We start from the raw sequence: 131,657 nt of genomic DNA on the forward strand, positions 1-131,657 counted from the left end.
CTATCTTGTTAAATCAACAAATAATTGAAAACCATTTACTGATAATGAGTATATTATTTGTTTCACCTCTTCGCAGGGAGCCAAAAATCTTTCACAGGCACAGATTTTATGAGCTACACTAGTTATTATGATTGAATAAGAAGGAGGTGAATCTTGGCTCAAAGTTAACCATTCTCTTTTTCAATGGGATCCCTTAAGATGCTCTGAAGACATCCTAAAAAGATCTGTCTTTTTCATGTACCTATAATTGACTCCAGTGTGGTTTTCATTAGGAAAACAACTTGAAGTGAATTGTGGACTTGATATCATTAATAGAATCTTTACTTCTTCCATCCTTGTGTGCTTTTTTCACATTTAGGAGCAAAGGAACTTTTATCAACTATTTTCAAATGTTGTAACTGCTAAGTTTTAAGAACATCAGGGACTGTTACAAAGAATCTGGTTACTAAGTCAAGGCTGTCTTTCCGCTGTTCTGGAACTCCCCTTCCCCTAACTGAAACAACTAGAAAAAGTAGTGGGGAAAGTAGGGGAAATAGGAAACAAGTAGACAACAGTCAGCGCAGGACTGTGATCCTTCAGCAAAGGGAAACAAACTAAGTGAGCAAGAGGAAGGCCCTGACTTTCTCCCCAAGGACAGTTTTCATTACAGTGCCAGAAAGCCTCATTAAAATGAGAAGATAGAGATTAAAGTTCAGGGAGGCCAAGATAGCTAAAGAGTCGGACATGACTGAGTGACTGAACTGAGCTGAAGATAACTAAAATATGTGGGACGGTGACTCAGAGAGGAAGGTACTAGAAAGAGAACCCCAGAAATGTTCACAGATGTCCCTCCCTTGATTCTTTTAGACTGAATTCTAGTCTTGTGTATGAAAAGGAAAACTCCATGAGACTGGGCAAAACACTGCTGAGGAAAGAATGTTTACAGAGGATCTGTAATGCAAGAAAATTCCTAGAGCTCGCCCAAGCCTTGAGATGATTCTAGTGCTCATCAGACAGAGTGAAGAGACCTCATTGAATCAATGGGTCATTAAGTAGAGATCTCAGAGGTTCCGTCTTAGCAGTGGAGCTAAACTGGTTCTAAAGAAAGGTTTCAGTTCAGTTCAGTTACCCAGTCGTGTCAGACTCTTTGCGACCCCATGAACCACAGCATGCCAGGCCTCCCTGTTCATCACCACCTCCTGGAGTTCACCCAAACTCATGTCCATTGAGTCAGTGATGCCATCCAACTGTCTCATCCTCTGTCGTCCCCTTCTCCTCCTGCTCTCAATCTTTCCCAGCATCAGGGTCTTTTCTAATGAGTCAGCTCTTTGCATCAGGTGGCCAAAGTATCGGAGAGGCTACACACACACATACCTGAAACTCACTTAAATTCAAACCTCAAAAAATGAAGTTGAGGACTTCCCTGGTGGTCCAGTGGCTAAGAGTCCATGCTCCCAATGCAGGGGGCCTGGGTTCGATCCCTGGTCAGAAAACTAGATCCCACATGCTGCAACTAAAGACCTCTATGCGGCAACAAAGACTGCAGATCTGGTGTAGGGCAACTAAGAGACAGTGCAGCCAAATAAATACATTTTTAAAAAAAAAAAAGATGAAGTTGACCTCAAAGTAACTTAACTTTCTGCCAGAACAAAATCTAACACTCATCAAGAAATACTGTAAAAGTTTTAAAGGAATATAATTTTAAAAGTTGGGAAGGCAGATATAGGAGTTCGGGGAGGTAGAAGCTGCTAGAATTTCTGAGATAGAACTTGAGAGTAGGGCATGGCACAAAGAGAGATGTCTGGAGAACTGTAGAGGGGTCTCCTCAAATATCTGAGTACTGATATGCACACGAGTGAGAGGAATCTTAGAAACTGCCACGGAAAAGGAGTAAGCAAAACAATTCCTGGAGTTCACGACAGGGCAGAGAAGTTTGTGCTCACGCCGGTCACAGACCTTGTCATATACAGGGCATTAGGTACAGCCCTCAAGAGAGTCAGGCCTTAGGAGTAAGAATAAAAAGCCCAGAACAAAGTCTTCCCTGAATCTCCTGTAGCAAAGCTTAATACTAAGCCTCACAAGGATCAAGTTGATCCTCAAGTAGGTTGAACAAAATCAGTACTCTAAAAGGATGACTTGTGCACTTTTGGTGGGAATGTAAAACGGTACAAAATCTATACTCACTCCAGGTAATGTATCATCTCTGTGACTCTTAAATTCAATATATAGAAAGTATTTTCTCTATTCTAGGTCACTGACCTTTTTGTCTTTTCCTATTATATCACATTGATTTGATAGCATATTTATATTAAATATTCAAAATTTAATGACTTTATTGTTCTTATTTCTTATAGTTTTCTTGGTTCCCCAATAGCATTTACTCTTTCATATAAATGTTAGGAGCATTTTACCCAGTTATATAATAAACATGGTTGGAATGATAATAATATATTAATTGGGGGAGAATACTATTTTTATGCTAATTTTTGCCATCTACAAATATAGTATATTTCCCACTTCTTTAGGTCTAACATTTTTATATTACTTTATAAATTTCTTTTCATATTTTTGACCAATTTATTTCTAAGAATTTTATAGTTTTTCAACTATTATGAATAAAATGTGGAATATTTTTCTCATTCTTCATTCCTACATGCTTGTTACCAGAAATTAAAAACCTAATTAATTTAATATATTGTCTTGATATGTAGCCACCTTACTAATTTCTCTGACTAATAGTATAATTGATTAGCATTTTATTGGTTAATAAAATAAGTATTATTTTATTACTTAAATATATTATTTATCACTTAATTTTATTATGATTTTTGAATAAAATAAAATAATTAATTTGTTACTTAATAAATATTTCACTGGATCTCCTTGCCACTCTTTAACTATTCTAGGCACTCTTTAATTGTCATAGTAATGAATTACAGTGGTACATTTCCTGATGTTCAGACACATTGCATTCTTGAAACAAATCTTGTTTGAACCTAATTTTTATTTTTTTGATATATATATAGATTCTATTTACTAAATTTTGGAAGAAAATTATACATTTGTAGTTGTGAGATAGGACTATAGTTTTTGCCTCCATAAAATAATATATTTAAAATTTATTCTCATGTCCTAAAATAAATTGGAAAGTTTCTTATATAAACAATAACTTTAAAAAATGGAATAGAATTATCTGTTCTTAAAAGTTGTGAATTCATCTCGTACTGGAGTCTTTTTTAAGTGGTAAATTTAAAAAAATCATCTTTAATATCTCTTTTGTAAAGACTGTAGTTTTATATAAAATACACATATTTGGTAATTTATATTTTGCTAGGAAATTATCCTTTTCACTTAAGGCTTTCAAATGTTTTTTTTTTTTCAGATTTATTTAATTTATTTATTTGGCTGCACAAGGTCTCAGTTGCGGCATGTGGGATCTAGCTCCCTGGTCTAATTAACAATGTCGTGATGGTGTGAATAGTGAAGGGACTTAGCCATACATATACACGTATCTTGTTGTTATAGAATTGCTAGTAGTATTCTCATAATGGTTTTAGTCTTTGCTGAATACGTTGTATGCCTTTCTTCTCATACCTAATTGTTGCTCTCTCCCCCTTGAGCAGACCTATAACTTTATCTAGTTTATTTTCAAAGAGCCAGCTTATTTGTTTCTTCCATTATTTTTGTTTCCTGTTTCCTCAATTTCAGCATTTAAAAAAAAATTTTAATGTTATAGTACACTTTCTTAATTTTCTAATTCCTTAAGATAAAGACTTAGTTCCTTTATTTTTAATTGTTTCTTATCTAGTAATAACTTTATTTAGAGAGAACGATTTCCTTTTAAGTTCGGCTTTTGAACGTTGCCTACATTTTGATGTGAAGTCTTCTCCTTTTCATTGCTTCATAGTTTATAAATTATCTTTGATTTACTCTTTGATCCAAAGGTACAGAAATTAGTGTATTTCTTAATTTCAGTGAAGTTACATTTTCTGTCATTTCTATATATTTTCCTCTAATTTTTATTGGGTTATGATTAGAAAAAAAGCAGGCAGTGATAGCTTTATTTATTTTTTTAATTTGTTAAACTTTTCTCTGTGGGCAAGTATGTGATAAATGTAAAATTTCCAAGGAAACAAAATGAATATTGTGTATTAGAGGAACATAAGATCCTTTATATGGGCCCCCCTGTGGCTCAGCGGTAAAGAATCTGCCTGCAATGTAGGAGACACAGGAGATCCAGTTTTGATCCCGGGCTCAGGCAGATCCCCTGGAGGAGGAAATTGCAACCTACTCCAGTATTCTTGCCTGAAAAATCCTGTGTGGACAGAGGAGGCGTGCTACAATCCAAGGGGTCAAAAAGAGTTAGACACTGAGCACTTAAGCATGAAGGTCCTATATATAGCTATTTAATTAAGTTAATTGATTTATTTAGCTTTCCTAGAATTGATTTCTAAGAGGGATATAGTTAAGTCTTCAACTAAATATCATATTTTTTATCATGCATTTCTAATAGTTTTGATTTACATATCTGATCACTCTGATGTTGAGTGCATAAACATTTTTAATTATATCTTTTTCATAAACTGTGTCTTTAAAAATTACATAATGTCAATACTTTCAGCTTCAAATTCCATTTAGTCTTGAGTCTTCCCTGGTGTTCCAGTGGTTAAGACTATGGTTTCAACTAGGGGGCTGCAGCTTTGATCTCTGATCTGGGAACTAAGACACCATATGCCAAGTAGCCAAAAAAAAAGAAATTGCAGTCTGCTTTTTTTTTTTTTTTTTTTTTTGGCCTTGCTGCATGTGGGATCTTAATTCCCCACCCAGGGATCCACTTCCCTGGAGTGGAAGCGCTGTTAACCACTGGAACACTGAAGAAGTCTCCTCTGCTTTCTGTTTGAATTTTCTTGATATCTGTTGCCTATTCCCTTAATTGTCAGTTCTATCTGTTTGATTATGCTTCTTTTAAACAGTTTTTTATCTTTTAATATGAATGTTCTCTTTTTATTTATTCTTACTTATTTGGCTATACCAATCTTAGTTCCGCCACTCAGGATTTTTAGGTGGATCTAGTTCCCTGACCAGCGATCAAGGCTACCTGCATTGGGAGTGTACAGTCTTAGCTGCTGAACCACCAGGGAAGTCCCTGGGTGTTGTCTTTTTAAAGTTAGTGTAATGAATGGGCTTCCCAGGTGGTGCTAGTAGTAAAGAACCCACCTGCCAATGTGGCAGAATTAAGAGACTTGGTTGGGAAGATACTCTGGAGAAAGAAAGTGAAATTGCTCAGTCGTGTCCAACTCTTCGAGACCCCATGGACTATAACCTATCATGTTCCTCCATCCATGGGATTTTCCAGGTAAGAATACTAGCTGCTGCTGCTAAGTCGCTTCAGTCGTGTCCGACTCTGTGCGACCCCATGGATACTAGAGTGGGTTGCCACTCCCGTCTCCAGAGGATCTTCCCAACCCAGGGATCGAACCCAGGTCTCCCGCACTGTAGGCAGACGCTTTACCATCTGAGCCTCCAGGGAGGTCGCCCTGGAGAAGGCCATGGCAACCCATTCCAGTTTTCTTCCTGGGAAATCAGAGGAGCCTGGCGGGCTACGGTCCACGGGGTTGTAGAGTCAGCCTCGATTGAGTTGGCACCTTGAATAATGATCTCTGTATTTTATTCCTTCCCTCATACTTTGTATGTAATACTTATGTTTTACTTTTCTACATACACTTTTCCATATTTCAGCTGTTTCATTCATGTTAATATTTCACTCTCCCCTCTCTTCAACAGTTCTATTAAAACCTTCCGTTACATTTCTTAATCAGACACACATTTTTCTACTATTATTTGAAAACAAAACACAAAAGATTGCCCTCTCTAGACACGCAATTTCCTCCACTGAGGAACTCTGTTTCTCCTCCACTTCTCGTTACCAATATGTTAAGATCTTTAGAATAATTTTGCTTGCCTCCTTCTTCCCTCTCTATCCATGAGGTCTTAGAAACTTTTAATTCCTCTCTTCTTACACTGTCCCTCTGAGTTTCCTACTTTCAGTTCTAGACACTTAGATTTTCCTTCCATGTTTTCCTATTTATATTATACATGTATTACCCACATGCCCAGTCTATCCTCATCTATTTATATGGAACTGTGCATTTGCCTAGCAATGTGTATTGTCCATTCTGTTTCCTCCGCTTCTGTTTTGAAGTATTTGTGCACCTTAATTTGCTGTCTTTTCTTTAATGTTTTTCTAGTCAAGGCCGGGGAATGATCTTAGTGATAGTGAAGTCGCTCAGTCATGTCCGACTCTTAGCGACCCCATGGACTGTAGCCTACCAGGCTCCTCTGTACATGGGATTTTCAGGCAATAGTCCTGGAGTGGATTGCCATTTCCTTCTCCAGAGGATCTTCCCAACCCAGGGGTTGAACCTGGGTCTCCCGCTTTGTAGACAGACACTTTACCGTCTGAGCCACCAGGGAAGTCGGGAATGATCTTAGCTCTGAGTTATTGCACATTCTCAGATTAATTACATCATAGCTAACTTGCTTTCTCTCTCTCTAAAGATGCTAATCAACTGCCTTCAAGCTACTAGTGTTACAGAGGTAATGCAAAGGTGCTTCTTTTGTTTTCAGCAGCTTATTCTTCTAAATGGTAGCATTAATAATATTTGTTCTTTAGAATTCAAGAATTTTACCAGGTTGTGCATGTCAGTAATCTTTTTATGTATAACCACGCGTAACTAGCCAAAAAATTCACATGTATACTGTCTCTTCCTTTACTTCTTTGGAGCAATTTCTTAGAACTACTGAGAGAATGGGCTTCCCAGGTGCTGCTAGTGGTAAAGAAACTGCCTGCCAGTGCAGGTTAGATGTAAGGTTCGATCCCTGGGTTCGGGAGATCCCCTGGAGAAGGGAATGGCAATCCACTCCAGTATTCTTGCCTGGAGAATCCCATGGACAGAGGAGCCTGGTGGGATACAGTTTATAATGTTGCACAGAGTCGGACACGACTGAAGCGACTTAGCACAGCACTGAGAGAATATTTCCTGGGTTATAGTCCTCAGTATGATGCTGAATAAAACTTAACCCACTACTTTTACGTTGCGTGTTTTTCTTTCAGTTGACACTGGCAGTGTAGAAAGCATGCAAGCTGTCTCCTCTCTTCTGAATTCACAGAGGTCTTACAACAAAGCAGATAAGAATATGTATTTTGCAGCCAGATGCCTCGGTTCAAATACTAGCTCTGCATTTACCAGTGATGTGACCTTGGGCAAATCATTCACACTCTGTGCTTCAATTTCCTTATTTAGCCAATGGGGAAATAGTATTCTTATGGGTTTATTGTGAGAGTGATGAGTCTATTTTGTGAAGTACTACTTTTTCAAAGTCTACGTTTGTGAGAACGGTGCCTGGCAAACATGGGCTGTTTAAAAGAAAAAAAAAAAAAAACTCGTGCTGAAATTAGATGCATATGTGGTGAACACAAATTGCTAAAACTTTGAGCTTTCTAGCTTTCCCTCCAAATTGTTCTTAATTTTGGCTGCACATTAGAATCACAGAGAATCTTTTAAAAACTCTCTTGCTATGTACCTCAGGCTGCTGCTGCTGCTAAGTCGCATTAGTCGTGTCTCTGTGTGATCCCATAGACGGCAGCCCCCCAGGATCCCCCGTCCCTGGGATTCTCTAGGCAAGAACACTGGAGTGGGTTGCCATTTCCTTCTGCAATGCATGAAAGTGAAAAGTGAAAGTGAAGTCGCTCAGTCGTGTCCAACTCTTAGCGACTCCATAGCTAGTTAGATCAAATTTCCCCAAAGGAGATACAAAGCAATGGGAATTATCAAAACTTCCCAGGTGATTTTATTCTGCAGCCAACACTGAAAACATTGCCTTAACTCCTTCGTACACCAAAAAAAGAAACTGAGCGTTTGTAGATTGAGCTTCTTTTGTATTAGTCACTGCAGATGAGTTTCCTCAAAAAGATTCTTTTGCTTTGCAGAATGCAGATATTACAGAGAGGAATAGAGTGAGGCTAAATCTCAGATTCAAGGAAATTTGGAAAAACTTGGCAGTTGTTCTCTGTGGCACTGAGATAGAACCCAGAGTCTGAAAAGGCAAAGCTCTGTCAGGGTTCAGTCCTGTCGTCAGGGGCTCCGTCCATGCCCTTTGAATGACTCTCCCCCCTGTTCACTATGTTCCAGCCTGACAGCCACCTTTGCCTTCCTTTAACGGGCCAAGCTCTTTTCTGCCTCAAGGCTTTTCTACTGGCTCTTTCTTATTCCAGGAATGCTCTCTACTCCCTACCTACCCACTCCCTTTTTTAAAAACAAACAAACAAAACCTGGCCATTGCCTACTATTGTTTCCTCAGAAAAATATTTCTTGACTTTCCAACACAATTAACCCTTCCAGGTCCCACTGTTGTAATCATCCACCAACATTTTATTTGCCTTCACAACTCCTATCACATCCTTTACAATGTGTCATTATGCGTTTAGTCGTGGGATTATTGGCTTAATGCCTAACTCCTGGCTAGAGTATAAGATTTATGTTTATTTTGTCTGACTCCCAGTGCTTCATGCCTAATACTATATACTACAGATAGTCCCTACTTATAGTGGTTCGGCTTATGATTTTTTGACTTTACAATGGTGTGAAAGTGAAACACATTCAGTAGAAATCATACTTCAGATTTTGAGTTTTGATCTTTTCCCAGCCTAGTGATATTCACTAGGATGCTCTTTCATGTCGCCGGGCAGTAGCAGGGAGCTGGATTTCCCAGGGAGCTACGTGACTGTGAGGGTAAACAACTGATATACTTACAACCATCCTGCACCCAGATAACTATTCTGCTTTCACTTTCAGTATAGTACTCAATAAATTACATGAACTATTCAACATTTTATTATAAAATAGGCTTTGTGTTATATGATTTTGCCCAACTATAGGCAATGTTAGTGTTCTGAGACCTTTTAAGCTAGGCTAGGCTAAGCTATAATATTCAGTAGGTGTATTAAATGCATTTTAACTTAGGATATTTTCAGTTTTCAATGGGTTTATCAGGATGAACACCATCATAAATCAGAGAAGATCTGTATATCCAATAGATCATGAATAAATATTGAAGAAATGAATAAATGAAATTTAGCCCTGAAAGGGAGTTTTGATTGTCTAGTTCAAATAGGTTGTGGTTTGGATGAAGAAACTGATACTGAAGTATTACTGTGATTTGCCCAAAATCATTCAGCTAATTAGTGCTAGAATTAGGACTCAGTCTCATTTTTCCCATCTCTCAGTCCAGTGAACTTTCTAGTACAAATGATTTGCTGTACTGATATAAAACAAGAGGATCAAGAAAGTAATTTACATATATGGAATGAATGAAAGTTTATCACAGTCATTACTCAGAAAAACAATTTTTACTATACAATAATGTAAGGTGAGTACTAGAAACACAGGCAACTGAACCGAGCTTCAGTTTCCAAGTGAAAGCAGAGGTGAATAAAGGCTTAGTTTAACTTTTTTGAAAGTTAATGTTTAGTTCAGACTGGATTACTATTTGGAACATACCCAGTTCCTTAGAAAGTGTGCCAGCAATCAATAATAAACCTACCAGTCATTAAGTTCCCCTACAAGTGACTTGCATACATGAACTCCAGATCTCTGTGCAACTTTGCAAAGTATATATGACTATTCCCTGATGAGAAAATTAGGCTTATTATTGCACAGTTTATAATCAGTTAACATAACGATTAAAATTACATTGGTGAATTCAAGTTTCTCATCTGACAACAAGGCAAAAGCTGAACACACAAAGTCAATGACTTTTTGCTTTCCCAGAGAACTGAGGTCACAGAGCAAACTGCTTCCCCCCAGACTGGAGAGAGACAGATGGATACAGAGAATCACTGCTATTATAACAGGGAGCAGAAGCCCAGGAGCAAAATCCAGCAGCTGGAACCAGTATGGAGCCAGTATCAGTAGAAAGACTTTAAACGATAATTGAGGAATTGCTGGAAGCTCAGTGTAGACCATCTTGAGAGTTAAAAACCACTACAGGACCCCAGATTAGAGAGGTTCTACAATTTCCTGAATTTTACCTCCAAGAGGCATACCACAGAGAAGTCTCCCTCCAGGAGAAGAAGAAAAATAATAATTTATAATGTGCCCAGAGGGCTTCCCTCTGGGTTCCCTTGGGTCAGTGGTAAAGAATCAACCTGCCAGTGCAGGAGACACAGGAAACTCAGGCTCAATTCTTGGGTCAGGAAGATCCCCTGGAGGAGAAAACAGCAACCCAATCTAGTATTCTTGCATGGAAAATTCCATGAACAGAGGAGCCTGACAGGCTACAGTCCATGGGTCGTAAAAGAGTCGGACAGGACTAAGCATGCATGCACGCACTCAAGGAGAGGTCATCTTAGCAACCCTGATTATACGTGGGGAAACAAAAATCTGGTGGTGGGAGGTGAGGAAATCTTCCAGGAGCACCCACTAACCTGCCACTATGTAAAAATGGGTGAGACTCATTCAGCTCCTAGGGAGAGTGGAACGGTGAGCGTGACACACAGATGGCTCAAAGACATGTCCTCTCAAGCCAGATGGTTTTTCTCTTCTTCCACCAGGCAGAAACCCAGTAGGGACCATGGTGATCGGGATATTTAGATAGTGCTTCCTACTTTTTGTAATGTCTCTTGTTTCTTCCCTCAAAGGCTCTAAAGATAGAGGTTTGGGGGGTAGGAATATGGCGTGGAAATTAAGTAAAAGAGTAAAGGAATTCGTAAAGTGGACACAGAAATTATTTTACCATATTCCTACCACTCAGGATCTCATCTATCATCTGCAAGTACATACATGTTCTCACAGATGCCAGTCAACCTCCTGCCGGAATAGAAGCAAAAGCCTTCTAGTAAGAATGTGTGGACTAACATGGAGATATCTGAAAGCATAGGAGATACCCTGAGAGTATTAATAGTCCAGATGACCCAGATACGTGCAGCACGAGTAAGGAAATAACTGTTGATGAGCTTAAAGAGCATAGGGAGCCCTGTGATTACTATTCAGTTCAGTTGCTCAGTTGTGTCTGTTTGTGACCGCATGGACTGCAGCATGCCAGCCTTCCCTGTCCATCAACAATTCTGGGAGCTTGCTCAAACTCATGTCCATTGAGTTGGTGGTGCCATCCAACCATCTCATCCTCTGTTGTCCCCTTTAAATCAGTGTTGTTTTAAGCCATTAAGCTTGTGATCATTTTTTCATTTTTCAGCAGCCGCAGAAAACTAATAGGCCATGTGAGCTTTGAAAGGCAGCTGGATGCAGCACAAGTCCCAGAGCTAGACTGCCTGGGTCCCAAGCCTAGCTCTGCCACTCACTAGCTGCATGACCCTGTTTACTTAGCCTCTCTGGCCTCAGGTTCTTCATCCGTAAAATGGGGCTATTAATAGCACCTAGCTCACGATGTTGCTGTGAGGATCACATGAGTTCACCCTTCTAATCTACCTAGCACAGTCTCTAGCATTATAATATGCAGTTAGTTAATGTTATCATTGGACTTCCCAGGTGGCTCAGGGTAAAGAATCTGCCTGCCAGTGTGGGAGACACAGGAGACTCAGATTCAATTTGGGTTGGGAAGATGCCCTGGAGGAGGAAATGGCAACCCACTCCAGTATTCTTGCCTGGAGAATCCCATGGACAGAGGAAGAGTCAGACACAACTGGGAAATAGAGCATGCACACATGCAAATGTTATCATTGCTATTTGACGCATCCAAAGTGCCATGCGAAAGCAAGTTATTTCTACTTTTTCTGAATTTTTATTTATTTATTTTCAGCTGTGCAAGGTCTCCGATGTTGCTCTCAGGCTTTCTCTAGTTTCCTCAAGCAAGGGCTCATAGTGGTGGCTTCCCTTGTTGCAGACATGGGCTCTAGGTGCTCAGGCTACAGTAGTTGTGGCAGCCAGGCTTAGCTGCCTGGCATCATGTGGAATCTTCATGGACCTGATATCAAACCTCAGAGAAGTCACTGTTATATTTGACATTATTGTTATTATTCTGTGAAAAAGATAACCTCCAATGTTATATGAATTAACTAGGTTCATGTAATTTATTTTTCAAGAGGGAAGAAAAATATATTTTTTTATATCAAATTATATTAACCAAGGGCTTCCCAGGTAGTACAGCAGTGGCCACAGGACTGGAAAAGGTCAATTTTTATTCCAATCACAAAGAAAGACACTTCTGAAGAATGTTCAAACTATCATACAATTGCACTCATTTCACGCACTAGCAAAGTAATGCTCAAAATTCTCCAAGCTAGGCTTCAACAGTACACAAACCAAGAACTTCCAGATGTTCAAGCTGGATTTAGAAATGGCAGAGGAATCAGAGATCAAATTGCCAACATCTGCTGGATCATGGAAAAAGCAAGAGAGTTCCAGAGAAACATCTATTTCTGCTTTATTGACTATGCCAAGCCTTTGACTGTGTGGATCACAATAAACTGTGGAAAATTCTTCAAGAGATGGGAATACCAGACCACTTGACCTGCCTCTTGAGAAATCTGTATGCAGGTCAGGAAGCAACAGTTAGAACTGGACATGGAAAAACAGACTGGTTCCAAATAGGAAAAGGAGTATGTCAAGGCTATATATTGTCACCCTGCTTATTTAACTTATATGCAGAGTACATCATGAGAAACGCTGGACTGGAAGAAACACAAGCTGGAATCAAGATTGCTGGGAGAAATATCAGTAACCTCAGATATGCAGATGACACCACCCTTAAGGCAGAAAGTGAAGAGGAACTAAAATGCCTCTTGATGAAAGTAAAAGAGGAGAGTGAAAGTTGGCTTAAAGCTCAACATTCAGAAAATGAAGATCATGGCATCCGGTCCCATCACTCCATGGGAAATAGATGGAGAAACAGTGGAAACATTGTCAGACTTTATTTCTTTGGGCTCCAAAATCACTGCAGATGGTGACTGCAGCCATGAAATTAAAAGACATTTACTCCTTGGAAGAAAAGTTATGACCAACCTAGATAGCATATTCAAAAGCAGAGAGACATTACTTTGCCGACTAAGGTCTGTCTAGTCAAGGCTATGGTTTTTCCTGTGGTCATGTATGGATGTGAGAGTTGGACTGTGAAGAAGGCTGAGGGCCAAAGAATTGATGCTTTTGAACTGTGGTGTTGGAGAAGACTCTTGAGAGTCCCTTGGACTGCAAGGAGATCCAACCAGTCCATTCAGAAGGAGATCAATCCTGGGATTTCTTTGGAAGGACTGATGCTAAAGCTGAAACTCCAGTACTTTGGCTACCTCATGCAAAGAGTTGACTCATTGGAAAAGACTTTGATGCTGGGAGGGATTGGGGGCAGGAGAAGGGGACGACAGAGGATGAGATGGCTAGACGGCATCACTGACTCGATGGACGTGAGTCTGAGTGAACTCCGGGAGTTGGTGAGGGACAGGGAGGCCTGGCGTGCTGCGATTCATGGGGTTGCAAAGAGTCGGACATGACTGAGCGACTGAACTGAACTGAACTGAACTGACTGATTTGATATCAACGATATGTGAAACTAAAGTATGCATATTAACACCATTTTCCACATAGAAAGACTTATGTTTTGCTCTAAGGTCACAGGGTTAGTATTAGGATTCTTTACAGATTCCAAACTACCAGGGCTTCCCTGATGGCTGAGACGGTAATGAATCTGTCGATGCAAGAGACCTGGGTTCCATCCCTGGGTCGGAAAGACACCCTGGAGAAGAGAATGGCTACCCACTCCAGTATTCTTGCCTCGAGAATCCCAGGGACAGAGGAGCCTGACAGGCTACAGTCCATGGGGTCACAAAGAGTTGGACATGACTGAGTGACTAACACTTTCACTTTCAGTCTTTTGGTTCAGTTCAGTTCAGTTCAGTTCAGTAGCTCAGTTGTATCCGACTCTTTGTGACCCTATGAACTGCAGCACGCCAGGCCTCCCTGTCCATCACCATCTCCCGGAGTTCATGCAAACTCATGTCCATCGAGTCGGTGATGCCATCCAGCCATCTCATCCTGTCGTCCCCTTCTCCTCCTGCCCCCAATCCCTCCCAGCATCAGGGTCTTTTCCAATGTGTCAACTCTTCTCATGAGGAGGCCAAAGTATTGGAGTTTCAGCTTTAGCATCAGTCCTTCCAAAGAACACCCAGGATTGATCTCCTTTAGAATGGACTGGTTGGATCTCCTTGCAGTCCAAGGGACTCTCAAGAGTCTTCTCCAACACCACAGTTCAAAAGCATCAATTCTTCGGTGCTCAGCTTTCTTCACAGTCCAACTCTCACATCCATACATAACCACTGGAAAAACCATGGGCTTGACTAGACGGATCTTTGTTGGCAAAGTAATGTCTCTGCTTTTGAATATGCTATCTAGGTTGGTCATAACTTTCCTTCCAAGGAGTAAGTGTCTTTTAATCTCATGGCTGCAATCACCATCTGCAGTGATTTTGGAGCCCCCCAAAATAAAGTCTGACACTGTTTCCACTGTTTCTCCATCTATTTTCCATGAAGTGATGGGGCCAGATGCCATGATCTTAGTTTTATGAATATTGAGCTTTACTCCAACTTTTTCACTCTCTTCTTTCACTTTCAAGAGGCTTTTTAGTTCCTCTTCACTTTCTGCCTTAAGGGTGGTGTCATCTGCATATCTGAGGTTATTGATATTTCTCCCAGCAATCTTGATTCCAGCTTGTGCTTCGTCCAGCCCAGCATTTCTCTGATGTACTCTGCATATAAGTTAAATAAGCAGAGTGACAATATACAGCCTTGATGTTATCTTTTTCCTATTTGGAACCAGTCTGTTGTTCCATGTCCGGTTCTCACTGTTGCTTCCTGACCTGCATATAGGTTTCTCAAGAGGCAGGTCAAGTGGTCTGGTATTCCCATCTCTTGAAGAATTTTCCACAGTTTATTGTGATCCACACAGTCAAAGGCTTTGGCATAGTCAATAAAGCAGAAATAGATGTTTTTCTGGAACTCTCTTGCTTTTTCCATGATCCAGCGGATGTTGGCAATTTGATCTCTGGTTCCTCTGCCTTTTCTAAAACCAGCATGAACATCTGGAAGTTCATGGTTCACGTATTGCTGAAGCCTGGCTTGGAGAATGTTGAGCATTACTAGCATATGAGATGAGTGCAATTGTGTGGTAGTTTGAGCATTCTTTGGCATTGCCTTTCTTTGGGATTGGAATGAAAACTGACCTTTTCCAGTCCTGTGGCCACTGCTGAGTTTTCCAAATGTGCTGGCATATTGAGTGCAGCACTTTCACTGCATCATCTTTCAGGATTTGAAATAGCTCAATTGGAATTTCATCACTTCTACTAGCTTTGTTCATAGTGATGCTTTCTAAGGCCCACTTGACTTCACATTCTAGCATGTCTGGTTCTAGATGAGTGAGCACACCATTATGATTATCTTGGTCATGAAGATCTTTTTTGTACAGTTCTTCTGTGTATTCTTGCCACCTCTTCTTAATATCTTCTGCTTCTGTTAGGTCCATAGCATTTCTGTCCTTTATCGAGCCCATCTTTGCATGAAATGTTCCCTTGGTATCTCTAATTGTCTTGAAGAGATCTCTAGTCTTTCCCATTCTGTTGTTTTCCTCTATTTCTTTGCATTGATTGCTGAGGAACGCTTTCCTATCTCTCCATGCTATTCTTTGGAACTCTGCATTCAGATGCTTCTATCTTTAGTCAGTACCAAATCTCTAGCCACAGTCCCTTCAAAATGTTATACCCTTTGCAACTCAGTACTTGGATGTGTCGTCATACCCTCTGGGAGGGAGTTCCCCACCGTCTTGACTTGACAAACTTTTACTCATCTTTTAGTGTCCCAGTTAATGTTTTCTGCCGGGTGTTCTCAGATCACCAAGCAGCTAGTGGCAGGGTTCTCACTTGCCTTTGTCTTACCCTTGTATCCTGGATAAACTGTAATGTATGTGAACACACAGTATTAGGATGCCTGTGACTCTAACTGCCTCGTTGTGATGGAGATGCAAGTATGACTGACATCTGGAGGCTGAATTGAAGATAATGCACACACCCTTCCACAGAGAACCTGAAACCTGCTGGAGAACTCCTGGACTCCTCAGCCGGACCAGAGTTATAAAATGCAGCCAGAGAGGAGAAAGCTTCTGTGTGGAGAGTGAACAGTTTCTTTAGAGGGAGTGGTAGCCAGGCTGTGAATCCTCAACCCGGGGAGGAACCTTCAAGTGCACCCTGAGAGAGTTTTTCCTTTAGTTCAGAGAGAGAGGGAAGGCCAGTGCCCAAGTTGTACCTGAGAAAGTTAATGCCAACATTCATCCCAAGGACTGAGCCCTGCCCGGGATTCCAGAGGGCAAGAAAGTGTCCGACTCCCTGTTAGATGCTGAAGACAGAGATTTCACTGAGATTGGCTAGCACGTCCAGGGGTTGTCAAAGCAACGCACGGATTTTTCTCACAGAGCACATGAAGTTCACCTGTGAAACCTTATCATGAGGTTGTCTTGAATCCTGTCCAGTAGGGTTACCCGAGAGCTAAGACGACCTCAGCAGAAGGAGGCTAGATGCCCAGAAATCGAGAAGTAATAGAGTGGAAGATTGTTAGAATAATGCCCGCCACGTCATCACAGGCCTCGGTCACCTTTCTCCTTTAGTACGGCTTCCCTGGTCGCTCAGATGGTGAAGAATCCACCTGCAGTGCAGGAGACCTAGGTTCGATCCCTGGGTCAGGAAGAGTCCCCTGGAGAAGGGAATGGCAGCCCACTCCAGTATTCTTGCCTGAGAAATCCCATGGACAGAGGAGCCTGGAAGGGGACCTTAGGAGCCTGGAGTTGCAAAGAGTTGGACATGACTGAGTGACTAACACATGTAACTCTAGTATTCCTTCCACGAGGGGTGGAGTACATTTTTCCACCCCTTGAATCTAAGTAGGCTTTTAACTTTTTGGACTGATAATTGTGGCAGAAATGACATCATGAGACTTCTAAGGGGAGGCCTTAAGAGAACTTGCAGCTCCTACTTTTGGTTTCTTGAAATGCCTGTGTCTGAAGGATGACAGACAGGTCATGTAGAGAAGCCTAGTCAAGGGGCAGCACCAAGGTGCCAGTCATACAACAGAGCCCGTCCAGCCCCCCCACTGACCTGTCACCTGAATGCAGACACAGCTGAGAGAGCCCAGTGACGTCACTTAGAACTGCCCAGCTGAGCTCAACCCCAGTAGCCAGCCACAAACTGAGCAAATGAATGGTTTTTGCTGTTATCCACTAAGTTCTGGGGTAGTTTGCTTTATCAGATAACTGATGGAATGAACCACTTGGACTACAGATGCAGCTGCTGGTATTAAGAACTGTGAAGGAGAGGAGAGAGCAAGCCAGTACCCGAGACATGCCTGAGAAAGTTAGACCCCCAGGGGACTAATCTCTGCCTGGGATCCCAGAGGGCAAGAAAGTGCTTGACTCGCTCTTTGAAGGTGAAGCCAGAGATTGCACAGAGACTGGCTAACACTTCCAGAGGAAGTGCTTCCAGGAAACCTCCAAGTAGCCCACAAAAGCACCCCACAAGGTAAGACCAAACTTAACCTCCTATACGACTCTCATCCAGTAACACCAGCTTTTGCCATCTGCCATGCCTCAGTTCAGTCGCTCAGTCGTATCCGACTCTTTGCGACCCCATGAATCGCAGCACTCCAGGCCTCCCTGTCCAGTACCAACTCCTGGAATTTACTCAGACTCACATCCATTCAGTGATGCCATCCAACCATCTCGTCCTCTGTCATCCCCTTCTCCTCCCGCCTTCAATCTTTCCCAGCATCAGGGTCTTTTCAAATGTCTGTTCTTCACATCAGGTGGCCAAAGTATTGGAGTTTCAGCTTCAGCATCAATCCTTCCAATGAATATTCAGGACTGATTTCCTTTAGGATGGACTGGTTGGATCTCCTTGCAGTCCAAGGGACTCTCAAGAGTCTTCTCCAACACCACAGTTCAAAAGCATCAATTCTTCGGGGCTCAGCTTTCTTTATAGTCCAACTCTTACATCCATACATGACCACAGGAAAAACCATAGCCTTGACTAGACGGACCTTTGTTGGCAAAGTAACGTCTCTACTTTTTAATATGCTGTCGAGGTTGGTCATAACTTTTCTCCCAAGGAGTGTCTTTTAATTTCATGGCTGCAGTCACCATCTGCCATGCCTAGACAACCAAAACTATCATTGCAGACTTATTTCTTCCTGCCTCTATCTCCCTTCCCACTTCTGTACCAGTGTCTCAGTCTGTTCTAATGACTGTAACAAAAGTACCAGAGACTGGGTGACCTACAAGCAACAGAAATTTAGTTTTCACAGTTCTGGAAGCTAGAAGTTCAAGGTCAGGGTGGCAGCAAGGTCGGATTTTGTGAGGGCCCCCTTCTGGGTTGCAGATGGCCATTTTCTCAAGTGTCCTTATGTGGTGGAGAGGACAAGAGAGCTCTCTGGCGTATGTTTTATAAGGCACCAATCCCATTCAGGAGGATCCATGATCCAATCACCTCCCAAAGCCCCATCTCCTACCACCATCACACTGGAGGTTACGATTTCAACATGTGAGGCCATACAAAGATTCAGTCAACCAGTTTATCAGCAGTTTCAGTTCAGCACTTAGAATAGACACACCTGGGTTAAAAAAATAAAAGCCAAACATAATAACAAATCTTCCCCTACCAAATCCCCACTCTCAGCTTGAACCTGCTTCAGCTGGAAGCCTGCAGTGGGGAAGGGCAATGTGGTTTTCTGCTCTCTGAGAGGTCACCCATTCTCCCACCTGTTTCTAGGAATAATAAGGAATGATCACAGCTTGCTATTCACGTGGCAAATGTCCATGTTTCTATATAAGGTTATGGGAAGTTTGAAGGGCCAATAGAAGACAAAAAGTGGACTGTGATTAACACAGTCCACGTGTCACATTTATTCAACATGCTAGTTACACACGTCTGTCTTCGCCACTCTTATCAGACCTGGAGGGCACAGTCCTTATCAGTCATCTTTGATTCACTAGATCCAGAACACAGTAGCTGAAGCATAAAGACATCAGGTGAACATTGGGTGACTGGATTTATGTTGCTTGAAACCCTATTTTACTTTTCAAATTCATTGCTAATAAGGCTGTTTATAAAGAGAGGGAATACCATTTAAAATAACAATGGGGAAGGGTGGTAGGGAAGAGAGGTTATTCCCAGAGATTATTTTGGTTACTCTGAGCATTTTTTCATTTGCAGAAGAAACTTATTTGATTGCAGACTTTTAGAAAAGTACTTAGGGAATTCCCTGGCTGTCCAGTGATTAGAATTTGGTGCTTTCACTGCTGAGGCCCGAGTTCAATCCCTGGCCAGGGAACTGAAATCCCACAAGAAGCACGGAACAGCCAAAAACAAAACCTCATAGATATGTATAAGTATTTTAACAGTAGCTTTATTGGCACATAATTAATAGATCATAAACTTAAAAATTATTTCAGAAATAAACATAATCTATAATCATAACAGGTAACACATTAATATTTTTGTATATATCCTTATGATCATTTTTCCTAAATAGGTTTTTCTTGGGTATAAGTACCTGACTTGAAGCAGCAAAATGACAGTACAAATTATAAGAAAATCTGACTGATTTATATATATTAAAAGACATTCAAAACAAGTAATATCTAGAAAATATCTCAAATTCCTAGCAGTTGTTATCTTGAAGGTGGGAGAAAGCTAGATTTGTTGAGGAGACAGTGGAGGCAAAGGATATTTTAGTTTACCTCTAGTGTTACAATTTTTTAAAAAGAAGGATAGATTCAGAGTATTAATTACACATTAAAGAAAATTCAAACATTAAAAAAAGAGTTGCCACATGTATAAAATAAGTTTTGAAGGATGTGGTTATGATAAATGAAAGGGAATTAACATGTATTGTCAGAAAAAATAAATTCAGGAGCTTTGCCATTTTAACCCACCTCAACCCTACCCCTTCTACAATCACCTCCTGATTCATTAGTTCCAAACCCATTAGAACTGTGTCACACGATTGAGAAACACTGACATCACGGCAGTCCTGTAAAGTTCACGTAACCAAACTAGTTTTTAAATTTTCTTCCAGAAATATGTTCCTGATCATCAACTTTTAGTGACTCTTAAACGGGAAAGCTCATTAGGCTCAAACAACTTAATTAACATATACTGAACACTTATTTTTAAAATGTTCAGAACCATTTGAAGTTATAGCAACAATACTCCATGGTGCAGTTGCACATTTGTGCATTCACGCTGAAAGCTCTTGCAAGTCACCTGGGATCTGCTGGCTAAGCAGTCTCCTCTCACTGTGGTAGCGTCAGGAACACCAGAGGGTGGGGCTCCAGGATGCCCAGGTGCAGACAGCCAGCAGCTGTCTGCACTGCAGGCATGTGGCAACGTTTACAACACGTCACCTCACGTGATTTTTCTTTATACTAAGTCTATGCCTAATTGGGATGAGGTTGGCATTTCTGGACTCAGCATTCTACAGGTAAAGCAGTTAGAAAAAAGAAAGAAATACTGATTCCTGGGTCGGGAAGATTCCCGGGAGAAGGAAATGGCAACCCACTCCAGTATTCTTGCCTGGAGAATCCCATGGACAGAGGAGCCTGGCAGGTTACAGTCCATGGGGTCGCAAGAGCTGGACATGACTTAGTGACTAAACCACCACCATCCGCACCTGGGCCAAGGCATAGGTAACTTAAGTGATGAGAAAAGCTACGAATGGAATGCTTTGTCTTATCAGTTCACTGTTCTCTTGATGGCTCCCTTTGATGAGTCTTCAAATAATACTCCTTGAAGTCTTCAGATCTCCTTTAGGAGCTGCCCTGAGCCACATATACCTTGCTCTTTTCTACTGTGTGAGAGTATGGCAAGAAATAGAATGTATGCCTTTAGGCTGCCTAGGTAGGCAGCAGTACACATATTACTTAGTAAATGCCTCCATGGAGCTCTTTCTGTGAAAAGCATTTTTTACATAAACTGTTTATTGTTACAGTAAAATATCTAAAACATGGAAAATTGTTTTTTAAAAAAGCACATTTTTAAAAAGCCTACAATTATCATATCCAAACATGCTCTGCAAACAGAGAGTTTCTTCCTAAATTCTGTGACAAAAACTGATCTGACCTGATCTGAGGCTCTCGGCATCTTTAGTTATCACATTTATTAGTGGTATTCATATATCCACCACAGAAATAGCAGTGTATTTGGTAATGGGTGCCCTTCTAGACTCTTTGCACAGTTTTACATAAAATATTTTTTATTTACCCTATCACTTGTCTAAAATCTGAAAAATTTTGATTTCAAAACACAACTAGCCCTTGGTTTTCAAATAAAGGATTGTAAAGCGTATGTCCCCAAACTGTTACCAATGTGGTGATTCCTCCAAACCCCAAAATGGTTCCAATGAGTATGTCTTCCCCAAAGAATGTCATGAGGTTAAATCTCCAGGAAAAGAGAAAAGAGGAATGTTAGAACAGCTGTAGGAACATACAAGCTGCATATAAAAAAAAAACGACAGAGAAATGATCTGGGCAGTCATGTAAGACTCCGTATTAGCAGAAGCTATCCATCCATAAAGACAGCACTCAGTACTGTTGCTAATAGCTGTCTGCATAAAAATGAAAAGCCCAATTCTTTTGAGACTTTTAGGTATGGGGTATTCTTTTTTAATTTATTTTTATTGAACCATAATTGATATACAACATTAACTTCAGGTATACAACATTAATTTCAGGTGTACAACATAATGATTTGACATTTGTATAAAGATATTCTTAATTTGGGGCTTCCCTAGTGGCTCAGTGGTAAAGAATCTGCCTGCTAATGCAGGAGACACAGGAGAAGCGGGTTCGATCCCCACATTGGGAAGATCTTCTGGAGGAGGAAATGGCAACCCACTCCAATATTCTTGCCTGGAAAAATCCCATGGACAGAGGAGGCTGGCAGGCTATAGTCCATCCATAGGGCTGTAAAGAGTCAAGCATGACTAAGGACAGCATATTCTTATTTCATAGTTCTCAAACTGTTTAAACACTGGACTCTCCTAGGGAGTTTTCTAAAAATAACCCATGCATGGATCTCACTTTCAGACATTCTGATTTACTTAGTCTAAAGAGCAGCCTTTACAACAGTGTTTTTTAAAACTCCCTATTAAAATTGTGTTTAAAAACACAATTCTAAGGTGCAGCCAGAGCTTTAAAAAGTCTCAATACTCAGTCTGTGTCCCAGACCACATAAATCAGAATTTTTGGAAGAAGCGCAGATGTAAGTATGTCTTTAAAAAGATGCTCAGGTGATGTCAATGTATACACAAAGCAGATAGGTTGAGACCCACTGAGTTGTTTGTCTTAAGGCTTAAGTGTGTCAATTGTTTTTAAAAAAATTCTTCCTGAACCAAGTCATTTCTAGATAATCACTGAAGCAGTCACCAATAAAGAATTCTAAGCTTTCTCCACTCTGATAGTGGCTTATTCATGAATCTCTCCTCAATTTTTCTATGAATGCACAAGGCGCAGGGGAAGAAAGATATTGAAATCACATGAGAGATATTTCCAAATAGTTTTAGAACAATAATCCATACTATATTAAACTCCTTTAGCACTTCCATCAAACTGAAGAACGTAACTGAAAGTAGCATTCACTTTGGTTGAGGCTGTAATAGAGGAGAGCATACCTTAGCAGGAAATCACAGCATCTTCCAGTGAATTCTAGGACAGCGAAGGAAACAATAATTGCACTAATTTTCCCGTGACTCTCACCAGTCAAGATGCTAATGTAAACCACATTCATAGACAAATTTCAAAGAAAGCTACAAAATACCTTAAAGGTATTAAATTTAAGGTAACTTCTGCTCAGAGACCAACTGAAATACATAGAAAGGTGCACATTTTTTAGATCTCAGGTATCTCTTTTGCTTTTACTTAAAAATAATCTTTTTTGTGTGCATTCTAATGGTCACATGAAAAAGACATTTACTTTTTTTTCCATCACTAACTCTGAGGAAGCAAGAACAAACGTGGAGAAGGCCTTGCAGCTCACCAGGAACCAAGCTCCACACTTTTTACAGTGGTAAGTGGCAGGTAACGGGAGAAGTCCAGGGTACTACACTTACGCAGGCTTCCGCACACATTCGTTTAAATACTTAAAATGGATATGACATCTGGGTAACTGGCAGGGAGGCATTTCTCCATCACAACTCAACCATTTAAAAATGTTATCACTTTTAGTCCCTTTGCTGATTTAAATAAACAAAAGTTATATCTACCACGCAGGAACTTTCAGTTCAATATGTTGGGACGCTATAACTTCACTGTTCAAGTTCTATTCAGCAGAAGAAAAATAGCTAAATTGAGTCTTGTCTTTCACTGGGAAGATATCAGCTGTTAGAAACACATCACAGAGAGGACAACTGTGGCATGCCATCATAATGGACTAGACGAGGAACTGGCACTTCTGCTTTGTCATTACAGTTATTCTTCTTGGGACAAAACTTGGAATTGCAAGTTTAGCTAAATTCATCATAGTTTTAACTTTGGTAAATGAAATAAAGTTCACTGTCTAGGCCAAAAACCCCAAGCAGCAGTTGGGAGCAAGAGGGCTACGAGGACAGAAGTAAACAGATTCACGGCATTGTTGTCGAGAATGGGTTTCCCGGCTATGTACTTCACCTCCTTCCTTGGGCTGTTGACCACCATGCCAGTGCTCTCATCCAAACCTGGAATGAAAAAGAAGCGAATGAAGTGGAAAATCCAAATGACTTGATTTAAAAAAAACAACAGCAAAAAAACAAATTAGCTTTCCCCTCTAAAGAAGCTAACCTTGTAAAGATTCTTGGCCATTCAAAGAATGACTTTAGTGGATAACTACATGGTGAGTAACACTGAACCCATGGTTACAAAAGGCCTCCTTGAAGAAGTAGGTCTCAGTACGCCTCAATACTGGTCTCTCAACAATGCTGGAGTTCTTTCAGAAGAAGGGATGCCTTGAAAGGCAGAGGTGGCATGAAACTGGCAGACTGGGCTTGTTTTCCCAGGGGCTCCCCTCTAAGACCACATGGAAGGCTCCTGAAAGCAGGGGTCACCTTTGTAACCTCTACAATAGACACTAAGGCCCAGCAAGGTGCTCACACAAAGGAGGCACACAGAGATGAATCCAATCTGCCCCCCAACCCACCTTTTTTTCCCAACCCATTCAATATGATCAGAAATTTCCAAGTAAGAACTCAGTTTAGAATAAAACCTAGGCTCTGTGTAATGTGTTGTATGTATGGTTACTGACCCTTTAGTATAAATTAAAATCCGACTGCTTCCTCCCAGCATCTAGATAAGACTAATGAAGCTGAGAGAGCAGATGTTTTGTTGGTGGAACCAGATTATACGGGGGTGTGAAGAGAGACTGGGAGCACTGTGTTTGGAGAACTGTCTGGAGACTTCCAGCCTCTTCACTGTATGAATCAAAGGAGAAGACGTGGTTGGTCAGAGGCTGGAGCAAAGACACACCAAAGAGAACAAGTTGGTACGCTGACATGACAGGAGAGCCTTAGGTGCAAAGCACAGAAAATGTTGGAGAAAACGCTTATGTATCTTGATGTAGGCCTAGCAGACATGACGTCACAGTAGAAAAGTACATCATCTGTGTAGCATCAGGTTAGCAGAAGAATTATTTCTCCAATGGATTTGGAAAACAAATGGAAAGAGGGGCATAAGACTGATCTGACTCCCAAATTCTGCTTCCCTGGGATTAAAGTCCCATAAACAAATGCATCTGTTGCCTGCATGATCATTCCCTGGATAGCTTCTACTCATTGCTCTGCAGGAATAATTCTTTTTCAGTCAGTTTATCACAAAAGAATAAGAAATTCAAAATTGTATTACAGACTTTGCCCTATTACTCTGGCTCCCTTAACAGCCTGTGTCTTTGGGATTGTTTTATCTTATCTCTCTTTTTTCCTTTTGCATATTTCTTCCCCATTTCTTTCTCTTTTTTTAACACATTTATTTTGTTTTTGGCTGCACTGGGTCTCACTGTTTTGCATAGGCTCTCTCTAGCTCTGGAGAGTGAGAGCGTTTCTTTGTTTCAGTGTGCAGGCTCCTCACCCTGCCGGCTCCTCCTGCTGCGGAGCACGGGCTCTAGCATGGCGGGTTTCAGTGTGCCGGCACTCAGGCCCAGCTGCTCCATGGCATGTGGAATCCTCCTAATCAGGGATCGAACCTGTGTCTCCTGCACTGCTGGGCAGCCTCCTATCCACTGCACCACCACGGAAGCCCCTGTCTCTTTTCTTTCGGTTTTAAGGACACATTTATTCAGTGTCATGATCAGACTACTACCTTTAGCAATCAACCAGCAGCGTAGGTGAAAAAAACAATCCTACATTAAATATCTCTGTTGTAATCCTTTCCATTTTCCACAGAAAAGAAACTAAAATAACTTGTTTACAATTAGTCAAAAATACAGTCCTAGAATTTTTTGTCCATAAACATGACATATCTAAGATATGTCTAAAACATATCTTCTCTGAAGCGGCTAGGCACTACTACTACTGTGTGTGGCTGAGACCTCATTTCTTTAATACACCAATAAGTTGCAATAATAAGGTTATGTTCTTACCACTAAATTGCATGGTAGCTCCTAAATATGAATCCACAATTGATCCTAGTAATCCAGCCAGACCTCCAAATGCAATAATTGGCCACTGGGGAGCAGAGATGTCTAAATCGTTAACAAAAACCAACTGTGTGAGGAAGTAAGTGATGCCCACAAAGGTTCCACCAAGAAGACTGGAGGCAAGGCCCACCATCGTCACTCCTCCGTTGGTCCCTAAAGAAGAACATGATAAAATCAGCTGGTGAACTATCAGCCAACACATGAAGTCAAAAGAAGCAAAGCATCTGGTACCTGTCTAATCAAAACCAACTCAAAGAAAGGGTTCCCTCTGATGCAATCCAAAGACCCTCCTACTTAGAAAAGAGGCTTTTCTCCTCAATAATTCCTGACATTTTCAGCAGTGAGTTTAGGAGAGCCAGGCTGCCTCGTTTCACTCTCAGTTCTGTCATTTCCAAGCTTGGTGACTGTGATGAAGTTATGTAACTTCTCTATGCCTTAGTTTACTTGTTTGTGAGATATAAACACTAAAGGGACCAATTCACATGATTATTAAGAGTAAACAGTAATAATGAAGAGCAGTCAGAACACTGCTTTGCACAGAGCAGGTACTCAACTATATTAATTGTTATGTTGCAGCTGCTGCTGATAATGAAAGGGACGAAAAGAAGGAAAAAGGAGAAGAAAGAGAGGAGATGATGATAATAGTAGTAGTAGTACTATTAACAGCAGTAGCGATAGTAGTAGTAGTACTATTAACAGCAGTAGCAATAGTTGATAACAATAATGGGGAAATGAGATACACATCAAAGCACTAACCAGGTAACAAGCTCCCAAGAGATACTCTATCATTTCTTTCCTTTTCCCTTCCTACTGATAAGCCTGCAGGTCGATCTCTATGTTTGCATACAATTTATCTAGGAGTTCCTAACGCTTCCTGCAAATATTACTTATTATCACCAGTTTAATAGCCTATAGTCATTTTCCAATTAAGGGGGAAAACTGAAATTCTCTCTTTTCAAAATAATTATTTATTAATTTGGCTGCACTGGGTTTCAGTTTTGGCATGTGAGGTCCTCACTCTTCCTTGTGGCATGCAGGATCTAATTCCCTAACCAGGAATGGAACTCAGACCTCCTGCACTGGGAGCATGGGAGCTTTAGCCACTGGGCCACTAGGGGAGACCCCAAACTAAAATTCTTAAAAGGCTTTTAAATAAGAAACACAATAAATCAAGAGGCTTTTTTTTTTTGGCTACACTGTGTGTCATGAGGGATCTCAAATCCTGATCACGGCTGGAACCCGGATCCCCTGCAGTGGAACCTCGGAGTCTTAACTACAGGATTGCCAGGGAAGTCCCTGTTCACTTTTTTTTTCTTTCTTAAAGAAACTTAAATGAAGACTCACCAACTGGAACTTTCTCCCAGGTTGTTATCAGCCTTGGCGCGCTTTTACTCAGAACAGGGGCAACTTCTGAAGCCCATGTGTCTCCGGCAGAGGAGGCCAGGGCAGCCAAGAGAGACAAACACATCCAGGAAGCAGTATGCTGTTTGGAAAAATCTATTGGGATTTCCCCAGGGCCACTTTCTATCATGTACAGCAGGGCCAGCTCCGTGGGCACGGCGCCATTGCAGAACACCTGAATCCAGTTTCTCTGCCCACCTAGGATCCAACCAGAAAATGAAGAGCACAAGGATGTTTCCTCCTCAAGAGGGGAATCATGCAGTTACCTGTAACTGCTCCTAATTTACACTGTAACATTTAAGAAAAGAAAAATGGCTATAATTTTTAAAATGACTAAAAGTGGGATGATAACGCTGCCCACATTCTATATGGTTTCAGAATAATTAATGATAGACTTTAGTACTTCTAAAATTCTGCGGTTCTTACTATCATGGTAAAGTAACAATAAACTATATCAGGCCACTACTTTAAGTAATTCTCATATAAAATTTATGTTTCATGAGTCTAAACAGGTTCTGATTAAACGCCTATGGTATGTTAAGATGAAATAAAAGTTACTAATTTAAGTGACATTAAATATAATTCACTTTACCTTCCTTGTATTCTGAATCTAGACGCTTTTTTGCTTTTCCCTTCCATTTAGTAAGTTTTGAGGAAGAAAGAAAAAACATCAGCAAAGAGGTAAAAAAGCTGAAATTTGCAATGGTTAGGATAAATCCAACCACGAGCCCTGAAAGAAACACATATATACAAAATTACACTTAGTCCATACACTAATATTGTGAAAAAAAAAAAGAATGAATTTTTTCAGTTATTTTCATATTAAAACTGGAAATGTTCATTTCTAATATATTTACATTTTTACCAACTAAGACATTACCAAACAGTATGCAATGTCACCCCACTCCAGTACTCTTGCCTGGAAAATCCATGGACGGCAGAGCCTGGTAGGCTACAGTCCATGGGGTCACTAGGAGTCGGACACGACTGACTTCACTTTCACTCTCATTTTCATGCATTGGAGAAGGAAATGGCAACCCACTCCAGTGTTTTTGCCTGGAGAATCCCAGGGACGGGGGAGCCTGGTGGGCTGCCGTCTACGCGGTCGCACAGAGTCGGACACGACTGAAGTGACTTAGCAGCAGCATAGTCTTTCAAGTTTCTATTTTTTACATTTCCCCTCCATACCTGGGATTTTTTTTTCCACTTTACAAGAAATTCAGTAAATAGACCATCCAAGAGTGAATCTGGGAGAAAGAGGTGCACAGAAAACAAATTCCAACATGACAGAAATAAGTCTCTACTTATTAATAATTATTTTAAATGTAAATGGGTTAAGTGATCCAATCAAAAAAACAGAGGCTGCAAAATGGATAAAAATACTCGTCCAACTATATGCTGACTACAAGCGACTTGCTTTAAATCTAAAAACACAATGGGTTGAAAGTGAAAGAACTAAAAAAGATAATCCATGCAAATAAGTGACCAAAAGAGAGCACGGGTGGCTACACCAATATCAGACAAAACACACAAATGGATAAGCTCAAAACTGGATTCATACGGCATGATCTCTCTATATATCTATTTTTAAGCATTTCTTTTCTTCCTGGCATAACAGAATGCTTGAGGCTCATCTTAAGCCTACTTTGCCCCAGCCCTGAAAGCAGCCATTTCTCTGAGGAGCTCTGGTTCATTCCAGTGGGGAATGGATATTAGAGGTCAAAATCTAGGCTCATGGTCTGTCCATGTCTACTGAGATATATTTGCTTTTTGTGGACAAAGCAAGTGAATACACACATACAAAAATACACTCATGTATATATATTCATGCATATAGAGAGTACTTCCAGCCTTGCATTTTCCGAGCACATTCAGGCACAGCTATCTTCTATGGCCCTATCCAGGCTTAATGCTAGTATAATATTACTAACTACACCTTCTTCCACCACTAACTGCATGGTGGACAATCTCTACTCTCTGTAACTCTTAAGATAAATATATTCAGTTTTACTATATGAAGATTTTTATTAAATAATACAACAACAAAACACTACTAAGTAACAGAATAGGTATTAAACAATTAAGTATGCTACTATGTATTTAATAATTTAAGTATTAAATAACAGCACAAGGGCCCAGATTCCTATTTCTGAAGTAATTCCTTCCATTGGTTACTCAATCTAGACTGATTCATCAGTCACTGAATTACTTGATTATTGGCATTTTACTTAAGTTCAGTACATTTTAATTGAGAGTGCAAGAAACAGGATAACACTATATAAAGTACTAATAAAGTACTAATAAAGTAATAAAGCTCCACCTCTGGAGCTGAACATTCTGAAGTTAAAAACCTCAACTGCTGCACTTACTATTGAATAACTAGATGTTATCTAACTTTAAGCTTCAGTTTCTCATTAGTGTATTAATAATAACTCCTACCTCATTGGCTTACTGTGAAAAGTTAAATGAGATAATTTTAATAATATGCTTACTATATAAGCCAGCACATAGGAGGTCCTTAATAAATGTTAACGAGGATCATTGGCAATAATATTAAATAGCAGTTACAGTGGCAAAACCTCAACAATCACATTATTGTTGCAATTATGATTATTATTGTAATAATAATAATGATGTTATTATTATGTTATCCAACTTTTAATTCTTTTCAATTGTTTTTTTAATATATTACACAAGTAGTACCCAAGTGGGCTTCCCTGGTGGCTCAGTGATAAAGAATCCACCTGCCAATGCAGGTAACATGGCTTTGATTCCTGAGTCGGGAAGATTCCTTGGAGAAAAGTGAAAGTCGCTCAGTCATGTCCGACCCAGGCTACTCACTCCATGGCATTCTCCAGGCTAGAATACTGGAGTGGGTAGCGTTTCCCTGCTCCAGGGGATCTCCCCAACCCAGGGATCAAACCCAAGTCTCCCCCATTGCAAGTGGATTCTTTACCAATTGAGCTATCAAGGAAGGCCTGCCCCCCCAGGAGAAGGAAATGATAACCCACTCCAGTATTCTTGCCTGGAAAATCCCACTGACAGAGGAGCCTGGCAGGCATAGTCCACGGGGTCGCAAAGAGCTGGGCACAGCTGAGCAAATGCGCACATATGCTCGCAGTACACAAGCACCAGAGAGGAAAGCCAAACCATATGGAGGTATGTGAAGTAACAGTCAGTGTCTTTCTCTGTCACGACCACTGTGCCCCGCCCTTCTCCAGGGGGCTGCCCTTTACTTCAGCCACCTCAAAATACCACGTGAAGCAATCAATGTTCGAGTTGAGGATAGGTTCAGAATGAGGAATACATTAAAGGCAACATGCTTCAAAGGAATGATTTCTTTGATGTAGTCTAAAAATCTTAGAATTTTTTGTATCTCCCAGTTATGGCTGAACTTTTAGATTAGTAACTGCTGTCTCCAGCGCATGTCTATTCCACCTCTTCAACCCACCTCTAACATCTCTAATGGTTCCTCAGTGCTAAGGACTTAATACGTGTAACAGTGGGAAGCTTTCAAAGAATGTGAAGACTCAAGGATTATGGCTATCTTCTGAGTTTAAAGCACGTTAATTCTGTAACTGGCAGATGTGATCTGGGGAAGTGAGACAACACTGTCTATAAACAGCTCTGATAGTGGGAGTCAGTTCAGTCGCTCAGTTGTGTCCTACTCTTTGCCACCCCATGGACTGCAGCATGCCAGGCCTTCCTGTCCATCACCAACTCCCAGAGTTTATTCAAACCCATGTCCACTGAGTCTGTGATGCCATCCAACCATCTCATCCTCTGTTGTCTCTTCTCCTCCGGCTTTGAATCTTTCCCAGCATCAGGGTCTTTTCAAATGAGTCAGCTCTTTGCATCAAGTGGTCAAAGTATTGGAGTTTCAACTTCAGCATCAGTCCTGCCAATGAATATTCAAGACTGATTTCTTTTAGGATGAACTGGTTGGATCTCCTTGCAGTCCAAGGGACTCTCAAGAGTCTTCTCCAACACCACAGTTCAAAAGCATCAATTCTTTGGCGCTCAGCTTTCTTTATAGTCCAACTCTCACATCCACACATGACTACTGGAAAAACCATACCTTTGACTAGACGAAACTTTGTTGGCAAAGTAATGTCTCTGCTTTTTAATAAACTGTCTCGGTTGGTCATAACTTTCCTTCCAAGGAGCAAGCGTCTTTTAATTTCATGGCTGCAGTCACCATCTGCAGTGATTTTGGAGCACAAAAAAATAAAGTCTGACACTGTTTCCACTGTTTGTTTCCCCATCTATTTGCCATGAAGTAATGGGATCAGATGCCGTGATCTTAGTTTTCTGAATGTTGAGTTTTAAGCCAACTTTTTTGCTCTCCTCTTTCACTTTCATCAAGAGGCTCTTTAGCTCTTCTTTGCTTTCTGCCATAGGGGTGGTGTCATCTGCATATCTGAGGTTATTGATATTTCTCCCGGCAATCTTGATCCCAGCTTGTGCTTCATCCAGCCTGGCATTTTGAATGATGTACTCAGCATATAAGTTAAATAAGCAGGGTGACAATATACGGTCTTGATGTACTCCTTTCCTAATTTGGAACCAGTCTGCTGTTCCATGTCCAGTTCTAACAGAAGCTTCTTGACCTGCATACAGATTTCTCAGGAGGCACGTCAGGTGGTCTGGCATTCCCATCTCTTGAAGAATTTTCCACAGTTTGTTGTGATCCACACAGTCAAAAGCTTTGGCATAGTCAATAAAGCAGAAATAGATGTTTTCCTGGAACTCTCTTGCTTTTTGATGATCCAACAGATGTTGGCAATTTGATCTCTGGTTCCTCTGCGTTTTCTAAAACCAACTTGAACATCTGGAAGTTCTCGGTTCACAAACTGCTGAAAGCCTGGCTTGGAGAATTTTGAGCATTACTTTGCTAGTGTGTGAGATGAATGCATGAGCATTTTTTGGCATTGCCTTTCTTTGGGATTAGAATGAAAACTGACTTTTCCAGTCCTGTGGCCACTGCTGAGTTTTCCAAATTTGCTGGCATACTGAGTGCAGCACTTTCACAGCATCACCTTTCAGGATTTGAAATAGCTCAACTGGAATGCCATCCTCTCCAATAGCTTTGTTCGTAGTGATGCTTCCTAAGGCCCACTTGACTTCACATTCCAGGATGTTTGGCTCCAGGTGAGTGATCACACCATCGTGATTATCTGGGTTGTGAAGATCTTTTTTTGTACAGTTCTTCTGTGTATTCTTGCCACCTCTTCTTAGTATCTTCTTCTGTTAGGTCCATGCCATTTCTGTCCTTCACTGTGCCCATCTTTGCATGAAAAGTTACCTTGGTATCTCCAATTTTCTTGAAGAGATCTCTAGGCTGAAAGTTACCTAGAATTGCAACCAAAGGGGCCTGGGAATAATCTCTGGGAGGCAGAAAAGGGAAAGGTATGATTGGAATTTTTTAATCTAATAAACTCAAATCTAATCAATTATATCCTATATACTATTGCCTAGCGAAAGACTGTGAGAATCAAAAGAAGGCTGGTTAGCCAAAATATAGAATATGAAGGCCAAGAGAACCAGAGGTTGGCAGACTTGAATCCTATCCCAAGGTCAGGACTCTCTGAACTATGCATTTGCATTACTGATTGTTTCTCAGTAAGGTGTGTCTGTGCTGTTGTGTCCGACTCTTTCTGACCCCACGGACCACAGCCTGCCAGGCTCCTCTGTCTGTGGGATTTTTCCTGACAAGAATACTGGAGTGGGTTGCCATTTCCTCCTCCAGGGGATCTTCCTCATCCAGGGATTGAACCCATGTCTCCTAATTCTCCTGCACTGGCGGGCAGATTCTTTACCACTGAGCCACCTGAAAAGCAACCTTCTAAATACAAGCTGACTTCTCAACTGGCCTGACCTGAATAGTGATGTTTGCACCTAGTTGGCCCAGGAGTTCTATATTTAATCAGATTAATAAAGTATCACTCTGGCTCACTGATTAGTCCCTTGTGGCAGTTGGCAACATAAACCAGTTTTCCTTGGCTCTGATCAATTCTGGGTACCTGACTGAATGAGATTTCTATCTGAAAAGACTGAAAACCGTACCTGAACTATGATAACCAAAGAGGTAAGGCCACTTTTGTGAGACCACATGAAGCACAACCACTGGCCTTTTCTGACAACACCCCACTGGCTGTGCACTCCCAGCACCCTTACGGCATCTTCCTGGGCTTAAATGCCTCAAACACCCTCTACTTCTCATCTGCTTCCCCTGACTAGAAATGTAAGCTCTTTGACAGTGGAATTTTTACCTATTTTCTTCACTTCTTAGTCTTCAGTGCCCAAAACAGTGTCTGGCAAACTAAATATTTATTCCAAGAATGAATTCAAAAAAGCAAAAATCAATAAACCCGAGAGTCTTGACAAGTGAAATTAAATTTAAACTTATCAAGAGATTGATGAGAAATTATTTACACAGACATGTTCAAAGGAACACACTGAATAACTAGACTGGAGCAGATCACTTGCACAGTGCTTTATAAGCCCTCTGTGACCCTCTCCTTATTCTAGAAGTATTCTTTCTCTCGAGGGGAGAGGGGACGAGAGCACTCCAAATACCCAGATCCTGAGGATGTTCTGAAACTCTTCTCAGTTCAAAGCACACTAAAGACATGCTATGGCAAAACTGAATAAAATCCCTATGACTATAATAGTAATTGTGGAGGGAAAACAATACTAACATTTATAAGATACATATTTTAAGCACCAGGTCCTATGCTAATCATTTCATACGTATGACTCCTCACAATGAGTCAGTGCTACAGACATTATTATTCCTTCTCGTTTTACAGGTGGGAATAGTCATTAAGATGAAGTTTAAGTGACTTGCAGTCACACGTTAGGACAGATTTCCCAAGTATGATGATATACTTTGAATCAACAGTACAGTTTTTTATCCTTAAGGGGAAAAGAAGCTCCAAACAAAAAAGATACCAACTTTCTATAGAATGAGTGATTAGGTAGAGAGTGGAGGTTTTAAAATCCATCCACATGTATTTCCTAAGCACTGCTACAACAGTGTGCAGCACCATTCAAACAGCGTGGGGAACAGAAGCGTATGGTGCGGTCTGTCTGTGGGGAGTTTACTGTGTAAGACTTCACAGACTAAAGAGATATGGTGTCCCACACATTGCCTTGTTTGAGCCTCACCAAGAAGCCCATAAGGACCTATTTCATGAAGAAAGTGAGGCTTGGAGGAGATAGGTGCCGCAGCCAAGTTCACAGAGAGAGAGGTGGCAAGGCCAGGATTTAAATGTTTATCTTCTAATTCTAAATCAAGCCAAGTAGGAGAGGAATAGAGGCCCAAGGGCTAGAAGGCAGAAAAGGAAATGGTAGCAGGAAAGAAAAGAAAGTGGAGATCAGAAAAGTAAGAGGAGAAAACAGGATAATAAACAGCATGGAAGTCAAAGGAAGACAGCACTTCAAGACCTTGATGCTTCTTCCCACAGGTCAAGAACAATGAAAACCAAGGCAAGGCTGCCCAAGAAAAAACATTTTTAGCAAAGCATAACTCTCTATTATTATTATATTTAATCAGAGATTGTTCAAATTGTTTGCTAAGTGCTAATGATAGATTTCTCAATTTCTCAAGAGAACTTGAAGAGTGTGTCTCAGTTTTGAAGAATGAGAATGAGCATGATTCCCCGAGGACCTATGTCTAATAATGGTAATCACCCTATACATGCCGGCTATGTGTCTAGGCACTGAGATAAAAACTTCACAGAAATTATTTCATTCTTGCTGCAACTCTAAGAATGAAATGAGGGGTAGATCAGAATTTTGTGGGTCTTGAAACTTACAAATTGGGAGCCTGCCTTTTTTTTTTTTTTTTTAATCTTTTACCTCTGAAACATTTACAAAACAAGAGGACCACGAAAGCACACTGCTAGGGCCCTTCCTGGACTTTGAAAGGTACTACTGGAAATGAGGTGCCATGGAGTTTAAGCTGTTACTTTCATGGTGTTGTCCTTCTCTAGGTTGGATATTTTTAATGCACAGGAAGCATTTATTCATCTTCTGAATCCTTAAAAAGTTGAAGTATAGTTGATTTACAATGGCATGTTAATTTTTAGGTTAGGTGTTAAAAAGCCTCTTCTCTGAAGAGAAAACTGAGGTACAGTTTTCTGGAGGGACAGGGAGGTTAAGTGACTTTCTCAAAGTCCCATGACTTTCCTAGCCATTATTCAAATTCTCTCTTGCCTGATTCTAGTGCTTGTTCTTTTACCTATCAGACTATCTAGCCTCCGTGAAGGCCCACTCTAGTTCATAAAACTTTATAAAATCTCTGCTGTATGTGAACACAGAGGAGAGCACGTTTACAATACATTAGGGCTAATGCTGAGCAGCCTCTTGAAGGCTGGGTAGGCGGCTTTGAGACCTGCCAGTTCTAAATATCAGCATTGTGTAGTGATCCCAGCCTATAGGACGTATTTGAGGGGAATCCTCATGTCTTGGGGCTTATACCATTGGCAGGATATGAAAATTCAAAGTCATATCAGATCTCATCACTCCTCCGTTTAGAGACCAGGGGATTCTAGCTTGGGATAAAATCTTTTTTTGTGCTTCGCAGCTCTGTATTATCTGGCCATTTCATCTTTCTTTAATGTTTATCTCTCATGACTTTTCCAGTCGAATGAGTCTTATTCTCACTCCCAAACAAACCAGGCCTGAACATGTCAGGGCCTTTCTGCTTGTTTTGTCAAGCCTGGAACATGCTTCTTGCAGTTCTTCTTATTTCTGACATTTTTAGGTCCCAGTTCAAAACTACCTCTTTAACACAAAGGTTAATCCTGAGCCTATTCACAGAAAAATGTCCCACATTCCCCAATATTCACACTTTATTATCTTTAATTTTTCTCATAAACTTTATCATTATATGAAAAGGTTTATGTATTTTATTATCTATCTGTACTAAAGAATAGAAGTTCCATACAATCTGAAACCTTGCTCTTGTTCACAGCTATTCCCCCAGTTTCTAGCAGAGTGGCACACAGTAAATGCTTAATAAATATCTGCCAGAAGAAGAAATAAATGGCCTATCCTCATCACAGCTCTGAAGACTTGAGAATACTCAGTTGGGACTACTCCGCTTGAGGCTGCTAATAGTAATTTCCAAGGGCTATTCTTCCCAAAATGGGCTTAGGTGGCTCAGTGGAAAGTAATCTGCCTGCAATGCAGGAGATGCAAGAGACCTGGGTTCAATCCCTGGATAGGGAAGATCCCCTGGAGCAGGAAATGGCAACCAGCTCTAGTACTCTTGCCTAGAGAATCCCATGGACAGAGGAGCCTGGCAGGCTACAGTCCCTGGGGTCCCAAAAAGCTGGACATGACTGAGCACATTCTTCCCAATGGCTCCTCCATTTTACCTTGAGGTAAAATGCTCCAATGTGTCTGCCTGCAGAAAATTTAATTCAACTCAGGAGCCGAGTAACCAAGGTCCTCAAAAGTCTATCCCAGTAATTTACTTGTTATCAACTACAAAGTTCAATTTGTATGTCACACTGAAAGGATATGTTAGTATCTGCAGAAAATTTAATTCAACTCAGGAGCCGAGTAACCAAGGTCCTCAAAAGTCTATCCCACTAATTTACTTGTTATCAACTACAAAGTTCAATTTGTATGTCACACTGAAAGGATATGTTAGTATCCGAGATTCTGGCAGAATAAGAATGGTGAACAATGCATAACTTTATCATTGTCTACACTAAGTAACACTGTGATTTATAGTCTCATACGTTCAGAATTTAGAAACCACATGTTTAAATTACATAAGCAAGCAATTATTATACGCCAAACATTCAAAAGAAAAACATACCTCCTAAAGCCCCACTGTGATCTAGACTTTTCTTCTTAAAGCCATGAGAGACGATCAAAACAGGAACAACAACAGAAAACAGCCAACGCCAGGGAGAAACAGGCTGAAAGTTATCTGAAAAATTATAGAAGTAAAGCATCAGTTGTGTCAAGCCTACACAGGTTAGTCTTGGGTGCAAGCTTTGATAACTGCATTCTGGATTAAAATACTGTTTTAAGTACAGAAACTGAGATGAAGCCACCAAAGTAAAATATTTACGTTGAAACTTGAGAGACAATCCTACTCGTGAGTGACAAAATAAGTCCTGTCTAAGTTTTAAGAACCATTTACACTATTTATAATAGTGGGTATTTGATTCATATTTGAAGATGTGAAATGCATTTCTGGTTCTTTCTTTGGAAAGGAGGCACGTATTCAACCTCAAGAACTGCATAGAACAAACAGGATCCAATTTTTTTTAACACAATCCAATTATTCCTCTCTCTGCCTTTCACAGAGATTTCTTAAAAAGGTAACATTCCCACAGGCTACATACACACCTCAGGATTCAAAGGTTAGCAACTGATTTTTCCAAAGGTGGCATCCTTTGTTTTGTTTCAGCTAGCATAATTTTTTTCAGATAATTGAGTCAATAAAGATTAGGAAATCTAGTATAAAAAATCCAGACTCTTGTTTCTCGTTTTAAAACCTGGATGTTCAGGCTCACATGGCAGAACTGACTACAGGGGAAAAGAAACCACCTCCTTTCGACCATTCATAGCGCTACCATTTACAGTCCCTCCTTTAATATAAAGTGATTATAAATGTGAACTATTGCTTGTGCCCACATTGCTACCAAAACTTGGAAAATGTTATAGTAACTATAAATGGAGCATAACTTTTAAAAATTATGACTCACTTTATTGTACACCTGTAACATATAATATTGTACAACTAAAACAATAAATATTTTAAAAATAAAAAAAAAGGAAAATTCAAGACAAAGAGGGTGAAACATTAAAAAAAAAACTGGGAAAATCCTATTTCTAGAAGTGCAAACTGTTCTCATGTGCTTAACATGCAAAGAAAAGCCTTGGACAGCTTCACTTACCCGCATTAGGTGCCTGGTCCCAAGGGGTCACTTACATTTACAAATCCTGGCTTACTCTATTTAGTTCCAGTCAAGTTTACTTACCTCCCTCCCAAAGCCCTCATCCCCTACTGGGAACCATGAATGAACAGCCAGAAATCTGTATCTTGGAAAACATTCACTAGATTATTCACACATTTCTTTGCAAAATGACTAAGGTCTAAAATGGCAATCACTTATAACCATTTATAAGAGTTTACTTTCTCACTCTATTTTTCCCTTTTCCTTTCAACTGAACAGTATTCTGTTTTTATAAAGGGGTATCAAGGAATCTGTACAAAAGCATACTTGTGCTCTACAGCAGCTTCAAAAGCTTCAAGTTCTGAGTTCAGAGTACCTCATATTTATGCAAATTGGCTTCAGGCTTTAAAACAGTTTTGCTCTTCGGCAGTGACCAAACAGCAGGCAAATCTTCCAAATCTCCAAATGTGTACACTGTGTCGTTTATTTTCTTTTTTTTTTTACAGGACACATGAAACTGATGAACTTTATAAATATTCTTATTAAAAGTATCACTGCAATTGCTTTGCAAAATTATGTTTCACTTCACTTGCTTTTCATCAAGATAGATGTAACAATTTCATAAAATATAAAACATATTTTGGAACAGGTATAACCAGTATGACAAACAATATTTATTAAAAGCTTTAAAACGTTCAAGGCACTGTATATTTCCATGTTAGTAAATCCAAGTCAGGCCACATAAGTTAAATAAACAGTTTATAACCCTTCAGAGGATACGAGTTTTGACCTTCAAAATGGGACATTCTTTCACCGATTAAAGACAAATTAGAACATTCATACTCACCATAATAGGTGCTTGCAGTCATAGACATAATCCAGAAAGCTGAAGAAATGCAAATGATCAGGCTCAATATAACTATATTAGTTATCATCTTTATGTATTTTTTGTACGTATTGTCAAGATCTTGCATGAAAAATAAGGATATAAACACCTGGGGAAGAAACTATCTCGCGTTTCGGAGAAAAATAAAGTCAGCTAAGTGGCCAGCAAAACATTCGTGTAGAGGCGAACATAAATGCTAACATTTGTCACCAGTCGAGAAAACAGTACAAACCGACACTGTTTCTAGATACTGGGCTGAGCACTGCCGCGGGAACTTAGGCGAGGAAATAACCCTGCTCGAAGAGCTCGGTTACTTCACTCCAGAACTTCACCACCGCGAACGGGAAAAGGAAGCGGGGGCAGCCAACCAGAGGCCTGGGCAGGCGAGCTCCGCCTTCCCCGCCGGCTCGTGCGCGTAGGCCGGGCGCCCGCGGCGCGAAGGGGCGGGACGCGGGACTAGGATGCGGGCTGTCCCGGCGGCGAGTCCCGCCCGACCGCGCGTGGTCGCTCCGCACGGCCACCCGCGCGGCTCCAGAGGCCTGGTCCAGGCGGCCGGGCGCAGAGCCCCGGATCTCCGCCCGCGCCTGCCCTCTTCTGCGCCCGAGACGCGCCTCCTGCGCGCATGCCCCGCGGCTACCGCGGGCGTGGCCTCGCTTAAGGGGGCGTTTAAAGGGCGGCTCGAAGGGCAGGCAGGCCTGGAGGATCCCGCCAGCGAGTGCCGACGTTAGTGCCCTGTGCGTCTGTAGTGCTTCTTAGAACCTAGGCAATTGGAACACCATATAAAGGTCTTGAGTTTGAGGTCATCCCCAAGCGCGGAAAAGTGAAACCGCCACCATGAGAGTAAGAGGAATGAAAGCAAGTGGATTGAGATCCAGTTAAGTCCATGTCAAGCGTCAAATTCGGATGAATTGTTCATGCCACACAATATTAACGGACTTTTTAGGGGAAAGGGACATATTGGGCTGTAGAAAGGGAATTTTGACTGAGAACGTCGTTTAAAAACAACGTTGTTCTGTAAGGTCCTGGACACTGTTGGCCACTGGAGATATACAGATAGCTCCACAAAGGTCATGTTATTGAACTCTCAAACAGTTACTATCTGGAACTGTGGAAAATCTGTTCCCACACTTCTCCTATTTGAAGTTTGAATTCAGTCAGTTCACTTAGAAAGCAGAACAGCTTGTCATCATTAAAAATCTGAATCTTGTGACTTCACATTTTATTTGAAATTAATTTTTGTTTGCTGAGTCATCAGCAATTGATAATGACATTATATTCTGAACTTTTCCCGCTAATTGTTGACAGTGTAAGCAGCAGCAGCAACTCATTTTCAGACGTAGTACCCAAATGTGTTTTAACCTGTTAAGAGTAATTACTTTTTGAAAACACAGTGTTACATGCAAAGACTATTTAAAACGCTTTCCTTTGGTAAGTAAGTGAAAGTCGCTCAGTCGTCTCCTACTCTTGCGACCCCATGGACTATAGAGTCCATGGAATTTTCCCGGTCAGAATACTGGAGTGGGGTAACCCTTCCCTTTTCCAGGGGATCTTCCCGACCCAGGTCTCCCGCATTGCAGGCGGATTCTCTACCAGCTGAGCCATCAGGGAAGCCCAAGAGAATTGGAGTGGGTAGCCTATCCCTTCTGCAGTGGATGTTCCTGACCCAGGAATCCAAGCAGTCTCCTGAATTGTAGGCGGATTATTTGCCAGCTGAGCCGCCAGGGAAGCATTTGATTAATTACCTGAGAACCACATTCGTGAAGTAGGACTAAATAGTAATGGACTTCTTTCACTACGTGCATATATACTCTTTATGCAGAGATTATGTACCCACTTTAGTCTGGGTCTGTTCAGCGTAGGTAAACAATTGGATTACTTCAGAAAGCATACTGGCCAATTGTAGTGATACTAGACTAGTCGGTAGAGTTATTATTAATAAGTGACCTTGTTTTTGTCTTTGCTTAGACAAAGTTATGAACTGGTATTGCTTAGTTATCCCCTTCACATCAGTATGGTCGCAGGGTCTTCTTGCCTGATCCTGTTCTATGAGATTTTTATGTCCAATAGGAAACCTGTGTCTGGCCATCTTCTGACAACAGTCAAGTCCAGCTGTGTCAGGCTAGTTCCTGACTGTCAGGGATGATTTTCTCTCTCATGAATATGTTAGCTAAATTTGCAGATTAAATAATAACAGTATCTGTGATTGACTCTTCAAATGAATAGTGCTCTTCCATTTATTCTGGATGTCCAATTATTGCTGTTGTTCTTCATAGAATAAGTTATTCTCTCTTAAAGCTGAAACAATTTGGGGGAATTGACGTAATTAAAATATTCTTTAAAAAGAAACATCATTTTACAATCTGATAATGTTTAGAGACTTTGATAATCTGAAAATATTTCAACAAAGTCCTTTTCTATTTGCTTTAAAAGCCATTTCTAGCAGAATTTCTGGGTATGCATTTTCTAAATTATGCTCAAGATATTATTACATATGTGACCCTCCCCCACTCCCACCTTCCCTCCAAAATAGTCTTAGTTAGTGCTCTTTGCCCCATGAACTGCAGCCTGCCAGGCTTCTCTGTCCATGGAATTCTCCAGGGAAGAATACTGGAATACTCCCTTCTCTGGGAGAATCTTCTCGACCCAGGGATCGACTGGTCTCCAGCATTGCAGGCAGATTCTTTACTGTCTGAGCCAGGAGGAAAGCCTTCCAAAATACCTCCAATAAAATTTAAGGTTCAGATATGAGGTTTGTTTCCTCAAAGGACTGGGAAAGTGCAGTAAAGGCCCTGAGAAGTTAAGAAACTGAACACTTTTATATAAATGTTTCCAACAGAGTTGTTTTACCACAGATTTCATTCCCTCATAAAACTTCACAGTTTGATAATTATTATAATCAGAGCAACAGCCTGAAAGTTCATTGTTGGACTAATAATCTTTAAATCTCACAATGTAAATACCTACTTATGTGGCTTTTGACATAAACATTTTCTGGGGTAAACATTTGATACTTAGTACTCTAGTATTCTTGCCTGGGAAATCCCATGGACTTAGCAACTACACAACCACCACCAATTGTAAAAATCATCAACTGGCAAAAACCACTTAACTGATGCTAGGAAAATATCAGTGTGTTCTGTGTACAATCACTTTGAATCTAGGCCAAAGGAGTGTTTTACATTTTGTGAAATCTAAATGTGCTAATGGCTAAAATATACGTGTCAGATCCCTGAGGCTCAAACCATCACACACATACACATTTGACTGCAGTGCAGGAGACCTGGGTTCAATCCCTGGGTCTAGAAGATCCCCTGGTGGAGGGAATGGCTACCCACTCCAGTATTCTTGCCTGGAGAATTCCACAGACAGAGGAGCTTGGCGAGATAGCCCATGAGGTCGCAAAGAGTTGGCCAGGACTGCGCAACTAACACTTTCACTTTCACATATACATGTCAGACCCTGAAGCCTAAAACAAAACACACACACAGCCTTGAAGAAACACAGAAAATGAAAATATATGTGTAGACAATAATAATGAGATGATGACTTTATCCAAGTTATGCATAAAATAGGACTTAAGGAGAGAAGCGCTTATGTTACTTTGATATGTTATAGCAAAGTGTCAGAGTGGGAGCATCAGAGTTAATACTTAAAAAGATGATAGCAAGTTTGCTAAATGACAAAGCTATATATAAAGGCAATATATAAAGATTTAGTGGTTAAGAGCATGAAAATACACATTCATGAGAATGGAGTATTTTGAGATAACAAGGTCTGAAATAACTAAAGAGCCTCTTGATGAAAGTGAAAGAGGAGAGTGAAAAAGCTGGCTTAAAGCTCAACATTCAAAAAACTAAGATCATGGCATCTGGTCCCATCACTTCATGGCAAATAGATAGGGAAACAACAAAACAGTGACAGACTTTATTTTCGGGGGCTCCAAAATCACTGCAGACGGTGACTGCAGCCATGAACTTAAAAGATGCTTACTCCTTGGAAGAAAAGTTATGAGCAACAAGACAGCATATTAAAAAGCAGAGACATTACTTTGCCAACAAAGGTCCTTCTAGTCAAAGCTATGGTTTTTCCAGTAGTCATCTGTGGATGTGAGAGTGGACTATAAAGAAAGCTGAGCACTGAAGAATTGATGCTTTTGAACTGTGGTGTTGGAGAGACTCTTGAGTCCCCTGGACTGCAAGAGGATCCAACCAGTCCATCAAAAGGAAATCAGTCCTGAATATTCATTGGAAGGACTGATGCTGAAACTGAAAATCCAATACTTTGGCCACCTGATGCGAAGAGCTGACTCATTTGAAAAGACCTTGATGCTGGGAAAGATTGAAAGTGGGAAGAGAAGGGGACAACAGAGGATGAAGTGGTTGGATGGAATCACCGACTCAATGGATATGAGTCTGAGTAAACGCCGGGAGTTGGTGATGGACAGGGAGGCCTGGCGTGCTGCAGTCCATGGGGTTGCAAAGAGTCGGACACTACTGAGTGACTGAACTGAACTAAACTACTTAAATAACTAAACAGAAAGAGACAGGCACATATCTGCTTTCTTGAAGTTGAACCCAAAGTTTCTTTTTTTTTTTTTTCTTTTTACTTTTGGAGCACAAATTTTAAAAGCCTAGGCAGCTAAGGCTGATATGTTGTTTTAGATTCAACTTATTGTAAAGGGCGATAGGGAGATGATAAAGCAGGAATAAACAAATAGAATATTCTTTTCCCTACAGACTTGAGGATAGGAATCATGTTCATTATCGTTTGCTTAATGTCTTTTAGTGAATGTTTAAGATAGTGTTTTTAAAATTAATGTACTAAATAATATTTAATAATCAGAAAAATTAATAAAATAATCTTATTTCCTTGTTATTCAAATAATGCTGTAGTAAGTATATCAATTGTGATCCACACAGTCAAAGGCTTTGGCATTGTCAATAAAGCAGAAATAGATGTTTTTCTGGAACTCTCTTCCTTTTTCCACGATCCAGCAGATGTTGGCAATTTGATCTCTGGTTCCTCTGACTTTTCTAAAACCAGCTTGAACATCTAGAAGTTCACGGATCATGTATTGCTGAAGCCTGGCTTGGAGAATTGTGAGCATTACTTTACTAGCATGTGAGATGAGTGCAATTATGCAGTAGTTTGAACATTCTTTGGCATTGCCTTTCTTTGGGATTGGAAGGAAAACTGACCTTTTCCAGTCCTGTGGCCACTGCTGAGTTTTCCAGATTTGCTGACATTCTGAGTGCAGCACTTCCACAGCATCATCTTTCAAGATTTGAAATAGCTCAACTGGAATTCCATCACCTCCACTAGCTTTGTTCATAGTGATGCTTTCTAAGGCCCACTTGACTTCACATTCCAGGATGTCTGGCTCTAGGTGAGTGATCACACCATCGTGAATATCTTGGTCGTGAAGATCTTTTTTGTATAGATCTTCTGTGTATTCTTGCCACCTCTTCTTAATATCTTCTGCTTCTGTTAGGTCCATACCATTTCTGTCCTTTATTGAGCCCATCTTTACATGAAATGTTCCCTTGGTATCTCTAATTTTCTTGAAGAGATCTCTAGTCTTTCCCATTCTGTTGTTTACCTCTATTTCTTCGCATTGATTGCTGAGGAAGGCTTTCTTATCTCTCCTTGCTCTTCTTTGGAACTCTTCATTCAAATGGGTATAGCTTTCCTTTTCCCCTTTGCTTTTCACTTCTCTTCTTTTCACAGCTATTTGTAAGGCCTCCTCAGACAGCCATTTTGCTTTTTTGCATTTCTTTTCCACGGGGATGGTCTTGATCTCTGCCTCCTGTACAATGTCACAAACCTCAGTCCATAGTTCATCAGGCACTCTGTCTATGAGATCTAGTCCCTTAAATGTATTTCTCACTTCCACTGTATAATCATAAGGGATTTGATGTAGGTCATACCTGAATGGTCTAGTGGTTTTCCCCACTTTCTTCAATTTAATTCTGAATTTGGTAATAAGGAGTTCGTGATCTGAGCCACAGTCAACTCCCGGTCTTCTTTTTGCTGACTGTATAGAGCTTCTGCATCTTTGGCTGCAAAGAATATAATCAATCTGATTTCGGTGTTGACCATCTGGTGATGTCCATGTGTAGAGTCTTCTCTTGTGTTGTTGGAAGAGAGTGTTTGCTATGACCAGTGCGTTCTCTTGGCAAAACTATTAGCCTTTGCCCTGCTTCATTCCGTATTCCAAGGCCAAATTGCCTGTTACTCTAGGTGTTTCTTGACTTCCTACTTTTGCATTCCAGTCCCCTATAATGAAAAGGACATCTTTTTGGGGTGTTAGTTCTAAAAGGTCTTGTAGGTCTTCATAGAACTGTTCAACTTCAGCTTCTTCAGCATTACTGGTTGGGGCCCAAGCTTGGATTACTGTGATATTGAATGGTTTGCCTTGAAAACAAACAGAGATCATTCTGTTGTTTTTGAGATTGCATCCAAGTACTGCATGTCGGACTCTTTTGTTGACCATGATGGCTACTCCATTTCTTCTAAGGGATTCCTGCCCACAGTAGTAGATATAATGGTCATCTGAGTTAAATTCACCCATTCCAGTCCATTTTAGTTTGCTGATTCTTAGAATGTCGACGTTCACTTTTGCCATCTGCTGATTGACCACTTCCAATTTGCCTTGAATCATGGACCTAACATTCCAGGTTCCTGTGCAATATTGCTCTTTACAGCATTGGACCTTACTTCTATCACCAGTCACATCCACAACTGGGTATTGTTTTTGCTTTGGCTCTATCCCTTCATTCTTTCTGGAGTTATTTCTCCACTGATCTCCAGTAGCATACTGGGCACCTACCGACTTGGGGAGTTCCTCTTTCAGTGTCCTGTCATTTTGCCTTTTCATACTGCTCATAGGGTTCTCAAGTGGTTTGCCCTTCCCTTCTCCAGTGAACCATATTCTGTCAGACCTCTCCACCATGACCCGTCCATCTTCGTGGCCCCACATGGCATGACTTAGTTTCATTGAGTTGACAAGGCTGTGGTCCGTGTGATCAGATTGGAGTTTTCTGTGATTATGGTTTCAGTGTGTCGGCCCTCTGATGTCCTCTCGCAACACCTATCATCTTACTTGGGTTTCTCTTACCTTGGACGTGGGGTATCTCTTCACAGCTGCTCCAGCAAAGCGCAGCCACTGCTCCTTACCTTGGACGAGGGGTATCTCCTCACGGCTGCTCCTCCTAACCTTGAACGTGGAGTAGCTCCTCTCAGCCCTCCTGCACAGTCACAGGCACCACTCCATGGATGTGGGGTAGCTCCTCTTGGCTGCTTCCCCTGACCTCGGGCATAGGGTAGCCCCTCTTGGCCGCTGCCCCTGACGTTGGGAGATGGGTAGCTCCTCTCGGCCACACTTCTGCGGGGTCTGTCGCAGTTGGCGCGCTTCTGTGGAAAATTCTGAAAGAGATGGAAATAGCAGACCACCTGACCTGCCTTTGAGAAACCTGTATGCAGGTCAGGAAGCAACAGTTAGAACTGGACATGGAACAACAGACTGGTTCCAAATAGGAAAAGGAGTATGTCAAGGCTGTATATTGTCAGCCTGCTTATTTAACTTGTATGCATAGTACATCATGAGAAATGCTGGGCTAGAAGAAGCACAAGTTGGAATCAAGACTGTCAGGAGAAATATCAATAACCTCAGATATGCAGATGACACCACCCTTATGGCAGAAAGTGAAGAGGAACTAAAAAGTCTCTTGATGAAAATGAAAGAGGAGAGTGAAAAAGTTGGCATAAAGCTCAATATTCAGAAAACGAAGATCATGGCATCTGGTCCCATCACTTCATGGGAAATAGATGGGGAAACAGTGGGTGACTTTATTTATGGGGGCTCCAAAGCACTGCAGATGGTGATTGTAGCCATGAAATTAAAAGACGCTTACTCCTTGGAAGGAAAGTTATGACCAACGCAGATTAGCATATTCAAAAGCAGACATTACTTTGCCAACAAAGGTCCATCTAGTCAAGGCTATGGTTTTTCCAGTGGTCATGTATGGATGCAAGAGTTGAACTGTGATGAAAGCTGAGCACCGAAGAATTGATGCTTTTGAACTGTGGTGTTGGAGAAGACTCTTGAGAGTCCCTTGGACTGCAAAGTGCTCCAACCAGTCCATTCTAAAGATCAGTCCTGGGTGTCTTTGGAAGGACTGATGGTAAAGTTGAAACTCCAGTACTTTGGCCACCTCATATGAAGAGCTGACTCATTGGGAAAGACTCTGATGCTGGGAAGGATTGGGAGCAGGAGGAGAAGGGGACGACAGAGGATGATTTAGCTGGATGGCATCTCTGACTCGATGGACATGAGTTTGAGTGAACTCTGGGAGTTGGTGATGGACAGGGAGGCTTGGCGTGTTGCAATTCATGGGGTTGCAAAGAGTCAGACACGACTGAGCGACTAAACTGAACTGAAGCATATCTATGGTCTTCCCTGGTCGCTCCGATGGTAAAGAATCTGCCTGCAATGCAGGAGACTTAGGTTCAATCCCTGGGTTGTGAAGATACCCTGGAGAAGGGAATGGCTACTCACTCCAGTATTCTTGACTGGAGAATTCTACAGACAGAGGAGCCTGGCAGACTTTAGTCCATGGGGTCGCAAAGAGTCGGACACTACTGAGCAACTTTCACCTTCAAGTATATCTGCAATCTGTGTGTGAGCCTCAAATTATTGAGGAGAGACATAAATTCTTATAGCCCTTCATATTTCTGGTGTAGATTGTATAACCAGTATTTAAAACAGTGAAAATAAACTATAATGTGTGTTTAGATATAATTTGAGCCATAAAATGAAATGATAATTCCTCTTCTAGGCTTTACATATCTTTATTTTGCTTACAGTTTGCTTCAATTTAAGGAGAGGGACTTCTATTAGTATTTCAGGGGTTCAATTTAAGGGAAGGATTTCCACAGAAATGTTTATGTACATATTTTAGAAATAATAGGCATGACAGTAATTTCCTTAGAAAAGCTTTTAGTATCAACATACTCAGAATACATTTTTTTTGGTGAAAACAATATGCAGCTGTTTAATATATTATAAATTCCTTAATTTTATAGTTTTCAACTGTCTAAATACCAAAAGAATCCATAATCTGACATAAAGAGGAACCATTTTCTATATTATACCAAAATTACAATTTACCCGTATTCTAACATTGAGAAGCAAGATTAAAAAAATCCCCAGCCTTATAAAGTCTACCTAGAAGAGATCAACAATGACTTCATAGACTGTCTTTAGTGTATATCTATGTATCTATCTATATTTATACACACAGTATTTTTTTAGTTTTTTGAGACACATGACCTGCCGTATTTTAATGATGTGTTTAACAGAGGGTTATAATGTAGAGGTCAGAGAATAGGATTTGGAGGCTGAAGACCAGTGTTCAACCTAGAACTTTCTTGATCATTGCATTTCTACCCTTTGTGCCAGATACATTATAAATGTCTGAATAATTACATTAACAAAGATTTCTTCATCTATAAATTAGAGATAACACCGCCTAACACACAGAATATTTGTAAAGAACAAGTAAGAGAAATAATTGTTGCTATAGTGCACTGTTAACTTGAAGACTCTGAGTTAAAACTATTTTTTAAAAAACTTTTGATAGTAGGGCTTGTTGTTTAGTAAAAGTATCAAACATCAAATAAACTCCAATCTTGTCTTTGATATAATAATCACTTAGTTATGTTTTCCTTCTAACAAGATATCATAACAAGTTTGTTCAGTGTTCATTTTAAAGGGAGGAAAGTCTTACAATTCATTAAATAAACACTATGTAATTCACACCCATGTTCTATAAAATCTCCTTTGGTAAGTCATTATAAGAAGAAATACATTTATTTCAAAAGAAAACTATTATAAAAAGATCTAAAGTTTACATGTTCTCATTAAATTCCAATTTAGTGGCATTTACCAAAGCACTTCACACACGCCTCTTTCATAGCATTTATTATATTGTATTATAAATAATATTTGTTTCTCTCAAAAGACTTTGAGCAACTTAAGGGCAGAAAAATCATGTCATATTCATCTTTATATCAAATTCCTAGCCTTTGGCTGGTTCTCTGTAAAGGTTAGTGCCTACCAGACACAGCATGAATGATGAACATAAAACAGGATATATGTGTACAGCAGAGGACAAACAGCTACTATAATTTTGATGAGTTTCATGATATACAGGCTAAGTGATGTTTATCAACAAACTGAAAACAGGATTTTTAAAGATTCCTTTAATTTTTAAAGTAAAACTAAATTCCTTTGATGTTCTCTATGAATGAAAGTAGTTTTAAGGCAGACAGATATATGTTAACATAACTTGATGCAGACAGAGTTGTAGCATGTTATCAGAACAGTGACATGAAAATGACATGGGGAAAAAACAGCAAAAAAATGTACTGAGTGGTAGTTTATTCAGTGCTCTCAAATAATAATGAAGTCAAGTTAATGTGCCAAAAGTTTGTTGTATCTTATAATGGTTCATTTTTGTGATTTACAAAATGTTATATTAAGATATTAAGGTACTATTGTACATGGGAATCAGCCTGCATTGGTGTTTTGTTTTGTATTGGGGAGGGGTGGTGAACCACATGAGAGTTTATATTTGGAAAACATAGTTTATGTTTAAATGATTATTTGCCCAACTTGTTTTGAAGTATAGAAATGGTCAGTAAGTGTTGATGATTATGTTTGAAACCATATAAAGACAGTTGAAAACATGAAAGGACAATTCCAAGAAGTGACACCCAGTATTAAAGATAAGACGCTAATAAGGTTTACACTATACACAAAAGGATTTTCTTAAATATTTACTTTAAGTGCCTGATGAAAACTAAAAGGGATCTTTCCTACCACTGCTTTTGTAACTCTAGTAGGCACTCCTTATTAAAAGAAAGGGTGCAAATAATGTAAAAAGACTGTTGCTAGGATTTAAGCAAATGTTATAAAAATTTTTTTATCATCAAGGAGCCATGACCTTATGGGAAAGATTTACAGTAATATGTGATTATATATATGGTATTTTCATATGGTGTTGTCAGAAACTCAAGTTAGGCCTGGTTAACCTGATGGTACATTAATAAATTTTTATATGATTTGACCAAAGCTGTTTGAAGGGCTCTTACTAAACATTTATCTGGCAAAATAAGGCAAACCCTTTAATTGTTCAAGTGGAAATTATAAGAGTTCTGATATTCTCTTGTAAAATAATTAGCACCTGAATAGCTTTATCACAGACACATGTATTTTTATAGAGATCTACACTTCATTTCCCTTATGCAGTATGGTTACTATACTTTACTCTTACTAAAAGAGATAAAAAGCAAACTGATATGTAAGATAAATTGATTCCATTTTAGGTTATAAGCTGTGGAGATACAATCGTAAGTATTTTTCTGTAATTCAATTCTATTACGGGTTTAAGGAAAAAAAGAAAGCTTAAGAATTTTGGTATCAATACACGTGGAGACAGAGGGAGTATTTCTAACATGAAACTTTGTAGCATGTTTGCCTATCAATGCATCAACTTAGAAATTGAAAATGTATTTTTATTTGAGAAAAACGTGGTATACATTTATCTTTGTGTTCAGTTAAAGTAAAAGCTAGATCTCATTCTCCGTGTTATTTCATAGTATATTTTCTCAGAAGGTGACTATAACCAGCTACCAGTTTTTAGTAGTCTGAGGTACTTGGATAACTCAAAGGTACTTCGCATTTGAAAATACTATTTTCAAAATATTTTACAAGATATTGCAAAAGCTAATTTTGTTATGATGGAGGCCATGATTATCTTATTTTACTGATAAGAAGATATAGAAAGTTTAAATAAAATAATTTGCCCTGTATTTCAGGGGGTTTTTCCCTATAATTTTTCCCAATCACAGTGCCAATAACAATAATTCAATAAAAAACTGAACAGTTTTACAGTTACATGTCAGTTAATCCCTACTAGGCAAGTTACTTAGAATGTACTATCCCAACTTTGGTACAGGAAAAAATTTTTTTATAATATAAATTAAAAACATTACTTATAATAGATTGTTCTTTAAAGAGGTTAAAAAAAGAAAAACACAAAACATTCTACAAACATTAAGTTTTCTAGCAAAAATTTTAAGTACATAATTCTCACAATAAGGCACTTCTCATCTAAATGTTTCATAGAAAGTTCTCCATTTTTTTGTAATCAAGTCTTCATAAATTATACAGTAATGTTGTTACTTCAAGTAAAACTTTATTAACTACTCAATTTTGGAATAATTTCTTTAAATGTTTTTACTTGTGAATAGAATGGAGTTTGAGTAACAAATCCTAAATGAACGTACTCTTGGTCTGTTTCAGATTTAGAGAAGTGATAATGTTTTACCCTGTTGATCTTGTTCAAGAATCTTGAAATCTTCCAAAGCAAGACTGTTTAAGGCTGCTGGTAAAATGTATTCTGATGTGCCCTTAGGTAATACGTTATTTGTTTCCAGATTCTTCACCAAGCATGCGGCTTTAATCCATCTTCGAGTTGCTCTGCGTTCTTTCTGTAGGCAAGTTTTCATTTTCCTTCTTAAGCTTGCTATCTCCTTTTCCAGTTTAATTATCCTCTTTTTTGCTTCCATAGGATTCCTGAAGGCATAACTGTGTTCAAGTAGTACTTGCTGACTACTAATGCTTGATTTTAAATTAGATGGTCCAGTTGGTGTACAACTGTTGTTTTTCTTCAAAAGATTCCTTGACTTGAGTTTCTGAGCCAAATAAAATTAGAGGGTTGAGCATAAATTATGGAATATCACAAATAAGCAAATTCCGTCCAATTTTGGGTAACAGTACTTAAACTGCTCTTTTTGGACCCAGACAATGCACTTCTCAGGTTTCTTTCAAATAACTGAATATGATTCTATACACTTAAAAAATTTATTTGCAATATTCTCACTAAGACCAATATAGAATTCATTTAGACATTTATTTGTGATACTGATTTGATCTCTTTTTAAAGTAAATACTATTCTCTCAATTTGATTAATATTTCAGACCTGTGATCCTACTTAATAAAAACATTCCCAAGAATCAAGCTCCTGAATAGGTTTACTTATTAATTATGCAGTTATATCATACTATCAAGGATTTAAGATGTGGATAGAAAACTTCTGTCCAGATAAGAAATCTAAGGTCCCTTTTTTCCCTTTAATTTCTTTCATTCAGGTAGTCATCAAGTCCTATTAATTCTACCTCCTAAATATCTCATCAGGATGTTTAGGATCCTCCCATCATTCTTAATGCTACTACCCACATCAGGCCCATATCATTCATGTCTAGCTTGAATATATTAAAAACTTTATTGATCTCTGGGCTCACTTTAATCCTTATTAATCTATTTCCCCGACCAGTAACACTGAAGAGCTGAATTTGAATAGTTCTATGAAGACCTACAAGACCTTTTAGAACACCCACCCCAAAAAGATGTCCTTTTCATTATAGGGGACTGGAATGCAAAAGTAGGAAGTCAAGAAACACCTAGAGTAACAGGCAATTTGGCCTTGGAATACGGAATGAAGCAGGGCAAAGGCTAATAGTTTTGCCAAGAGAACGCATTGGTCATAGCAAACACCCTCTTCCAACAACACAAGAGAAGACTCTACACATGGACATCACCAGATGGTCAACACCGAAATCAGATTGATTATATTCTTTGCAGCCAAAGATGCAGAAGCTCTATACAGTCAGCAAAAAGAAGACCGGGAGCTGACTGTGGCTCAGATCACGAACTCCTTATTACCAAATTCAGAATTAAATTGAAGAAAGTAGGGAAAACCACTGACCATTCAGGTATGACCTACATCAAATCCCTTATGATTATACAGTGGAAGTGAGAAATACATTTAAGGGACTAGATCTCATAGACAGAGTGCCTGATGAACTATGGACTGAGGTTTGTGACATTGTACAGGAGGCAGAGATCAAGACCATCCCCATGGAAAAGAAATGCAAAAAAGCAAAATGGCTGTCTGAGGAGGCCTTACAAATAGCTGTGAAAAGAAGAGAAGTGAAAAGCAAAGGAGAAAAGGAAAGCTATACCCATTTGAATGAAGAGTTCCAAAGAATAGCAAGGAGAGATAAGAAAGCCCTCCTCAGCGATCAATGCAAAGAAATAGAGGAAAACAGTAGAATGGAAAGACTAGAGATCTCTTCAAGAAAATTAGAGATACCAAGGGAACATTTCATGTAAAGATGGGCTCGGTAAAGGACAGAAATGGTATGGACCTAACAGAAGAAGATATTAAGAAGAGGCGGCAAAAATACACAGAAGAACTGTACAAAAAAGATCTTCACGACCCAGATAATCACAAATATGGTGTGATCACTCACCTAGAGCCAGACATCCTGGAATGTGAAGTCAAGTGGGCCTTAGAAAGCATCACTATGAACAAAGCTAGTGGAGGTGATGGAATTCCAGTTGAGCTATTTCAAATCTTGAAAGATGATGCTGTGGAAGTGCTGCACTCAGAATGTCAGCAAATCTGGAAAACTCAGCAGTGGCCACAGGACTGGAAAAGGTCAGTTTTCCTTCCAATCCCAAAGAAAGGCAATGCCAAAGAATGTTCAAACTACCGCACAATTGCAGTCATCTCACATGCTAGTAAAGTAATGCTCAAAATTCTCCAAGCCAGGCTTCAGCAATACATGATCCGTGAACTTCTAGATGTTCAAGCTGGTTTTAGAAAAGTCAGAGGAACCAGAAATCAAATTGCCAACATCTGCTGGATCATGGAAAAAGAGAGTTCCAGAAAAACATTTATTTCTGCTTTATTGACAATGCCAAAGCCTTGGACCATGTGGATCACAATAAACTGTGGAAAATTCTGAAAGAGATGGGAATATCAGACCACCTGACCTGCCTCTTGAGAAACCTGTATGCAGGCTGGGAAGCAATAGTTAGAACTGGACATGGAACAACAGACAGGTTACAAATAGGAAAAGGAGTATGTCAAGGCTGTATATTGTCACCCTGCTCATTTAACTTATATGCAGAGTACATCATAAAAAAGGCTGGGCTGGGGAAACACAAGTTAGAATCAAGATGGCTGGGAGAAGTATCATTAACCTCAGATATGCAGATGACACAACCCTTATGGCAGAAAGTGAAGAGGAACTAAAGAGCCTCTTGATGAAAGTGAAAGAGGAGAATGAAAAAGTTGGCTTAAAGTTCAACATTCAGAAAACGAAGATCATGGCATCCGGTCCCATCACTTCATGGGAAATAGATGGGGAAACTGTGGAAACAGTGGGTGACTGGGGGGCTCCAAAGCACTGCAGATGGTGACTGCAGCCATGAAATTAAAAGATGCTTACTCCTTGGAAGGAAAGTTATGACCAATCTAGACAGCATATTAAAAAGTAGAGACGTTACTTTGACAACAAAGATCCGTCCAGTCAAGGCTATTGATTTTCCAGTAGTCATATATGGATGTGAGAGTTGGACTATAAAGAAAGCTGAGCGTAGAAGAATTGATGCTTTTGAACTGTGGTTTTGGAGAAGACTCTTGAGAGTCCCTTGGACTGCAAGGAGATCCAACCAATCCATCGTAAGGGAGATCAGTTCTGCGTGTTCATTGGAAGGACTGATGTTGAAGCTGAAACTCCAATACTTTGGCCACCTGATGCGAAGAGTTGACTCATTTGAAAAGACCCTGATGCTGGGAAAGATTGAGGGCAGGAGGAGAAGGGGACGACAGAGGATGAGATGGATGGATGGCATCACTGACTCAATGGACATGAGTTTGAGTGAACTCTGGGAGTTGGTGATGGACAGGGAGGCCTGGCGTGCTACGGTTCATGGGGTCGCAGAGTTGGACACGACTCAGCGACTGAACTGAAGTGAATCTATTTTCTGCCACTAGAATAATTTTCTAACAGATTTGATGTTTTAATACTGGCTACACTCTTCTTTGCCTCCCTATTTTCTAAAGAACAAAAAAATCTTTACATGGCATACTATACCATTTAGGATCTCACCCCATTCTGCCATTCACCATCCTAATTTTCATTCCAAAAATATTAAAACACTTTTAGTTCCCACATTATCTCATCAATTTCATAACTTTGTGTCTTTCATGCATTCAACAAACATTTATTGAGACAACACAACAGTGAATAAGTAAGATAAATATGGTTCCTGTCGTCATGAAATCTAAAACTGGCATTCTTTCTGCCTAGAGCAATTGGCAGGAGCTCCTTTTCGATCTTTATATTCCCAGCAACTAACTTGGATTTCAACATATGTAAAACTCAGTAAATATCTGTTGAAAGAATAAATGATCAGTGTCAAAACCAAGGTATACTTCAAATTCAACAAACATCTGTGTACTATGTACCCGGCACTATTTGAGGTTCTGAGGATTCAGAAGTGAAATCCTTGCCATCCTGGAGCTTTTCTAATATCTGTGATGTTAACATTAATAATTAGTTTACCACAATCTCCTCTCTCTTCTCTCCCATTCAGATATTAACCATGTAGATTTACAAATTTATCCATCAAAAATAACTCAAGAAAGTGGTGGTTTTTTTCCCTCTCTCAGAGGAAAAGATATCTGTTCTTGTTTTCAAAGCTAAATTTTTTACATTTTTTGTTCATTCTACCCCTTAACATTTCAGTGATCCTGCCTTCGCAGCTAGCTTTTCTCTTTCTGATCGGATCTTCCTTTAGTAGATAAAACATTGCTTTAACACATTCATACTATACCTTGAATTTCTCCTTCTTTTTAAATATCACTTACTAATACTTATTTTCCACTCATCCCTCAACTCATTAGTTTTTGTTCTCATCGTACTACTGCAGCTGCCCTGTGCAAGGTCAAGAACTCTCTCCTAAGTCCCAAACTCCAAGCTCAAACCCAGTCTAAATGCCGGAGTTCTACAAAGTTTTCTGTTACGCCTCCCTCTGACCTTATATTCTTTGGTCTGACTCTGGTATTCTTTGGGTGTGCTGCCATGAAAGCACTTATCACACATTATTTGTATGTCATCCTAAAACCAGGGAAGAATGATGCTAGAGGTTTCATTAAGATTTTTCAGTTTAACCAATGGGTCAGTTATTGACAATAATTAACAATAATGTAGAATTCCAATATGATAAAACAGTTTGGATTGGGGAAATAATAATAGAATCAGGAGATCTGAGCACTAATTCTAGCCTGCATCTTTACTGCAATTTTCTAATTTCCTTGAGGTACAGTATTATATTTGAATTTCAATATATTCTGAATCATTCCATTTTACAAACAAAAAAGGATGGATTCTAAAAATGGAGGTAAAGAAAAGTAGCATTACCTACCATGGACTTTATATGGGTACAAAAATCAAAAATGGTTGGAACAGCATCCATTTTAAGTCGTCTAGTTTGTCCTGTTAGGTCAAAACAGGAAGCTTCAAAGTGCTTTGAACAAAGAAAAGTATGTTTTCCTGGCACAAAATTTTTGCGCCTAACCAGGCGAACCCATTCTTTTCTTCTTTTAGGATCCAAAGGAAACCTTTAAAAAAAAAAAAGGGCAACTCAAATTCCAACTATCACATACTTCTGGTTGCACTAGTCAAAAGAAATTTTGAAAAATGACAATTTTAAATGTCTTCCATTTATATAACAAATTAAAATTTTCTAATATCCAAACACTGGAACAGAAACCAATTCATGCTCATTTTTATAAGTTCTTAAAACAATAAAAAACTAACTTAAGTGGATCATTTTTTCAAGGTCTTAAAAAGAGACATCTCTTCCCAAACTAGTCCTTAACAAGGGAGAAAAAATAAGTAAAACTAAATTGATCTATATCAAATTTATGTGGAACCACTGTAAACAGGAATAGTTTCACAATGATTTGATCTGCTGTTGACATACATGGTCAAGACAACTCAGATAATCCACAGATTAAATTTTATCAAGATAGCTTCTGGTATTCCTTCCTCTGTGTTCATTATGATACTTACCACATGCTTTGTAATTTTTTGTTTTAAAAAATTTCCAGTGAAATGAATGATGATCAGTTTCTTGAGGACATGGATTATTGTATCTTTTTATCTATCTTTACCACTTAGGTATTGCCTTGCAAATAGTTGGGACTCAACAAAAATGTGCTTAGTTACTATAAATATAGAATATATAAATTAATACTATACTATACGACTTTCATGAAGTTAAACTGCATGTATTTTTGAAAAATGAACTCTTAAGCTATGTAGTACAGCTGAAAGCATAATTACTACAAGAAGTAAAACGCTGATGACAAGCCAGTTGGAATGTTTTTCCTGTTTATTTCAAACATAAAATACAGTGATATCACCAAGTGTACGGCCGTTAAGGAAGAGAAAAATATAAGGGGCTTCTAAAAATTCTGACGGTAGCTGTGCTGTGAAGTGAAAGTTGCTTGGTTGTGTCCCACTCTTTGTGACCCCATCGACTATAGAGTCCATGGAATTCTCCAGGCCAGAACACTGGAGTGGATAGCTGTTCCCTTCTCCAGTGGATCTTCCCAACCCAGGGATTGAACCCAGGTCTTCTGCACTGCAGGTGGATTCTTCACCAGCTGAGCCACCAGGGAAGCCCAAAAATACTGGTGTGGGTGGCCTATCACTTCTCCAGCACATCTTCCCAATCCAGGAATTGAACCAGGGTCTCCTACATAGCAGCAGATTCCTTAGCAGCTGAGCTGTCAGGGAAGCCCCTGTGTTGACTGAGTTGGAAATAGAAGAATCAACTTTTACACACAATAAGTTTGAACTCGTTAGTTTGACTACCTTATCCTTTAAGTATTAATTATGAACTCACTAGTGCCTAAAAAGAACCATTAAATTTATGTTAGAAGATCCTGTGGCTCTGAAGCCCCCAGCTGAAGATTCACTAGAACAGCTTTGGCTATATTAGATATACTAGGGTTGCTCAAATTACCAGCAGGGAGGGGCACAGAGATGAAAGCTCAGATTTACTTATACACTCTGCCATCTCATGTCCCCATTCCCCACAACCTCAAAAACACCCTGATCTGAAGACAACATTTGTATGTTACTCTGCTGCTGCTAAGTCGCTTCAGTTGTGTCGACTCTGTGTGACCCCATAGATGGAAGTCCACCAGGCTCCCCTGTCCCTAGAATTCTCCGGGCAAGAACACTGGAGTGGGTTGCCATTTCCTTCTCCAATGCATGAAAGTGAAAAGTGAAAGTGAAGTCGTTCAGTCGTGTCTGACTGTTAGCTACCCCATGGACTGCAGCCTACCAGGCTCCTCCATCCATGGGATTTTCCAGGCAAGAGTACTGGAGTGGGTTGCCACTGCCTTCTCCAATGTCACTCTACAGTTCCTGTATTTTCATAAAGTACTTTTATTCTATTTCACTAGACACTTCTGATGGAGAATTAATCTACTCTGTTACCTTTCAGTTCTTAACAATAATGTATTCTCACTTCAAAGCTCTGTTCCAATATTTAATGATTTGAAAATTCTCCAGAGGACTGAGCTAAAAATTAAGCTATTAATTCATAAGCACACTTCTTGTTGGGACCTCAATAAAGGCTCAGAATAAGTAAGTACTATCAGTACTATTATATTACCATTTGTATAAGACTCTTCAGATATTATTTTTCATACCCACCTTTAGCTCTTTTTTAAATAATGAAATCAATGCCTGCAACTGGACCTTAACTTCATCAAATTCTTCTTTTAAGACTCAGTTTAGGAATCCCATTTTCCTAACCAGTTTTTCATGATCAGAAGACTTGGTTAGATGTTTCTGTATCATATAGTGCTAATATAACTGTATTCTAAATGTTTACTTTTCTATCTCCACCACTAGATCACAGGTTTCTCCTGGTTAGAAGCTGTTTATTTCACTACTTTTCCTGTTAAATAAACATTCAATAAATTTTTCTGAGTGAATCAATGAATATACAAGTTAGTGGAGTTAGTTTGGCATTACTAAATAATCTTCAGATTATCTGTGTTGAAATAAAATAATAATAATCAACAATTTTATATTTTATTTTGGATAATGTTTTATAAAGTTAACCCTAATTATGTTTTTCACATGTTGGATTTTTCCCAGCAAATCCAAAGGGTGAGTGAACTAGCCTGTAAGCTGAATTTAAGTAATAATAAATCCTGTAAATATTAGTTTTAAATAAGTGAAGTAGTGTTACTAGATGGATATATTCTTGCCTACACAAAAATAGAAGCATGCTTTCAGAAGCATTAGATGTTCTGGAAAATCACTCAGTATTTTAAACAGTGTTACTTTGCTAGGGTATTTAATAAATAACTGAATATCTCTAACATTCCAAGCACTGTCCTAGGCACTGAAGACATGGTGGTAAATAAAACTGACCTACCTTTATGATATCCCCCCTTTTTGAGGGTATACTGTAATGAGGAAGGTACAGAATCAAACACCTTGATGTAGCAGAAAAGAGTGGCCGAGAACAGTTTCTCTGGAATCAAACCAGGTATCAATCCTGGATCCTTCACAGAATAGCTGGGTGACTTTAAGAATGTTGTTTAACCTTTTTAGGCCTCAGTTTTAATGGTACCTAGTGGGGTTCTAGGAATTAAACGAGACAATGTGAGTAAATGCTTAGCTCAGTGCATGTGTGTGTGTGTGTGTGTATTAGTTGCTCAGTCCTACCCGACTCTTGCGACCCCATGGACTACAGATTTCCAGGCTCCTCTGTCCATGGGATTCTCCAGGCAAGAATACCAGAGTGGGTTGCCATTCCTTTTTCCAGGGAATCTTCCCAACCCAGGGATCGAACCCAAGCTTCTTGCACTGTGGGCAGTCTCTTTACCATCTGGGCTACCAGAGAAGCCCAGCCCAGTGCATAGTACATGGTAAATGTTAAATAAATAGTTTTTATTATTGGGATGGTCCAAAAAGTTCATTCGAGCTTTTCCATAGTATTTTATGGAAAAACCTGAATGAACTTTTTGGCCAACCCAATGTTATGAATGTAATTACAAGTGTATTATATGAACTTAGAAAAGAGTAAGTACAGTTTGCATGGAACCATACTTGGAAGAGCTAATCTCATCAGGAGGCCTTAACAGAGCATGGGAATTAGCTAGGGAAACGGGAGTAGTGAAGAATGTTGAACAGTATCTTGGGTACAGGGAAGTGTTATGACATGACATGATGATAGAGGGCCTGCTAAGATAAACAATGATTTTGAATTTTATCCAAAATGGTATTGGTAAGTCATCAAGGGCCTAATTTAGAGGTGACTGTTGACAGAAAATATTTTAACTAGTTGTTAAACACAGACATGACTAAAAATTATTTAAGTCTGCATTTAAGTAGATTAAAAACAAGGGTAATACATATTAAAAACCCACCATCTAGTTATTTTACTATTATCTACATTTAAGGTTACTTATATGTATGAAACCTGTATGAAATAAGTGATACAGAATAGGGTAGTATTGTACATTTCTTCCCGACTCCAAGATCAGTGATGTCATGTTGGTAGCTTAAAACCAGTTATGGTTGGGAATATTTATATCCTGCAAATTGGACAAACATTACAAATCAGGGTTTTTGCCCTTCCCCGGAGATCCTGTTGTTAAACATTTAGCAACACACCATTTACTACAAAAGAGCAGTTAGAAGGACACGAATGGAAGCAGGGAACCACTTAAGAAGTTGTTTTAATACTTCAATTGAGAGGGAATGGTGAGAAGTCAAGGGAGGATAACTTCCCAGCTTCTGGGTGGCTGGTGTTTCCTTTTATGAGAAAGGAAATATGGGAAATGTAGTTTTTGGGGAAGGACCAAGTTCAAGAGTACAGTTTCAGTATGCTGAATGTGAGGAACTGAAGAGATGGGGGAAATAATTGAGACACTTCATCTAAAGGTCTAAAACCCATTGGAGATTTGGACTGGAAGTACTGATTTACGAGGCATCAACAAGTAAATGTTAACCAAGACCGTAGGAACAGCTGCAATCCTTTTGATGAGAATGGGCTAGGTGATAGAGTGGTGGAGGAGATTGAAGTTAGACCAAGGAATTAAGATGGAAATCACAAAACTAGTGTCAAATAATTCAGGTAGAGAGTATTTCAGGGAGGAAATGATCACATGCCATGAAAAAAGATGTAAGTGTGAGAATTCATGTTAGCAAGAACAGTTTCAAAAGATTACTGGGGAGACTCAGTCTGGAGTGGGATGAGGAAGAGAAAAGAAAAATGGGGGACAATAAGTGTAGGCAATGTAAGTTGTATATAGGGATAAAGAAGTCTACCAATGTCCTAGGAAAGGAGTGAATTAAATGTTAATTATGAAATAGGAATTAATTTCATTATGAATAATGCTACTTTAAGGCCTAAACTTCTGAGGTTACACATGAATATGTTAATTTCATAGCAAGCAAATGGTCAAACATGGAAAGGAGGTATGTATGTTCGTGTACCACCACACATCTCCTAAACATTCATTGTTGGTGCTGTGACTCCACCCTCTTCCTCATCTTCCAAATCAAATTACCATATACAATAATTTCTCCTCAAACATTTCTCAAATCTGTCTACTTCTTCCCATCCCTACTCTCAGTACTACTCTAGTCTAGGCCACTGAGTCTCCCTTATTTTATTACAGGGTCCTAACTTTTTCCTCTATCAATCTAGGGCTGATTGTGTCAGCATCAGAAGTACACTGTTTAGTTCCACTGAGCTGCATCAGAATTTCCCTGTGAAATAGTAGATGTGTTAACATTCTGTAATAAGCTCCTTTCTTGTCAAATTCATCTCATGATGATGATTAAGCAGCACTTTAGGTAACACTGTCATTCTCCACACCGCAGCCTGAGGGCTTTTTAATATGGAAATCTAATCACTCCATTCTTTGTAAGCCTACTCAAGAACTCACTGGATAAAACAGAAAATCCTTATAAGTATTGTACAGGACCAGATATATGTCATCTTTTGGTCTCATTTGAAATTTCACATCCTTTGAGAAGTGTTATTTGACTTTTCAAGGCTAAATTAGGACTCCCTGAAAGTCTTCTGTGGCATTTAACTATAATTATTTATGTCGGTCTTTCTCATTCCAAGTCCAGGAATTTTCTGGATCTTTAGCACCATGTCAGGTGCTAAGAGCTTGGCACCCATTCAGTTCAGTTCAGTCATTCAGTTGTGTCCGATCTTTGCAGCCCCATGGTGCCACCATGGACTGCAGCATGCTGGGCTTCCCTGTGCATCACCAACTCCCCAAGCTTGCTCAAACTCATGTCCATGAGTTGGTAATGCCATCTAACCATCTCATTCTCTGTCCTCCCCTTCTCCTCCTGCCTTCAGTCTTTCCCAGCATCAGGGTCTTTTTCAGTGAATCTGTGCTTCGCATCAGGTGACCAAAGTATTGGAGCTTCAGCTTCAGCATTAGTCCTTCCAATGAATATTCAGAACTGATTTCCTTTAGGATTGATTGGTTTGATCTTGCAGTCCAAGGAACTCTCAAGAGTCTTCTCCAAAGCCCTGATGCTCCAACAGTTCAAAAGCATCAATTCTTCAGTGCTCAAGTTTTCTTTATAGTCCAACTCTCACATCCATACATGACTACTGGAAAAACCATAGCTCTGACTAGACGGACCTTTGTTGGCAAAGTAATATCTCTGCTTTTTAATACATTAGGTGGATCAATGAATAAAGCACTACATTTGCATGACATACATGAAAAACATAAACACCACAAGGATTTTGTTTTTTAGGTGGTAACTTTTAATAGGGAGTACATTTAGTCATAATGAGGTGGGAAGAAAGGTCAAGGATTTCATTTTCTGAATTCTAAGATCTTATTAAGTTGCAAAGTATATAAATGCACTTAACTTTTTGAATGCTTCTTTTCTTCAAGCATATGGGAGGCACTTGCAGAGAAGGCAAATGTTTACCAAGTCATTATTTCATGTATTATTCAACGTGCTTTCCAGAGTTCTGATTTGACCGAATTAAAGACTTTTGACTGCTTTTCGGCAAACGAAAGAAGAATGTAACCTGGGTTATTTGTATACTAGTAAGAATAGAAAGCTTATCTTTTCCATTTTCATTCACATAGCTTAATTCTACTGCTCTTAATGACAATTCCTCCGCAGTTACCGTATGTGACTATCAGAAATCTTAAACGCTTCCCATGTCAATATAGCTAGTGAGAACTGACTAATTATAACGGGAACGTAGTCGTCTTTTTAGGTGATTGCTGACTTGAAAAGGAAGATCTTGCTTCCTCTTATGGCGTCATTAACATCAAGACCTGGTCGAATACATAGGAAATAAAAGAGCAGAAAATTAAGGTATCCTCCTGTCGCTTTCTAGAGAAGGACTAATCACTACAGAACTTGAGTAAACCTTCCCCGAAGGGAGAGAAAAACTGGACAGATTTGAGAAACACAAAAGGCAAAAATGATGCGTCCCTGCTACTTAATAGCTAAGTTAGAACTAGTAGAATCCTCTTGTTCTTTTCACACAGTGTAGGAACTCCCGTTTCCGTCAGCCCCACTCCCGGCCCAGGTTACCTGTGGAAGCTGATGTTAATGTGCTTGTTGTAGGTAGTAGCACAGCCCGCCGCGGCGCAATTGGTCGGCATTTCCCTTTCCACCTCATTCGGCGCTGTCTTAAGCCTGATTTGAGGCGCGGGATGCTACGCTTCCTTCGGGCGGACCCTAGGCAAAAGAGGCTGGGGAACGGCCCACCGAGCTGAGTTGCCAGAGATGGCTGGGAAGACGGGGTATGTGTGTGTATGCGTGTGTGCGTGTGTAGCAGGTGGGGGGCGGGAGGGGTCAACCTGCCCTTTCTCTTTATTAATATGGCGGACTTGAGCCAGCAAAGCCGACGGTCCTGGAGCTCCAGTCGCCCTCGTTTGTCTTCACCAACATGGCGGACGCAACCCGCCCTCTCCCCGGCTCCCGAAAGGGAGTGAGACTATATAGCGTCTCTTTAGCTGCGGGCCACCGAGCAATTAGACGAGGTGTGCCCCGCTATCCCCCCTCTTACTATAAAACTCTCTCGAGGCCAAGATTAAAAACAGGCCCGCCTACCCCGCCACGCTCCCCAAACCCCCAAAGGCCAGTCAGGAATAGGTACGAGCCTCAGACTGGAAGGATAACCTCAAAGCGAGCGGCAGTTAAAAAAAGACTACAACTCCCAGGGAGCATCGCGCTGTCCTAATTATTATCGCGTGAACTGGGACTCTTGTTTCCGGCGTGCCGCAGGAAGTGACGGCCGAACAGAGCCACTTCCAGAGCCACTTTCTCGCGAGGCGGAAGAGCTCCGATCGCGGAGGAGCAAGGGGGCGCTAGGGTAGGGAAGTGGGTTGCGACGGTCCGGCGAGAAAGAGCTGGGGTGCGGGGAAGTTGGGGAGCAGAGCCCGTGAGGTCTCCAAACAGGATAAGGCCGCACCGACCGGGTCCGTTAGGAAAGAAGGAAACCGGAGAGGAGGGCAGTAGTCGGGCGGATCCCCGGATAGAGGGCTAAGGTTGTGTGGAAAGCGTTGCTCCCGGGATGGCGACCGCAGATACTCCGGCCCTGGCTTCCAGTGGCCTCTCGCCTAAGGAAGAAGGGGAGCTTGAAGATGGGGAGATCAGCGACGACGATAATAACAGTCAGATACGGAGCCGGAGCAGCAGCAGCAGCAGTGGCGGCGGGCTGTTACCGTACCCGCGGCGAAGGCCTCTTCACCCGGCCCGGGGCGGTGGATCCGGCGGAGGCGGGGGCTCCTCCTTGTCGTCGTCCTCTTCTCAGCTGCAGCTGAGGAATTTCTCACGCTCGCGGCACGCGTCAGAGCGGGGCCACCTCAGGGGACACAGCAGCTACCGACCCAAAGAGCCGTTCCGGTCTCACCCGCCCTCCGTGAGGATGCCTTCCAGCTCACTGTCCGAAAGCAGCCCCCGGCCGTCGTTTTGGGAACGGAGCCACATCGCCTTGGACCGTTTCCGTTTTCGAGGCAGGCCTTACCGGGGTGGGAGTCGCTGGAGTCGGGGACGAGGAGGGGGTGAGCGAGGAGGCAAGCCGGGGGGCAGACCTCTGGGAGGAGGAGCGGGATCCGGATTCGGCGGCAGTCAGAGCTGGCGAGAGCCCTCTCCACCTCGGAAGAGTTGTATCCTTAACGTGGCGGTCTGCCCTGGGTGTGTCACTAAAGTTCCCTTTAGCGTCATTACTAGGTATGAGATGAGTAACTTTTCTGAGCCGTCAGAACCGCTTATTTGTCATTGTGTCAAAATACTTAACGTAGGTGGTTCGTTGGTAAACCCCGTGTGTCAAACTCGCCTTGTTTCTTAAAATTACTTGATTGGGTATATTGCTTTTTTAACAGTAACTTGTTTTCGGATAGGGGCCAAACTAGTGGAATCTAAGTGTAAAATCAGATTTGAAATACTACATCACAAGCCCAGGTTTCATTAGCCTTTGTTTTTGTTGGTAAACTTTGTTATGTGAAGCTGCTTTAGGTTGTGAGAGGGAGGAAAACGTATTAGCCATAAAAAGTTTGAGGAATACTGTTGCTTATATCATATTGCACTGTCACATTGAAGATTATGAAGTTTCGTTACACCGAATCCTACTGTTTTTATTTGTGATTATTTTTTTTTAACCTTTCTTGATTTATTCTTATACATTGCTGCGTTTTAAAGTTGGGGGGGGAAGTCCTAGTGTCACCAACTATTAATTCGGAGGTTTGAAATTCATGTATCTTTGGCAGAAGCTTTACCTCCTTAACTTCTCTATTTCTTACGTTCATATTTTGGGCATTTTATAACTCTTGGTGCTGACAGTTGTGGACTAGAGAGAGAATGAAACTTACCAGCATTTTAATTTTAATACATTGGAAACCTTGGGGGTTTATGGGGAGGTGGAGCTAATGGTGAGGTTAAGGAGGAAAATAGCAAATATCTGATTCTTTTCCCCTCTAATCTTATTCTTAGTTATCTTAAACATTCCTGAGTTTATTCATCTGAAGATTTGCTATTTTAAGATGTGTTTGTAGAACTATCCTTTAAAATTTTTGTTTTAAGTTATACGTATGTGTTTCAAGATACAGCAAAGTGATGCAGATGTATATATTATAGTAATTATATTCATTTTCTTTTTCAGATTATTTGTAGAACTATGTCTTGACATACTCCATGATAACTGCCTAAAAATAGTTTATTGAGAATACTTACTGCTGATTGTAACTTCCATGCTGTAATGAGTTTTTAATATATTCATTTTATATGAAACCTACATGTAATGACATTTGTTGGGGAGACACTCAACGTTATTTTCGCAGAATACTTAAGACCAAATGGTCTTTGCCAGATAGATGTCAGGATAGGAAGAGGACCAGAAATGTAGTTTAGGTAAGGAGGAGGAGCTTCTGATGCTAGTGCTCTGAAAAAACTTATGCAACCACAAGTTGGGTCAGGAGCACACAGGATTGTTTCAGGAAAAAAATCACATAGGTATTTAACTTTTAAAAAGAAAATGTTCTTTGAATATAGAAAACCTTAGCCCAAGATATTTTTTTTAACCAAGATATATTTTTTAAGGATTTGTTGTCAGTTCTGAGCCTAAGAACAGAAGGGCTGTTTAATTACAGACACGTAAATTATTTAAGAATACAAAAATGAGGTTTGACAGAAGACAACAAAATTCTGTAAAATAATTATCCTTCAATAAAAAATTGTAAAAAGCTTAAAAAAGGAATATAAACATGAAACTTGTGTGTCAAATAGACAAATGTTAATTATATGTTCAGTATAAAAAGTTCAAATTGAGGTATGTAAAAAGTACTATGGGAGCTTAAAGTTTTTTCTTAGTTTATTTTATGTTAGAGAAGGAGGTGATGCCATGAACTTGCCTACTTCCTGCTTTTGCCTTCTTTCTGTCCACGCATTCGATATCAATTTGGCTTCTGCCATATACCTTTATTCGGAGAAGGCAACGGCAACCCACTCCAGTACTCTTGCCTGGAAAATCCCATGGATGGAGGAGCCTGGTAGGCTGTAGTCCCTGGGGTCGAGAAGTCGGACATGACTGAGCGACTTCACTTTCACTTTTCACTTTCATGCACTGGAAAAGGAGGACATGACTGAGCGACTTCACTTTCACTTTTCACTTTCATGCATTGGAAAAGGAAATGGCAACCCACTCCAGTGTTCTTGCCTGGAGAATCCCAGGGATGGTGGAGCCTGGTGGGCTGCCGTCTGTGGGGTCCCACAAAAAGACTGAAGTGACTTAGCAGCAGCGGCATATACTTTTATTAATTGTTAACCTTAGATGTTTTTATTAATGAACAGGCATATGGTGTTGTGAAACAAGTATGGAAGGTATCCAGTCTGATTTCTATAGTAACTTAACAGAAATGAGCTGTCTTGCTGTTTTTCTTTTCACACATCCTCCACAAGGATGATTGTTTTCTCATTGTTTTCCTTGAGGTGTATCAGTAATCCATCCTAGAGGTGGAATTCTTTATAAGAATTTGTGAAGAGAAACAGTTCCCAGCCACTTTTATGTAACCTGAGCAAATAAATTTTGTAATAAAAGATTTTGTTACTTTAAATTCCTTTAATACTATGGTTATACTGTTTAATTTTTATTTCCACTGTGTGACTAACATTTTTATGTTACAAGAATTGCATTACGAAAGAATTAAGAGTTATTCTGTGACTTATTTCCATAATGTAGAAGTGAAGTAGCATGAATACAGGTGGGTATTTTTTTAAACTTTTTCAGTAATAATTAAAATATGCTAGATGCAGCTTTAAAGAAATAGAATAAACCAGATTCTGTTGGAGGTAGTTATTTTCATTCTCGTTCATTTTTAATTTTCCTTATTGATAGGCACTTTGGCAGTCAGTCTTAGCATGTGTCTCTTTTGGATGGCTGCTGCTTAAACTTTCAAATCTGGTCATAGCTAACATAAACCAGGTTTCAGTTAGAAACTCCTTGTTGACGAATTTTATATTAAATCATTTAAGTGTTGGTTTCATTCTAACCGTTCTGTGTAGGTAGGACACTTCATTTAGCCTTGAAGGAGATTAATTAGTCATAGCTCAATTGATTTTCCTTTTTTTCTGTCCTTTAGTTATTTTATTTTTCGTTAGTGTATTGAATCTTTTCTCTTTCTGAATGTTTCCAAGGACTCTGGTCTTATTTTTTTAGTTGCTGTGACTCCATTGAAGAAGTGAGATTTAAATGTAGATAATTACCCAACTTTATGTGCAGAGTATGTAATGGTGGGGTCAGGGAGCAAGTAATTATCTAGCTTCACATAGTGAGGGGGCCTTTGAATTGGGGTAAATTTGAAGACCAGAAAAACCTAGACAAAGCTATGCATAAGTTGTGATAAACATGGAAGAGGTGAGATTGGAAGGGAATCATGAAAGCATTATATGCCACTGTAAGGATTTTGGACTCTATTCTTAGTGAGATTAAAACAAGGGATAAGATTTGTGTTCTAGAAAGATTAACAATAGGATGGAAGATGGCTTGTGGGAGATAGAACCCCAAATATCATCAGGCAGAACTATGGGAGTGCATTAGAATGCTCAAAATGAAAAGAGAGACTAAGTAGGATGCACTGGAGAGCACTGTTGTTGCAGCAGTTGGGAGAGAAAGGTGTCATTAAAGACCAAAAAAAAAAAACACCCCAAAACCCAGAGAAACAAAGGAAGAGTGGAGTTACGGAAGCCATGAGAGAGAAGTGTTTAATGTTGCAAAGAAATCAGATAGAATAAGGTTTGAAAACATGATGGATAAACTCAGCCAGCAGAAGCCAGATTCCATTTGGTTGAGGAGAAAGACAGGTAATGAGAAACTAGTATTATTTCAAGAAACCTAGCTGTAAAAAGGAGATCAGAAAACCAAAGACTTGCTAGAACAATTTTGCTGCAGAACTTTTAAAGATTTTCAGGTGTAGTGATCATTTAGTTTCTAAAATACTTGGTGTTAATTCCCATTCTTAAATTGGTCATTGGAGAAGTTTAAAAATCTTTGCAGATTGTTTGTCCAGTAAGTTGTTACACAGAAGAACTACATTTAGGGAAATGTAATGTTATATCCTAGCCAATTTAATGATCTATTAATGCCTTATTGTGTTAAAACCAAATAAAATACTTGTCTTTTATTAATTTCTAAACTAGAGAAGTGAGGTGGAAGTTTTTACATGTGTGAATTATTTTGAATAAAAATTTTAGTTTGGAACTTTGTAGCCACTTCCAACTATGAAGTTATGTTTTATGTATCAGTATGTTAAAGAAAAGAAAGACCAAAAATAACAGATTTTAGATATCCTTATCTTCAAGGAAAAATTAGAAGATACATCTTGAATACAACTTAAGGTTTTTGTTTTTTTTTTAACTGGTTTCATTGTCTTAATTGTACCTATTTTGGATGTTAGTATACTTGATGAGTTCTAAGATTGCTATGTGTTAGGTTTTCAATATAGTGTTTCTTATTCATAACTTAGTCTTAAGTATTAACTATCAGTGTTCATTTCTTATCTCTATTTTTAAAAATTTGAGACACAAGAAGAAACTAAAAGAAACGTTTTGTGATTATTTGAAGTGTAAATTATCAACATCTGTGACAAACCATTTAGTTTCTCCCCTCTTCCTTCAGAAACACATCTTTAACAACCAGCTTATTATGGGCTTTCCTGATACCTGCAGAAAGATACTGTAAACTAACTAGGTGCTGTATCTGTGGATACTGTGGGTAATAAGTGACACTGGTGATCTTGTAAGTGGACTGTTCATATGAATACTTGTTAAATTTGAAATATGGGCACATAATGAACATGCTTAACACATAACAGCACATGTATTAAATGGAATTTAGTAATTTTAAAATATCAGTTCATCTTTGAAAAACACAAAAAAGGGCGACAATTCATCTATAACTTAATGTGTTTTTGTTAAATTAATGGGAAAATTTTTGGTAACTGGTTTCCTTAATACACTGTTCAGCCAAAAGTTTTGGAAGATCTCCATCAAGAAAACAGAATTATTCATCAAAAAGTGAAAACTGTGGGGAAGAAACTTTTGAAGATTTACTTTTGAAGTATAAGCAAATACAGTTGGAACTAGAGTGCATCAATAAGGATGAAAAATTGGCTTTGAGTAGCAAAGAGGAGAATGTGCAAGAAGATCCTAAAACATTGAACTTTGAGGACCAAACAAGCACTGATAATGTCAGTATTATAAAAGACTCAAGTAAAGAAGTAGCTCCTGAGGAGAAAACACAGGTCAAAACTTTTCAGGCATTTGAATTAAAACCACTCAGGCAGAAGTTGACTTTACCAGGAGATAAGAATCGATTGAAAAAAGTTAAAGATGGAACAAAACAGCTTTCTCTGAAATCTGACACTACTGAATCTAGTCCAGGTAATGGAATTTAAAATTCAGTTAATGATGAGATTTCCTTTGAAGGGGTAACTGGTTATTTTGGTAGTATACTTCATTGAAATGATTCTAATATTTTGTCTGAATTATTTTTGCACTGTCTACATAGACAGTCATATTGTTGGATGATGACAAATTCTGTTTCATTTTGGCTTTAAGTGCTGATCAAGGCTAATAAGACAATTTTAATATAAGTGGTAATGGGCACTTTTGTTCCCTAACTTACAGGGGATACTTTTGCCATTTACTTTTTTTTGATTGGAGTTTAGTTGCTTTACAGTGTTGCGTTTCTGCTGTACAGCAGAGTGAGTCCACCATACATATATATATCCCTTCTTTGCTGTTTACTTTTAAACATAGTGTTGGTTAAGTTTATTGTAGGAATTCAGACCTCGATACCATTCCTTGTTGAAATTTTCAGCATGAATGGATGTTGAAGTTTATCAGATATTTTTTATTCATTATGGAGAAGAGCATCTAATTTTTCTTGTTTGTTAATGTAATGGATTATATTAACTGATTTTTATAGAGTTAAACCACTCTTATATGATTGGGATAAACCCAGCTAGTTCATGATACATTATTTTTATACATCATGGATTTGGTTTGTTAATTTTTCTTTTCTCCTTTTATGTGAGTGTATATTTAGATACAGTAAAAATTTATCCATTTAACTGTGTAGTTCTTTGGGTTTTGACAGATGCAAGCGGTTGGGTAGTCATTGCCCGCCATCACTATTCAGATATAGAACAGTTCCATTAACTCCTGCCGGTTGCCTCATGCCACCAATCCAACTTGGTAACCGCTGTTTTTCTGACCCTGTACTTTTGCCATTTCCAGAATGTCATATAAATAGTCATGTAGAACATTGTTTTTTAATCCTAGCTTCTTTGATTAGTGTGTTTGAAATTGATCCATGTGGTTATATGTATCAGTAGTTCATTCGGTTTTACTGCTGAATGTCCTATTGTATGGCTTTGTTGCAGTTTTTTTATCCATTTCCCACTTGAGGGACATTTGATTCTTTCAGTTTTGGGCAGTTATGAAACCTTCATAAATAAAGGTTTGCTAATATTTGTTTAGAAATTTTCATCTATGTTCACAGCCTGTAGCTTTGTTCCTTGTTTTTCCTTACAAGTTTTAGTATAAGGTTGGTAGTGTGTCCAACTCTTTGTGACTCTTATGAATTGTAGCCCACCAGGCTCCTCTGTCTGTGGGATTTTTCAGGCAAGAATACTGGAGTGGGTTGCCATTTTTTCCTCCCAGGAATCTTCCCAACCCAGGGATTGAACCTGCCCCTCCTTTATCTCCTGCATTGTAGGCTAATTCTCTACTGGGTCGGCGGAGGGGGAGCCTAGTATAAAATTATGCTGCTCATAATGAGTTAAGGAGTGGTTTTTCCTCTTTCCAATGGATTTAAGGTTGTACTCATTCCTGGGATATTTGGTAGATCTTGCAGGTAAAATTATCTGGGGCAGGATGGAGTTTTCCTGGGGAGGTTTTAAACTACTGACTGTTCATGTTTTCTATTTCTGGGTAAAGCAGTTTAGGTAAACTGTATTTTTCTAGTAATGTGTTAATTTCCCGTAAGTTGAACAGTTTATACTAAGTTATTCTTAAATGTCTTACCTTTTTATTAACTTTGGCATTTATAAATTTTATCTCCCCATACCTTTTAAAATTTCCTCAAATATAAGTTCCCTGCTTGTTAACTCATTAATTCTTAGCCTCTGTCTCTACTATTGACATCATTTTGTGATATAAAATTCTATTAACCTCATTTTGGGCTATAAATTTTGCTTCTCTGATAGCTCAGTTGGTAAAGAATCCACCTGCAATGCAGGAGACCCCACTTCCATTTCTGGTTGGGAAGATCCCCTGGAGAAGGGAATGGCTACCCACTCCAGTATTCTGGCCTGGAGAAGTCCATGGACTGTACAGTCCATGGGGTTGCAAAGACTGAGAAATTTGCACTTGGGCTATAAAATTTCTATTTTAGTTGCATCTCAGCTTGTGATATATACAGTTTTTTCGTTCAGTTCTAAGTATTTTCTAATTTTTGTTGTTCTTTGGCTGTAGGCTATTTGGAACTATTTCTTAGCTTCTGAGCATGTAGGTTTTTTAGCTGTTTTTCTGTTACCACTTGTAAGTCAGTCACATTATCAGAGACCTGTGTGGTACCAATCTTGTGAAATATTTCTAGACACTTGCATTATTGTCTAGCATGTGATCAATTTTTGTAACTTCCTGTGTGTTTGAAAGGAATGTTTGGGTTGTTAGATCAGGCTTTTACGTTCACATCTTAGAAGGAAGATGTAAAGTTTTTTGACCTGCTTGATCTATCAGTTAGTGAGAGGCTTGCTAAAATCTGCCAGTGGTGGTGGTGGATTTCTGGTTTTCAGTTTTCACTTTAAATACATTGAGGCTGGGGAATTATTATTCTTACTACTATGTAGTGACCTCTATGTCTAGTAGTAATTTTGCCTAAAAGATTATTTTGTTTCATATTAATAGCCAGCCATACCATCTTTCTCTTCATAGAAGTGCATGTTTTTTGTATGTTCGTGCCTATCCTTTTAGTCTTTCTGTATCTTGTTCCAGAGGTTATTTGCACATTATATGGAACCAATTTCATTTGTAATTTAACCTGATAATCTTTGTCTTTTAACAAGAACATGTAATCTGTTCACACTTTTTCATGATTACTGATCTTTGTTTTTTCTTTTTTTTCTTTCTTGCCTTTTTGGTTTTTTTGCTAAAAAATTTTTTTCTTTTACTGGTTTGAAAGTTAGATATTAAGTTTTTGGTCTCATTTTGATTCCTTTAAGAATTGTAACATGAATTCTTACCAATGTTTAAAGTTAGTCAAGTTACTTACCCTCCTCCTGATACACAAGGACAGTTTTTGCCTACCTTTGGCCGTGTATTTAACTCTTTCTTGACTCTTCTATGTTTAGAATCACTTATGCTTAAAATACGTTTTTAAGAATTTCCATGTAGTAGTTTGTGTCTACCATATGAAAAAGTTATTTCTGTTTACCCCCCTTTAAAGACAGTTTTCCCAGGTTTAGAATTCTAGATTAGTTAATTATAATATCAATATGTTGAAGATATTTTCTGGCTTCCATTGTTAACTTGGAAAGTCATCTTAACAGTTTTGTCCATCTTAACAGTTTCTCATTTGAAAGTAATCTATCATTTTTCTCTAGTTGCTTTGAAGACCTTGTTTTTGTCTTAATACTCCACAGTTTAACTGTGATGTATTGTAATTTTTATTTTTATTCAGCTTGGGACCTGTTTTGCTCCTAGTTTTCATTGATTCTGAAAATTGTCATTATCTCTTATATTGTCCCATTCTCTTTTTTTGAACTCTATATTGTATCAGTATGTTTTATTAAATCATCTCACTTTACCTTTCATTTCTCTTAAATTTCCATCTGTAACTGTGTGAAAATTTCCTCTGATGTATCTTTCAGTCCACCTAGTTCTCAAATTCTTTATCTTTTGTCTGATTGGCCTTAAGCCCACTTATTGAATTTTAAATTTCAGTTACAGTTTTTGTTTTAATGTTTCATTTTTATTTTGTTTTTTGGTCACTTTTTGAAATTTTTCTTCTGTTTTTCAAATTTATCTTTATGTCTTTAAACATTTTAATTATGGGCTTATTTTGATTTTCCTCTTTGCCTGCTAGTTTCTTGTATCTAGGTCTAATTTCTAATTTTTGCTATCCCTGCTGGTTCTCATTTTTTGGTACCTTCTTTTCTTGCATGTTTATTTATTTATTTTTTTTAAAGTAAGGTGTTCATTTTCCTCTGAATTATTTTGGTGGGGAGTTTTGGTGGCCTGTACAATGAGGTGAATTTCCTAGAGAGGATTTGCTTTTGCTGCTGCCAAGGAGCTAAGTAGACTTTTTATTTGGGACTATGTTATATTTGACATCTTCAGGCAACTCATGTGATGTAAATTTGATTGCAAACCTGAATGGTGACTGATTCCGGTTACACATTTTTAGGGACATGTTTATTCCTCCTCAGTTTAGCACCATGATTCCAGACAGGCACTTTGGAAGATTATATATACCCCAGTGGGATAGAGAAGACACATAGACAAATGTGGAATATAATGAGTTATGTATGAAAGCCTGCAGTAATGCAAGGGAAGGATCAAATACCTTCATTTGGATTTAGAAAGTTTTCATTGTGATGGTAATGTGTAATGGTAATGTCTTGGAGGATGTATCTTTTCCACTTGGGAATTCCCATCAGAAGGAACCAAATGAGCAGTTGAAAGCGTAAAGAACTTTTAAAGGATATTGAGATTGATCTAATACAGGTGCAGTGTGAAATATATGTATGTTTGTTGAGTGGTTGGATATAAATTTATAAAAGTACAGGTTGAGATTGGAATGCAAAGGACACTGAATATCTTGCTTAAGGGATTTAGATTTTCTTTAAACCTCAGGTGAGCCAACAAATATTTTTAAACAGAAAAATGATGTGATCAGATGTCTGCTTTAGAAAAGTAACAGGCAGCAGTGTAAAAGAGGGATTGGAAGAAAACCAAAAAAGCTAAAATTTATACGAATCAAGAAATTATATTGATTCGTGTTAAAACACATGTACCCCTTCTCTAGTCTTCAGCAAAACTTGCTGCTCTGCCATTAAACCTTTTGATTGCTGTGGGTCAGCTTCCCCCCCATCATTTCTCTTTTTTTCAGGCCATTTACTCAACCTTTATCCCTATTGTCAGCCTGTGAGCTTGCCTCCTATTTCAGATGATCTCACTCAACTTCTAACTTGTTACTTCCTAATTGTAAGCTTATATGCATATCAATTTTCATTTCAGTTCTCTACTCTGAGGAAGTGGTGACCCTCTTTTTGCTGATGACCATTTTGTTTTAACCTGATTCCTGGCTCTGGTTTCTCCCACTTTCTCTGGGATCTTAACTCCAAAGGTTTTTTATTCTGTTTCCTCTTTAACCACTTTTCTCTCTTAAAGAATACTTACTGTAAACACACTGGTGTTTTCCATCCGCAAATCTGAACAATCCCTCCTCCCCATTCTGCCTTGTTCCTTAACTTCTGTCTTTTCAACCAGACTTCCAGAAAGGCCAGTCTGCGCTGACTCTTTTCATTTTACCTCTCATTCCTTCGTAACTCAATGCAGTTTGCTTTTCTGCCCCTACCAGAGTACTGAAACTACTCAGGGCAAGATTACTTTAACCTAGTTGCAGATTTTACTGTCCATTTTCTTTCATTTTTTATTTCATTCTTCTATTTATTCAAAAGTTAGTTGAGCACTTTGTTCCAGGTTCTTGGGAATACATCAGTGAACAAAATAGACAATCATTTATTCCTTCGTGGGCTTTCGTTTGAAGAAAAGGAAACAGTAATTGCGATGACTAAGTAACAGTTGTAGAGAGAGGAGAAGCATAGCAGTAAGTAAGTTAGAATGGAGGCAGTGGGTACAGGCTGCAGTATTAATGAGTGATCAGGAGAGCCTGAATTTGAAGGTGAGATTTAACCAAAGGCTTTGAAGATGGTGGGGGAATATCCAAATGTATACCTGGGGGAAAGAGGTTTCCTAGCAAAGAGAATAGATAGCTTAGAGTATTGGTTTTTTTAACTGTGGTCCTTAGTCCTCCTTTACTTGGAAACTTAATAGAAATGCAAATTCTCAGGCCCTACGCCAGATCTCATTGGAAAAGACCCTGCTGGGAAAGACTGAAGGCAGAAGGAGAACGGGACAACAAAGGATGAGATGGTTGGATGGCATCAGCGACTCAATGGGCATGAGTTTGAGCAAGCTCTGGGAGATAGTGAAGGACAGAGAAGCCTGATAGGCTGCAGTCCATGGGGTCGCAAAGAGTTGGACACAACTGAGTGACTGAACAACAGCAACCCTAGATCTACTGAAGAGGAAACTCCGGAAATGGGGCCCAGCAGTCTGTATTTACTAAACCCTCCTGCTGATTCTGATGCCTGCTAAACTTTGAGACTCACTGAACTAGAGTAATGACCCTTAGGCAGAGGGGTACTGGCACATTTGAGGAGTAACAGGGAAGCCAGTGCCACTAAAGAAGAGGGAGTGAGGGGATGAATAGGGAGAGAAGAGGTCAGCGATAAAGGGTGGGACAGATGAGGCAGTATCTTACAAGAACTTTAGTTTTTATTCTGAGTGAAACAGGAGGTGTTACAGGATTTTGAGCAAAAGATTGGCATAATTTGTATTCTCAAAGGCTCACCCTGGCTGCAATTTTGAGAATATTCTATAAGGAGTAGACACATCTGTTACATTCAATGATAATTTTCTCATTAATCTTGAAATTTCAGGGTTTCAAAGATACCATACACATCAGTAATTTCTTACAACTTCCTTCTGATTTTCCTGTTTTTGTTTTTAATACTTTTCCTTTATAACTTCTTATCTGTTGATACTTTGGTGCTCTCTTCTCCTTGGTTGTTCTCATTTGTTACAGGTTTTTTTTGTTTGCTCACTTTTGCCTTTGCGGCCTTTCTCTGGTTGTGGCGAGTAGGGGCTAAGTTGCCAGTTGGAGTGGGTGGGCCTCTCATTGTGGCAGCCTCTCTTGTTGTGGAGCATGGGCTGTCGGGCACGCGGGCTTCAGCAGTGTGGCTCGCAGGCTCTAGACACAGCTCAGTAGTTGTGACGCATAAGAAATCTCCTGGGACCAGGGGTCAAACTCGTGTCCTCTGCAGTGGCAGGTGGATTTGTAACCACCGAACCACCAGGAAAGTCCAGTTATTACGGTTTCAGTTACCCCCAAATCCTGACTATCTCTTGCTCAGTTTAAAATTTAAGGTAATAATTTAAAAAATACTACATGGCTGCACAAGACCCATTTTGGAAGTATTGAGTACGAATTGATATAATAATATTGTAAAGACTGATGACAGTGGTAGGACAAAAAGACCAACCACATATTTGGTCAGTTAAACCGCAACCTGCTTTATTACTCTGTGTGTGAAGCTGAATTTATGGTCTGAAGTTGATAGTCTATGCTTGCTTTTCAGGTGGCGTTGTGCTCATTAGGTATCCGCCAGCTTAGTAGATAGTTGCTTTTACTTCCCTGACAGGGAAGTGATGCCACTTTTTTTTTTAAAAATATAAATTTATTTATTTTAATTGGAGGTTAATTACAGTATTGTATTGGTTTTGCCATACATCAGCATGAATCTGCCACAGGTATACGCGTGTTCCCCATCCTGAACCCCCCTCCCCCCTCCCTCCCCGTACCATCCCTCAGGGTCATCCCAGTGCACCAGCCCCAAGCATCCAGTGAGAGCCTCATCAACTAATAGACTTCATCTAACTTAATGATTTCCTTTCCTGTATGAGGAAAGTTCAGTTCTTTTTACATTTATTATGGAGAGTCTTGTCTTTTTATTTTTTTTCTTGTTAATTTTTATGTAATAGTTATTACTCTTCTGGTATTCTTTAAAGTATGGTCAGTTTTGCTATAAGGTGACATGCATTCCTGAAAATCACTGCACTATGGAATTACACAATAAAAACCACAGGGTTTATGGGCAGATCATGTTAGGGGGAAAAACACTCAAAAACCTTGTCAGTGGCACATTAAAAAAAAAAAGATTGGAATCTAATAAAAATGGTAGTGCAAGTTTACACATTAAATGGGTAAAAATGCCTGAAATACTATAATGTCACTTTACCTTGAAAAAGACCTAAAATGTGCTTTTGGAAGCAGCCTACAAGTTACAAGTGGAAGCAGCTCTACTTACCAGTAGACCAAGGGAGGTTATTTGAAACTGGACAGTAAATTGTAACACCAGATGGGGATGGGTGTGACTCATCACATATGTACACATGTACAGTGAACTGAAGAGCTGGTAGATGGCTCAGCGTCTGTGGGGTTTGTATGTTCCTATATCGCTCCTACTAGGATCAGCTGGGTGTGGCTTTCTGCATTCTTATAGTGTTTCTTGGACACAAACTGTACGTAAGCAAATGTGAAATTTGTATTGTCCTCAAATTATTTTCTGATACGGCAATCATGTTGCAACAAATTCGTGTTTCCAAAACAAGTAATATGGCAGAACTGACCTAACTCAAAGTTTGGTGGTTGCCTTCCATTTACTTTTAGGGTAGTTGATTAATTCTACATATTGAATAAGCCTATTCTTTTACCAGTAGATCTTGAGCAATCAAGTTAAGATATTTGAAATACTGGCAGTGGTATTACGGGAAAAAACCTAGGCTTGGAGTTTAGACTTCGTTTGAATCCTAGCTTTGCAAACCCAGTTGTGTCATCTTGAGAGATTTTTTTAGTTTTAACTTAATCTGTTTTAGCTTATGAAAGAGTCGCACTACTGTTACATAGGTACTGTAACTTTATTGTGTGATTTGTAGAGCTGATGTAGAGGAGATAATATCGTTGTTTAGTTGCTAAGTCATCTCTGATTCTTTGCAACCCCAGACTGTAGCCCCCCAGGCTCCTCTGTCTGTGGGTTTTCCCAAGTAAGAATAGTGGAGTGGGTTGCCGTTTCCTTCTCAGGGGATCTCCCCAAGCCCTGGGAAGTCGGACCTGTGTCTCCTGCGTTGGCAGGTGGATTCTTTAGCATTGAGCCACCAGGGGAGCCCAGATTAGATAATACATAAGTAAGATTTTGTAATACCTTTATCAGAAATACGGGTCCAAGGCTAGAATTCTGGAAAATGTGTGGATGGACTTAATTTTGTTGTCATGTAATCTACTTCTGCAAATACTTTTCCGGATGAGTAGAGAACATTTCTTCTTCTGCCCGCCCCCCCCTTTTTTAGTACATTTTGGCCACCAGGGAAGTCCTGAGGACATTTCTTCAATAAATCAATACTATCTTTAAATGTTGAATTCATTTCAGCCTCAAAGGTCTGAATCATCACATATTCTTTTTTATGTATTATCTATTTAGTAAGGAAGCTTTGTTTTTTGCCTGTCTACTCTAAATTCTGTTCTTATTTGAAATAATTGTTTTTAATTCAGAAGTCATTTTTTTCATAGTGCAGTTTTAATTTATATTTTAATGTTTTGAATTATTTTTGCCTTTGTAACTTTCAGAAATGAAGCTGATATGGTAAGTTTTTTCAGATTTTCATTCTGGCAACATTCTTTCCTTTTGGTTGAGAGATTGAGAAAATGAAATCCTTTATTGAGACCTTTAAAAATAATTACTAGTATAAATGTCACATAGCATTTTATTTTAAATTGATTGTAGCAGTCTTTTAAAGCATTCAAAGTATGCTGTTTTATTTTAAAGGATTAGAAGATAAGGAACAAAATTTAACCAGAAGAATTAGTGCCTCAGATATTCTATCTGAAAAGGTAAGATAATGCTTTGTGGGATTGGATGTCTCTGTAAGACTGATTTCTTGTTTTGCTTTACTCTGTTCTCTTAAATGGAAAGTTCTGTCTTGTTTTTCACTTTTTTTTTTTCAATCATTGCTGTACCTCCATTTGGATATAAGCCTTAAAGATAAAATCTGGAGAGAGATCTTGGAATATCAATATCTCCACTGGATTTAATTAACATATTTAATTGAAATGCTATATGTATCTATAGATGAACTTTCTGCTTGTTTTTTGAAACTTTTAATTTTCTTCCAGACATTTTCTTTTCTTTATTTTGAAGGATTATGCTGTGTAAGAAAGCTTTGAAGTTACACCTTGATCTGGTGTCCAGTTCTAGTTCCTCTTAATAGCTGGGTGATCTTGTGTTAGCTGCTTAGACTTTGCTTGCCTCTGTTTTCTTTCTACAAAATGAATTTAATGTCATCTGTTCTCTAGATTGTTGTGAGGTTCAGCAGGGTAAAGTGCAAGAGCATCAAGCACTGTGTTTGACATTTAATAAGTATTCACTGGACCAAGCCTTTTGTTTGCTGAATTAGATATCTGAAATATCTTCGGTTTCTTCTGTTAAGATTTCAGTTTCTTTCTATGAGTAAATTGAAATGATGAGAACAGCTTAGAAGTTTTAGGAAAGAGATGGTCTTGAATTTAAGGATGATAAAATAACAGATATGCCCACAGGCATGCATGCATATATGTGTATATGGTTTTGAATATCCTAACAATAACTCTATAAGGTAGGTTGACATTATCTCTTACAGAAGAACTAAAGTTCAGATGTGTAGATTAACTGACTTGCTTAAAGTTTTATAAGAATTAGATATCAGAGCAAGGAGTTTGAATGAGCCTCAGTACTCTTCTTACTGATCAAGTAGCTGCTTTGAGTGACAGCATCAGTGGTCTCTTTCATTCCAAAAGGACAAGTAACAAAAGATAATCAAAGATTTTTAAGTCTCTGTGGAACAGTAATGATAGTTTTATTTTAGTTAAACTCTGGATCAGCACTGGCCAATAGAATTTTCTATAATAATGGAAATGTTCTATATCTATACTCCAGTATGGTAGCTATGAACCACATGTGCCCTATTAAGTATTTGGAATGTGACTACGGTGGCTGCGAAACTGAAGTTTTCATTGAAATTTAGTTAAATAGCCACATACGACTTACTGGTTCCATTTTTTTGGATAGCATGACTCTAGATCTTCAGTACCAAGCAGTAGAATTTGATGTTTAAATGACTTAGAGTAAAAAAGACTCCTGATAATTTTTCAGCTCATTTTTTACATATATTTCCCAAGAAAGCAAAGAGTAACTATATCCTGGTTTGGGTAAACTGAACTACTGAAATATGTGATGGTAGTACAGTTAGGGATTTATGATAGTCTGTAGAAGGTTAAACCACTAGATAAGACTCTACTGTTTTATGTTTAAGAATTAAATAATTTAATTTGATTTTAAAAGTATAATTACAATTCACTTACTAGATAAGTGAGCCTTAACTTTTTTGAGTCTGCCTCTTTTTAGTTTCCCTTCCTTTTCTATTTATACACATAAGGGAGAAACATGCACAGCTTTGTGTTGAACTTCAAGGAGTGGGGATGCCAAAGGACCCCCTTATTGCCCTCCCTCCAAAGTCTCATGGACTTCAGTCTAACACTTTGGCTTAGGTTGCCTGACATTTTCTGTTACATTTTAGCTAAAATGTACAGAATAGATAATTTTTAAAACTAACCTAAAAAAAAATACAGTGAAAAAATAAAGGTTATTTCAATTAGAAAAAAGTTCTCAAACATTTATTCCTAACCTGTTTTCCTGTTTTAGCTTCCCTGAAGAAGTCTTGGGTGTTAAAAATATTGTTGGTACCAGATAAATATCTGTACCTTTAGAACATGGAATGCTCAAATATAAGCAAATCTTTATGTATTTTTTCCTTCAAAACTGATTTGAATCATTATAAAATATATTTTTTAAAGTTTGCAAACTTGAATCTTGACATTTCGCTGTACCTGTTCTGTGTAGCACTTGTAAAGCTAGTAAACACCCATGATGATGGAACCACTTTGTTCTTGGTCATTACCTCCCCTGGGTTAATTTCTCCTTGCATTCACTGCCGTCAGATTTCTACTCTTGTTTGGGAAGCAGTTAAATTCCAATCTCAAACTTTTTTTCGTCAGTTGTACCTTCCCCCTCTAACCCTTCTCATCTATACATATACCTTCTACAGATTGATTTTCGGTTTGTATTATAGGAACTGAATTAGAGTATAGGGCTATGGTAACTTATTCAGTTTCCGTATTTTATTTGTATTTACCATTTAAGTATTTGTCTTAAAATTAACTTTAAATTGTGATCTTATAGCAGCTTTGACTTGGTAATATGTCTAAAGTCAAATAGTAGAATTTTTAAATTGCAACTATTTCTTTTGTTAAAGAAGCTTGGTGAGGATGAAGAGGAGTTATCTGAACTGCAGCTTCGTCTTTTGGCTCTTCAGTCAGCCAGTAAAAAATGGCAACAGAAAGAACAGCAGGTGATGAAAGAAAGTAAAGAAAAGTTGACTAAGACGAAAACTGTACAGCAAAAAGTTAAAACCAGTACAAAAACACATTCGGCCAAAAAAGTTAGCACTACAGGTGATCATTTCTATTAAACTCTTTTAATTGATTTCCTATATCAGTATAGTTTCTAGATTTTAATTCAGAAAGTTTTGAGTTGGGGAATAAAGGGCCGTCCTGTATAAATAGAACTTAATAATTAAAATAATTATTAAAGCTTTGTTTTCTCTATCTTCTTGAAAATTCTAACTCTGATAGATGCTGATGTTTCTATATTTTTTAAAGCTAAACAAGCATTGAGGAAGCAGCAAACAAAGGCGTGGAAGAAACTACAACAGCAGAAAGAACAGGAAAGGCAGAAAGAAGAGGATCAGCGTAAGCAAGCTGAAGAAGAAGAGAGAAGGAAAAGAGAAGAAGAAATCAGAAAAATTCGAGATCTCTCAAATCAGGAAGAACAGTACAATCGATTTATGAAATTGGTTGGTGGAAAGAGGAGATCAAGGAGTAAAGTAAGTTCAAAAATACATATCAAAGTATTACTGAAATTTGAATATCCTTGTATTAGTTCATAAATTCAGTCAACTAGGAAAAAGTATTAAGTTCTTTTGTTTGATAGAGCTCGTTATATATAAATAATTCCTTTGGGAAGAAGGGAGGGTAGGTTATAATTGAGAATGAATTGTTTTTATAGTTATAGATGCTAGAAATAGACTAAAATTATGATTAGAAAAACTTCCCTTTGGCTTTTGTATCCTTGTCTATTTAGAAGAGAGAAGCATTCCTGAGTTGCAGTGAGGACTTATTCTTAAAATTACTATTCCCTTTTAGTTTTCCATTGTTTAGTAATGTAGAATTAGAAATGTATCATAATTAGTCGATATGGACTATTTATAAGAAAGTTAAATCATCAAGCATTTGTGAACATTATTATGTATAAGTCATTGATAATGACTGGATGAGTCATTGCCTTTTATGGCTGGTGTCAGGAAGTAAACTGGAGATTTAATATTGATCTGGTGCTATTAGTAGTGACAAATTTCAGAATTCTGAGCTTTGAGACTATACTTGCAAGTGTATTATTGATATTAAAGAGTAAGCTCTTTAATTGTAGGAAGTCAAGGGTTAGATTTAAGTAAGGAATTTATAACTATTCATACTATGAGCTTCTGAAAAGTACTTTGATGAAATCTTTTTATAGAAAAGTATTGTACATTATTTGTATCCATTTGGATAGGTTTTGCTAATTTTTAAATTTTTATAAACTGTCTCTGAGTGGAGATTGTAAGAAGTGAAAAAAAAGAAAACATCATACAAGCATATGACCAAGAGTTTCTAGTTTTCAGTTATCATTAATTTATTCGTAACTGAAATGTTAGTGGATTATTTGGGCAATATTCTAAATAAAGCTTGATTACATAAAACTTGAATTCATTTATCTGATTTCTTAATTTGCAGAGAGAGGCCATTAGTATTTCTGATCTTGGTGTCATCTTACTTTCTAGAGGAATAGCTGATTATTTAGTGGCTCAGCTCACTGGGGGATTTCATCTGTACATGTAGTACTTTCTAGCTTCATTTTCTGTCTGACAGTTATAAAATGTCAGCCACAATGTACCTATCATGTATATGGAATTTCCCAAATCAGATGTGATAGTTCTAACTGGATCATCATGATTTTTGATACTGTTCTATGTAAAAGATAACTATTAATTGTTTTATAATTTCGAGCCTAAGAATAGACTACGATAGAAAATGTTGTGAAACTAAAAATAAATCTTGTATAATTAGTCTTCAGATCCTGACCTGAGACGATCCTTAGATAAGCAAGCTACTGATAGTGGAGGAGGCATTTATCAATATGATAACTATGAAGAAGTTGCTATGGATACAGATAGTGAAACCAATTCTCCAGGTATGAGCTAAAACTTAAAATATTAGTACATTCACAGTTATTAAGTAGAAAATGGTCAAGAAGCTACCCAAAACATTGAAAGAAATGTATAATGAATTTGCTGGTAGGTTGTACAATCAAAGTGTTTAAATAATTCAAAAGCAAACCTCAAACTGTAGTATTAACCTTTATTTTCTAGTATTTCTTCCTGTATAGTATTTTAATAAAAAAGGCAGTATTCTGCTGTTAACTGTTTGATCTAAGAAGTGAATATTGTGGGAAAGGCGAGAACACTGCTTTAAAAAACAAACGAACAAATCTTTCTTTATTTTTAAGTATCTTTATGTCTAAGGCATTCTTCATTTTAGTCAAAAAAAGAAATCTTTCTTTTGTTCAGGCTTCTTTTCTCCTTCTGGTGATGATACTTTGTAGGAATAGAGAGATGGAAAGTGATACTAGTGGTGCCTTAGGATCAGCTGATTATAACTGTTAGGGCTATACCTCAGTCAGAGTGCACAGTTTAGGATGTGGCCATCCTTGAGAGTTAGAGACTTGATTTAGTTGATTTTCAGGAGTAATGGACTGTGAGGGACCTATCCTCTTACTAATTAAAACACAGAAGAATGGGGCAGACAACAAAATGCCGTTAGCGTTCTAGAAACTAGAATACTTACTTGCAAGGTCATATGATTAGTGTTTTTCTTCCAGTGGTTGTATTGTGAGACCAAATGAAACTAGAATTCTACTTTAGTGTGTCTAGAGAGAAGGCAGAATCTATATGATTTGATAATGTTTCGCAAAAGCTAATTTTCAGGTTATAATGTTTAGGTTCACATTTAATAATCTTGTATTTTCATGTCATAATTATCTTTGGTCAGCCTTTAATTATTTCTAAGTTCTTGAAAATGATTCATTGTAGTTCTCAAATATTGACATTATTATTACTCTTTAATAATTTTATGATTTACCCTTTAGAAGAATTTTGTAAAAAAATAATATTAAAAAATATAATCAAATGGCATCATTTGGGTCACAAATCAGCTCCATGTAAGTCATGTGGTTAATACTCATACTGACTTGAAAGACAACTGGGGCAAAGAAGAAATATTAAGTTCTCCTAAAGGTTACATGGTTTAGAGGTAGCAAGAGTAATCTTCAAATCTGTCAGATTTCAGTGAGTCTGAAGAAACCACTGAAGGTAAAATAAGCAGTTATTTTTATCTGCTACCAAGGAAAAAATGCTAACAATTTAACTGAGATGCATCAGTAACTATTTCAGAATTACTAAATCTGGAAAAAAATGTATACTTTAATGGTTAAATGCAATAGGTAATTATTGTCATTCCTAGTTGTTTTTGCTCTCTCTTCAATTTAAATAGTCCATTTCCTCACTTTTCTTCACATTAAGGGAGGAATGGAGTCACATCACTGTTTTCCTTTGGTTATGATACTTTGAGAGATTCAGGGGAATTTTTTGTTTTATTATTTCTTAAAAAGTATGTTTTTTTCCAAAAAGTAATAAAAGCCTTTCTTGCTTTATTCCCTTTTACCACAAGTAGGTGAAAAGTAGAACAAGATAAGTTTTCGAGGGACTAAGTATCAGCTTAAGTGGATGGCTGACTTTATAGTGATATAAGACCAATTATAAATAGGTAGAGGTAGTCTCTTGCAGGTTAAGTATTTTATTGGAGATTAATACAATCTCACTTGTACTTTACTTAGATGTAGTTGTATGTCTTCAAAAATATTATAAATTTAATTTATTCCTGTTGCATATATGTTATTAAACTCCTGTAAAAATTTTTTTAACAGCTCCTTCACCAGTGCAGCCACCGTTCTTCTCTGAATGTTCATTGGGGTATTTTTCTCCAGCACCATCTATTTCTTTGCCTCCACCACCTCAGGTTTCTGTAAGTGAGGATTGGTATGATTTCTAAGAAAGTTTTGTTGCCTTGTGTCTTTTCTAACTTGTTTTGAAAAGCTGTCCTGTAGTTAATAGTTAGGTTTGAGAGCATAAAGTCTGCTTGCCAGAATTAATAGCTGTGAAATCTATGGTATATTAGTTAATGGCAGGCTATTGATCTGGTAGATTTTTTCATAGCTAATTTTTAGTCTCATATTGGACTTTCTTTCAATATTTAGCATGTTTTCTTCTTTATTTTTGCTCCTCAGAAAATGTATTCTTAAGCAGAATAAGAATTATCTATTTGGATTTTTTTAGAGGGTAATTGGGATTTAACTGTGAGTTTGAGTGAACTCCAGGAGTTGGTGATGGACAGGGAGGCCTGGCGTGCTGCAGTTCATGGGGTTGCAAAGAGTCAGACACGACTGAGTGACTGAACTGAAGGTGCTTCTAGAAGCTTTCTTGGTTTTCATCTTTTGATTATATAGTTGTTTTTAATTTGAAATTTCAGTAAAGGAAAAGCATTGCTTAGTTAAAAGTTAATTTCTTTTCAACCTACTTTTGAAAGAACTGCCAGTCCCCTGTTAAAAAAAGAAAAAAGGAAGTGGGGGAATCACAAAGTGATTTGTAAGTTTTCTCTAGATTGAGAGAACCTGGAGCTCACACTGGTTCTCTTACAGGTGCTAGGCAGACACCTGGTGTCCTCCTGGGAGGTTTAAGATGAGGGGAATATTAGAGTAGAGAGTGAGAGAGAAACATTTTTCTTTCTTCCTTGAATTGTTTTAAGTGCCAAGAGAAATATTGGAAGGTCTTTGGAGCAAAAATGTGTGCAAATGCAGGGATTTGGGTAAAATTAACTATCTTTACAGATGCTCTCTAAGAAGCCATTTCACAAGGATTTTATGAGGGTAGTGGTGGTGATTTCTCACATTGAATTCTTGATATACTCTAGAGTGTTCCCATCCAGAATCCCTTTGGTTCCTAATTTTTAATTTTTACCTAAATATCTGTTTTCAGGTAGTTATCTAGAGAGATAGATCCTGTAAAATTTGATTTCTCTATCATGAAGTTCATAAATTAAATTACAGTTGATTTTAACTTTTTGTAAAAATTATACTTTTTCTTGGCTGAATATTGAATTTGGGTTAGTTTTGAGATTTCCAGTGTACTTAGTTCACTTATTCTTACAGTAAAGTAATAACCTGATGGTTACCTTTTTCTAATTTGATATTGCTATAGCAATAAATGCTTGGAATGAGTAAAATTTGCATGGTAATTGTTATTTCTTCTTCTTTTAAAAAATTAACTAGTCTGTACCACCTTTGAGCCAGCCTTATGTGGAAGGCTTGTGTGTTTCTCTTGAACCTCTACCTCCTCTACCACCTTTACCACCTCTTCCACCTGAAGATCCAGAACAACCTCCAAAACCACCTTTTGCAGATGAGGAAGAAGAAGAGGAAATGCTGCTTCGAGAAGAGCTACTTAAATCTCTAGCGAATAAAAGAGCTTTCAAGCCAGAGGTAATTTAGGTACCTGAACCTCTAGGTGGTGCTGTTGAGCTTAGTTTTAGGTAGGACTACTCTGCTAGTTTGGGATTTATTGGGCTTTTCAGTAAAGTAGGGATAAGTTGGTTAACTAATTTTCTCAATACCTTTAAAGATGACAGGAATTTCATTTAAAATGGCTTCATATCTGTCTCTTCCTTCTTTAGGAAACATCCAGTAATAGTGACCCACCATCACCTCCAGTTCTAAACAATTCACAGCCTATGCCAAGAAGCAATCTGTCCATAGTCAGTATTAATACAGTGTCTCAGCCTAGGATACAAAACCCAAAGTTTCACAGAGGACCTCGTCTTCCACGAACTGTGATCTCGGTAAAAACAAAATAATTAGTCCCTACTCTTATTTAAATATCTTGTGGGAAAGTTTATGCAGTTTTGCTGTCCTGTTCCCTGCCTCTAGTTTATTATATACAAACATACTTATTTTTATTTATTAATAGTGAAATGGGAGCAGCTTTTTCACTTGAAAACTGGTAGAGTTTATGATAATATTTTTGGGAAAGCATTATTTTTATCTGAGGGGTATTCTTTGCCCTGCCATTTCCTCAACTTTTGTTTTATCTAAATTGGTCCTTTTAGATTTTTCATCTATTCCAGAGTCAGTTTTAGCAAATTATATATATATATTGTTTTTTGTTGCTCATATTTTTTCAGTTAATAACTGTACTGTAATGGAAGAATTTATAATGGTTTTCACTGTTTGTTAAGGAGGTTGAAATGACAGTTTCTTTCTACTTTGTTTTCTAATGACTTTGAAATAAATGTGGAGAAGGAAATGACAACCCACTCCAGTAGTCTTGCCTAGAGAATCCCGTGGACAGAGGAGCCTGGTGGGCTACTGTCCATGGAGTCACACAGAGTTGGAGACGACTGAAGCGACTTAGTATGCATGTGTGCATAAAATAAATGAAGCAAAGCCAAGTTGAAATCTTGCCTCTGTTATGTAAACATATCCTCTGAATGTCCTCTATATACACATGAAAGCCATAAAGTTTTATTAGTGATAATGTGGAATTACTATTTTTTCTCTGACTTTAAAAGGTTAGTCTAGATTGCATTATGTTTCTTTATAGAAAGTTGGTTAAAATAAAACTTAATGAAAAAGATGATGATAGTAGTATCTATATTTCATTTTAGTATATAGAATATAGACTATTTTCAGTTTTTGGTATATCAGTAAAATATAGAATCTTTTATGTTTTTGTGTATCTGTGGAGTGGGACAAAGTTGGTCAATTAACACAATATAAATAGAAGGAACCATAGACTGTCTGCTTGAAACCTGTTATTTTTATGAGTTTGAATTCATAGAGATAAAGTGACTTGTTCAGTGTTGTGAAGCTAATTGTGGTAGAGCTAAGAAAAGGATAGTGATACATTTGTTGTCAAGAGTAACAAATCTATTGGCTTCACAGCTTCCAAAGCATAAATCGGTGGTCGTAACACTAAATGATTCCGATGATAGTGAATCTGATGGAGAGGCGTCCAAGGCAACTAACAGTGTTTTTGGTGGATTGGAGTCTATGATTAAAGAAGCAAGACGAACTGCTGAGGTAAGTAAGTGCAGTAATGACAGATGGAAAGATTTATTGACAGTTACTAAAATTTGCTTATTTTTCCTAAAAACTAGACTTTGGAGATTTAGATTTTTTAATATATTGAATTTATGAAAATATTTTTTGTACTTGTATTATTGAGTTTATATAATGAAGTGTGTATAAATTTAGATAGATTTAACTATTTAAAAACCCCTTTTGTCTCCAGACTAATCCTTCTTTCAAAATAGTAAAATAGTGTGGATAATTGTCCTCTGTACTAAGGAAATGTATTGGTTTGCAGTTGTGTTATATTACCAGAAAATAGTTTTACTGAAGTGTGTGATCTAAGTACAGCTTTTGTCCCTATTTGTAATAGCAGTGTTTGTTTAGGTGTGAAATAGTTCAGTTATTTTTAAACCATAGGTCTTGACTGCTTAGTGGATTGTACAGTTAAATGGTGGTTAAAGGCCAGCATTGTTTTTTTTTGAAAGGAATAGAAAATAATGATGAAGATACTTATTTCTAAATATATAATGTGTACTGGATAATCTAAAATATAGATCTAAGTTGGGGTTGTGAAAGTTTTTGATATGGTTGACTTCAAATGTTTTCTAGCAAGCTTCGAAACCGAAAGTACCTCCAAAATCTGAAAAAGAGAATGATCCCATGCGAACACCTGAAGCTCTGCCTGAAGAAAAGAAGATTGAGTATCGATTGTTAAAGGAAGAGATTGCCAAGTAAGTAGCATTTTATGTACTTACAGGTGTGTGCTGTTTGCAACACTTAATCTGGATAGAGTTTATTGGCATTGGGAAATGAAAATGATGCTTTTATCCAAGATGAAGAGTTAATGTTTTTATAAGTTGCACAGAAGGGGGAGCCAGATGATTATCCATAAACTTGAATGCAGTCAGTAATGCACTGAGATACAGACAGCCTAGAAATAGATAAATGTTGTTATAAGGGGAACTAACTACACCATCAGCTTTGCATGCATATTGGTCATCATTGTTATTAGCCAGTGTTAGTCACTTAATATTTTTACATTATTTTATGAAAAAGAATACACCTTTAAAAAATAATTTCAGTTTTTCAGGGAATAATTTATCAACCTTTATTGATTATTTTAGTCGTGAGAAACAGCGTTTGATTAAATCAGATCAACTGAAGACAAGCTCATCATCCCCAGCAAACTCTGATGTAGAAATTGACGGGATTGGCAGGATAGCATTGGTTACTAAGCAGGTTACAGATGCAGAAGCAAAGCTTAAAAAACATCGGTAAGTCTCATTATCAGGTTATACTGCATGTATCAAAATGTTCTATATCAGAAGGATGTATTTTTGTGCTGTGTGTCAATAATAAGTACAATGTATGATTACTCATCCTTTCATACTTGGTAGACCTAGAGAGGCTATCATTTTGTGGAATTGTCCATTTACAGTACATAAAGTAATAGTATTAATATTTAAACAAAAATACCAAGACTTCAAAAGAGTTTTCTTTAGATTTATGTATGGCCTATTCATTGCTAAAATGAAACTCTTTGTTTTGGAATTTTCTTTAAAACCTCTGGCATGTTTTTAGAAATACCTTTATTGGAAGCATATTTTTATTGTTAAAGGTAGACTTAATTGTTTGGAATAAGTCATTACTTAGTGTGTTCAGTAAGACACATAGTCAAATATTGTGTTATTATAAAAACTATGGTATGCAATAACCTTAAGATGTATCCAGAGTGTTATATGCAGTAACACTAAGACGTATTAAGGCTCATAGATGAAATGCTGTGGTGACCGTAAATCTTTAGGGAAATGGTATGGTATGTATATTTTAAAGGAAATTAAAATAAATTCATTTAGATTCTGTTTCTTTAATAACTTTCATAGCAAATGAAAAGATTTTAAAAAATTCTTTCTATTCCCCATCCTCTTTATCACATATTTTATCACATATCCTCTGTCTTTATGATTCATTCTAGATGTCAGTTGTTGTGACTGTTTGAAATATGGTATCTTTCTGGGAAAGATGCGCTTTTTTTTTAGCATAATATTCAGTAGTTGAAAAGATGGAAATCTGTATCCATAAATTTGTCTTTCTGTCCTGATTTATACTTCTTAAGTTCACACTTGTTAGTTAATTAAATGTGCTTATTTATGTTTATTAGATGTTTATTTGTGTGTTTATTAGGAACATTATAAATGAAACCAATGTGAGGATTTTCTGTCTTAAGTCCTGGTTTTTCAGGAGTTATTTAGGGCTATGTTGAAATTTACTGTTGATAGCTTTTCAGCTATAATTCACATTACTCAGACTTGTAAATTCTCTGGTGGTCCAGTGGTTAGAACTCTGTGCTTTGATTCCTGAGGGCCCAGGTTCAATATCTGCTGTGGATGTGGAACTAAGATCCCACAAACCAAATGGTGGAACCAGGAAAAGATTAACCCTTAGTTGCTTTCATAAAATTTAGCAGTGTGTATCTGAATACTTTTGTGATTGATGAATATGAAAATATTTATCCTTTTAAATATTTACCTCTCCGTATCATGAACATAATTTTAAAAATGAGGTATTACTTTGTAAGTTTTTTATTCTGATGATGTTAGTCCACTGGTTTAGAAAAACATTAATAATTTTGTTATTTCCCAATTAGGATTCTCTTGATGAAAGATGAATCTGTTTTAAAGAATCTAGTACAGCAAGAAGCTAAGAAGAAAGAATCTGTTCGAAATGCTGAAACAAAAATTACAAAGCTTACAGAGCAGCTTCAGGCAACAGAGAAAATTCTCAGTGTCAACAGAATGTTTTTGAAGAAGCTTCAGGAACAGGTAGTGTTCTTTTTTAATTCAAATATTGTAGTTTCATGTCTACTACACATTTTTATGGGCCAGATTTTAATAAACCCATAAACCAAAGCCATCAAAATATATAAACTATATGTTGTTCTTCATTGAGACATAATGTTAGCACATTTTAATTTTCAGTTGAATACCCTAAGGCTATTATGTTTAAGAAGGTATTGCCTCTCCTAAGATTTACATTTTCAGAATTACCCTTTATTTCAGATTCACAGAGTTCAACAACGCATTACAATTAAGAAAGCTTTGACTCTGAAGTATGGAGAAGAACTTGCTAGGGCAAAGGCAGTGGCTAGTAAAGAAATAGGAAAACGTAAGCTGGAACAAGATCGCCTTGGAGTAAGTTGTTGGTAGAAATATTTTATGTTTGAAAAGGAGAAGGTTTTAATAATTCTTTTGGGGGTAAGAGATGCATAAAAAATTCAAGGTTTTTCCCTGCATATTCAAAGAGAATAAGATTAAAGCTTTGTTTTTAAATGACATCCACACTTTTGGAAGCTTATTCTTTTATTTTTATTTTTTGTTTTTTATACACCACAAATTAATTAGCAAATCTGTTGGAGGCTTTTGTTAAACTGTTTTATTCTTGTTATTGACTTAGTTTTATAATGTTGGCATTGTTGGGATAGCACAATTATCTTAACAAAAATTGTTTATAAAATCATAGCAATATAAAGTATTGATATCATTTTCCCCCCAGCCAAACAAAATGATGAGACTGGACAATTCTCCAATATCAAGTCCAAGAAGGCATTCAGCAGAACTAATTGCTATGGAAAAAAGACGGTTACAAAAGCTAGAATATGAATATGCCTTGAAAATTCAGAAACTAAAAGAAGCCAGGGCCCTAAAAGCAAAGGAACAACAAAATATTGCTCCACTTGTGGAAGAAGAACCTGAATTTTCTTTACCTCAACCCTCACTTCATGACCTGACTCAAGATAAATTAAGTCTGGACACTGAAGAAAATGATGTTGATGATGAGATTCTGTCTGGTTCAAACAGAGAAAGAAGAAGATCTTTCTTAGAATCCAATTCTTTTACTAAACCTAACCTTAAGCACACTGATACACCTAACAAAGAATGTATAAACAAACCTACTAAGAATACAGTAGAAAAACCAGAACTTTTTCTAGGGTTAAAAATTGGTGAATTGCAGAAATTATATTCGAAAGCTGACAGCTTAAAACAACTGATTTTAAAAACCACCACAGGCATTTCAGACAAGGTTTTGCATGGTCAGGTAACCGAACATTTCATATTCTTTATGAAATCTAGAATTCACCCTAGCCTTATTTGCCTTTTGAAATTGCTGTTTTCTTTTGCAGGAGATTTCTGTGGATGTGGATTTTGTGACAGCACAGAGTAAAACAACAGAAGTGAAGCCATGTCCATTTAGACCCTACCATAGTCCCCTTCTAGTTTTTAAATCTTACAGGTATAGAAAAAAGATTCAGTAAGCTTGAGTTTCAGGATTGCTCCTTGTTCTTAATAATATCTTAATCTTTAATGTTTGATGACAGCGAAAAAATTGAGTCACAATCACTCAAAAAAACAAGCTCGTCATTTTAGGAGATATAAAGATTTAGGTGCTTTGTTGTAGGACTTGAACCAAACAGGAATTAAGAGTTAATTCACACTTGGGTTTATTAATTGTTATCAAATACTAATTTCTGGCTACTGATGGAATTGTGGAGAATTCTGAATTAGTATCTGTTAAGGATTTTAGGAAAAGTAACTGAGAGAGATTCTTACGTGAATTTTTAATTTTGCTTTTTAATTATACTATTACTTTAAGGAATACATTAGCTAGCTTTCATAAAATTGACATTTTCAGATGATTAACTTTGGCAGGTTGTTGTTTTTTTTTTTGAGACTCTTTAGAAGCTGTGTAACTGTTAAATTGATATGGTTTTATTAGAATCTGTGAAACTGTTAAATTGGTATGATTTAATGATAAAATTGCAAAGCACCTACCAGGTAGTATAGATTTTTTCTTTGGTTTTTTGGGTGGCTGGTGATATGTAGAAGAAATACCAATGTTATATAGCATTTTATTATGTGGTTAAAAAAAAAACACTACTTTAAAAACACTAGGATATTTTTGTCCTTTGTTTTCTATTTCAGGTATTTTATATCCTGAGTGTAGAAGTAGTGTGTCCTTTTGACTTGATATTCTGGTTGTTTTCTAGAGTTAATTTTAGTATTAAGTAATTAATTAAATAGTAAACTCAAAGTATAGACACTTTAATTGAGAAAGAAAAAAATGAAAAAATTTAAAATTTGCTGAGGACTGTTTATGGAGCATCATAATGTGCCTCTTTTCTTAGATTTAGTCCATACTATCGAACCAAGGAAAAACTTCCCCTAAGCTCAGTGTCATACAGTAATATGATTGAACCGGATCAGTGTTTCTGCCGTTTTGATTTAACAGGAACATGTAATGATGATGATTGTCAGTGGTGAGTAGTTTTTATTTGTGAATATTTTATAATTTAAAAACCAGTCTTGGTCATTTAGCTTTGATATATGCATGATTATCTTTTCTGTGTTATTTTATTTTAGGCAGCATACACAAGACTACACACTTAGCCGAAAACAGCTATTCCAGGACGTTCTGTCATATAATCTGTCTTTGATTGGTTGTTCAGAAGGAAGCACTGATGAAGAAATTGCTGCTGCAGCAGGTTTTAAAGACCTCTTGTTTCCCAAGTGAAAATTGAAATTAGGCAATTTAAACGTTTTATATTCAGTTGTTGATATCTTTAAACAGCTATAAAAATTCAGTACAGTTACCTGTGACACCTTATCTAGATCTGCTCTGTCCAGTACAGTAGTCACTAAAATAAAAATTCACTTTCTCAGTCACTCTAACCACATTTCAAGTGCTTAATAGCCACTCTTGAGCTTAGTCTCGTGGTCAGTAGCTTACCAGTAAGAGTGCAGATGTAGCACATTTCCATTATTGTAGGAAATTCTTCACAGAGCTCCTCTAACTATTTCAGTTTAAAAAGAGTATGTTAACATGGTTGTTGGAACTTTTACTGATGATTTAAAAATAGTCTCTATTTTTATTCCTTTTAGAAATAGAGGGGATTGGACGTTGAGATGACTGTAGCTTCAAATTCTACAATGAAGTAAAAAAGAAGTTTATACAATTTGACATTGTAGAAAGTGTAGATTACTGCCAGACATTGTGTGTAAATGTTGTTAAGCTTTTCCCCAGATGTAGTGCCAAATAAGTCTTTTGGAAGTAAGGAAATTGATATTTGTTAAATTCAGTATAATCACAGTTCTAGTGATTGTAACAAAACAATCTGTTTAATCATTCCTAATTAAGGACTTTAATTTTCACTTGTTTAGGTTGCTTTTTTTTCAACCCAAATTGGGGTGCGTGATATGGTAGGGTTTGCTGTATTAGTTGAGATAATGTAGACCTTGCTCTTTAGAAGCCATAGATGTTTTTGACTAGTACCTTTAATTTTTAAACTATTCTTTTCTTCATACTCTTTAATTAGCCTCATCTCCATAATCTGTGTTTTTTATACTTTTTATGATGATAACATTGCTCTAATTTCAGAAAAATATGTTGAGAAACTTTTTGGAGTAAACAAAGATCGAATGTCAATGGACCAGATGGCTGTTCTCCTTGTGAGCAATATCAATGAAAGTAAAGGCCATAGTGAGTATATATATCTTTCTCTCACACAAAAGGACCTTATAGTTTATGAGAACACATTTTTGGCATTATATAAAAAATATATTTATCGTTCCTGTGTAACATGATAGAATAAATTTAGCTGTTTTTGAGCACTGTTTAGTTATTTTTCAGAATTGTAAAAGACTAGTTCTGTTAACTGACAGTCTTCTCCTATCTACTGTAGCACCTCCATTTACAACCTACAAAGATAAAAGAAAGTGGAAGCCAAAGTTTTGGAGAAAACCTATTTCAGAGAACAATTTCAGTAGTGATGAGGAACAGTCTACAGGACCAATTAAGTATGGTAAGAAGTAATTTAAGATCCAGAATCATTAAATTGTGGTGTCATTTCTTTGTCTAACACTTTGCTAATCTTTTGATATAATCTGTGGATGCACGCTCAATTGTTCAGTTGTGTCTGGCTCTTTGTGACCCCGTGGACTATAGCCAGGCCCTTCTGTCCATGGAATTCTCCAGGCAAGAATACTAGCACGGGATGCCATCTCTTCCTCCAGGGGACCTTCCTGACTCAGGGATCGAACCTGTGTTCCCTGCATCTCCTGCACTGGCAGGCGGGTTCTTTACCACTAGCTCCACCTGGGAAACCCCTTGGTATAGTGTACTAGCCTCTAAAAGTTTTTCATTTTTAAAAAGCAGTGATGCTGCTTGGTGTTTAAGGCAATTAGTTCTTCCTTATGCAAGACTACCCCTTATATTGCAGGAATGTTGTTCCATGACCCATGTTCCGTAAATGCAAGGATCACCCTTTGGTAAATGTGAAGGCTTTAAATATTGCTAAACCTACTTGAGTGGGGAGACTGCTCCCATTTCAGAACTACTGCCTGGCCTGTGTCCTTGAGAACAGGCATCCTATTTTGTTTAATCTTTGAGTCTGTGTTTTCTGACATACAGTAGGCTCACAGAATGAATTAATTAAATGAGTGAACAAAGTAATGTATGAATGAGTGCTTTACTGTCAAGCACATCTTACATTATAATGTCAGATTTTCATAATTATGTCCTATTTGTAGATTAGAAGATGTGCTCCTTAGATCTGTGGATTAGAGAAATTGTGAGGCTAACTGACTTTTCCTTATAGCCTTCCAGCCAGAGAACCGAATAAATGTTCCAGCTCTGGATACAGTTGTCACTCCGGATGACGTCAGATACTTTACCAATGAGACTGATGACATTGCTAATTTAGAAGCAAGTGTGCTAGAAAATCCTTCTCATGTACAACTTTGGCTCAAGCTTGCATACAAGTACTTGAACCAAAATGAGGGGTAGGTCTCCTTCTAATCTTTGTGTAAGCTGTTGCACTTTTATATTTTTATGTTTGAGGTTTATTTCATCTCTGGTAATCAGGTTTCCCTCCTAGTATCAGTGGAGCCTTTGTTTTTTGACAAAGTGAAAAGTACTTAATTGTGTAAAAGCTGTTAGAAAAAGTTAAAGATTACATCTTGAGTTATGTGCATGGCTCAGTGTATGGGTAATAATTTAGCTACAATCTTTAACTTAAGTAGGCTACTTCAAAGTAGTGTCAGTTAAAACAGTAAATTCTGAGCAGTCCAAGAATTAATCATTGCATTTTTTAATAAGTCAGGTAGTCGTGGTCTCTTAATAAAATTTTGATAAAGTCACAGTGTAACAGGTTAAATTTGATGTTAACTATCATTTAGAGATTTAAAGGTTGTCTAAGAACCTCTAAATTCTGGTGGACTGACTTTCTGTGTCAGTGTTACATTATGTATATTCACATAAGATAAATATTACTTTATCTCAAAAATGACAACTCCTATTACATAATTATGTTTTCTTACTCCTACTTATTGATAGGGTTGCAGAAATAATCTTTTATGACCAGGAGTAATATTTATTGCTATAATTTTGGAATTATAATAGGTTTTTTTTTTTTTAAAGGCTGCTTTATCTAAAAACTTAAAAGGTAGCACTACAAAATGCTAGTACATCACACATACCTGAGTATGGTGCTTTTTAACTTGCTTTATGTGTGATTTTCATGTTAATGGGATAAGTTAAAGTGTTTTCTCTTCTGACTCATTTACTGAATGAAGGCCCCAAAACTGTACATTATTTTATGAATAGGATCATGAGAGACAATTTTCTTCTCCAGGAGACAGCAAGCCCTTGACTGTTGAAAAGAACTATTATATTGAAAGCCTTGATTATTTTGTGCTGGTAGTAGCTGGCCTTGAGAATTGTTTCCCATTCCCAGACCACTGTAAATCATGAGATATTGCTGAATATGGAAAGAAAGCACATTTGAAGTTGATGATCTAGTGGTTTTACAACACCATATTTTTATCTGGTAAATGCACATTGAACATGCACTTAAAAAGGAATTGTTGGCTTTATGGGAAAATTAGGACATTTTTTGGACAAATGTGATATAAAATTTTAATCTACGTCTCTTTATCATAGATAATTCTAGCTTCTTGGTAGGTTCTAGTAGAAAATGGAATTTAAAAGTTGACTTATTAGACTAGAGTGATTTAAAAAGTATTTTCAGGCATTAAAAAAGATGCTCCTCCTTTTCTTTGAAATATGTAGGCTGTGTTCAGAGTCCTTGGATTCTGCTTTAAATGTTCTGGCTCGAGCTTTGGAAAACAACAAAGACAATCCAGAAATTTGGTGCCATTATCTCAGATTGTTCTCAAAAAGAGGAACCAAGGAGGAGGTGCAGGAAATGTGTGAAACAGCTGTTGAATATGCGCCTGATTATCAAAGTTTTTGGACTGTGAGTAGAAACAATAAAGTGGTGTGTGTGTGTGCATTATCAAATAATTCTTCAGGCCATCTTAAATACGGATGTATAACTTCATAGATTATATGTTTTGTCTGCATACAGATATAATAATAAGCTTACTTTCACTGTCCAGTAACCTTAAAACCACTTCTCTGGGTCCAGATTAATTTAAACTAAAAAAGAAGACAGTATTTAGTGAAGAGGTGTTTTTATGTTGTTGTTGTTTATTTTATTGGTAATGAAAAAAGATAAACATTTTAAAGCGTTTCACACTTACCTATTCATACGCAATTTTATTTTGGACAAATTAAGTGAATTTTTGCTAAGTATCTGAAAATAATTTAAAAAAACTTTTTATGCTTATGTAACATTTTCATGAAGGCCAGAAAACATTTTGGTCTTTTTATTATGTTCTCATTACTTATGAAAATAATCTGTAAATCATACTAATATTGAACCTTGCCAAATTAAAAACATTCAGTGACAAAGTTTTTCCTCATTCTCTGAGAAAATGGGATGTTGCCTACCTGTGCTTAAAATTATAATTAATCCACTTGTAAATATTCATTGATATGTGAAGTTTTACTGAACTCAGGAATTATTAGACCCAGATAAGCTTTCATATAAGCATATGGCTGTCAGATCTGTCATTTACTTGCTAACTGGAGTTCAGAACAGACCGACTTGGATGACATGACACCCTTAGTGAATGAACACGCCACTTTCTTATTCCCCCAACTCACTGAACGGATTCAGACAGTGAGAAATGCTTGAGTTTAACCTGAAGCTTTATATCAAAATTAATGCTGTTGATCAACTCAAGTTACAGTGTGTAATGTTTTTCCTGAAGTTGTTTGGTCTTTAAAGGACTCCCTAATTCTTGCAGTTATTTTGTCACATATTTCTTATATGAATGTTATTCTCGAAATTTTTATACAGTCACACTCCTGAGCAGTGCAAATTGTATGTGGTCATAAACACATGAGCTTTTGAAGATCCTTTGTGGTCTTGCTGCCATCTATCTATTGATTTCAGTCAAAGGTGAAATGGCTTCAATGATAATTCTAACTGTATATCTCTGTTGTTTTCGCTGTCATCTGATTCCACTATCTAACTTAGTACTGAAAGGTGTGTTTCTACATATTTTTAATTATCCTTTTTGCAGAAATTGAATTTTTAATGTATGACATTTTCTTAGTGAAATGTGAAAAATCTTGAGTATTAGATATTCCTATGAAGTAGGACTAATCATATGAAATCCCTTTGGACAGTTTCTGCACCTGGAAAGCACCTTTGAAGAAAAAGATTACGTATGTGAGAGAATGGTGGAGTTTCTCATGGGAGCAGCCAAGAGGGAAGCATCAGATACTCTGTCCTTTCAACTTTTAGAGGCTCTTTTGTTTAGAGTTCAGCTGCACATATTTACTGGAAGATGCCAAAGTGCACTTGCAATTTTACAGGTAAGCATTTATTACAGCATTTAATGACATTCTAAATCTTTGCCACTTTTTAGTAAGTTGTATGAATTTGGGCAAGTTTGTGACTGTTTCCTCCTTTGCTTATTTAGTAGGGATAAAATCTTTAGAACACTCTTTAGAATATTTATGAGGTTTAAATGAAGATAATACTTGTTGAGTACCCACCAGAATAAACTTCAGTATTCTGGGGATTCACACCATTAAGGGGATTAGTCCATAGTGAAAACCTTCCATATGGGTGTGGTGGGGTTTTTTGTTTGTCATTTTTATTCTTACTCGATTCTGAATATTAAGACACTTTAAATATATAGATAAATTTAACCTTTTCATTAATTATGTTATAAACCTTAGTATAGTAAAAATTATGCTAATCTGTTACTGATCTCTCTAAAGAGTTTTTTCATTTAAAAAATTGGTGACTATCAAAAATTGGACTTAGCTGTTTAAGAATCATGCCAAAGAAATAAAACACTTCTAATCTTCTTTGCCTTTGCAGTTGAATCTTATTAGGAATATATTTAAAAACACCTTCAGATTATTTTTCCATTTTACCTAGAATGCATTGAAATTGGCTAATGATGGAATAGTAGCTGAATACCTTAAAACAAGTGATCGATGTTTGGCATGGCTGGCCTACATACATCTTATTGAATTCAACATTCTTCCTTCAAAATTTTATGATCCATCTAATGCCAATCCTTCAAGAATTGTTAACATAGAACCTTTTGTAATGCCGTGGCAAGCAGTTCAAGATGTAAAGACTAATCCTGACATGTTGTTTGCAGTATTTGAAGGTAAGTATAAACATTTACAAATTATTTAGAACATCAGCTTATTGCTTATTATGATTCTTCATAATAAAGTGAAACAAATTTATGTATTGCAAATTCAGTTTATTTTTTTAAGATTTATTTATCTTTATTTTTGGCTGTGTTGGGTCTTTGTTGCTGCACGCAGGCTTTTCTCTAATTGCAGTGAGGGGGGGCTGCTCTTCCCTGAGGTGTGTGGGCTTCAGTAGTTGTGGCACCTAGGCTTAGTTGCTCCTGCTGCATGTGGCATCTTCCTGAACCAGGGATCAAACCGGTGTCCCTTGCATTGCAAGGCAGACTCTTAACCACTGGACTACCAGTGAAGCCCCTGTAGTTTTATTATATAAATGCTTTAAAGATTAAATCAGATAAAGTGAGCATGGTCATGGGTGAAAACCAGGAACTGTACTACATTACATAGGTTTTCTGATTACAGCAAAGGGTTTCAGCTAAGCATGTAAATAATACAGCATGTTTACATAGGTTTAATGAGTTGATTGAGTCACAGAACCAAGTAAACTTTGTAAAGCAGTCTATCAATGTGAAAGTTAAAAGATACTACCTTATTTTTTCAAGTAGTTAGTATTTTCTCCCTCAGTCAGTTGAATTTGATTCCTCTCTTTACTAACCAAGGTATCTGCTTTGAAATATAAAGTCTGTTCCCTTCTAATAAGAAGTATATAGCCTAGTCAGAAGATAAAATCTATACATATAACATCAATCAACATAAGAGAAGTATAACTGTCTCAGCATATAGTCTAAATTCTGTGCTTAGAGAAGAGGCTGGGATCTGTGATTTAGAGAATTACTGGTGCAGGCCATAAACCTAAAGGGAAGAGGTTACTGCAGGTTGGCACGATCAAGTATGTCTTCATAGAACAGTTAGGACTTGGAGCTGCACTTTGAAGCTGGATTATGATGTGACTGACATAGTGAACCTCATTCTCGAAGCTGGGACTCTGTTTTATTTCTGTTTCGCAAGGGCCTGTAATGTCTGGCTGAGTGCTTAGTAAATGTTCATTGAATAAACTAGGGAAGAAAAAAGTAAAAGAAGGACGTTCCTATTAGGGGAAGTAAGTAAACAAAAAGCAACAAGTGGATAAGAACTGGTGCAATGTATTTAAAGAGAAATTAGAAGACGGAAGAGTCCTTATCAAAATGAGTTGTGATGTTTAGTTGCAAAATCGTGTCTGACTCTTTTGCAGTCCCATGGACTTCAGCCTGCCAGGGTCCCTCTGTCCATGGTATTTCCCAGGCAAGAATACTGGAGTGGCTTGCCATTTCCTTCTCCAATCAAAGGGAGACATTTGTGATAAAGAATAGTAGGAATTAAACTAGATATGTGGAATGATACTAGGTTTTCAAGAAGTTTGTGTGGTAGGTTTGATGGCAATAGAGAATCTTTAAGAAAGAATGTGCTGGAGAGAAATTATACCAAAGGTAGGAAAACCAACCAGAAGCCAATCGCCATAACTGAGGCATTAAAGAAAGTAACCTGGGAAAGAGTATTTATTGGAGATATCTAAGAGACAGATTAAATATCAGGGAAGAAGAGAAAAAATAGTCAAAGATGATTTCAGGGTTTTGAGTCCAGGCAAAGGAAAGTATGCTAATAGAAAACTGGTGAATTGGAAAGACTGCCAGTTAGAGTGTGAATGGTAATTGGTGTGACTGATAATTGGTCACCCAGGTAGAAATATTTGTTGCTGGAAGGAGACAAGGAAGTATACCTTAAATGGACAGTTAATGGAGAGAAATGGATTTGAAAGTTATCAACATAGAAATTATTGTATTAGTATTTTGCAATTTTTAATGTGCTCCCACAGTAAGTTATTCAATAGTTGAATGAGACCAGGAAAAAATATAAACAATCTCTTAGAAGCAAGCAGAAATTAAGAAGAAGAACATTATCATATGCTAATGTAAAGATAGATTTGTTTAGATAGGATACTTACAAGCTAACTTCACAAGTGCTATTTCAGAGTAGCTTTCACTTAGCAAATCTGAGTAGTTTAGCTTAGCAAATCTTCTAAGTTTAACCTAGCAAATCTGAGAAGTCATATCACTATTGGGCAGGAAGGAAATGGTGACAGTGGTGCAGAGTGAAACAATGGAGGACTATTCTCTAAGAAGCAGATCAAGTAAAGGACTCTTTATAAAGGGAAAAGTGTTCTGAAAGAGTAAAGAAGAATTGTATAAATCTTAATTATGTTGAATTGGTTCATAGTGCTTTTCAGGTCTACTGTGTCCTTCTATTTGTCTTTATATTCATTCTGTTAGTTTTTGAGAGTTTGATATTGAAGCTCCTACTAAAAATCTTAATAACTTAAAAAATTATAGTATATAGAACTGTATGTAACTCTGTACTGTATTTTCCAGTTGTCCTGTAAATATGTTACCATACTTTCATAATTTACAAAATGAAAAGAAGTTTCAAAAAAAGATAGGGAAAGTGTTAACCATGACAGAAAACTGGGGAAAAAGAAAATCAAGTTTAGGGGGATATATTTAAATGACTGTAGATTAGCAGAGCAAGTCCTCTTGAAGCAGGTGAGAGAAAGATGAAAACATAATTGATTCTTTCATTTGCTTGATACAGTTTTTTTGGAATCTAGTATAAATGCAAAGATATATATTTAGATGCAAGAGCTAATAATGGATGTTTTATTCTTAACAGGAAAGTGAGGATAAGAGATCAGTTTTAGGAGTTTGGAGATAATCTGAAATATCTCCTTTAGGTGAAAGCCTTGAGCTTAATAAAGGTGAATAAGATATGGTCAAACAAAAGAAGAAAAATTCATTTTGTATTTGATTCATGTTTTTGGGTAGATGCGGTGAAAGCTTGCACAGATGAGAGCCTTACTGTTGAAGAAAGAGTAGAGACCTGTGTCCCACTTTACACAAACATGATTGTTCTGCACCAGCTTCTTGAGAGGTAAAACTTAATTGACAAGCAGTTAACCTCATATTAAAAATCAATTTTTCATGTGTTAAGATGTGTGTTTTTCTTGTGAAGGTATGAGGCTGCAGTGGAGCTTTGTAAATGTTTATTGGAATCATGTCCCATGAACTGCCAGTTGTTGGAATCCCTTGCTGCTTTATATTTGAAAATGAATCAGCATGACAAAGCCAGGGCAGTGTGGCTTACTGCATTTGAAAAAAATCCTCAGAATGCAGAAGTTTTTTATCATACATGCAAATTCTTCATCTTACAGGTAAAAAAAAATAGAAAAGAAAAAAATTCTTTGTTTTTCATAATTCTTAAATATGATGTTTTTGTTTCACATTCATTTGTCCTTTAAGATGTTGCAGACATCAGGCTCTCCGGGATGTTTTACTGATTGTCTGCCCTTTGCAAACTGTATTAGGTGTTCCTTCTCTTTCTTCCAGAATACTCCATCCATAGTTCAGCCATTGTATCACATTGTGAATCTGCTTATGGCCGCTTTATATTCTATACTAAGAACTCCTAGAGGGAAAAGAGCTCCCCTGCTCCTCACCTAGCACAGAGCCAAACATGTAATAGAGCTTAGTGGCTAATTGGTGAAATTGGTGAATGAAATTTGCTTGTGGTATATTGGATGTTAAGCTGTTTATTGGTTAGTTCAGTTTGAAGATCAAAATATAAAAGTCATCTCTACCTCCACCTACTCAAAAAACCTAATCTCATTATTTTGGGGGTGATGTTGATGGTGGGGCTTTTCCTCCCTTGAAAGATTTTAATTAGACATTGTAAGCCTAATGTATATCTCTCCTCCCTCTTTTAAAAATAGAATCGAGGAGATAATCTTCTTCCATTTTTGCGGAAGTTTATTGCATCCTTCTTTAAACCTGGGTTTGAGAAGTATAGTAACTTGGATCTGTTTCGGTAAGTTTATAGAAGACAGAAATGGTGTAGCTTAGTGGAAAGACTACCAGTTTTTGGTGGATTGATTATATTTTAGGTTAGATTTTTTTTTTAAAAGATACTTGAAATACCCTCTTATAGATGTGTTATAAGAGCAATAAAATTTAGTAAAAATGGACACAAAATGTAAAATGCTTTATATTCTGTTTTCAGAACACTTATAAAGGAAGTTTTGTATTAACACTATGGTGATCCATTCTGCTTTTAATTATTGTCATTGTTAACTTTAGCACTTAATACTATATCAACAAACTATCCTGAGATAATCTCAGTGATTTATGGAAAAATAAATTTCAAATTATTGGATTGGTGGCTTAAAGTGAATCTAAATAATATGCCTTTTTGAAAAAAAAAATTCTGAAGAGGACTGCTTCAACTTCTGAAAGGTTGTTGAGTTAGAACCTTTAGCGAATTTTCTTTTCAACCATCACTCTCTCAGTAGCTTATCAAGAATTCTGTGTTTACCGCCTTTATTTGCTTCCCTGTGAGTTCTTGTTCTAACAACAATAAGAGGCCACAGCACATCATAAGGAGTGGGTTTTTTGGAGGCTTTTAAAAACTTCTCTTTTATTCTTCCTCCTTAGCTCTCAGTAGGGATCAGCAGACTTTTTTTCTTAAGGTCCAGATACTAAATATTTCAGACTTGCAAGCCATATGGCCTGTCACTACTAGTCAGCCTTGCTTTCATAACAGGAAAGCAGCTGTAGACAGTATATAAATGAATGGGCATCGCTGTGTTCCAATCAAAGTTTATTTATGACAATGGATTCGTTTGCTGAGCGTAAGTGAAATAGCATTGAAAGGAAAATATCGTGATACAGCTTTGTTATTTTACATTAGGAAGAGCTAGAAAGGAAGGTCTAAGCTGAATGTCTCCTAGAAGGGATTCTTATAGAAACTACTGAGCAGAGGCAAAGTCTTGGATTTATATGTGCAAGTCTGATGCCTGCATGCGGTTTTCTTTTCTTAGGCACCCCTCCCTGCATCCTACCCCTCAGTATCATAATGTTATATTAAAACATATTTTCAAAAATAACCCACATTTTGTTAAGTCAGTGGTTTATCTGCTGTAGATTTTGAAATTTGACAAAAAAAGTTTGGGGTCACTATTCTTTACCAGAGCTGAGTCTTTTCTTCTGTCCTCTGATGGTTGCCAGTTTATTGACATCATGATTTTAGTGCTCTTCTTAAAGGTCTTTCTGCTTTTCTATACCTAAATTAACATCTTACAGTTAATTACAAAATAATAATTTGAAAGGCAAATTAAAGATGAGAAATTAAGAGATTGTTCGGCTTCCGCATGCTGACTTTCTCCCTATTGGAGTTAGATTGCTTTAACATCTCAGAGCACAGGTTAAATTCAAGGCTGAACAAGACTTTTTAAAACTAGACAATTCTGATTTTCCTTTTGGCACGAAGGTAATTATTTTAGCTTTGAAGAAAATGCTGCCAGTTTGTGCCATGGTCAAAAATGTTGAGATCTTGATGTCAGCCTAATAAAGTAAAAATTTATTCTGGGTCAATAAAAATTTGAAAGTGGGCTACCTCCAGATAATCTTCTCATTGTTTACTAAGTCATTTTGCTTAATTAATTTGTTACTGTAAACGCATAATTCACAGTTCACCAAGAATTATGAGGAAAAAATATCCTGTGCTTAGTTTATATAGACAATTTGAAGTCCTTCTTTACACAGTGCATTTCCGTTAACTGAGGAAATCGTTTTTGAATCAAATATTAAGAGAATGGCAGTAAGTTAGAGAGTGTTCAGCATTGCCATACTTACTGCTGCTGCTAAGTCACATCAGTTGTGTCTGACTCTGTGCGACCCCATCCATGGGATTTTCCAGGCAAGAGTACTGGAGTGGGGTGCCATTGCCTTCTCCAGCGATACTTACTAGTATTGATAAAACAAATTTTTTTGGCCACACCACTCGGTATGCGGGAACTTATCCCCAGACCAGGGATTGAACCCATGCCCTCTGCATTGGAAGCTCAGAGTCTTAACCACTGAACCACCAGGGTAGTCCCTGATACAAATATTTTTAATTATTATAAAAGAGCCAAAGCTTATTAATAGTTGTCAGTGCTCTTAATAGGTTCAAAATATTTTTATTTCAGAGTAGAAATTGTAAACTACTTAGAACTGTAATATTAGAATTGGAGTCTCATTTCTCTTTCTGTGTAACATTTAGTATAAATTTTATGCTATAAAATTTTGCATGTCAAATTTAGCATAAAAACAGAGCTAGAAGCAGTAATTTTCATGTGTTTCAAATCAATTTGAAGATTAGTAGATAACCATAAAAATTAACTTGGGGGTTTCATTCACCTCACTGAAGTTAGTAAGGATAATCTTACATAGATGAGAGTTGAAGTTTCATTTTCTCTTACTTACCTCAGTTTTGAGGAAAGTTGATACTCTTAGAAGTTAAGTGATTAGCGCATGGTGATACAGCTAGTTATGGCCAAGCTGGGATGATAACTTCTAGATTTATCATTTCTTCCCTGTCTTATGCCTCTCCACTCAATCTTCCCCACCCCAGACCCCATACAGCCTCTCTAATACATTAAAACGTAGTCCCTTGAAATAATTTTTTAAATCCAGTTGGTTGTCCTTTGGAAATCAGTGTATTTCCTTTAAAAACATTGTTCCTGAAGATGCTGGTAGTGTTATACACACAGATTCAAATATATTGGGGGAAATCTGAATTAGCAAAGTCAAAAAGATAGTTTTTAGTATCCTTTAGTATTGTGGCTTTTTAAGAGCAGACTTTATTTTTCAGTGTTTCTCAGTCTTACTTGATCATAGACCTCTTTTTGACGAGTGTCTTAATGGGCCAATATGTTATAGTATACACTTTGATATGTCTAAAATTAAGTATAGTGGTATTTGTCTGTATGTTTGTTATTTGAGGGAGAAACAGTTTTCAGATAGCAAGTTTTGTAACTCGAAGAATTTTTCTTTACAAGAATGTACAGATTTTGTGGGTAGTCTCATTTGTTCTCTGCTTTTAATTAGATTTCATTAGATGATTATGGTGGTTTGTTTAATTTGGGCTAAAGATTTTTAAAAATTTGTTTTAGAAGAGTTATTTAAGTAGGTGGTGGTGGTGGTGTAGTCACTGAGTTGTGTTCAACTCTTATGACCCCATGGACTATAGCCCACCAGACTCTGTCCATGGGATTTCCCAGGCAAGAATACTGGACCGGGTTGCCATTTCCTTCTCCAGAGAGGTTCTTCCCGACCCAGGAATTGAATTTGGGTCTCCTGCATTGCAGGGAGATTCTTTACCGACTGAGCTACAAGGGAATCCCATTTAAGTAGGTAGAAGATAATAAATATATGATGCTAGAGATGTGACCAAAATGATATGGTATACACCCCAAAATAAAGTCTCATTACCTTATAAAAATATTTCAAGGAAATTTTAGTTGAAACTGAGGACTTTAAAAAAAGTATTAATAATCCATATATACATAGGCATAATTTTAAAGAGTATGATTTTTTCCCCTCAGGTATCTCCTGAATATCCCAGGACCACTTGACATTCCAGCCTGTTTATGTAAAGGAAATTTTGATGATGAAATGTTTAACCATCAAGTTCCTTATTTGTGGCTGATATACTGGTGAGACATCTACTGTGGAGAGAAATGTTGCATACGAGGCTTGCAGTTGTTATTTACTACTGAATTACACTAAATTAAAATTAACCTGTTGTTAAAATCATTGAAGCAGAATTGAAGGGATGCTAAGGTTTATTCATTATTAAAGAAGATCAAAAGAAGGATTCCATTGTAATAACATCTGTAGTGTTTATACTTTGTCATTCCTTTATCTAATTGAATTGAGCTGTAGACATACAATGTTTTCCTTCATTTTTTAAACAGCCTTTGTCATCCTCTTCAATCAAGTATTAAAGAGACAGTGGAGGCATATGAGGCAGCATTAGGGGTGGCCATGAGATCTGATATAGTGCAGAAGATTTGGATGGAGTAAGTTTAGTTCCTCTTAATAAGAATGGGATTTGAAATAAGGGAAATTGGTTGGGTTTCTTCTTAGAGAATTACTGGCTTAATTATTCTAAATTATAATATTTTTCTTTTGGCAGTTATCTTGTCTTTGCCAATAATAGAGCTGCTGGATCCAGAAACAAAGTCCAAGAATTCAAATTTTTTACTGATTTAGTGAATAGATGTTTGGTTACAGTCCCTGCCCGATACCCCATTCCTTTTAGCAGTGCTGATTACTGGTCCAACTATGAATTTCATAATAGGGTAAGAGCTTAAAACTTTTTTTCTTTAGATATTTGTATAAAAGAAGGAAACTTAAATGATAGCAAAACTCCTGTTTAATATCAGGAGAGCTTTTCTTAGGACCACTTTGCTAGCATTTACTATTATTCTTGACCTTGTTTTCTATTTATCTCTTCAGAGTCTCAAAACAGAGCCCTTTAAAGTTCAGTTAAGATAAATGTGCATATTAATTACGTTCTACTTAAGCAAATTTAACATTGAAGCACAAGTGAAGCGATATTAAGGTTTAATACATATTAAAAAAGAGAGATCAAAAGAAGTAACTGTAATAATATCAGTAATATTTTTCTTGAGTAACTGGTAATTTTACTGAATGAAAAATTCTGTAACTTTAAAATGAATAATAATGTCCTTACGTGTTGTAGCTGCTCTTTGTATCAGTATTTTTTCAGGAAAATATAGGCATACATGGGACATAAGAAAGCTGAAATCAGATGACGTTTGGAATTTTTAAAGTAGAATCTGAATATTGATACATTTATAAGGTCATCATCTTATAGGCAGTGAAGCAAGTGTTCTTTTAAAATTGTTTTATTTTCAAAGACCCCTATTATTCAGTGCAGTGTAAGCTAAAAGTTTCTGCCTAAAGCTCAGTGTAGACTAAAACATCTCTGTGTTTTATTTATTTTTTTGGTGGGTTGGTTTTGTTGCTTATCAGGATAACCAATTACTATGCTTTGTACTTCTATGCCATTCTTTATCCCAGGATCTCAAACCACTTTATGGACATTAAGTCATTTATACACGGGCATTCCATGAGCAAGATGTGGCAGGTATTACTAGCCCTATGACTTGCCCAGCTATACAGCAAGTGAAGGTAGACTCAGGAATAAAAGCCCAGACTCCTGGCTGCTTGTCAGTGTTTTCAGTCCATGGCTGTCATCACTGGGTCATGTGTCCTAATTCATACTTGGAAAGTCACTAATATAGTTAATGATAGGAACTATAACTCACAGCATCATACATTACTATAATTTATACATTCATGTCTTAAAGGCCATTTTAGTTTTCTCATTAAAACACATAGGTAATTGGATTTCACATTTTGTTGCGTTCCTTTCCCCCCTCAACCTTTACAGGTTATTTTCTTTTATTTGAGCTGTGTTCCAAAGACCCAGCATTCCAAAACCTTGGAACGGTTTTGCTCAATTATGCCAACTAATTCTGGACTTGCACTGAGGTAAGGAAAAATAAAATTCTCAGTTTAATTGTATTGGCTCTTCATATAAAATGATTCTTGAAAACTTACTAAGAATAGTCTGTACTTTCACTATTTCCTCATTCCACTTTAACTTCAGAGCTGTTAAGCAATACATAGTTATTCACGTAAAAGTGATCGTAAAAATCTAGTCACTTCAGAAAACTGCAGATTATAAGGGGCAAGAGTGAAAGAGAAAAGCAGCCATCCATATATATTTTAGTTACTATGACTTCATTTAGGTCAGTCATTCTCAAATATTAGCATGCATCACAATCTCCTGGGATACTCATTTAAAATGCAGTTTCCTGAGTTTATAGCTCTCTAATGACGTTGGAGAAACACTCATCCAGGGATTTCATACATTGTTAGATTTTTTTTTTTTAGAGCATTTGTTTGTAGTTTTTCTGCTCTGATAGAAAAAACTCCATTTTAACTGTGAAGAATTGTGCTTTTTGATTCAGAAAGGTACTCTGCGTACTATTGCTCTGGCTTCTACTTGTGCCATCATTTCCACTGCATCAGTTGTGTCTTATGCTTCTAAGCTTGTTTTACGGATTATAAGGTGCCTAAGGACTTCTCAGGTGGCTCAGTGGTAAAGAATCCATCTGCCGATGCAGGAGACACAGGAGAAGCGGGTTCTATCCCTGGGTTGGGAAGTTCCCCTGGAGGAGGAAATGGCAACTCACTCCAGTATTCTTGCCTGGAAAATCCCATGGACAGAGGAGCTTGGCAGGCTGCATTCCATGGGATCACAAAGAGTTGGGCATGACTTAGCGACTGAACACGCACTCACACAAGGTGCCTAAAGTAGTTATCAAATATTCCTTTATGTTTACATTCCACTTAGCATGTATGTGGAAAAATGGTGTAAGAGACTGAAAAAAATTCAAAAGCCTAAGACTATGACAAAAATTACAAAATAACACTACAGTGTTTTATAATAAAAATTCTCAGTAAGCATGCTAATCTACCAAAGTTAATTACAGAAATTTGTATTATAAATAATCACTTTTGGTAAAACATGTGAAATAGAAAATGTAGTGGTATTTAACTAGTTTCTGTAATGGGTGGGTATTTGGAATATAGGTAGTTTAATTGTTGGTTTTGTTGGTAAAGCTCCACTTTTGATCATTCTTATTTCCTTATAGTGATTCCTGTCCTATTTTTTTCAGAATAGAGAACTTAATAATTAGTCAATGTACTTATTACATTTTAGCTCAAGGAAATTAAGTATACTCTGTTTAGTAAAGAAAGAAAAAATACTAAGAAATCGTATTAATATATCAGTTCCTTATTTTAGAAGACTTGGGGCTTAAAGGAGGGGCATGTAGAGTGTTAATTTGGAGAGGTGCTTTGGTATCCTGTAGGAATACTATTGGAGAAGGCAATGCCAACCCACTCCAGTACTCTTGCCTGGAAAAATCCCATGGATGGAGGAGCCTGGTGGGCTATATATAGTCCATGGGTTCGCGAAGAGTCGGACATGACTGAGCGACTTTACTTTCACTTTTCACTTCCCTGAATTGGAGAAGGAAATGGCAGCCCACTCCAGTGTTGTTGCCTGGAGAATCCCAGGGACGGCGGAGCCTGGTGGGCTGCTGTCTATGGGGTTGCACAGAGTTGGACACGACTGAAGCGACTTAGCAGCAGGAATACTATTAGTTTGTTGAAGATGGTATGGAGACTTAGCAGCAGGAATACTATTAGTTTGTTGAAGATGGTATGGACCTTGACTGGACCTTTTGCTAGTTTGCATGTTTCTTTCCCAGGGTAATTTTAATAAGAGGCTTCCTACAAATACTTGCTGAATAGCCTTGATGGAATTTAATGGATCAAAAATTATAACTAATCAAACATTAGAGCACATTTGAGTTCCTCATACTTGCAATGCTTTTGTTCATTTCCCTGAATGTACTTTACAGGCTACTTCAACATGAATGGGAAGAAAGCAATGTTCAGATTCTGAAACTTCAAGCCAAGATGTTTACATATAATATCCCAACATGCCTGGCCACCTGGAAAATGTAATGCAACAATCTTGTACATGTTCTTATAGCAATTGCTTTTATTTATAAGGTTTGCTCCAGACAGGTAAATCTGAAATGACATCTATTTCTCCACGTGGAGAGATCTCTAATTTAGATTAATTTTCCTTGAAGGCGAACATGTGGATAACAATACTGTTATCAAACAGATCTGTTATACACATTTTAAGAGTGTCTCTTTTAAAATGCAGGGTTTTTCCCCTGTTACAATTGGATGTCTTCTTTCTTTTGTAGGTGTTAGTGCTAATTATTTTTTTTTTACTAGCAATTATGAGTATTTTTCATGAACCTTAATTTATGTTCAGAACACTGGTCTGCTTTATTATTGTAAAGTTGATAAAAATTGTTGAATTTTTCTTTTCACTATAGGTTACCCTCCTTGGAAGTTTAGCCTGTTACTTTCAGGAAGTTTTGTTCTCAGATTCCCACAGTCAGTATTCTGTGAGTGGTAGTATTTCATTTTGTTCAAAGATATATAATTTTTTTTTCCTTTTCTATATTCCTTTTTTTTTTCTTAGAGCCATTGCTGCTGAGATTGTTCTAAAGGGACAAAGAGAGGTAAGCCATGATTATCAGATGGGTTGCCTTTTTTTTTTTTTTAAAGTAGTTATTCTGCCCTTTTTGTTGACTTCTCAATTTAAAAGGATTAAAGTATAGAGGTTAACATCCTAAGAACTCTACATGTTTGGAAACTCCAAAACCCAATATAACCATTTTGTCTTGAATGTTATTATATTGTGAAGTACCATTCAGATGGTTAGGTTTATGAAGGGGTTTTTCACCACATCTCCTGATGCAATTGTATATATATCTATCTTATAGGTCCACCGTTTATATCAGAGAGCCTTACAGAAGTTACCTCTTTGTGCATCACTGTGGAAAGATGTAATGCTTTTTATCTTTTATTTCATCTTGAAGTTTTCCTATAAATTTTCTGCATGTGCCATATCCATTGATGTGGTAATGCTTAAAGTCTAGCTAAGTCTTACTTCTATGCTTCCCTGTCTTTTACAGCAACTCTTGTTTGAAGCATCAGAAGGAGGTAAAACTGATAACCTGAGAAAACTAGTTTCCAAGTGCCAAGAGATTGGAGTCAGCCTAAATGAGCTCTTAAATTTAAACAGTTACAAAACAGAAAGCAAGAATCACTGAACACTGGGTGCAGTCAGTTCTAAGTCCTTTTAATAATTGCCAAAATTATTTGAATGATCCTTCAAGATTAGGCTGATCCCTGGCTAAGGTCTGTGTAAGGCAGACAAGCATTACTGATCATATCAAGTCCCCTACAATATCCTATCCTCAAAACCGGAAGCAATGAACATGACCCTCTTCGGTTGGATAAATGAACTTCCTGTTTGGCCTGCTTCTGGGCCCTGCCAGATTCTCATAACATCATGTACGTAAGTATAGTTCCTCAAAGTGACTGACATTTATTTTCATTTTGCTTTGTTTTTGTTTTTATTTTTTACTTTCCCCCCTTCCTTTATGTTGTGCTGTTCCTGATTCACTTGACACTCTCTGATGCCTGAGAGATTCTTGTTTGGGATTTAATTTCCAGGGCTGTGTTTACAGTAAAAAGCCGGCAGTCCCTTTTAGTTTTTCCTCTTTAAACTTTTTGAGATTCTTCATTTCAGGATCTAAAACTTAAGCAGTCCATCTTAAGGAAAGTGTAACTGCCATGGCCACAAGTCCGCTAGTTGCACTTGAATGCTCTAACAGGGTGGTTTATTGCCCTTTCTACGTTCTGGACTCCTTGCCGAGACTGTTTAACTTGAAGATTAAAGAAACTATTGCAAATGCCAGTGCATCAGAACCTAAGAGTGGTCAAATATTATGTGCAATTTTTTTGTAAAGAAATTTTAATTTATAATAAAGTTTAACAGTTTAAAGAACAGTTAATATTTGAACTGCTTTGTATGGCAATACTACTTTGTAGTATTAAAATTGTTTATAAAATATTTTTAATATAAGTTAAATTTTTGAAAAATGTTGCTGTCTTTATTCACTTTTCACATTCTGGTGGGAAAGGGTTGAAGTAGGAGATACGGATATTCACTGTGACTATATCAGCACCTTCTTATCCTGAACGTGCTTTCCCATAAAAACATTCCAGTGTCTTTTCAAATTCATGAGAAGGGTGAGTCCTTTTCTGTTTTGAGGACAATGAACATATAGGCTTGCACTACTGTTACGTTCCTTGTTAAGCCCGTAGTATTTAGAAAGTTTTTCCAACTATAGTGTGAATGACTTACTTAATGACTGCTATCTTATGTTGAATATCAATATGACTCCATGCAAAGGAGACTTTTTGTTTTGTTACCAGTCTATAGTGGATTGTTTGCACTTGATGAAAAATTGTTAATGACACACACACACACTGCCACAAATGTGGTCTTACAGGTACAAGTGCAATCCAATTATTGAAGGCAGAGCAGCAGCCCCATGAAATACTAGGGAAATTTATACATCTGTACATTTTTATAATGCTTAGTTAAAATAAAGCCATGTTTGAGGCTCTACTAATGTGCCAACCAGACAGTGCAGATTTCACTAGTAAGTTCTGTTTGGTGAGGTCAGGAACAGAACCCATTTGGCCAGTATGTTTCATTAAACCAAAAAGAGGCTATATGGTTTTTGTCTAAAACCAAAGAAACTTGAGTGGAAGATAGTATCTCTGAGGGGTGTTCCTCCAATGTATGCACTTAACTGTTTAACCTTGAAAGTTTTTCCTGCCTGATTATTTGAAAAGCAGTTTGGTGCTTGGAAAAATACTGATTTTTTCCCCCCACAGTATAATATTTTTGGTATTAATTGAATATCTCAGTGTTTTTAGAGACAGTGCTAAATTTTGAACTTTGGTTCAAAACCTGTCATTTGTTGCATTAACAATTCCATCGGCAATGACTTTTGCCTCTTTTTTTTTTTCCTTCAAAAAGACTACTTTGCATTGGTGCATGCAACTGTAACATCCAGCCGTGCAGACTGTCTACTGTACCAACTCCAGAGGTCCCAGTTCACATGTGCACATTATGCAGGCTGTGACTTAGCATGAGGTCTTAGCATATGTTAAGCAGCTGTTTAATTTTTAATCACTTGTCATATGGCTACTTAAAATCATGAAGCTATTTTATAGAAATTATACTGCCTTAAAGATAATACCATGTTTTTTCTCTACCGTTTTATAAACTCACTTTAACCTCCCCCCCAATAGTAAACATTGCTTACAGGTGTGGTGTATGTTCCTGTCATCCTTCCCTATTCATATGTTGTTTGATGAAGTGTTTTCAACAAGTAATAATTAGAATATTAAAACTTAGGGTTAAAGTTGCTAGAGTTATTGTAGTAACATGAATATAATATTTAACATACTGTATGACTGAAGTCTTTTCTTGGGCAAAGAATATTATACAGGGTGAAGAGATTAGTCATTGAGAACTGCAGTTCCTTATACTCTCCCACACCTGTCATGGGGGAAAAAACAAGAGGGATTTTTTTAGGCTATGGGGTTTTATCTCTGATAAAGGAAGTGGTGTGGAAGATTGCAGTGTATTTTTATGTGTTTTTCTTCATTTTAGAGAACAGCCTAATATTTCTATTTACCTTTTAACGGAAAGTGGACCTTGTAACATTGTTGTCACTGGATTATCTAAGGCGGTTTGCTTTCAATTAAAGGGCATATAAACCTGCATCATAAAGCAGGCAAGAATCTCCAGGTGCAACATCTAAGAGCTAAAGGCACTAAGCAGACAGCAGAAGGTGATTAAGACTGACAACAAATGTAGAGGGGCTTTATTGAAGGTTGTGATTCAAATATTTATTTTTCAAGGTGGTTGAAAAAGCAGGAGCACATGGCTATAACACAAAGCAGGGGCCGGTACCCTCGCTTGAGGCTGTTGTGCACTCACAGATGAGTTATAACTGCCTTAAGTCACTGGCTTTCATATCTCTGTTAACATTAGTGCAAGGGAAGAATGGGGACTACAAGTTACATGACCTTGCAGTTATTGCCTGCCCATATATCATTGCCCCTTAGTACAAATTAACAGTAATTATACAGAGCATTTTGGAACAAGAGCTTTTCAAGAGAAGGTAGGCTTCTAAGGGACATTTTTTGTATTCTTCTTTTGTCCTTCACAGTTTAACAATTGGGTCTCTGTCTTTCCAAGCTGTGGTACTTCTTAATGCGGGTGGTATTGCTGAGCTGAAAAGGGAGGACTTCGGAATTTTTAAAAAAATTTTAGGACTATATTCCATATACCACCAAACAAAACCCATTCGCTTTCTGAGGTGTCCTTCAGATGTGTGCTCGCTGTTCAGGGGCCAGTGAACAGCCACCTGAGCATATGTGGCCCCATCCTGTGTTTCATCCCCATCTTCTACCAGCACTCACGTAGCCTTCCTCAGTAACACAGTGAGGGGATACTTCCTGAGTATTGCTTGCTTGAGGTACGTGCAATAATTGTGAAAAGAGTTTTTCATTTTTTTCTCTGACATATTTGAGATAGATAATAGAAAGTGGTGTCTGTCTTTCGTAGATGGTACAATGGCTATTGAATTTGTCTCCACTTTCCTTTAGTGATCTTCACAAGAGGGACCCAACAGCATGTTTTCAGAGGACCCACAGTGAAGAGTCAGGCATTTTTTCATTCCAGAATCAATTTGAGCACTGTGCTAGACACTTGCAATACAAGGAGAAATAAAGAGGTCCTTGAGTCTTAGCAGAAGAGTATATGCCAAGAAAGCATTTCCAAAAAGCCTCCAAATTTGGGGAAGGAGATTGGGAAAGTGTTCCCAGATGGAAGTGGATTATTGGCTAAGTCACAAAACAGGAGGAGGACAAGTTGAGGCCTAGTAACACTATTTTCAAAAAGTATGTACTCCTATATACCTGAGTATTAGAAGACAGTTTGCAGTGTTTAGAAAGCTGTTTTTAAAACTTCCTAAAAGACCTCTCTGGCTTTGTGCTGATTCATGCACAGTTGACAGTTTGTTAGACACGATGCAGGTAAGACGTGAAACTCAGTAACAACCATGTCGATCTAGAAGAGAGACCCCTTGAGACATGCTGTGCTTCTAAATCCCGATGAGCAAGACCGAGTGGGACTCAGCCATATCAAGCTCAATTTAAACAGCCTTGACATAGAAGGTTGGATTGGCATTGCAGCTGCTTCTGCTATTTTTTTTTTTCCCTTTCGTTTTTTCCCCTAACTTTGGGTAATAAGTGAAAAAAAAAAATGCTACATTGAACATTTATTAGTATTACAACTTGTAGAGCCCTGTTTCATTCCTACTCAAGGCTATAAGATATATTTTGTGACTCTGTTATGAATCATTTGTATAGAAAAACTACCCGGAGATGGCCCAGCCTTTGATGCTTCAAACTGATTTTTCCAAATGACATATTTTAACCCAATAACAGAAATAATTCAGTTAATAGGAACTCAGTAATGCCAGGAGAAAATTAATATAGTTGAGGAGCAAAAAATTTCGCTTGATCTTAAAAGGAATAGGTGCTTCTTGGTTTCAACAAGAAAGCAGAAGATCTGAAATATTTGAGGCCAATTCGACTGGTCTTAAGTGATGTGACTACATGAGTGTCGGTGGGTCTCAGTGCTTTCCTCTAGTTTAAAGACACAGCTGTGTGTAGGAGACGATAGAATGTTAACTTGAGTCAGTCGTGTCACAAGTACCATGTAGAATAATGAGTATTTTACTTCTATGTAAGACTCTTTAGTAAATTTCGGAGCCCACCCAAAGATAGAAACAAATATGACTCTTAAAGGCCATCTTCAATAAAGTAAAAGCCTAACTCCAAACAGGAAGGCTATTTGCACAGCTGTTCTAAAAGAGAATATACTCCATTTGCCCTTTACTGGGTAATTTGAAAGCTTCAAGATTGATTATCATTTCAGCCAGAATCAAAGGTGGGTTTACAATATTGTTTGGTCTACCAAGCAAATTAAATCTTGCAAATGTTCTTACCTAGTGACGTAAGCCTTATGAAATGGAATGATAGCCAACAGCCTAAGGGAGCTGAGCCAATTACGAAGGGTGATAGAAGAGTTGGTGAGCTGTCTGCATTAATGGAGATAATCAGGACATCTACAGCGAAGGCCAAAACAAACACTCAGCTTGGCACAACTTACAGTCCAAATTAGACTGCCTGTGGATGTATCTGGCACTTCATGCTGATTGAAATGGAGCTACAGAAAGATAGTTTTAGGAAATAGAGAAGTGTGAACCAATGTAATGAAAAAAGCACATATCTAAAAGATCTGGATGTTAGATTTAGCTCCACCACTAAGTAGCTATGCAGTCATGACAGGCCATTTTACTGCTCCTTGTCTTTTCCTCCATATACAGCATATGGAAATGCATGTACTTAACCTCAGGGGTGTTGAGAGATCATATAGTAGAAATTATCTTAAAAATACTTTCCAAAATTTTGAGGGCAAAGGGCTGCTATAAGAGTTTGCTGCTTTTGGACATAATTTTATTACCATCAGTTGGAGTGCATAACAATGAGTTAATTGTTGACTTTAATTGAAAAGCACAAGAGATCACTGCCATCTAAATTCAGTGGCTCATCATGGCCTAAAATAACAGATAAGTATCCATGAGAAATAAGTCAGAGGGGTAAACATGAAGATTATAATTCTGAGGATTCTCAGGACATTGGGTGGGTTTGTTCTTTGATTTAATGGAGGATAAAGACCACTCCTTAACTTGGTACTTGTTATTCACTTGATGTGTCTAGACCAAGCAATCATTGGTAGTTTTTAAGTGCAAAGAGTAGTCAGTAATCCAAACACTTTCCACACTTTTATTGGAATTGCTTATGAAGGGTGTGGCAATATTGACCAATTTATGCTTCCAAGCAGGAGTAGTAAAATGACCTAATCAGGCAAGAGAACTTGCATAAAGTTGGGATGACCCACAGCCTCAAGACAACCCTCCAGGAACATGCTTTTAAGAGAACTGCCTTGTTTTCTTTTTAACTATGATTTTACTTTTTACTGTAATAAGGCCAAATCTGGTGGGAGCTCAGGTCTCAGTGGTGGAAAGAGAAAAATCACAGAGCACAGACAGGAGGTAATTGGTAACATTTACTTTTGGTGATTGATTAATGCAGTAGTGAGTAAAAGTGTGATCTGGTGAGGGGCAGAGGAAGGAGAGTCTGAGTACAAATCACCAAGAGTAAAACCCAGGACTTGCAGTGTGTTGTAAACGAGATGCCTGTGGTAGAACTGGCAGATGAAAATACCATCGGCTTAGATAACTAACAAGGACCTACTGTATAACTTAGAGAACTATACTTAATATTTTTTAGGAACTTAAAAGAATCTGAAAAAGAATGTGTATGTGTACATGTTTAATTGAATCATTGCTATACACCTGAAACTAACACAACATTGTATATCAACTTTAAAAATTACATAACTTTTAAAAAGTTAAAAATTTATAAACTTTAAAAAGGAAAAGAAAGAAAATAGCAGTGGCTTAAACAAGATAGAAGTTTCTTAAGTAAAGACCCTTGTAGGTGGATTGGGGCTGACCGATGTGGCATTCATGTCTTATTACTCTGTCCTCTGTGATCTCCATTCCCAGGAGAGTTGCCACATGTGGTTCTGCTGGTCATGTCATGTACCTTGTGGAAAGACTTAAACGGGCTGAAATTAAGCCAGTGATCAGCTAGCTTATCAAGCATCCTAGGGCACTGGTTGAGTCTGGAAGAAGAAGGGCCTTTTTCTAATTCACGCACAAGGACCCCCTGGACACCTAGTTCTGTAGGGAGAAGGGGCCTTTTTCTGAATCGCACACAGTTTGGTGGTCCTGTTGATTCAAGATGGCTTTTCCAGTCCCAGGTCTTCTGTTCACATTCCAATTAACAGGAAAGAACAAGGAGAAAGACAAATTTCCTCTGTTTTTAAAAAAATTTGTTAATTGGAGGAAAGTTGCTTTACAATGTTGTTAGTTTCTGCCATACAATGTAATTCAGATATAATGATACATTTCCTGCCTCCCTCCGGAGCTTCCCCTGCCCCGACCCTTCTAGGTCATCACAGAGCACCAGGCTGGGCTCCCAGTGTTATATAACAGCTTCTCACAAGCTGTCTGCTCTACACATGGTAGTGTGTTTATGTCGATGCTGCTTTATTCATCCCACTCTCTCCTTACCCCCACAAACCGCCTCTCTCAAGAGTACTTCCTAGAAGCTAAACATAACCATATCTGCTTTTGTTCCATTCTTCAGACATTAAGCCACTGTGAGGGAGGCTGGGGTATGTAGTCTTTATTTAGGTGGCTATGTGGACAGCAAAAATTCAAGGATGAAGGACAGAATACATATTTGGGGGCAGCTAAACATCTCTGCCACAACACAAATAGAGTAAACAGACTACGATAAGGTTTGTGGCTTTAACCTAGTTCTGATCTCTAAAACTCTTTAATGGTGAACCACTAAAGCCCTTCCAGTTTTATAATCTTACTCTATAAATCTTTTGTTGGAAATAGGAAAACAGCACATTTCCCAGGTCTAGCCTGTATCAGACACTATTCTCAGTACTTGAGGTTTATTAAATTCTTACATCAGCCCTATGAGATATTGTTAAAATCCCCATTTTATTTTTTTATTTTTTATTCTTTTATTTTCCAGAGAGTTATCTTTAATGTCTATGCTAAATAAATAACATTTACACACAGGACAAAATCATCACAGGTTCCTGTAAGAATCCAAGGTAAATGTACAGAGGCGTATCCACTGCTTCAAAGTCTAAAACCAAGCATCTGCATACAAGCAACCACTTTGATTAAAATCTTCCAACCTTAATTACTCCTTCTTAAAAAATTTTAAATTCTATATTGGACAAAACAGATACAAATGTATTTGTGCAAATGAACTTTAAAAATATGGCTTAAAAGTCATCTGTTATTTCTGCAGCCTCGTACTATACAAGCACACTTGAGTCATCGTCATTCTGCATTGGCCATTATTCTTAGTTCAAGGGAATACACTGTCACATCTACAGGCAATATAAACCTAATTACATCCAAAAGGAACAAAGAATTAAAATGCTATTGAAGCAAATTTCTAGGGATTTTTAAAGACACTGAACATTAATGGAATTTGAGAAATAAGATCTGCAGGGCTTATCTCTCCCTCTATGTGTTGAGATTTCTTGGAGAAACCTCATCTGACCTAAGAGTAACAAGAAATCAGCACAACTCATTCCATTCTATCACACGTTAAAAAATAAAATCCATCCAATTGTCAAAAATTAACTTCTTATAAACCCAGTCAACAATTTCTTTAAAAAAGTAATGTGTAACCTCTGCTTTAAGAGATCACAATAAAGACAGCTTAAATATTGCCATAATTAAGAAAAACAATTCAAGTTCCTTGTACAATGAAATTAAATTCATCACATAACAATCATCCTGAGCTACAAACACATCAATTACCTTGCAAGTCATATCACCAACTGATAATTTTACATACATTAATGACAAGTACAACATTTACCAATTATAAGTCTACAGGTTTACTTGTTGGTAGTAGTTGAACTTTTCCAGTAGGATTTTTTGGAGAACCTTTATACCAGATCCTCTCTTTTTCTGATGGTTTTCTAAGGACCCTGCTGCTTACGCCAGGGGGAAAGACCTTATCATTACTTACAATAGATTTTACTATATCATCGTTTGTTAGATCATCCAAGGGAACCTTAATTTGCCTATTAGATATCGCTTCTTGTTTACAAACTCTCGTGGACCCAAGAGAAGCATTCACAGAGTTTGAGTGCCTCTTCATTTGTAAGAAAGATGTAGAAGTTACCTCCATGCTTGATTTTGAAATCATATCAATATTTGACTGCTTGCAAGATGACTTCTGTTCTTTAGGACCTGATCTGGTACATGGATGGGAGGAATCTTTTGTCCTACTTTCTACACAAGAGGGAAGAGCACTCTCACAGCTCACTGATTTAACCAGAGGAGAAGCAGTATCACCAAGACTCGCTAGTTTACACCTTGGAGGTTGTCCACCATACTCCAACAAAGAATTGATTCTTCTCACTGACTGACGGAAAGGCGTACACTGAAACTTAAGAGGTGACTTAACTTTTGTCCTATTTGGTTCATTTAAAGAGAGCCTGTTAAACCACTGTATGTGGTCTGAAACCCTTCCATGCTCTGTCATTTGTAAACATTCAGAAACCGTTTCATCGCGTGCTTCCACCAGTGACTGCTGTTTAATGATTCCCCTAGGACCAGGTTTTGACAGGTTTGCGCTACTGCACGTGGTCTGTTCCAAGGAAGAGGTGCTAGCCACAACCTCCCTAGAAGCTGTGTGTAAAATCCCCATTTTATAAAGGATAAACTGAGTCACAAGAGGTTAAGTAACTACTGAGACACAAAGGTGGTAAATGACCAACCCAGGAAGTTGACTTCCAAGCGATGCCCTTAATCGGAAACCTAGAACCTTTAAAGTGAATTTAGTTGGTTCACCCAGAAGCAGTTCTGGGGCCTTTGAGGGAATATAGAGAAGGGGGCTCTTTATTGCTGTTGTCACTGAACTAGTAGAATGTAAGCCTGGAACCACCTCACCACGGTTCTGTGAAAGCCCGCTGGGAGTGGGGCCAGAGGAAACGAGCTCAGAGGGGGAAAGAGTTACATACTGGTGCTCATGCAATCTGAAATCCCTGGATGTTTCAGGTATTTAAATTTTTTATTCTCATAAACTACCTCCACCTGCCCCATACACTTTTTTTTTTTTAAATTGGAACTTATGAGGTTCAGTATAGTTGTCTTCTAACAGTGCAATAGGTTAAACACGTTCAGTTAAACATTTGTGGATCTATGCCTGAAGAACGTAAGTTGCAGCACTGATTAAGACACTAAAGACTGAAAATGGAGTAGGTCCTCAGAGCTGCCTACTAGACAGACAAGTAGTAACTTTATGTTGAACTTGAGAGGAATAGGAGAAAGGACAGAGAGAGAGAGTTGCACATGTAGGTATGTGGCGGTGGGGGCGGGGGTGGCTGAAAAAAAGACACATTTCAGAGACAATGATAGCAGTAATGCCTCTTTAATTTGACTTCAAGGTCTGGTTACATAAGCTTGGGAAAGTTCACTTCACTCCTCTAAGTCAACATTTCTTTCATAATTGGAGATTAAAACTAGCATTTATTTATCTTGCTTGGGGTTCTGAGGCTAATATGGTCATATAGTTTAAGGGCTTAGACCAGTGCCTGGAACACTAAATACTCAATAGCATTAGCCTCCTACAGCAGAGATTATAGAAGCAGTTTGAGGGAAGAAACCACAGAAATGTGGGCTAAGGCAGCATTTCAGTACAAGAGAAGGCCTGTGGTTGCTGTGGTGGGGAGGGGTTCTCATTACTTGATAAAATGCCCAAGAATAAATAAGACCTGAAGAACAAGTCGGGACAAAGAGAGTGGAGTAATCAAGTAAGTTAGTTGTTATATATATATATATATCAATCTATTTTAGACCTATGTTTATTTGACAAACTTCCAATGAAGGTTTGGGGAAAAAATGGTGCTAATGGATGAGAATAGCACTTGCAAAGAGATGAAACTATGGCTTTTTAAAAAGCTGGAAATTCCCTACTGTGGGGAATGTACTAAAGAGATTATGGTGATCTAGGCCTTTCTCTTCAGTGTGATTCTAGATCTACCACATCAGGAACATCCAGAAGCTGCTTAGACCCTCAGAATCTCAGGCCCCACTCCAGACCTACTGAACTGGAATCTGCATTTTAATCAGATCCCTGAATTATTTGATGCACATTAAGATTTGGGAAGCACTAGTCACCCTGCTTATTTAACTTATATGCAGAGTACAGCATGAGAAATGCTGGGCTGGAAGAAGCACAAGCTGGAATCAAGATTGCTGGGAGAAATATCAATAACCTCAGATATGCAGATGACACCACCCTTATGGCAGAAAGTGAAGAGGAACTAAAAAGCCTCTTGATGAAAATGAAAGAGGAGAGTGGAAAAAGTTGGCTTAAAGCTCAACATTCAGAAAATGAAGATCATGGCATCTGGTCCCATCACTTCATGGCAAATAGGGAAACAGTGTCAGACTTCATTTTGGGGGGCTCCAAAATCACTGCAGATGGTGCCTGCAGCCATGAAATTAAAAGACGCTTACTCCTTGGAAGGAAAGTTATGACCAACGTAGATAGCATATTGAAAGCAGAGATATTACTTTGCCAACAAAGGTCCATCTAGTCAAGGCTATGGTTTTTCTTGTGGTCATGTATGGATGTGAGAGTTGGACTGTGAAGAAAGCTGAGCGCCAAAAAATTGATGCTTTTGAACTGTGGTGTTGGAGAAGACTCTTGAGAGTCCCTTGGACTGCAAAGAGATGCAACCAGTCCATCCTAAAGGAGATCAGTCCTGGGTGTTCATTGAAAGGACTGATACTGAAGCTGAAACTCCAATACTTTGGCCACCTCATGCGAAGAGTTGACTCATTGGAAAAAACCCTGATGCTGGGAGGGTTTGGGGGCAGGAGGAGAAGGGGCCAACAGAGGATGAGATGGCTGGGTGGCATCACCGACTCAATGGACATGAGTTTGAGTGAACTCCAGGAGTTGGTGATGAACAAGGAGGCCTGGCGTGCTGCGATTCATGGGGTCCCAAAGAGTTGGACACGACTGAGTGACTGAACTGAACTGAACTGAGTCTTAAGGCTGGAGAAAAATGCATGGATCTCATTGTTTGAAATTCAAAAGCGTGTAAGAATGTGGTCCCAAATCACTGAACATCTATTTAAATGGGAATACAGTGCTACATGCCACATAATTTTCTTCAGGCTCTGTTTAATGATGAGGTTTATGCCTACCAGGTTTTGGAAATGTAGCACTAACCATTGATCTATATCCACATCAGTGTCCTTTATACTAAAACTGATGCTAAGGATTCTGGCTCTGCAAGTTTTAAATATTTAGGTGGTTGTGAAATTTAAGTGCTAACTCCTTGTTTATTCACCGAGAGTTGGGTTAGTTATGTATTGTTGTATAACACATTACCCCAAAACTAAGCAACCTAAAGCCACAAGGTATTCTATCACAGTCTCTGTGGGTCAGGAATCCAGGAGTGGGTTAAATAGGTATTTTCAAAATGTCTTATGAGATTGTATCGAGCTAATTAAAAAAATATTTATTTATTTTCATTTTTTGGCTACTTAGGATCTTAGTTGAGGCATGTGAGATCTTTCACTGTGGCATGTGAACATCTCTCTAGTTTGGCGCTCATGAGCTGCAGAGCATATTGGCTCTGTAGTTTGTGGCACATGAGCTTAGTTGCCTTCATAGCACATGGGATCTTAGCTCCCAGAATAGGGATGGAACCCAAGTCCCCTGCATTGGAAAGGGGATTCTTAACCACTGGACTACCAGGGAAGTCCCAGTATCAAGCTATTGACTGGGGCTGCAGTCAGTCATCTGAGGCTTAATATGGACTGAAGGATCTACCTTCAAGCTTGCTCACATAGTTGTTTGCAGGCCTGGTTTCTCACCATAGACTGCATGAGTGGCTTCATGGAGTGGCAGCTGGTTTTACCAGAGTGAATGAGACAGAGAGGGGGCACTAAAGATGGAAGTTGCAGTCTTTTATAACCTAACAATGGAAATGACATACCATCACTTCTGCCGTATGTTCCTCACACAGACCAACCTTGATACAATGTGACCCAAGGATGTGAATATCAGCAGGTGGCGATCACTGGTAGACCATCTTAGAGTTGGCTACTCTGGTGTATCTTGTAGAGCCAGGAGTGTCTTTGGTCTCTGTGGTAAGAAGGGAACTGAAACAACCAATGACTTGCAGATCTCATGCATGTGCGAGTGTAGTTGCCCAGGCTTGTTCAACTCTTTGTGACTCTGTGGACCGTGGCCCACCAGGATCTTCTGCCCATGGGATTCTCCAGGCAAGAAAACTGGAATGGGTTGCCATGCCCTCCTCCAGAAGATTTGCCTGACCCAGGTCTCTTATGTCTCCTGCATTGGCAGGTAGGTTCTTTACCACTAGCACCCCGTGGAAAGCCCATCCAATTGAATTGCCTTTACATTCCAAACAATTGGATGCAGAACATTCTCAGCCATTCTTTAATTCATAATTGCATCAAAAGTAGGGAAAGTCTTTAGACAGATTCATCAAGAAAAACAGAAGAACCAAATCAACAAAAATGAAAAAGAGGTTACAACAGACAATGCAGAAATACAAAGGCTTATAAGAGAATATTATGAACAACTATGTGGCAATAAAATAGATAACCTGGAAGAAACGGACAGATTCTTAGAAAAGTTCAATCTTCCAAGACTGAACCAGGAAGAAATAGAAATTATGAACAAGCCAATTACAAGCACTGAAATTGAAGCTGTGATCAAAAATCTCCCAAAAAAAAAACACAAAGCCTGGGACCAGATGGCTTCACAGGAGAATTTTATCAAACATTTAGAAAAGAGCTAATGCCTATCCTAAAACTCTTTCAAAAAATTGCAGAGGAAGGAACACTTCCAAACTCATTCTATGAGGCCACCATCACCCTGACATCAAAACCAGACAAAGACAACACACAAAAAGAAAACTGAAGGCCAATATCACTGATGAACATAGATGCAAAAATCCTCAACAAAATTTTAGGAAACAGAATTCAGCAACACATCAAAAAGCTCATACACCATGATCAAGTTGCGTTTATTTCAGGGATGCAAGGATTCTTCAATATATGGAAATCAATCAATGTGATACACCATATTAACAAATTGAAAGATAAAAACCATATGATCATCTCAATAGATGCAGAAAAAGCCTTTGACAAAATTCATCACCTATTTATGATTAAAACTCTTCAAAAAATGGGCATAGAAGGAATCTACCTCAACATTGCAAAGGCCATATATGATAAACCTACAGCAAACACTATTCTCAGTGGTGAAAAATGAAAGCATTCCTTCTAAGATCAGGAATAATGGTGTCCACTTTGACTGCTATTATTCAACATAGTTTTAGAAGTCCTAGCTGCAGCAATCAGAAGAAAAAGAAATAAAAGGAATCCAGATCAGAAAAGAAGTAAAGCTTTCACTGCAGATGACATGATACTATACATACAAAACCCTAATGATAGTATCAGAAAATTACTAGAGCTAATCAGTGAATTTAGCAAAGTTGCAGGATACAAAATCAATACACAAAAAATCGCTTGCATTTCTATATATCAACAATGAAAAATCAGAAAGAGAAATTAAGGAGTCAATCACATTCACCATTGCAACAAAAAGAATTAAATATCTAGGAATAAACTTGGCCTTACCTAAGGAGACGAACTGTACACAGAAAATAATAAGACACTAATGAAAGAAATCAAAGATGACATAAACAGATGGAGAGATATACCATGTTCCTGGATAGGAAGAATCAATATTGTGAAAATGACTACTACCAAATACAATCTACAGATTCAATGTGATCCCTATCAAATTACCAATGGCATTTTTCACAGAACTAGAACAAAAAATTTCACAATTCACATGGAAACTCAAAAGACCCTGAATAGCCAAAGCAGTCTTGAGAAAGAATAATAGAGCTAGAGGAATTTAAAAAAGCTACAGTCATTAAGACAGTATGGTACTGGCACAAAAACAGAAATATAGACCAATGGAACAATATAGAAAGCCCAGAAATAAACCCATGTACCTATAGTAATCTTATTTTTGACAAAGGAGGCAAGAACATACAATGGGGGCAAAGACAGCCTCTTCAATAAATGGTGCTTGGAAAACTGGATAGCTTCATTTAAAAGAATGAAATTAGAACACTTCCTAACACCATACACAAAGATAAACTCAAAATGGATTAAAGACCTAAATGTAAGACCAGAAACTATAAAACTCTAAGAGGCAAACATAGGCAGAACACTTGATGACATAAATCATAGCAAGATCCTCCATGACCCACCTCCTAGAATAATGGAAATAAAAACAAAAGTAAAGAAGTGGGACCTGAATAAACTTAAAAGCTTTTGCACAGCAAATGGAACTATAAGCAAGGTGAAAAGACAACCCTCAGAATGAGAGAAAATAATAGCAAATGAAACAACTGTCAAAGGATTAATTTTCAAAATATACAAACAGCTCATACAACTCAACACCAGAAAAACAAACAACCCAATCAGAAAGTGGGAAAAATACCTAAACAGACATTTCTCCAAAGAAGACATACAGATGGCTAACAAACATGAAAAGATGCTCAACATCACTCATTATTAGAGAAATGCAAATCAAGACCACAATGAGATATCACCTCACACTGGTCAGAATCAGTTCAGTTCAGTTCAGTAGCTCAGTCGTGTCCGACTCTTTGTGACCCCATGAATCGCAGCCCGCCAGGCCTCCCTGTCCATCACCAACTCCTGGAGTTCTCTCAGACTCACGTCCATCGAATCAGTGATGCCATCCAGCCATCTCATTCTCTGTCGTCCCTTTCTTCTCCTGCCCCCAATCCCTCCCAGCATCAAAGTCTTTTCCAATGAGTCAACTCTTCGCATGAGGTGGCCAAAGTACTGGAGTTTCAGCTTTAGCATCATTCCTTCCAAAGAAATCCCAGGGTTGATCTCCTTCAGAAGGGACTGGTTGGATCTCCTTGCAGTCCAAGGGACTCTCAAGAGTCTTCTCCAACACCACAGTTCAAAAGCATCAATTCTTCGGCGCTCAGCCTTCTTCACAATCCAACTCTCACATCCATACATGACTACTAGAAAAACCATAGCCTTGACTAGACGGACTTTAGTCGGCAAAGTAATGTCTCTGCTTTTGAATATGTTATCTAGGTTGCTCATACCTTTTCTTCCAAGGAGTAAGCGTCTTTTAATTTCATGGCTGCAGTCACCATCTGCAGTGATTTTGGAGCCCCCCAAAATAAAGTCTGACACTGTTTCCACTGTTTCCCCATCTATTTGCCATGAAGTGATGGGACCAGATGCCATGATCTTCGTTTTCTGAATGTTGAGCTTTAAGCCAACTTTTTCACTCTCCTCTTTTACTTTCATCAAGAGGCTTTTTAGTTCTACACTTTCTGCCATAAGGGTGGTGTCATCTGCACATCTGAGGTTACTGATATTTCTCCCAGCAATCTTGATTCCAGCTTGTGTTTCTTCCAGTCCAGCGTTTCTCATGATGTACACTGCATATAAGTTAAATAAGCAGGGTGACAATATACAGCCTTGGTGTACTCCTTTTCTATTTGGAACCAGTCTGTTGTTCCATGTCCAGTTCGAACTGTTGCTTCCTGAATATACAGATTTCTCAAGAGGCAGGTCAGGTGGTCTGGTATTCCCATCTCTTTCAGAATTTTCCACAGTTTATTGTGACCCACACAGTCAAAGGCTTTGGCATAGTCAATAAAGCAGAAATAGATGTTTTTCTGGAACTCTCTTCCTTTTTGCATGATCCAGCGGATGTTGGCAATTTGATCTCTGGTTCCTCTGCCTTTTCTAAAACCAGCTTGAACATCAGGAAGTTCACGGTTCACGTATTGCTGAAGCCTGGCTTGGAGAATTTTGAGCATTACTTTTCTAGTGTGTGAGATGAGTGCAATTGTGCGGTAGTTTGAGCATTCTTTGGCATTGCCTTTCTTTGGGATTGGAATGGAAACTGACCTTTTCCAGTCCTGTGGCCACTGCTGAGTTTTCCAAATGTGCTGGCATATTGAGTGCAGCACTTTCACAGCATCATCTTTCAGGATTTGAAATAGCTCAACTGGAATTCCATCACCTCCACTAGCTTTGTTCATAGTGATACTTTCTAAGGCCCACTTGATTTCACATTCCAGGATGTCTGGCTCTAGATGAGTGATAACACCGTCGTGATTATCTGGGTCGTGAAGATCTTTTTTTGTATATTTCTTCTGTGTATTCTTGCCATCTCTTCTTAATATCTTCTGCTTCTGTTAGGTCCATACCATTTCTGTCTTTTATCGAGCCCATCTTTGCATGAAACATTCCCTTGGAATCTCTAATTTTCTTGAAGAGATCTCTAGTCTTTCCCATTCTGTTGATTTCCTCTATTTCTTTGCATTGATTGCTGAGGAAGGCTTTCTTACCTCTTCTTGCTATTCTTTGGAACTCTGCATTCAGATGCTTATATCTTCACGTTTGAATGGCCATCATCAAAAAGTCTACAAACAATAAATGCTGGGGAAGGTATGGAGAAAAGGGAACACTCTTGCACTGTTGGTGGGAATGTAAATTGATACCGCCACTACGGAAGACAGTATGGAGATTCCTTAGAAAACTAGGAATGAAACCACCATATGACCCAGCAATCCCACTCCTAGGCATATACCCTGAGGAAACCAAAATTGAAAAAGACACTTGTATCCCATTGTTCACTGTAGCACTATTTACAATAGCTAGAACATGGAAGCAACCTAGATGTCCATGGACAGATGAATGGATAAAGAAGTTGTGGTACATATACACAATGGAATATTACTCAGCCATAAAAAGGAATGCATTTGAGTCAGTTCTGATGAGGTGGATGAACCTAGAACCTATTATACAGAGTGAAGTGAGTCAGAAATAAAAAGATAAATATTGTATTCTAACACATATATATGGAATCTAGACGAATGGTACTGAAGAACTTATTTACAGGGCAGCAGTGGAGAAACAGACATAGAGAATAGACTTATGGACATGGGGAGAGGGGAGGAGAGGGTGAGATGTATGGAAAGAGTAATATGGAAACTTACATTACCATATGTAAAATAGATAGCCAATGGGAATTTGCTGTATGGCTCAGGAAATTCAAACAGGGGCTCTGGATCAATCTAGACAGGTGGGATGGGGTGGGAGATGGGAGGGAGGTTCAAAAGGGAGGGGATATATGTATACCTCTGGCTGATTCATGTTGAGGTTTGACGAAAACAGCAAAATTCTGTAAAGCAATTATCCTTCAAAAGAAAAATAAAAAATTAAAAAAGAAAAAGTAGGGAAGGGTGTTTTACTTGAAAAAGTCAACTGACTCCTTTAAACAGGCCATACTTGCCAGTCTACTAACCTTCCTACATCAAAGGTTGGCCACAATGAACGATGAATACAGCCAAACGTTGGGGAAACTTTTGCAACTCCTCTTATAAACAGACCTTCAGATAGTGAAAAAAACCTTGTCACTTTGGTACCACTTCCCTTTGAAATGAGACGTCATCCTGCTTCACGTGACACTATGTGCTTCAGCTGTGTGCATCTTTGTGCAACCTCTTGCTCTGAACCAGGCATGGTGAGCCCGACCCATTTTACACCCCGTTGTCTATATAAACTATTAAAATTGAAAAAAAGGGTATAGAAGTGTTACTGTTGTCCATTTACATGGAATTTTGACTGGGACAGATACCTCCAGTTCATACATAAAAAATATTAAGGGACTTCCCTTGAG

The 131,657-nt window shown here is 37.9% G+C and overlaps 3 protein-coding genes across 6 annotated transcripts; 1 reads left to right on the forward strand and 2 right to left on the reverse strand.

Moving 5' to 3' along the window:
- Positions 1-19,402: 19,402 nt before the first annotated feature.
- On the reverse strand, positions 19,403-39,488 carry TMEM19 (transmembrane protein 19). 2 transcript variants are annotated; one of them, XR_005719795.1, is made up of 7 exons: positions 38,854-39,472; positions 36,917-37,030; positions 27,674-27,811; positions 27,025-27,279; positions 25,624-25,833; positions 22,993-23,731; positions 21,946-21,983 (listed from the first exon to the last, which is right to left on the reverse strand). XR_005719795.1 is itself a non-coding variant. In XM_040233882.1 (6 exons), exons 1-6 carry the CDS (start codon positions 38,978-38,980, stop codon positions 23,568-23,570), a joined length of 1,008 nt encoding a protein of 335 aa, XP_040089816.1. In that variant the 5' UTR covers positions 38,981-39,488; the 3' UTR covers positions 19,403-23,567. The 2 variants fall into 2 exon arrangements, 1 of the variants encoding a protein (XP_040089816.1); XM_040233882.1 differs by having other exon boundaries at positions 19,403-23,731; positions 38,854-39,488.
- An 8,238-nt stretch (positions 39,489-47,726) lies between these two features.
- Positions 47,727-64,036, reverse strand: THAP2 (THAP domain containing 2). The gene is made up of 3 exons (XM_040233887.1): positions 63,440-64,036; positions 56,238-56,433; positions 47,727-51,651 (listed from the first exon to the last, which is right to left on the reverse strand). Exons 1-3 carry the CDS (start codon positions 63,508-63,510, stop codon positions 51,262-51,264), a joined length of 657 nt encoding a protein of 218 aa, XP_040089821.1. The 5' UTR covers positions 63,511-64,036; the 3' UTR covers positions 47,727-51,261.
- Positions 63,640-114,102, forward strand: ZFC3H1 (zinc finger C3H1-type containing). 3 transcript variants are annotated; one of them, XM_040233883.1, is made up of 35 exons: positions 63,640-65,019; positions 69,869-70,285; positions 79,579-79,643; positions 82,100-82,298; positions 82,506-82,729; positions 84,009-84,132; positions 85,924-86,021; positions 87,325-87,534; positions 87,726-87,890; positions 88,993-89,130; positions 89,731-89,852; positions 90,246-90,395; positions 91,769-91,943; positions 92,181-92,312; positions 92,674-93,216; positions 93,302-93,411; positions 94,304-94,435; positions 94,539-94,660; positions 95,554-95,655; positions 95,858-95,977; positions 96,773-96,956; positions 98,245-98,431; positions 99,712-99,900; positions 100,475-100,712; positions 103,557-103,662; positions 103,744-103,942; positions 104,501-104,595; positions 108,152-108,262; positions 108,524-108,628; positions 108,745-108,910; positions 110,029-110,129; positions 112,073-112,174; positions 112,714-112,753; positions 113,018-113,080; positions 113,210-114,102. In XM_040233883.1, exons 1-35 carry the CDS (start codon positions 64,425-64,427, stop codon positions 113,345-113,347), a joined length of 5,967 nt encoding a protein of 1,988 aa, XP_040089817.1. In that variant the 5' UTR covers positions 63,640-64,424; the 3' UTR covers positions 113,348-114,102. The 3 variants fall into 3 exon arrangements, with proteins under 3 accessions (XP_040089817.1, XP_040089818.1, XP_040089819.1); XM_040233884.1 differs by having other exon boundaries at positions 82,103-82,298; positions 113,210-114,094; XM_040233885.1 differs by lacking the exon at positions 108,524-108,628.
- Positions 114,103-131,657: the final 17,555 nt, after the last annotated feature.

This window comes from Oryx dammah, unplaced genomic scaffold, assembly GCF_014754425.2.
Source record: "Oryx dammah isolate SB20612 unplaced genomic scaffold, SCBI_Odam_1.1 HiC_scaffold_29, whole genome shotgun sequence".
In the NCBI taxonomy this organism is placed as follows: domain Eukaryota; kingdom Metazoa; phylum Chordata; class Mammalia; order Artiodactyla; family Bovidae; genus Oryx; species Oryx dammah.

What these genes read in the sequence shown, in the direction of transcription:
- TMEM19 (XM_040233882.1), bottom strand. Translation starts at nt 38,980, where the DNA reads ATGCAAGATCTTGACAATACGTACAAAAAATACATAAAGATGATAACT. An exon ending in AGATTCAGAATACAAGGAAG is followed by an intron (nt 27,280 to 27,673) that starts GTAAAGTGAATT and finishes GTTGGATCCTAG; the next exon opens with GTGGGCAGAGAAACTGGATT. An exon ending in AGCTACCATGCAATTTAGTG is followed by an intron (nt 23,732 to 25,623) that starts GTAAGAACATAA and finishes TTTTCATTCCAG; the next exon opens with GTTTGGATGAGAGCACTGGC.
- THAP2 (XM_040233887.1), bottom strand. Translation starts at nt 63,510, where the DNA reads ATGCCGACCAATTGCGCCGCGGCGGGCTGTGCTACTACCTACAACAAG. An exon ending in ATTAACATCAGCTTCCACAG is followed by an intron (nt 56,434 to 63,439) that starts GTAACCTGGGCC and finishes TTTTTTTTAAAG; the next exon opens with GTTTCCTTTGGATCCTAAAA. An exon ending in GTACCCATATAAAGTCCATG is followed by an intron (nt 51,652 to 56,237) that starts GTAGGTAATGCT and finishes TATTTGGCTCAG; the next exon opens with AAACTCAAGTCAAGGAATCT.
- ZFC3H1 (XM_040233883.1), top strand. Translation starts at nt 64,425, where the DNA reads ATGGCGACCGCAGATACTCCGGCCCTGGCTTCCAGTGGCCTCTCGCCT. An exon ending in CTCTCCACCTCGGAAGAGTT is followed by an intron (nt 65,020 to 69,868) that starts GTATCCTTAACG and finishes TACACTGTTCAG; the next exon opens with CCAAAAGTTTTGGAAGATCT. An exon ending in GTGCATCACTGTGGAAAGAT is followed by an intron (nt 113,081 to 113,209) that starts GTAATGCTTTTT and finishes TGTCTTTTACAG; the next exon opens with CAACTCTTGTTTGAAGCATC.